The sequence below is a fragment of the Hippocampus bargibanti genome, linkage group LG14 (genome assembly GCF_051943395.1).
Source record: "Hippocampus bargibanti isolate YZ-2025 linkage group LG14, ASM5194339v1, whole genome shotgun sequence".
NCBI lineage: Eukaryota > Metazoa > Chordata > Actinopteri > Syngnathiformes > Syngnathidae > Hippocampus > Hippocampus bargibanti.
Window position 1 is genome coordinate 7089587 of NC_142747.1, and position 127500 is coordinate 7217086.

Consider the following 127500-nt stretch of genomic DNA (forward strand, 5'->3'; position numbering starts at 1 on the left):
GGACCTAAAAAGACCCCACCACAGGCTAGGGTTAAGCCGAAGAGGACACAAAAGAAAATTACGGTAGAGCAGAAGAAGATCATTGAAAACACGAAACCTGAACGAGGTGTGCATGTGTGTGATTTAAGAGCCCCATTACCATACCATTGCTCCCATCCATTGACAACTACCATCACAAAGGTAAATAAAACGTATTTATTCTACAGTACAGTTCATTTCTTTAATAACAATACAATAGCATATTCATTATACATAAAATAAGATATATTTTGTGTAGTTTTAAGGCTTATTTAGTAGAAAATTATGTGTTATGGGGATCTGGGAACAGATTATTCTCATTTTAATGGTTTCTTATGGGAAATACATGTTTGGAAGACGAACCTTTCGCCTCGCACACACTTTCTGGGAACCAATTAAGTTCGTAAACTGAGGTATCACTGTATAAATAAATTGTGTGCATCCTGACCCAAGAGGAGTTATCACAAAGATGTCACCAGTTTTTTAAAATCTTGGCCAGATCATGTTTGCGTTCCCAAAAATGTCAACCAGGGAAAAAGAGGAGTCCTGGTCATCATCTTGCAGAGTCCCATTGGAAAAATCCATGTCGGCTAGCCTGATAATTTTTGTATGCCTAAAAACGTTTTTAAAAATGAGCGCAAGTCAAATTGGAGTGCAAAGAATAGATGTCAGGAAATATAAAAAATATTGGCTTCTAAGTAGACATTTATTTAAGAAAAGAAAAAAAATAGGCCTTAAAAAACAGTCTGTTTTTCATGGAAATGGCGCAAATTTGGCAGACCAGTGCCCTCAGTGAAGAACGCAAAAATTAAACAAGTCACAGCGGAATGTAGAGTCATGTCATGTTTTTTTTTTCTTCAATCTTGGATGCTTGCTTCTTTTGGACTCAAAAAGTACACATGTCCGAAGAAAAGAGGGTACCTTTTTTTAACGCAGAGATCAGGCATAATTATCACATCTTAATCACAGCGGTGTGAAAGAAGGACTGTCGACAAAAATAAGAATGTTGGTTTTCAAAGCTTGGCCTGATGCTTTCCGCCAGCCTCTAAAAGTGTAAAAAAAAGTGGAAATGAATGAACTGCGAGTCACAGTTTTGTAAATGAATACATACAGTGAATCGAAAACTCTCGACATGCAGTTGTTGTTTGTTTGGACCAGCCACCACATAAAAAAAATCAATTGTGCTCATCAAGTGGAAAAATACATGCTAACTTTGAGTATCACCTGTTTTTTTCTGGAAAGTTGGATGATGACAGTCAACTACCGATCCTACTCTTGATCTTCAGTCTTCCAATTGGGCCTTGATACACGTTAAATTTGGGAAAATGTTTTTCTTAAATCCAAGTAACTAAAGATATCCTCAAGGACAGTGATACTGCACCTCACGAACTTAATTGGTTCCCAGAGAGTGTGTGTAAGGCGAAAAGTTTGTCTGATTAATAATAAATGTCTGATCGGCTTATTTCCCATAAGAAACCATAAAACATTTGAATAACCGTTCCCAGGTCCCGATAAAACATAATTTTATACTAAATAACCCTTAAAGGACAACCAACACCATTTTTTTGTTTCCGAACTGACATCAGAAAAACGTTTTATAGCATCTAAAATAGCCAAAACACGCAGAGTGATATTTAGTCAAATGAAAAACAGCAATAAAAATGACTTGTCCAAAAACGACTTTAAAATGAAACCGGAAATGACCAGTTTCAGAAGGTCCTGCCCCCTTGTTCGTGACGTCACGCCAAGACGTCTTGCCTTGCTCGAGAATAGAAACAAAGGCTTCAGATTCAGAGAAGATGCTTTCTTGTTACTCATCCAGTTATGAATATTATTCAAATAGCTCTGAAGAGGAAAGCATACATGTTTGCAATCGATTAAAGGAGTCCTCCCAAATCAATTCGAGCCGTCAATGATAGCAATGTAGCACCCAGAAAATGCAGAAGAGGGCGCCCAAGCTCCGTTGGAAATGGGCTGATTTGTCTGCTGGGAATTTGTGTCAGCAAATATCAAATAGTTGTCTTGGTGCAACACACAATGATTCACCATCGCGTTATTTATGTGTTTTCATTCTAATTTCGCCATCAACACGGATCAACACGAAGTTTTCAGACCAAACAAAGTACAGCAAAATGTATTGTATGTCGCATTCTCGGTCAGCGGCGTTCCAAACGTGACGTCACGTCAGGCATCGTCATCAACTCGAAAACAAGACTTCCTGAATATTCAGCGCGTGTCTTAAAACGCAAAATACAGCTATATGCAGTGGAATCTTTGTAAAATACGCTCAGTAGAAGTCATTTGAAGTGATTTTACAAATTATGGACACAACTTGTCCGGAGGCGTCGGTTGTCCTTTAAAACTACACAAAATATACTTATGTGTGGAAATAAACTGTGCTGTATAATAAAGTCGTTTTATTTACTTTTGTGATGGTCGTTGATGTATTTGCCTCTCGATGATATCCGAGTGAAGTTGCCGAGCTTTCTCTGTAATAATACCCTCACTCACACCGTAACCTGCTTGCTGCTTTTCATTAATCTAAATCAACAACAAGTTTTTCAACATCTTCTATTGCGTGAGACCGTTAGTTGGACAACACAGAAACACCCTTAGCCACATGTAGCAATGGTCAAGTCACACAAACGCACACCTTGTTCAGGTTTTGTGTTTTTCAATGATCTTCTTCTGCTCGACCGTAATTTTCTTTTGTGTCCTCTTCAGTTTAACACTAGCCTGCGGTGGGGGGGTTTTCAGTCCCATAATAGCAAAAGTACTCCACTCGATAACAAACCACGTCTGCACTCAAAAAAGGGGGTGACAAAATCGAGTCCGTCAGCTGTTCGACCGTGTGGTTTGTTGTTCATCCGCCGAAAACTAGTCCGGCATTCACCATGGCGCTGTGTGGTTTGGTTCGTCCGCCGAAAACGAGTTTAGCAGCCAAGACTATATGCTTGCGAATTTAATGTTCGTGAGCTAAAGAGTTTGTAAGCTGAGGTATCACTGTATTCACATTTTAGACACTTGTCAACAAAAATGTTCTGTTTTTTTTTTGTTTTCTTACTTAATAGTTAAAAACCCCTTCACATCCATTCCATTTTAAAAGCTTTTTGGCAAGGTCTTTGCTCTGGTGAATTTTTGAACGCAGCGTCACATAAATGTCATCGTGTTTACTCACAGTCATAGTTTGACACTTTTTGTATTTTGTTTTTTTGGCGACTGCGTAGAGCATTACAAAATGATTATTTGCTCATACAAATTGGCTTTTGCACAAATTGTCGCCAACCCCCTCCCGCACACCCACATCTGAAATAATTACTGCAGCCCTGGTGACACTTTTGGATGAGTCACAATTTGAAAAATATTTTGTGTCAACGCTTATATATAATGTCAGTGAAATAAGTTTTGCTCTGACCTGACCTGGTGTAACCTTTAGCTGACCATGGCTGATGGCTTGTATCCAGTTGGCCACATCAGCACTTTGAAGCATTTCTTATCTTCGTTTTTTTTTTCCGTCAGATCTTTTTTTTTTTTTTTTTTTTGCATTGTCAGATGTCAGGAAGAGGCCTGTGGTCCAAATGGCTCGTTCCTTTGCTGGACGAGCCAAACAGAGGCGGGCCGGAGTGGGAAATGCTGTTCCCCAGATTCCTCTAGATAACATATCTGTTCCTCTGACTGGTCGACCAGGAAGGCGTTTTTTTAGAGCGTCTGGTGAGACAAAGTGAGGCAATTACACTTACTTAGCCGACTGTGTAAACGCTAGCGTCTTCTTATCTGGAAACGGGGATAGGAAACAGAATCAGCAGACATGGAATCCCATCTGTAATTACGTGTCAAGCTTTCACTGTATCTTGTTCTCGGTTGCTTGTAAAAATAACGGCAACATAAAGACGATCCAACGGGGGAGGAGGTCAGGACTCGAAGGCGGGATTTGGATGATGGCGTTTAAGTGACAGAAACTGATCCCTTTGTAGAACTTTTGCATTCGCGCTGTTTGACATTACTTATGGAATTTGGCCTGTTTGACTGCTGGTTCTCTTGTTTTTGTAGGTGTGACGTGATATTTTTTTTAATCCATATAAAAATATATGGGTCTTGGCTTAATAAGGGTAAACATGTATCTCGCTCCCCAGCAACTCAAGTGAGGATATGCAGTACAGAAAATGGATGGGTAGATGGTTCACTATGTCTCCAGATGTTATCCTTAATGCACCTCCCAAACTAATGTTCAGCTTTTGGAGAATGACTTCAACGTGCGCTGTACCGAGTTTGCGACAAGCTACAAGCAACCTAGACCCCCTGCTGGAGATCCAACATCTGCTGGTCCGCCGTGTCCAACCAGAGGAAAAGGGGAGGGTGAGAGGTGTCTCAGCCGTGACCAATCAGGCCCACTCGGTGATCTTTTCAGGGGATCTTGCCGGTGGAGTGGGAACAAAAGCTAATTCAGCCCCCCCAGAGAAGGATGGCTTCAAACACCACAACCCCCCACCCCCCTCCTCGCTGCATCCATGCACTTTGATATGTTAGACCCCTGCATGGAGGAGAACCCAACCCCCTCCTGAAAAACTTCCACCGCAGAGTATGGAACGTTTACATCAACATCTCCAAGAAAAGTGTCCATCCTTCACCGGGAATGCCGAAGCTCCCTCAGAGGAATTCTAAGGTCATCTCTTATCTTCTTGACCCTGGATGACATCAACTCCAGAGCCTCCTCAGAACGCGCATGTGCGGTGTAAGCCACTGATTCCGTAAAGTCGGTGAAAATCTGATTAATAGTGAACCGTTTCAAGTCTTTCTATTTAAGTTCCAAGCAACCTTCTGAAGTTACTGGGGCTAATACTTCACTGGATCACAACACGTTTTCCCCAAATTCACCAGGGAGACTTGAAGTGAGTTTTATTTTCAAATATTAAACCCTTCAACAAAAATGCAACCATTAAAAATGTATGTACACTCCACACGTGCTACAATACGGCCGTAGCTGTGAACGGGTGCGTGTGACTTTAAAAGGCAGGGCTTTGCTCCTGAGCGATGCCAGAGTTAGCGAATGAGATAAGAGTTAGCGGGTTGTTTGAAGGCTCAACCGTTAGCTGCCTAGTGTTGAGTGATCCAGCGCCACTTGTGGTTAATTTGTTCTCTTTTGTTCAATCAAGGACAACCAATCAACAAATACAATAAAAACGCACTGAAGCTGTAAAAGTAAACCGCAATATAGCAAAAGACGACTTTAACGTTGTACTCTGTCTGCATACTGTATATACTGTAGCTTCTCTACTAGCAAGGCTTATCATTAGCCTGTCATATCTCAAGTTAGAAACGGCGGTCAGAACTCTTAACTCATTCACTGCCATTCCCAAATTTATTTGGGAATTTAAAATGACGTGGAGCGCCATTCCCAAATGTCTTCAGGTCTTGGTTTTTCTTGCGGAGGTGGGGTGCCAATAAAGCTCTTGTCAGACCTCTGGCAATGTTTTTCCCTTCCATGGGGGCGCAGCATTTACCTTTTGCTCCTTATATTACTCCAGACCCATATAATTTAGGAATTAACTCTTTTTTCTGATGAAAGAAGATAATGTTTCTAATGTTGCGTTGATTGATTGATTGATTGTAGTCCTAAAACACAATATTCTGTGGGTCCTGCAATTTCAGTAAAAATGACAGAAACCCAGGCACTGGAGTGGACACATTATTGCACATGTCTGGCAGTGAATGAGTTAAAGGGTCCAGATTGAAACATTTTACAGACCAGCCATGTTATATTAGGAGGACATAGTTTGGCTGCTTTGTTCTGTGGAAGCAGATGCGCCACTAGACATCTCGGTAAGACCCGTCTCGACAGCGGATCAGCTCCTGACCGGCCCTCTTCTCAGAGGGCTGATGACAACATAGGAGGAGTTGGCAGACGGGCAAAGGATGGACAGGATTGTGTGCATGCACAGGGTAATTATGGGATGGAGTAATGGTGAGATGGACTTGGGGGAGGGGCGCGAAAGTATGTGGCAAATGCCCCATTGACATGAAGATGACACATGATGGACCATGACCGGCTAGAATTACACTGTGATGAAATATGTCAGTGCTGGCCCTGACAGCGTAACCCCCTCCCCACCATCCCCAATTCCGCCACAAACGACACCCCCACTTCTGCTGTTGTCTCTCTTCAAAAAGAAGCGCCAGTCGAGTCGTTATAGCACATGAAAACACCATGGGTAACACACACGTCTCTATTCTGGTACCTCTCAATCTGGGTTACTTAAAGATCTACATGAGGCCATAACTTTGTAGACCACCAATCAAAAGTTCTGAAAGAGATCTGCACGTTAATCTGCCATACCAGCAAGTTCCAGGAGTTAAAATACAAAGATCATACAGTCCCAGAAAATTGCATTGGCCGCGGTGATCTGGTTTGCCACCACAAGTTTCATTTGGTCATTGAGCTGAACCACATGGTGCTCACTGTCAACCAGGATGGAGTCCAGGTCACCCGTAATTACTCAGAAGAGGTCCTATGATAAATGAAGGAATGGTCAGAATGGCAGTTAATGTCTCATGCTGAAAAGAAGAAGGAAATCGGGACAGATGGCACCAAGCAGTATGATGCGCGTTATCCTGCAAGTCTCTGGTATGGCGCAGATGTAATTCCAGAATTTGGTGGGGACACCTGCGCGAGCCCCGACAGGTTCCTAATGGCTGTAAAATCAAGTTGGCTCGGTTTGACATTACCACTGGGATTGTTGCATTAGTCACTCCTCTCTCTTTCATCCTGTGGCCTGTCAGCTCATATTCTTCTAATTGGTGTTAGTGGTGAAGAAGCAGTGACCTCACACCTCCCTCCTGCACGAGGCCCGGCCCTACGCCTGAGCCCTTGCCCAGACCTCCAGTCTGCAGTGGTGCCATTCACGCAGCGCCTTTATGCACTTATGCGCATTGAACTCTGCTTGCCCCCCGACACTGATGAGACTCTGCTCATCACGAGTGACAGGCCCGACCAGGCAGACCGTCTCACTGCTGATGGGGGATGTGGGGGGCCCACATTCCTACAGGTGCTGTGAAGAGGATGAAATATGAAAGCTCCTATCAAGGGGCCAAATGTTGCCAGAAGATAATCATTGGAACATTTGCCTGACAGATAGGTGTGCGGCGACGAACTGATGTAACAGAACTGCCCAGTGGAAGTGTCTGGCAATTCATCTCTACCCTGCCACTGGCTGGCAACCAGTTCAGGATGCAGTCTTCAGCACCCCTCGGCGAGAACACAACACACTATGACACAATGTAACATAACAGGATCTAAAAAAGTGCATAAAGTAAGAATGGGTCACCTTACCCTAATGTCATTTTTAGGGACAATAGCGAACATAAAGTGTGCATACAAACTCCATTGATTGTCAAATCAATCACAAGGCCTAAAGAATGATTTCCTTCTTGGCTTTTCCTTCATATGCTGACACGTCAACGCCATTTCTCGTCTGCCTCTGATTAGGACTTTGTGCTGCATTCTATCAACGCCTTGTTTTATATTACCGACAAGTGAACTCTTGCAGTTCTTGTCTCGCATTTCGGTTTGAATGAGTGGCCTTCCTTGCCATCTTGCAAATCATGGCGGTTTGGCCAGATATGCACTGCCTCTCCATATTCATATATAATGTGGCGGAGACATTGGAATTTCATAAGATTTCCAAAGATTTCCCCAAAATCATGACGAACTTTCACACATCTAGACAATAAGCTGACAATGTATTAGAGTAGATCTATTCTGTCAATGGGGAATTGTACTATCTTGCTCAAGGGCACAAATTCCATAGTGTGGAGTTAAGAACCACCTTCCAGTCTGCTCGTCTTAAAAAAAAATAAGTCAACTCCTGCCAAAAGAGGAGATGGAAGGGTTTTGTGTTGGGGAAGGAATCTGGACCTGCTTTATGGTTTGTGGCTCCAAGAGGTTACTGATGGGACAAAACCGCCTTGATGAAATGTCATAAATCTCTTCGAGTTTCTGCACTTATCTCAGACTTATTCGAGAATCCACTGGCATACACTATGAGGCCGGATGGAAAGCAAAATTGTTTGGATCTATCTTATCTTGCCTTCTTACAGGAATGCCGAGTACCTCATGATGATGTCCATCGAGAAAACCTATCATCAAGACTTGTGCAGCCCCCCATTAGCTTTCTACTGCATTCATGTAGAATGAGTTGAGTGCAAAAATCTGTGGTCTGAGTTGTGAGCCTTTTCGAAGCGGTTTTCCACTGTACCGGCCAGTCGATGTGACATTTATAGAGCGCACCCTAAGAAATTGACAGATTTCATGATTAGAATTTGAACGCCAATATAAGGAAAATGTGGTGAAGTAGTCTGAAAAATTAAATAAATAAACACAGACCCCAAACAAAAATGGAATGGTATCTACATGTTCTCAGTCGAGATAAACCACTTTTAGTGAAGTATGTGATTTGAGTCAATAATTTTTTCAATTGTTACTTACTCAACTGCAGATGGTATCGTCCGATGCTTCTTATTTATACAATATTCCCGACTGTTTGTGTCACTGAAATTCAATGATACGATGTCCTTATTGGTGATGTTTTATTTTTTATTGTCATATAATTTGGTCACGACCCGTGTGAATGAAAAATGTTAGCCCAGAGGCATTTTGCAGCACATGTTAGCATCATTTTATTGCATTTCTCTCCTGTTCTAAATTGTATGTTTCCACTTTTAATGTGCTCATAGGAAATCTATAATAAAAATGTTGATATGATATTGATGATGATATTTTAAAGTTATACTTTAACTAAAAGTTTTGTTTAGCTATTTCTCACTTCAGACTAACTCGCTACAATGCAGTGTTAGCGAGGTGTGTTAGCTAAGGAACACTAATGTAAACATAACTTATAGGTGGTATGAATTTCATATATGTCTTTTGTTTTAGCGGACATACACCGAGTAGCCTAAAATTGTAATCTGAAGTTCAACAAACAGTACATCTGTGGCCAAGGTTTTGTTTCGTCATTGTTATGCATTATGCATATGGCAACAGAATAAATGGCAGGCAAACATGGGCGACAAACAACATCGTGGAGTGACCACAAGTCTCCTGTAATGCTAATCGTTGCTTCATAATTCATCTTCAATACCGAACAACAAACTTTTTAGATTCCTGCTTTTCGTGCGCTCTGCAGGTGCTGATGTTTGGTTTATCAACTGCATATAAATGAAGTTATTGATTGAGGAGAGCACATTTTCCCCGCACGTTGTCGTCTGTTTGTTGATGGATGACAGGAAGGAAGGGACATTTTACTGTGGGGAGAGGGAAAAGGAGGGGTTACCCAGGGGACGGGGATGGGGGGTAGTTGAGTTGTCTTCAACGGCAACACAAAGTGGCCCCCTCCAATGGCTTTCACTGAGTGGCTGCTGGGTAATTTATAGCCTAAAAAGTCTTTTCGGGTGAAAAACATTATTTTAGCGGCCTCCGCATCCCAATAGAAGCCAGATGTGGAGGGATTAGCAAAGACCCCCCCGAATCTCCACCCCTCAACACTTTACCCAGCTAACTGTCGTCTTTGCCCCACCCGCCAATACCGGGCTTTCCTTTTAAATGTGTCCTTAAGGGTGCGCTGCTGTGTGCCGGGAATACGAAAGACCAAAGCGGGATACGCGTGACACTCGATAAGTGTGTTTATGCCACGCTCATGTGCAAAACGGGAGCTCTGCAGTCGCTGATGTCGAGTGAGTGGCGAGGATGCCAGGCCACAAACTCGCTAAAATCTCAGTCCTTCCCGCCACGAGATGGAACGAGACAATATCCAAAATGAGATATATGTATTAAGATGACATCCTGATGGAGAATAAGAATCATATCTCTGACACATCCCCATCAATTTGTGGGACATTCAAGCACATTCCGACAACGATATATGCCACTGAACAGTAACGTATCATCAAACAATGCGACTTGGATGACACATATGTTCCAAAATGTTCCCTAAATCGGGGTCACGTAGCATAGTGGTTATTCTTCGAGTTATTCTTTCAGTGCCATGATAATGTAGCGTAATGTCACAATGCAACTCAACAAAGCGTCACATACAGAATACCATACCATAAATTGATTTAGCAATACATCAATTAAGGTAACACGAAAGTAACGGAATAGAATAAAATGTGAAGAATGCTATTTGGCATGATGTAGTAACATCACATAAGACAATGTAACAATGTAAAATGATACATTTGGAATCCAACACAACAAATCACAGCTGTCCCGAAAAGAAAAAAAAAACCTCATCCAACACTGACACCCCAGAAAACATTTAAAAAAATATATAAAATAAAAATGAATAAGCAAAATGGAGATTTGAGCTTTTCACAGGACAGTGATGATATGTAACATCACATACTGTCGGATAACGCAATGAACCATGAAACAATATACGGTTAAGTGATTTAACGGAATTTAATTTCACATATCTTTTTCCGATTATGTAATGTAAATTACCACCATCATGAAGTATAATTTAACATATTGTAACAATACAATGCATCATAACGCAATGAAATTGCTATTTCATTAAGTGTCTGAGTAATAAGTGTGTGTATGTTTGGACATGCATAGTGTGTGTGTGCTAGTCTACAAAGAGATGGTAGTGGTGGTTCAGCTCACACAATCATACTGTGTAAATTGGCGGTCAGGGCATAGAATTCTCTGATGTGATCTCAGAGTCTCCTGCCTCCCAGCTGTCACTGCGCCTCTGGCAAGCCACTCGGATGATACCATAACACACGCACACGCACAAGCACGCGCACGCACGCACACACACACACACACACGCACACACACACACACACACACACACACACACACACACACACACACACACACACACACACGCACACACACACACACACGCACACACACGCACACACGCACACACGCACACACACGCACACACACACACACACACACACACACACACACACACACACACACACACACACACACACACACACACACACACACATCTTCACCAATGATCCCCTTTGAAGATGCCTCCCCAGGAAATTGAAAGCTGTTTTCTAACAAAGCCAAGAGGAGAAAGGAGTACAGTCACAGTTGGAGATTGGGGGGTCTGGTGGAGGTCAGAGGGAGGCTTGATGGAGAAGGTGGAAAAGGGTCACTGGTGCCTCCTGTCTCTTCTCCACTTAAACCAGTTTAAAACGAGTTAAATACTTGAAATAATGAACTGAGCTGACGGCAACACACATGTGCATACACGCACACTCGTGCACACACACACACGTTTGTGGTTACCTCCCTTTTGTACATGACAATGAAGTGAAGAGTTTTTTGTAACTCATTCACTGCCAAACGTGCAAAAATGCATACACTCCAGTGCCAGGGTTTTTGTCATTGTCACTCGAATTCCAGGACCCACAGAATATTGAGTTTTACGACTACATGAACATTCAATGCAGCGTTACACTCTCTTCTTTCATCAGAAATAATTAATTCCCAAGTTATATGGGTGTGTAGTTATCTGAGCTTGAAATGAGGGTGGCTGTCCAAAATCCAATGCAATGCATACATATTGGTTACTATAGCGCTTCAACAACAGCTGAAGCTGGAACAAAGCACTAACATAGAAGAAATGGAAATGCTGGTGTTATGCGGCGAGATAGCAAGCAGGTGGAAAGAGGATAAAAGTTCACTCAGCCAGATCCAGGAAGGATATTTTGAGGTTTCTTTATTTGAAGTTGCAATGGATGTCGGTTTTCGGCAGACCCCAGGTAACACTGCTCTCCAGGCTGTCCATTCTCCCTCTTCTTCCTCCCCGAAGTGACTGGCTCAGTCTGGTTTTAAAGGTGCTTAACCTGAGCTTCTGGCCAATCAGGTCCCAGCAGCAATTGGCCATTCCAGGTGGTTGCAATCACCTTCTCAGAGTCAATTAGTGGTCGCCCAACTCTACTGTTTTGGATGGGGAGAAATGCGGACCTTTCTCCCATCCAAAATCCAGAAAATACAAAATGATTTAACATTTCTTTTGGCATCATGACAGCTGGTCACTTGTGGAAGGGAAAAAAACACTGCCAGAGGCCATGGCCAGCGCTTTATCATGACCCAAATGAGAAAAAACAAAAAACCAACATATTCAGGAATGTCGCTCTGTCATATTTTCAATTCCTGAATAAATTCGTGCATGGCAGTGAATAAGTTAAAAAGCCCAGAGTGCAGACATTAACTCTTTCTTGTTATATTTTTAACAAGTTTTGAACGGCTTCACGAGTGTTCCATTCATTTGCTTCCCAAACACGTCAAATGGCTCAAATTCAAGCGGCGAGCAAAAACAGATTTGTGTGTTTGCTGTGCGCTCAAAGCTGTCCCACCTGCAATGTGGAACGTAGACGTCGTTCATCATGACATGATGTCACATGCAATTAACATAATCGCACATAATCCGTCGTCTGGTGACCGCTAGCAATAATGTTTTATGTTTTCGTACGACAGTTTAACACGTTTGCAATGTGCTCATGGAAAATGAGCACTGGCACATCCTCATCGCCATGTATTCAGTACAAGTTGGTGGTGGTTTATTTACAAGGTTTTTTTTTTTTTAGTTAGACAATCCAGGCTAAACCCACTGTAACGATGTATCGTAACTTGATGCATTGTAACAAATTATCACCAAACAAGTTAAACAGGACAGTGTATCGCCATGTAATGTGACACAACACAACAATTGTAATACAGTGATGCCTCAGCATATGAACTTAATTGGTTCCCAGAAAGTGTGTGTAAGGCTAAAAGTTCATCTGCCAAACATTTTTCCCATAAGAAACCATTAAAAATGAGAATAATCCGTTCCCGGGTCCCCATAAAACAGAAAATTCTACTAAATTAGCCTTAAAACTACACAAAATATACCATATTTTGTGTATGATGAATGTGCTATTGGATTGTAATTAAAGAAATAAACTGTATTGTATAATAAAGTCGTTTAATTTACTTTTGTGATGGTCGTTGATGTAGTTGCCTCTTGATGATATCTGAGTGAAGTTGCGGTGCTTTCTCTGCGATAATGCCCTCACTCACAATGTCCCCTTCTAGCAGCTTTTCGTTAATCCAAATAAACAGATATTTTTCAACCTCTTCTATTGCCTGAGACCTTAGACAACGCAAAAACACGCAATACACTAAGCAATGGTCGACTTAGCATACTGGTACTGGGACGCTAAGTCACACAAACGCACACCTCGTTCATGTTTTTCGATTATCTCGTTCTTCTGCTTGACTGTAATTTTCTTTTGTGTCGTCTTTGGCTTAACACTAGCCTGTGGTGGGGTCTTTTTCAGTCCCCTCATAGCAAAAGTTCTCCACTCGATAGCAAACCACGTCTGCACTCAAAGGGGGTGTGGAAAACTAGTCCGCCAGCCACCGAGGCGCTGTTCGACCGTGTCGATTGGTGTTCATCCGCCGAAAAGTACTCCACCAGCCACCGTGGCGCTGTGTGGTTTGGTTCGTCCGCCAAAAACTAGTTTGTATGCCAAGATTATATTCTTGCGAATCGAAGGTTCTGAAGGCGAAACATTTGCTAAAGCGTTCGTAAACTGAAGTATCACTGTATACAGAACATAACAAAGCGAAACAAAACAAATACAGCACTACAAGTCGAGTAATTAATGTTGTGTAATGCCTCAAAATGTAACGTACGTATCTTTCGGTAATATTGATAAAAGACTGAAATATGGACAACATGCTATGCATAGCTTCACAAAATAATCTTCAATATAAAAGAAAAATTGATACTTTATGTTCCAATGCCATGATAATCACGTGAGGAACAGGGCAGACTAATGAGACACACACAAGAAAGCAATGATCAATAGGGAACCAATCAATGACTTCACCCTTTTATCGAGAGCAGATTGTTTAGATGAGTCTTCTTCAGCACTCCCAATGAGGGAAACTATCTTCCCCTTAACTACCCCCCCCCTTACCGCCCTCTGTTGTCGTGGAGACAGTCCCATCGTGCGTCAAACTCCTGGGCTCCACTCGTTTTGAGCTTTACTCTGGAATAACATTTATGTCTGTGGGGGCAGGTGGGTTGTGTGGTTTGGCCCGAGGGCGAGCTGGAGGGTGGACGGCGTTCCCGAGGGAAGACAAACAAGCGATGATAGGCAGGTGGAGCGTCCAGACGCAGGCCGGCACGTCCAGAGTGACATCTTGGCACGTGGCCCCAATGCAACGCGCCAACACAAACGTCTGCCTCATTGGAATCGAACCAAGCCAGACTGAAGCAGCAAAGCCAAATGGCCTATGGACTGCTACCAGGACGCAGAGCGGTGGTCGAAGACCACTGTGTTGGAGAATTAAAGCCTTACCATAAATACACTCAGATTTGGACACTTCTCAATACGAGTACTGTAATTTCTGGACTAAAGAGCGCACCTGATTATAAGCCTCACCCAGTACATTTTTAAAGGAAAAACTATTTTGTACATACATAAACCGCACCTGTCTCGAAGCTGCATGTTTATAAAGAAGGACAGTATACAGAAAAAGTTTCCAAAGTTTTAATAATAGATATACCTTACCTTTTGTTTAAAAACAGCGCCTGTAACGTGGTGGTAACACAGCAAGCACGACGGTAGTAACACAGCCCTCACAGAGCTGGTTAAAAAACATGCCGGTAAAAGTTACTGAGACACAGCAATAATACAGCAGCAACACATTAGCACTTGCTAACAGGTCTGGGTACAAAAACATACCAAGTCACTGAGACACGGACGAAACACGTTAGCACTCACGAACAGGGCTGGTTACAAAAACATAGCAAGTCGCTGAGAGCTGTCCTCATCTTCCTCCTGTGCACTGAAAGCATGAAAGTCTTCCTCCTGCATGTCAGTTTGGAATAGCGACCGATATTCCTCGTCACACACGCTCTCATTCTCTCTTTCATTGTTGCTCTAGGTGTCACTTTCATCCTGAGGTAAAGTCACTCCCCAGCTTGTGCTATCCTCTCCATTATGCATCAGTCTGGTTTTTCGAAACCCCTTGGTAATTGTTGATTTTTTCCCATTGCTCCATGCTGTCAGGATCCACTGGCAGACGTGTGCAAAAGTTGCCCTTCAGATACGGCTAGTTTTGGTAAACAGCTGGTCATCCAATCGTCCCATTCAATTCAGACGGCCACTTTAAATTCACGATTCACGCTCGAAGTTACGTTAGACTTGCGTCTTGCTCTGCACATATATTCGCCCTGTCTAACTCTTACCTTTAGTGCTCGAGCTCCCCTGGCGGCCGTTACGAAAAAATGCACAAGTTAGCTGCATCGTTGCATAAGCCTCAGAGTTGAAAGCTTGTGACACAAGTTGGGGCTTATGTCCGGAAATTACGGTACACTGATCTTTTTCGAAACTTTTGGTGATTGTTGAAATGTATGTCTGAGGGGAAAAAAGCTGAAAGGAAAAGAAGAAGAGGGTATGACACAGAAATGAATGTTAACATGTAAAAAAAGATATAAATAAAAATAAAAACCTTCAAGGTTTGACAAATGGATATAGTCAGACAAGTTTGTTTTTTTTCGCTGTACTGGCACATGTAGCGTAAACAAATACATTCTAAAAGGTAGTTTACATATTTGCGTAGAAAAGGCACTTCTAATTGATTACATGGTTTTCACTCCAAGCATCCCCTAACAACCGGCCCTGAATAAAAGCAGTCCAAAGATTGACTCCTGTGGAACTCTGTATGGGATTTGCTCAGAACCATTTGAGGCAAATAGATCATCTATTGTAAGATTTTAACCAATTTAAACTACTTGAATGGTTGTGTGGCTTATAAATGGTTGACTAAATTATCCCAAGGTGAGATTGGATTTTTTTTCCTGTGGCTCTCTGAGAGGGAGTGACGGTTTGTGTGTTGTGATGTAAAAGGGAGTGCTTGGAAAAGCAAAAACCTGCCACAAGGGGACCTTGAGCCTATAAACATTTTTGGGGAGGGTTGAAGTTCTGTATGTGCGCTATCTCCTACACATTCTAATGGACCGTTTCGACCTATGTCCACAGGTGTTGGGGTCAGGGGTCGTCGCTTTATTGCAAAGCGGGAGGTGGTGGGACTGGGGGGTCGGGACCTGTGCTCCGTGGAATTTGGGAGTCGCCATGGCAATGGCAACGGAGCAGCCAGGATGACAGGTAACCCCCAGGGGCCGTAAATAACAGCTACGTTCTCGTACTTTTATGTGCGGTGGGCTGAGATGAGGACTCACAAAAGGAAATGAACGCTAGAGCCACAGACGGTGATAACAACGATGAATGTTTTGGAACACTGAGCCATCCAAAATGCAATGTTGAATGCATATGTGCATCTTAAAAACAGTATTTATTTACATTTCTAAACCAGCTTCTCAACCTCCAGACAGTGCAAAGAAATGTGACGTCTCTGTGAATGACCCTTGAAAGAACCCACTATTCCACTGAACATATTTTCAAAAGGTCAGCTTGGTTCATGTTAAGTCCTCTTCACTTGACTTGTAAGGTAAATAAAAATGTTGTTGATGCTTTCCTTTTGTACCCCTTAAATATAACAAATAAGGGACTTTGGGTGTTCAGAGGTGCGCACAACTTATCGACACTACTTACCATCTCCAAAAAACATAACGGACACTTTTATTGATGCTCATGGTAAGGTTATAGCAGTTTTTGTATGGAACTTTTTGGAAAAGTGCCTGGAAAGGTGCCCATTTTTTTTCTCGTGTCAGCGGGGTAATGGGGTGCGCCAAGTACAAGGTGTAATTTAGAGCAGATCCACAACATGGCACAACAAAGCTATACAATCACAAAGGGTGCATAGAAAGAGTGGATGGATGACATATCGAAAAAAAGAGAACCGTTTGTGTGTGTGTGTGTGTGTGTGTGTGTGTGTGTGTGTGTGTGTGTGTGTGTGTGTGTGTGTGTGTGTGTGCGTGCGTGTGTGTGTGTGTGTGTGTGTGTGTGTGTGTGTGTGTGTGTGTGTGTGTGTGTGTGTGTGTGTGCGTGTGTGTGTTCTCGTTTGTGCGGGGACATCGACCTGACTGCACGCAGCCCGGTCGGGACTCGTGTACCCGTGGGGACCTAACATGAGGTCCCCATGGGCAAATTGCTCTGAGAGACTGCAAAATGTGGTCCCCACGGGCAAATTGCTCTGAGAGACTTCAAACCATGTTTTAAAGACGTTTCATGACATTTCCTAAAGTGCCCCACGGGGGCATTCCAGCCCAAAAAACTGTGTGAGTGTATGCAACCCTAATGTGGCAGTCTGGTGTACGCCAGGGATGTGTCCTCGCACCAGTCCTATTCAACATCTTCCTCCTGTGTGTGACACTGTTGCTCCATGAGAAGATCGAGAACAGCAGTGGGGTTACCATAAATTTCCGGCTTGATGGAAATCGATTCAACATCAGGAGGCTCCAGGCAGTCACGAAAGTAAGATCAGAGCAAGTCATCGAACTCCAATATGCAGATGACTGTGCAGTTGTGGCCCACACACCGGAAGCACTACAAGCTAGTCTCTCAGCTGCTGCAGATGCCTATGGTAGACTGGGCCTCTCTGTCAATGTGGAAAAGACTGAGGTCATCTGTCAGTGGGCATCCATTCCTCCAGTTCATCCACCAACATTCACCATCTCCAATAAGCCACTAGCAATAGTGGACTCTTTCAAATACCTGGGCAGCTTTCTCTCTGACGACTGCAGCATCAACAGAGAGATACAAAACTGGATCAAACAGGCATCAGCATCTTTTGGCAGACTTAGGAGGAGAGTCTTTCAAAGCAAAGATCTCAAACACCACACCAAGACTGCAGTTTATCGGGCTGTTGTTGTGTCAACCCTCCTCTACAGCTGCAAAGCATGGACCCTGTACAGTCGCCACCTCAGGATGCTTGATGCATTCCACATCTAGTGCCTACAATGCATCCTTGGGCTATCCTGGAGAGACAGAGTCCCCCACACTCAAAACCAACTGCACCAGTGTGGAAGCTACAGTCACCCAGCACCAACTTCGCTGGCTAGGCGCATGTGATCAGGATGCCAGAAGAGCGCCTGCCACGGAAGGCGGTTAATGGCCAGTTCCATCTCGGCCGTCGCCTGGCAGGAGTCCCCAAAAACCGCTATAAAGACCAGGTGAAGACTGCCATGAAAAAAATGCGGCCTGAACCCGACCGACCCAGCTGGAGGACATTGCAGTTCAACGCTCCATCTGGCGGCAGCTCCTCCAACAAGGCATACAGAAACTTGAGGAAGACCGAGGTGACCGACGGACCAGGAAACGTCAAAGGAGACATCATGCCAGTGCCATACCCACAACCCAAGTCAATGCCTTCACCTGCTCTGCCTGTGACAAGCAGTGTGGATCACGGATTGGGCTATACAGTCACATGAAATGGTCCCACAAGAAGAAGTACAGCTGGACTGTCATCATTAGACACGATGGACAACCTTAAGCAAGTAAGACATTGTAGCAGTAGAGGAATGAGCATGCCCGCCACAACATATTGATATGTGAAAATACGTATAAGTAACACAAGGCCTACAATTGGTGCGTTGCATGTAGCATTCGATGTCACAGCCTTATGCCAACAACGTGGCACACTAGCAACGAGAGCAACCAGCATATTTCGTTCAGATAATGATGAAACTACGGTGACGTAGATTGGTCTCATAAATCGTATTTTCGAGACTGTTGTCACCACCTTCACCATGGTTCATGGGCCAGTGCAGCCAGCATTACTCTATGATTTTTATAAAATCGAATTAAATTGATACATACAGCTAAGACTGCAGGCCCGATTCTATTGTAAACGCAAAAACACATGTGCAGCGATGCAACTGGGCCGCCCCATTTACGCATTTTGACAGCCGCTGGAGCAGCTTTGTAACTCCACTGCACCAGCACCGGCGTGCGTCTATTACGATTGGCCCATATTGCTAAGTGATCTGCGCCTCATATGACATACTTCTTTTAAAATAGCTAAAGGAACAAATTTAGTTAAATAGCAATTGAAAACTGTTCGTTTTGCTTGAGAGGTTTTAACTCGTCGTGATTCGCTGGAAACTGCTGTGATAATATAATCGAATAATCATTTACCCATGATCTTCTTCTTTTCCTTTCGGCTTTTCCCTTCAGGGGTCGCCACAGCGAATCAATGTCCTCCATCTAACCCGGTTTTGTGCCATAAACCTCCTCTTCGGTCTTCCTCTCGGTCTCCTGCCTGGCAGTTCAAGTTTCAAAATCCTGCTCCCGATATAGTCACTCTCTCTCCTCTGGACATGTCCAAACCATCTCAGTCTGGCCTCTCTGACTTTCTCTCCAAAGCCTCTAATATGAGTTGTCCCTCTAATGTACTCATTCCTGATCCTATCCAATCTGGTCACTCCCAAAGAAGCCCTCAACATCTTCAGCTCTGCTACCTCCAGCTCTGCTTCCTGTCTTTTCTTCAGTGGCACTGTCTCCAGTCCAAACATCATGGCTGGTCTCACCACCATTTTATACACTTTTCCTTTCATTCTAGCTAAAACCCTTCTATCACACATCACACCTGACATTTTTCTCCAGGCGCTCCAGCCTGCATGGACACGCTTCTTCACCTCTTTTCCACACTCTCCATTGCTCTGGACAGTTGACCCCAAGTACATAAAATCCTCCACCTTCTTTATGTCTTCTCTCTGTAGCATCACTCTTGCACTTGGATCCATCTCTGCGACTGATCTTCATTCCTCTCCTTTTGTGGGCATATCTCCACCTCTCTAGTTTCTCCGCCACCTGTTGCCCGTTCTCGCTACAGATCACAATGTCATCTGCAAACATCATGGTCCAAGGAGATTCTTGTGTAACATCGTCTGTCAGCCTGTCCATCACCATAGCAAATAAGAAGGGGCTCAGAGCTGACCCCTGGTGGAGTCCCACCTTCACCTTAAATTCCTCCATCACACCGACAGCATACCTCACAACTGTCTTACAGTCATGATACATGTCTTGCACCGCTCTGACATATGTTTCGGTCACTCCAGACTTCCTCATGCAATACCGCAGCTCTTCTCTCAGCACTCTGTCATGCTTTCTCCAGACCTACAAAGACGCAATGCCATTCCTTCTGACGTTCTCTGTACTTCTCTATCAGCATTCTTGAAGCAAACACTGCATCTGTCGTACTCTTTTTTGGCATGAAACCATACTGCTGCTCATAAATGTTCACTTCTGCTCTTAGTCTAGCTTCAACTACTCTTTCCCAGAGTTTCATTGTATGGCTCATCAACTTTATTCCTCGGTAGTTACTACAACTCTGGACATCTGCCTTGTTCTTAAAAATGGGCGTCTCGCGAGCCATATATGGCTCTTTTGATGATTGCATATGGCTCGCCGATAAAATTAAATACATATTCTCGCTTTTTTGCCGTTCATTTCCTGTTGGGGCAGCAGTTGGCGGAAAGCGCAATTTTGATTGGATGACACTGACCTAGGTTGGCGGAAAGGGCAGGTTTGATTGGATGATACTGGCCATCAGTTGAAACAGGTAAACGCCTCTTTAAATCAGCCCGACAGTAAACAAAAAAAAAAGACGAGTACGCTCCAGCTTGAATGCATCGGAGGATTTGCGATTCTAATTTGCAATGAAACAATACCATCGATGAAACAGTCGAATGTCAGTGATATTTTAACAAGCCCCATGTTAACGTTTAGCATCAATATACTTCTGAGAGAAGTATATTGCATATAGCAAGTGTGGAAGCTAATGAGCCATGTGCAGGCGAGCTTGCAGTAACTTTGCCTATTGACTTTCATTCTGATCGTTTGCCTAGATTTTTACCAATCACGAGGAACGGAAAACCATCCATGTTAACGGTGAGTACTATCACAAAGTTATTTTAAATAATACATTCTGACATTTTGTTGAAAAGTGGCCGCGCGTGCGTGCGTGCGTGCGTGTGTGCGCGCGTGCGTGCGCGCGTGCGCGCGTGCGTGCGTGTGTGCGCGCGCGCGTGCTCGCGTGTGTGTGTGGCTCTCACTGAAAAACATTTCTATATATTTTACTTTTATGGCTCTCTTAGTCAAAAAGGTTCCCGACCCCTCATTTCAGTAAACTGCTGTTAACGATTCGAATTTAGCGGGTAAGGGACATTATTTCAGAGCTGTTGCAGCACATTGGAAATCTTCCAAGCAAATAAATTGAAGTAGACACTAATGAGAAATATTGTGCTAAGTCTGTTCTCTTTGTCATCTCTGTCCCGTAGCATATCAAAATAGCATGGCATTTATTGTGTAGTAACTTAAGAAAATAGAAATAGTTTGTTTATTTTATGTATGAATAAATTATTTGACTTGAATTAAAATTGTTTGTATATTAGAAATATAGATTTTGTCATGATCTGGTTGTAGACCAACGGGGGGCGCTGTCGGCCCCGCCTGTACCTGCACAGGTGCTGGTCGTCCCGATCAGATTGGCGAGCAACGGGTAGCGACGTCAGCCCTGCCTGCAGCCTCGCAGGTGCTGGTCGTTTAATCACTGACACTTCAAAGGACACCCGGCACGACCATCCGGTGTCGGTTCATTGTTTGCTGCATGCATTGTGTATGTGTTTGTTTAACCTTGGCGGACTTTTACTTTTGGTTTTCTTTTGACTTTGTATTTTTTCCATTCAGATGATTTTGATGTTTTACATTTTGTTCCTGCTGACCTTTATTTTAATACAATTTGTCAAACAACCTCCTACTCACTCCTGCCTGCTTTTTGGGATCCGCACCCGCCATCACCACCTTGCAAAACCGTGACATTTAGGTCCGATCTGCACAGGTTGTTAGTCAATATGTAATTAAACGACAATAGATTTTTTCCATAGATTAAACATACAAATCTAAAAACTACACAAAGAGCACAGCAAGTGTTGGAACTCAGCACATTTATGAAACAAAAATTTGCTGGCAGCACCAATGGGATGTAATTCACAGATAAATAATGAATAGCACATTGAAAAGTCCAATACTTGATGCAGTCAAATTTTTGGTTGTGACAGAACCTAGCAGACCTACATCTGGTGCTTGATTATTCTGTCGGATATCGTGTCAGAAAATGGGAGGGGGCTTGGACCCAGTTGTGCATGTGAACAAAATATTTCACAATTTATGTGTTCAAAATTTATAATTGTCAAAAAATATACGATCATGGCTCCTGCATAACACAATTGCTGACCTTACAGGCTCTAAATATTGTCTCTTGAAAAAAAATAAGCGCCACCTGCTGGTAGTTTTGGTTTGACATGATTCGTTAAGTCCCTAAGGAGTTGCGAAAAACCTGGAAAAATTAAATCAAGAATTATGCCATTTTAAAGTGATTTCTGAGTGAGCACAGGCTAAAAAATTTGGGTCCTAAAATCAAATTTTTATGAGTTTCATAAATATGTTTTTATCATGTTTGAAATTGGGTTCCCACGGGTCAAAACTTTTGCACACCCTGTGCGTGTGCGTGTGTGTGTGTGTGTGTGTGTGTGTGTGTGTGTGTGTGTGTGTGTGTGTGTGTGTGTGTGTGTGTGTGTGTGTGCGTGCGTGTGTGTATGGATTGAGCGTAACCAGATACCCATCTTTCTTTCTGCACGTTGTCACCAGATCTGCAGCCCCAAGAAGAAGGGACTCAGGTGTGTACAAAATAAAGGGACGGCAAAGGCGAAGCGGGCCTTCTTTCATAGGCAAGGGGAAGGGGAAGGGGCTACTTCACCCTGGCTCCAGGGTGGGTCACGGTCCCTGACCTGTGACCTCGCTCTGAAAGAAGGGAATGCCAGGGAGGGAGCCAGTGACATGTCTGAGCAGAGCCAGGAGCACAGAAGACAAGGCAGTCCAAAAGTCGGAACGCATTTCAAATGCAAGGTAAGATGATAGAGGGACACGACTCACATGACTTGACGCCAGTCAGAATTAAGTTGCCAATTTTAGGATTCCACACAAAAATCATCAATTATCATAAAATCCATTAACTCATTCACTGCCATCCCCGAATTTATTCGGCAATTGAAAAGCATGACGTGGTGCGTCTTTCTCGAAATTGTTCGGTTTTTGTTTTTTTGTTTTTTTTGCAGGGGGTGCTGATAAAGCGCTGGTCAGACCTCTGGCAGTGTTTTTCCATCCCACGAGGGGGAAGCATTTGCCTTTTGTCCAGGTTACCACTTTGTTCCAGCTTCAGCTGTTAAAGCTGTATATAAAGCTGTTAAAGCGGTATATAAATCAATGTGTATGTATTGCATTGTATTTTGGACAACCGTCCTCATTTCAAGCTCAGATAACTCCAGACCGATATAATTTAGGAATTAACTTAATTTTTCTGATAAAAGAAAAGAGTCTAATTTTTCTTACGCTACATTGAATGTTTATGTAGTCCTAAAACTCCGTATTCTGTGGGTCCTAAAATTCAAATGACAATGACAATAACCCTGGCACTGGAGTGGACACATTTTTGCACATCGACTGGCAGTGAATGAGTTACACTAACGACTATTGTACAGCCGTAGTATCTGCAGTTGCTACATGATTGTTTTAAAAGGAGAAATGTGAAGACCTTTTTTTGTTTTGTTTTATGTTTACTATGACAGTACACTATGTGTTTTTGAAAATGTGTATACAAATTGCTGGTTATTGAGAAGTGTGGTTCAATTGAATTCAGGGGTGGCATGGCTTAGCGGTAGAGTGGTCATTTCCCAATTCAGACATTGTTGACATGTCCTTGATAGCAAGATATTGAACCCAGAGTTGCTCTTAATGCAGTGTCATCGGTCGGTGATTAAAGTAAGAATGTAAAGCATTTTGAATACCTGAGGTAGAAAAGCGTTACGTAAGTGACAGACCATTTACCATTTCAGTGACATCAGACTGCATTCATGAAATGTATCAGAGGTTTTTAAAAAATGGCTTATAGGAATGTAGCAGCTCATAAAAATGGATTAGGGCTTTAAACTATTAGGACATGGTCCTGAATCCCCCTTGAAAAGTAAGTTTAACATTTATCTATCATTTTTAACAGTCACAATCTGCCACCGAGTCTCTGTTGTGATGACATTCATGTTCACTTGAAAGACGTTTGTTCATCTCTGTTGTTTTTCACTCTTGTCCTTTAATCTTCAAAAAGGGCCCCCCTTCTAACCTTTGACTCCCGGTCGCATCTGTCGGTGAAGCCATGTGCCTGCCAGATGTCCATTTTGCAACTGAGGCTTCAGTAGAGGGCAGCACGCAAACATCCCAGACAGGAAATCAAGTGATAACTCTCCATCTATTTGGTTGCCCATCGTGTGTGATTCCTCAAATACTGAACCAAATTCAGCTCCAGCTTGCAAATAGGAATATCACAACAATCATCTGAAGGTGCCCACTTCCAATATCCTCAAGATCCTATCCAACCACTTGATTGAGATCAATATCAGCAAAGACTTCCTCATAGGATGTCAACTAGATCCTTATCAAACTATTCCCGCGATATCATCTTTCTTGACGTCTTTCTAACCTAGAGTTTGCTTGACTTTTTCCCCCCTGCTGTGATTTTATCCCATCCACATTCCCTCATTATGCTTGACACACTCTTCATCTGTCTGATTAACGAGCTTAGCTATGCGGTGAAAGGCGGATTTAGCACGGGTGCCGCTCATGTTGTAATGATTCTGCTTATTTAAAAAAATAATAAAACTAATAAAAACAAAAACACCGACTGACGACTCAGTCACGCTCCACCCTCACCCCCCAACTTCACTCAAAATCCTGCTTGGTGGCTTCCAATTTACTCACATAGAGAGAGAAAGAGACAGAGAGAGGGAGAAAGAGACAGTCTTGTCCTGATGGAGGAGGCGAATGCTGAGAACACGTCGCAGTGAGAAAGGAGGCCATTGTAAGGGGCTGGCCTGGGTACAAGTTGCCCATTCAGATCCGGCCAGCCGTGTACAATGGCTAAACTAACATCATTGACATTTGGAGTCGGCGGAGCTTCGCTGACGAGAAGGGAAGAATAAGGAGGAGGAGACGGCAGGGTGGGAAAGGGGAGAACGGACGGGCGACGGTTGTCAAGGGGCACTAATCATCGATCAAAAATTTCATGTCAGCTTTAAGGATCAAACCCGAGCTTTAAAGAAATTGCTACTTCCCCTCTAAAGAGCGGGCCCCGTGGGGCCACCCGGGTGGGGGGGGGGGGGGGCACATAGGCCAGTGGGGCCACGGAAAAAACAGGCCTGGATCAAAGAGCCGCTCGCTTCCCTCTACTGGCTGCCATTAAAAGGCACTTTGATAAAGCATCAAGTGAGATAATGAGTCAGTCAGTCCGCTGCTTTTTGTCGGATGGGCACATTATTTCGGAGTCAGACAATCCTTGCACAAGCCTCTCCAGTCGGTCCAAAATGCTGCTGCCCACCTCTGCTCCTTACTTAAGGGGGGGGGGGGTGGTATTTCAACCCTGGACCCTGGCATCCTTTCACTGTATACAGTATTTAGTTTCGTTTTGAAAGGTTTTTAGGGGGTGCGAGGTGTGCATCACTGACCCCCCTATGACATTAATCATAGTCTGGGTGGGAGGAGAAAAAGTCGCTCGCTTCACTCTACTGGCTGCCAAAAAGTCGGTATATTCGCTCCTCATGTGTAATATGAATATATTACACACACACACACACACACACACACACACACACACACACACACACACACACACACACACACACACACACACACACACACATATATATATATATATATATGGACCATTACTGAGTCGTAAGCGTTTTTTTTTTTTTATTATTATTTTTATTATTTTTTTAAATAAGCAGAATCATTGCAACATGAGCGGCACCCGTGCTAAATCTGCCTTTCACCGCAAAGCTAATCAGACAGATGAAGAATATATATATATATATATATATATATATATATATATATATATATATATATATATATATATATATATATATATATATATATATATATATATATATATATATATCTCATCTCATCTCATTTTCCGTACCGCTTATTCCTCATTAGGGTCGCGGGGGTTGCTGGAGCCTATCTTAGCTGTCTTCGGGCACGAGGCGGGGGACACCCTGAATTGATTGCCAGCCAATCGCAGGGCACACAAAGACATACAACAGTCACTCTCACACTCACACCTAGGGACAATTTGGAGTGGTCAATCTGCCTGCCATGCATGTTTTTGGAGTGTGGGAGGAAACCGGAGGACCAGGAGTAAACCCACGCGGGTCCGGGGAGAACATGCAAACTCCACACAGGGAGGCCGTGTGGAGTTATATATAGGCGGCCCTGTAGTCGAGTGGTTAGCACACTGGCTTCACAGTGCAGAGGTTGCCGGTTCGCGTCCTGGTCCCGGACCCTGGCATCCTTTCACTGTATACAGTATTTAGTTTCGTTTTGAAAGGTTTTTAGGGGGTGCGAGGTGTGCATCACTGCCCCCCCTATGACATTAATCATAGTCTGGGTGGGAGGAGAAATAGATGCTCGCTTCACTCTACTGGCTGGCTGGCAACCAATTCAGGGTGTCCCCCGCCTCGTGCCCGAAGACAGCTGAGATAGGCTCCAGCGACCCTAATGAGGTATAAGCGGTATGGAAAATTATATATCTATATCTATGTATTGTATTATTATTATTATTACTATTATTACTATTACTATTATTATTATTATTATTATTATTATTATTATTATTATTATTATTATTATTACAGCGAGACGTGGGCTTACGAACTTAATTGGTTCCCAGACAGAGTGTGTAAGGCGAAAAGTCTGTATCCCAAAAAAAAAACTCCCATCAGAAACCATTAAAATGAGAATAATCCGTTCCCAGGTCTCCATAAAATATAATTTTCAACTAAATAAGCCTTAAAACTACACACAAGATACCTTATTCGATGTATAATAAATGTGCTATTGTATTGTAATGAAAGAAATACCCTGCACTATATAATAAAGTCACTTTATTTACATTTGTGATGGTCGTTGATGGCTCTTAATTGACACCTGTTGCTTTCTGACTTGTAAGATCTTACGAAACTGAGGCATCACATTATCATTCATCATGTTGATGATTTTCATAGCCTTTTCTGGATGGAACTGTTCAATAAAAGCCTGCACATCAACTCCTGAATGGCCTGCTTCTGTATGTCCTCTTGAAGGCAAATCAAATCCTCTGTGTTGAGGACCTCATTATGGTCAGCAACAAGCTCCTCGATGTCATCTGCATCCACTTCGAGTCCCGTAGGTGCTGGCAGAGATTTTATTACAACAAGCCTGTCAAGCTAGGCAAAATAAAATGGCACACTCGCGATCCCGGAAAGCAACACACTTACGCGATCGTGGCTAACAATCACCTCGGGCAAAGCTAACTCTTCGAATTGCCAACACAAGACACAGCGAGGCGTGAGGCGTCGTAATCAGGTCACTGGTGAGGTGACAGCGACTCATTGAAATGTCCCAGTATCAGTGATTAGGGGATCAACACGCACACCTTGTTCGTGTTTTTCAATGATGTCCTTCTTCTCCTCGATTGTAATTTTGTTATGTGTCTTCTTCAGCTAGCGGCGGTCGGGAGCGGCGGCCCCGCCCCAGCTGTCAACTCGCACGTGACAATTTCGGTGTCATTTGTCATGTGAAAGCATTGACTAAATTACACCTTTGTGTCAAGCTTTTTGCGAAGGATGGTGGCAATGGTGGACGGTACCGGGCTCGTTATTTGTAGAAGGGTCGGAGAAAGTTACTCTCAGGGAAGTGACACACAGCATGAGAGATGTGTCAGGCTGAGATTCACATGACAGCCACGGTGTGCACATGTGACGCCACGAACGCACTGCACACCTCGTTCATGTTTCTCAATGATCTCCTTCTTCTCCTCAACTGTTATTTTGTTTTATGTCTTCTTCGGCTGAACATGAGCCTGTGGTGGCATCTTTTTCGGTCCCATAACGGCAAAAGTATCGTTGAAGACGATCAACGTGTGGACTCATAGAAAGGGGGTGTGGAAAGGTAGGCCGGCTGGGACGCTGTTCGTTCGTGTGCGTTTGTGTTCTTCTGCCGAAGATTACTCCGTCAGCCGTGGTGGGGGTTGTGAATCACGAAAATAGGGCGTATGCCAAGGTTTAATTTTCATAAATGTAACGTTCGTAAACCAAAAAGTTCGTAAGGCAAGGTGTTCGTAAACCGAGGCCCCACTGTATTATTATTATTATTATATAAAAGCTAAGAATGTATATGGTAGAAAAAAATAACAAATAAAACAATCCAAATATTCAGAATCAGAATCAGAAAGCCTTTAATATTCCCACTGGGGACATTTGCAAATTCCAAACGTTCTATAACAAGGGTCACCACTGCCCTCCTTTCCGAGATGTTTCGCTACATCAACCACTGAAATCAAATGATTAGCTCATCAATAAAATCTGCAGAAGCATGTCAACAATCCTGCTCACTTGAATCAGCTGCTTTGGAGAAAGGTAGCATCAAAAACTCAAGGACCATATGATGGTGAATATTTAATAACAATATAAATCATAACAATTCATTTTAAATGTGTTTTGGTTTAAAAACTTCTCATGCAGAGCATTTTTTCCCTGAGCTGAGCATGTCTCAAAGCGCAACTACTCAGATTCAGCTGCACATGGTGACGTCTATACATTGAATGAGGGCAGGTCATGAAGGCATCCCTGTGTATACATACAACCCCATGCCGGACCACCGAGCCCGGTCGAGCCTGCCAGCCTGGAGGCAGCTCGGATCCACATCGACGCGCCACGGAGCCATCTTGCAACCTACTCACCCCCTCATCAAGTTGGAAACTAGAGGGGGGGCAGCTGAAACTGTTAAATGTAATAACAGCTGCTCGAAGCAACAAACTGTGAACCTGATATACACTTGAAAGGCTTGACCCCTGCCCGTGAATCAGCCCTGGACGGCCACTCCTTGAATGCACCTCATAAACAGAATTTCTCGCACTGCTTTGGTTAGGGTCTTTGAGAAAGCTACTGGCCTATTTGTGGGTCGCTTCCTGAATGCAAGCCGGACATCTCTTGGGTGTGGAGAGAATGTTTCTGTGTATATTTAAAGCAGATGATTTGTTTGGTGGGTTGCAATGAAGTGATGATGCTGGACAGAGGTGATGACAGTTGATGGTTGTATTAATGCCACTGTTTAAGAATAGAAGTGCAGCGATTGTGATGGGCAGCCTTTTCACAGCCTTGCTTTGTTCAGCGGAAAGGTCGGTGCTGTTGGACAGTCTGCGGCTGGTTGGATGCACAGCTTGAGGAGCCCCTGATGACAAGAAAGGAGCGTCAGGGCAAAGCGCCGATGCGTATGTGGAACTGTCGCGACTTGGAGTTGAAGCGGATTTAGGTGGCACAGGCAATGTGGGACAATTTGTTTCCATCAATGGATGCTACAGCTTCGTTTTTGCTTTCGACAGTTAGCTTGTAGCAGATGTGCACATTCCACCATGACTCCCTGATCCACTGGTGAAAATGAGGCTTTGATCCTCTCCTCTTTCATCTAGAACTGCTTCATACAACAAAGAGGGTGCAGAAAAGTGTTTAAGATTGAATGACTTGTCTTTTGTGTTGTGTTACATTATTTGTTATTTGATTTTTTGTTGTTTGACTTCAAGATGGCGCCACGACAGTGGCTGCGTTTACAGCGCTTGGACGTATTTTGTTTTTCTACTTCTTCCTTTCTTTTCCTCTTCCTTTCGTCACTTTGCTGATGGGAAATGTGAATTTCTCCATTGCGAGACCAATAAAGGCTAATCCAATCCAATCCTAATCCAAATCTGGAGATGACATTGGGGTTGTAAATTTTAACACTTAATTTTACATTCATGCTTTCTTTGGGCAACTTGGGTCCTTTTGCAATTAAATCTTCCTTTTTGAGACACTTTAATGAACAATATCGTTGAAAAGCTCTAACACACAATTTTTTTTGAGTTGAGCAAAAACATTTTTTCTTCTTTCTGGTAACAAGTAAAAGTCCATTAATTTGAAAAGATTGCTATGACGTAAGCAGGTATAGATTTTCCATCGGCTCCGATGCTGCATAACTGTGATAGCCAACAATGGGGTTCTAAATAATTTGACCCAAGCATAACTGGAGTCAACAGAAGGGGTCGAGCGACTGACCCTTGGGGGAACCCGCGATTTGGCCAGTCAATGGGATTCAAAACTTTCAATGGTCACAAAGTTGTTTTTCTACTTTCATTCCTTTCATCACTTTGCTGCTGTGAAATGTAAATTTCTCCACGGTGAGACGAATAAAGGCAAATCCAATCCAATCCAAAGTCTCTCCGCTCCTTCAAGTAAATCGGAACAAATTTCGGACCCTTTTTTCGGTGAACCATTATATTACGCTGTCCCGGAAAGGGTTGAAGAAGGGCAGAAGTACGAAAACATTTCCTCGATGTGCATTTTGAAGTTAAAAAAGATCTGAACACTTCGGCTGATTCTGAAATTTTAAATCAATGATTCATTTATTTCTTCGCAGCACGCAAAGTTTTAGAACAGCTGTTAATTCAACAACCACGGGCCTGTCCGCACTGCTCATCTGGGAGATCCCAACTGTAGCCCAGCTGGAGTTTACCTGGGCCAGTGTCCAGCTCACCTTGTGTGTCCTGGGGCTGGGATCACCGGACTTTGGGAGGGTATGGGGGGCGGCATTTACAATTGGTCCTCACAGTGTACGCCAAACTGGGGGCTCACAAGGCTAGGCCACCTCCTGAGTTGCAGGGGCCACCCAACAGTCCTGACTGATGCTCTGACGCTGTGAAATGTTTTTCCACTTGTTGGTCTTTACGTTTCGGGATTATGTGTGTGTGTGTGTGTGTGTGTGTGTGTGTGTGTGTGTGTGTGTGTGTGTGTGTGTGTGTGTGTGTGTGCGCAAGTGTACTTTCAATTTAATATGACGGGAAATGGCTTAAACATCCGAACGAACACCTGCTGTGGACATTTCTGCTGCATATATCAGGACAACGGGAATGATCCCAAATTGTATTCCACCTGGTAAAGTCCACTTTTTGGAAAAATTCAGCCAAAGAAAAAAAAAATCAACCGATCTGTCATATAGGTTGGTGTTGTTTAGTTGAGTCTGTCTGGTGGGGTGTACTGTCTATTTTCGATCGATCAAGTCTCAAGAAGCCACGCTAAAGTATTCAAACTTCAAAAGCCAGTTTCACATAGACATACAAAATTCATAGACATACAAAATTCATGTGGCTTTCATAAGTAGACCCAATAAAAATCTCAAGAAATTATAGTTGGATAAAAAAGGAAGTCATTGTTTGATTTATCGGCTAGAACAAAATATTCAGTGGAAAGTAGGTTCATCATTTGTTTTGCGGTCTGCTTCAAAGCCCTCCCCGTGTGACAATTATTTTGATGACAGGAAGTCAAAAATTGATGCAGAAATTGAATGTCAATACAGATCCAAGCTCTCACGAATGCTCAAATGCTTTCAAGAACATATATCACCCCAAAATAAAAAGCAATATAAAATGAAGGGCAGGCGATTACCTCAGCATTTGGCCGGCTCTCTAATTAAAAGCAAACATGTTTCCTTCAGTGAGCAAACATGACGGGCTCTTTTTTTTTCTTTCTCCCAGCTAAATATTAAGTGGGTGCAGGTGCTGTAGGAATGCCTACAAATGTGTGTGTGTGTGTGTGTGTGTGTGTGTGTGTGTGTGTGTGTGTGTGTGTGTGTGTGTGTGTGTGTGTGTGTGTGTGTGTGTGTGTGTGTGCGTGTGTGTGTGTGTGTGTGTGTGTGTGTGTGTGTGTGTGTGTGTGTGTGTGTGTGTGTGTGTGTGTGTGCTTCCCTTTAGCGCACAAACACTGTACAGCAAGAGTTACCATTTGACATCGCATAGCTTCATGAAAAAAAACTGAGCGAGTGATTTTTGCACTTTGACGAATATGTCGATGTCGGGGTAGGGGTGGTGGTGGGGTTGCTGGAGTGGAGCTTTATAAACAGCACCAGATGCAAAATGGGTCTCTCTCAACAGCTCCTGGTGGGGGAGTCGGTAGCCCTGGTTATATCCAAGCAGATTTGGGAACGGGGGAAAAAAAATCCTCCTTCAATAGACACCTCCCATTTTCCCACAGAGATCAACTGTAAAAAAAATTACATTATGCCGTTCATGCACAAAAAGAAGAGTCCACCTCAGAGCCCAATTGAATTTTGTTGCTAACCAAAACCTAAGCACCAACCTAAGCAAGCAAACTGTATATAATTTGTTTACATGTGAAATAATTCTCGCTACATGATATCATTGTATACAATACGATAAGGTCCAGAGAAGATGCCAATGAGACACACTACGATAGGAAATGCTACAATATGATATGATGACACTGTACAGCACGATTTGATACAAGATAATTAAATAGGTTATCGCAGGATGGATCCCTTTTCAATTGCTGCTGTGGACTGCAAATTTCCCCATTGTGGGACGAATAAAGGTTTTCTGATTCTGATTCTGATGGTGTCATACAATATGATTAAATACCATACGATGCTACCTATTCAAACACATGCATTTACATTACCAAACAACACCACACAAAATGATACAAGACAGCATACTTCATGTTTCTACTACTTTCCTGTTAGAAATTCTCTGCGGAAGAGAACAGAAATATTCAGCTCAAGTCTGACCACGCAGCCATCAAAGCGTCAAGCTGGGCGTAAAATGGCAACTGCCCGAAGACGTTTTCACATGTGAACGAGCGTGTTTAATGAAGCCTAATCACTAAACGCCACTCTTCCACTAATACAAGTTGATGATTCAGAAAAGAATGGGAATTATTAGTCTTCCTTGGACTTCCTGGAAGTCCTGCAGTGCTAAGAGGGAATGCAGGTGGGGGAAAGGTCACGTATGCATCAGCACACAAAGATGCACGCATGTACGCACGCAATATGAGGCCAGGCAAGCAGGTGATCAGCCTGAGGACAGCATCAGGCCCAATGAGGCAGCTTGGACGGATGCTAGAAAGATTTTCGGGAGGTTAACATGCTCCAAATAGCAGTGATTGCTCCAGCATAAATCGGTTGAAAACAATTGGCAGTAAAACGGAACCTTGAGGAATATATATATATATATATATATATATATATATATATATATATATATATATATATATATATATATATAAACTGTAGAAATACTGTATATATACTGTATACATACTGTATGTAACTGACGGGTATATTGTCATTGGTTGCCATGACAACAAAAACACATATATAGGTATAAAGGTTTACATAGAAACGTTAAACACTTACGAAACATTAATTATATTTTTGTTGTCAAGGCTACCAATGACAATATACCCGGCAGTTACACTGTATATATACTGTCGACACACGGTATATGTACTGTGTATATATATACTGTATATGGAATGGCATTAAACAGCCTGCTTTATTGTGAATTACCCTGAATAGAATAGAGCTAAATAAATAAATAAATAAAATACATTAAATACATTAAATAAATAAATACAAAGTCACATTTGTCTGTACATTTCTGACTTGTGCATTATACTGCTCTGCATCATCTCACATTCCTCGCGGATCCCGCCTCACAAGTACAACACCTCTTGGCACAGCACCGACCGGGAATTTTCCACAGGTTGTCACACTCACAGGCTCACCTTTGTGGGTACCCATGCACTCCCTGGACCCAACTCAGTCAGGCGCCCGCACAATGTGCCAACATACACTGACTCACAAACAGCGTCATGAAGCCGAGTCCAGATGTTGAAAACTGGCACGCGCTGTCTCATTGGCCTCGGGCGGCGTTTAATATCGTGGCTGAGCATGTGGATCGTAAGCGCGAAGCACTTAGTGAGATATTGTGGCACAAGGTGCCGCATAAATGGGAGTGGACGTGTCAAGCTGGGCTTCAGCGTCGCTGACGTCATTGCTGGCTGTCAAGATGGGAATATTTGCCCTGTTCTCTTTCAAACACTGGGCAGGTGCAGCACTAAAAGACAAACACAAATGTGCTCGCTGTTGTTCAACATGTGAAAGTACTAAAGAGGTGTTTCCCAACATTTATAGAGCCAAGGCACACATTTCGCATTAAAAATGGCACAGTATGAAACGAGAAAGCCCCCAAAAAAGTACATGAAGTGGACAGAATACTCTCAGTTTGGGACCCACTAACATACAATGGAAAACACCACAGGCACACAAGCTAACAATTAGCATCGGCATGTCTGCTTTGTATCGTTTAACTCATTTACCGCCATTCACAAATGTATTTGGGAATTGAAAATATGTCGTAGAGCGCCGTTCTCGAATTTGTTCTGGTTTTGTCTCTTCTTGTTTGGGTGCCGATAAACCATGGCCTCTGGCAATGTTTTCCCATCCATAAGGGAGAAGCATTTCCCTTTTTTCCATGTTAGTGCTCTGTTCCATCTTTAGCTGTTGTTAAAGCGCTATATAAAATAATATGTATGTATTGCATTGTATTTTGGAGAGTCACCCTCATTTCTAGCTCATATAACTCCAGATCCATATAATTTGGGAATTAACTCGTTTTTTTTCTGATGAAAGAAGAGAGTCTCAGATTTCTTACTACATTGAATGTTTATGTAGTCCTAAAACTCAATATTCTGTGGATCCTGCAAGTCGAGTGACAATACAAACTGGATATGGAGTGGACACATTTTTGCACTGCATCTGGCAGTGAATGAGTAAACCATACCTTAAAAAACATGTTTTACCCAATTATTAACCAACTATTGTTTATTAATTATTGTTTAGTGATTTAAAAAAAACTATCAATATCGCATGAGACGGACTTGCCCTTGAAAATATCAGTTAACTCGACTCACCTTAATTCCTAGCGCGCTTTAAATATTAGCCGGCTAATAAAATAGCAGCAGGGTCAAAAATTTGTCAGTGTTTAGTATAGTCCCGGAGAATTTTAGGATTATTCCCATGCCGAGGGACAAGATTTTCCCCACTCTGAGCTTGTTACCCGTAGGGCCGTCGCGAGGCCCCCTGGTGGCAAGGTAATTAAAGCACGAGGGTCCATTCGGGCAGCGGTAAAACCAGCAAATCCACGGAGAATGATCGGGGGGGACTAATCTTGTTTGGGGCCATGGGGGAGACCTCTTGCCTCAGCCGGAAAAGACTTGGAGGTCATGACCAATATTCACAATAGCCCAGCAGAGGTACCGGGAACGAAGGAGGGGTTGTGGGGGAGCCCGGGCGAGGGTGCTGCCGTCCCGCAATCAGCCCCGTTCCCTTCTATGTCATGGCTTTTGTCGGCGGGACCAAGAGAAGCTTGAGAGGCCTCGTCTTGGTCTTGTCACCACTGCGGTGACGTGCGAGGCTCAGTCAGCACTGGCATTGAGTTGGTTCATTCAGCAGGAAAAAGAACATGGTGGTGGTCAATGGACACAACAAGCAGCTTGGATTGGCAGCGCTAGATCCATTGCAGGTCTAACAATGTTCTTTCTTATTATAATTGGGGATTTTAAACAGGCAATTTTTCTGCCTGCAACTCATATCTTCATTGTTGGAACAAGAAAATTAATAGAAATCAGATTATTAGTCACTTAAAACACGCCATGATGCTGCCAAATATTGGCTTTCTTGGTCAGGTTGAATTTCTAACACAATAAAATGTAGGGCACTGGTGTCAAAGTCAAGGCCCAGGGGCCAAATCTGGCCCGCCACATCATTTTTTAAGACCACGAAATCAAATCAAGTCTGAACCAAAATTTCAAATTGTCCCATGTAAACCTCAAGCACAGTCATTATTTTTTACTTGAACTCATTCACTGTCATGTCAGAATGTATTTGGGAATTGAAAATATGACGTGGAGCACCATTCCCAAATTTGTTCAGGTTTTGGTTTATCTTGCAGGGGTGCCAATAAAGCTCTGGTAGGACCTCTGGCAATGTGTTTTCTCTTCCACAAGGGTGCAGCATTTCCCTTTTTTCCATGTTAGCGCTATTATACAGCTTTAGCTCTTGTTAAAGTGCCATATAAACCAATATTTAAGTATTGCATTGAATTTTGTACAGCTGCCCTCATTTCAATCTCATATAACTCCAGATCAATATCGTTTAGGAATTAACTCTTTTTTTCTGATGAAAGAGGAGAGTCTATGGTTTCTTACGCTTTATTGAATGTTTATGTAGTCCTAAAAGTCAATATTATGTGTCTCCTGCAATTTCAGTTAAAATGACAAAAACCCTGGTACTGGAGTGGACATATTTTTGCACATCGTCTGGCAGTGAATGAGTTTGATTTAAAGACTAGTTATTCATTAAACTGTTTTGTGTTCTATATGTAATATGTGGAGGGGATTAAACGTTCTAATGACTTTTCCAAATTCACAACGGCCCCCAAGAGGAAACTGGAACTACAATGTGGCCCGCGGCAAAAAATTGATTTTTAAACCTTTGATCGAAGGAGTTATCTAAAATGACCATGAGCCCTAGGGGGCACTATGCAAAAAGTATTCATCAACTAAATAGAAAAATTCCACACGCCCTTGTGAAAATGTTTGTGCTGGGGTAATTCGCTATATGAACATCTTTAAACATCTTTTTGCATCGTTGTTTTTGTTTTGGAAACAACATATATCGGGAGAAGGATGCTGAGCCTTGAACTGCCAGGCAGGAGACCGAGAGGAAGACCGAAGAGGAGGTTTATGGATGTGGTCAAAGAGGATATAAAGGTAGCTGGTGTGAGAGAAGAGGATGCACAAAACCGGGATAGATGGAGGACATTGATTCGCTGTGGCGACCCCTGGGGGGAAAAGCCGAAAGGAAAAGAAGAAGAGGAGTTTTTGTTTTCGACTTCCTGATACGTCATCTTGCCTGCCTTTACATGATGTCACATCCCATTACGTCACATCCTATTGCGTCGCACCCTGTCCGTCTTATAAATGCTCTCCCAGTTTCGTCCCTCGTGCTCTCTTTCCTTTCTGCCCCTCCTCGGCCGATCTCCCACGATGTCTCTGCTGTCTACAAGATTAAACTAATTTATTCTGTTTATTCTGTACCTGGCTTCCTGCTGATTTAACCATCCTCTGCTATCAACACCCTGAGAAGCCATGAACCAGGAACGAACGATCACGTTTAACCCATTAGTTTGCCTTGCGGAAAAATTGCACCAAAGTAAATAATGTCAAACCTTTGTCACCCTGTAGAGCGCAATTAAGATTTATTTTTGAATGTTTTCAAGGAGGATCGATAAATAATAAAACAACAGAAGTGTTACTACTACTTTTTATAACTGTGGCACGGATGTGTTCAGAATTGTCTCATCACATTCCAACTTGTGTGAAATATAAGCCAGCACACACTTGCTACTTTTCAAACCCCAAATAAAGTTGTCCTGATATTTTGGGCCTTGATATTTTATGGAGGTTTCTATCTATCTTATCTTAGGTGCCATTTTCAAGACGGGCTTTTCAAGAAACGTTGGACATCATTAAGAAAGGTCAGATGAGCAAAAATAGCGAATAATATTGCAATTTTATGCGGTTATTATTGATACTTCGCCATCCTTCGCCAATTATATTCTCTGCGGTGTGAAAAAGTTGATGGTAAAGACTTGAACAGTTTAATGACAGTATTCCTTTCTTCACAAGTTTTTTCCTGGCAAACACGTCGGTTGGCATACAGGAGACGAGGGTTCGAATCCCGCTTGGGGCAGAGAAAATGAGCACAAAACATCATCCAGTGTGGGTCCTTGGGCAAGACCCTTCACGCTAATGCCTACCTCATACAATGATGAGAGACGATAAATCGAATGACATGCCGGCTCAGACGTCGCCCGGCCAAACAAGGTCTGCGTCAGGTGCTGGGGAACCAGAGCACCTTGATGAAAAATGGGCTACTGGAACAAAGCGGAGATGGACGACATGCGACAACATGGCTCTGCTGGAATGCTACTACTCAAGCAACCCTAGTCAGAGGGGTTACATGCGTAGAATGGGGGATGAATGGTTACTTCAAAACCCACAGTCACGGTTGACTATGAAACAACTAGTAGCTCAGTGGACGGCACCAGGCCCGGATATGGTCCACACCTACTGGCTAGCAGCACAAATGAACCAGTTGCTGATCAATGGGACTTACCCAGGATGACTAACCGAAGGGCGAACAATCCTGATCATGAAGGATTCCTCAAAGGGTGCAGTTCCTTCCAACTATCGGCCAATAACCTGTCTCTCCACAACATGGAAGCTCATGTCAGGCATCACTGCGGCTAAGATAAGTGGACACATGGATCAATACATGAGCAAAGCACAGAAAGGCATTGGTAGAGATACTAGAGGTGCCAAACATCAGCTGCTGGTTGACAGAACAGTCGCTCAAGACTGCAGGTCCCGACATACCAACCTGTGCACAGCCTGGATTGATTACAAGAAAGCATATGACTCGATGCCACACACATGGATCAATGAATGCTTGGAGTTGTATAAGGTCAACAGGACCCTGAGAGCCTTCGTTGCAAACTCGATGAGGATGTGGAAAACCACACTTGAAGTCAATGGCAAGCCACTAACGCAAGTGTCCAGCAAATGTGGCATATACCAAGGTGATGCACTCTCCCCACTGTAAATGTAGTCGGATGGTGACTAAGAGGGCAAGGTATTCCACACTGAAGGAACAATAGCAGACATTTTAAACAGCTACAAGTACCTCGGTATACCATGGGCCAATGGCAACCTCGAACTAGCAACAAGAAAAGCGGCTTCCACCAAATATCTCCAGCGGGTGAGGCAAGTCCTAAGAAGCCACCTCAATGGCAAGAACAAGACCCAGGCAATAAACAGCTATGCCCTGCCAGTGATCCAATACCCTGCAGGAATAATAAGGTGGCCAAAGGAAGAGATTCAGACCACGGATGTTAAGACCTGAAAACTCCTCACCATGCATGGAGGGTTCCATCCCAAGTCCAGCACCCTGAGACTGTACACAAGCCGTAATGAAGGAGGCCGGGGACTAGTGAGTGTGAGAGCCACTGTCCAGGATGAAACATCCAAGCTCCTTGAATACATCAAAGAGAAGGCTCCAACGGATGATGTACTCAGAGAATGTCTCAGACAATGGGGAACAGAGGATGAGGTGCTGGAAGAGGGACAATCATGGGAGGAAAAGCCCCTACACGGGATGTACCACCGAACCATAACTGAAGTGGCTGATCTCAAGAAATCCTATCAGTGGCTAGAGAGGGCTGGCCCTGAACACCAGAGTCATAGAGGCACGGATATACCACACCAGGCAAGACCCAAGGTGTAGGTTCTGCAAAGAGGCACCTGAGACAATTCAACACATAACTGCAGGGTGTAAGATGCTAGCAGGGAAAGCCTACATGGAGCGCCATAACCAGGTGGCTGGCATAGTCTACCGAAACATCTGTGCGTATGGACTGGAAACCCCAAGGTCAAAATGGGAAACACTTCCCAAGGTAGTAGAGAATGACCGAGCAAAGATCCTGTGGGACTTCCAGATACAGACTGACAAGATGGTAATGGCCAACCAACCAGATATCGTGCTCATAGATAAAGGGCAAAGGAAAGCCGTTGTCGGGGATGTAGCGGTCCCGAGTGATGGAAACATCAGAAAGAAGGAACATGAGAAAATCGAGAAATACCAAGGGCTCAGAGAGGAGCTAGAGAGAGCCTGGACACAGGTAAACGTGACAGTCGTGCCTGTGGTGGTCGGAGCACTCGGGGCAGTGAGCCCCCAAACTCGACGCGTGGTTGCAACAAATCCCGGGAACAACACGCGTGCGTGCGTGCCTTTGTGTGTGCGTGTGGTGTGTGTGTGTGTGTGTGTGTGTGTGTGTGTGTGTGTGTGTGTGTGTGTGTGTGTGTGTGTGTGTGTGTGTGTGTGTGTGTGTGTGTGTGTACTGTACACTCCAGCCAGGCCCCCCTATACTGCCTCACTGGATTAATGTCGATTGTTTTGGAAATACTGCGTGTTTGGCCACACAAGGAGAGCGGCGATGGGAGAAAAAGAGGACGAAGATGGGAAGTCGAGGGGCATGATGGCGGCTACTTCTCAATTACCTCAGATCACTGGATGGACATGAATGTTATATTTCACCACCCTATCTTCCAATAGTATTGATCCTAATGATAAAATATGTCATTATAAATTCAATAGGCGCTGGCAGATGAATTTTTATCTGCACAGAACCGTTCCAATAAAACAGCAAAAGTCTACTGTATTTAAGTCAATTCCAGTAAATGTCCACATTTGAAATGTGAAATATTAGATCGGCACAATGATGGGTTTCATATTGGCCTTTCTACTTCTTATGATTTGATTTCAGAGACAGCAGTTAACTTGGATTTGTGTACACGAGTTGTGTTTTTTTTTTCTTTTGGGTTGCGTGGGAGGTCTCACGACAGCAACACGGTCCTTCTGGGAGGGACACCATGAGGGCAAGGATCCACCCAACACACATCACTGGCTTCAATTAATAGCATGCGTGAGTCGCTAACAGACTGCACGCCTCTGCTCAGTCAGCAGCTCGCTGCGTCTCACTCGCAGTTGTTTCTAATATTCCACATATCATTTTAATTGCGCATTGAAAAGTCGTAAACAATAAATGGCTGCCTTCGCATAAATCAGGGTGACATACGCCTCCCTGATATAAAGGCATGCTTTTTTTCATCTGGAAATATAATGGGCAGGAAGCCCAATGGTGTCTCAATTTTTTTTTCTCTTAGAAATAAACTGGGCAGGATAAGCATATATCTTTTACGAATGAAGTGATGCACAAACCAGACAAGAGAGCTCAACGGCATGAAACATGCATCGGCCTTCTTTGAGCCTCAACTCCACCTTCCACGCTGACGCTGTAAATAAACACACTCCACCCAGCAGCAGTCAACTGCTAACCTGTGCCAAGAATAAGACAGGCTGATTGGGGAAGAGGGAAAGTGGCAGTGGGGGGAGACCTCATGGCCTAACTGTGTTTGTTTAATACTAAGTCAGCGCGTTTAGCCACAATTTAGAAAAGTCACTTTGCATGACCAACATGTAGCCACATGAATGCACAAGCAGTTGTGCACTCACACACACACACACACACACACACACACACACACACACACACACACACACACACACACACACACACACACGCACACGCACGCACACGTACACACACACACACACACACACACACACCGAGCAACATCATCATGCCAAAAAGGAAGTAGGATGACGCAAGTTTTGGTATGTCACTTGGATTTGCCCCACGTTGTCACAACCATACAAGGCCATTTGCGGGGTGTTGGGGCCATTTTTGGTGACTTTACAAAATACTCCTTGTGTGATTTAGTGTGTAATGCAGCCATCTTTTGAGTGTCGCTAACATTGTCTGAATAAGAATGACAATTTTCTCCCCCTTCGAGACCCCTCACCCCCACAACACTTGGATTTGGATCAAGTGGCTTCCACCGCCACATGTCGGCAGCTTTTGTGCAGAAGGCAGGCCATGTTTGTTTAGCCCTACACACCGCCGCCACATGCTAAAGATGTGGGCGGAGCTAAGTGGGTTGTTCTTCACTTGAGTCTGGATACAAATGCAGTTTTATGAAAACACGGGAGCCTTCATTTAAAAGTGCCCCTATTGTGTTCTTTTTACACATGACGGTACAAGTAGTTGTTATTTGGCAAATAGTGAACAATTCTTCAAAATAAAAAAGATACTCAGTGTGCTCGCTTCAGGTCAATTATTTCCACACCAAGTTGGCGTTTACTGTAATATGTTGAGAATTTTAGTTCAGTCAGCCAAACAGAAAACTAACGAACAAATGGATGGATGGATGGATGGATGGATGGATGGATGGATGGATGGATGGATGGATGGATGGATGGATGGATGGATGGATGGATGGAGGGAGGGATGGATGAATGGGTATTTCAATTATTTGCTTTGTTGTTGTTTTGAATAGTACACAAATTGTAATCCTCTTTGTGTTCGCGTTCTTTGCCATATACCATGAAGGGCTACATTACCTTTCTGTTCATCCATATAAGGTACTTTTTTTCCGAAGGCGACATCTTTCCAGCAGCTGCATCTGCACATTTGAAGAAGAAAAAAATGATTACTGCGAAGGGATTTGGAGATATTAAGAGGTCCACATGTTTGGCAGGGCACAAAGAGCATGACTGAAAGATAAAAGACAGGTGCTGCCATGTATGAAAGGAGCTCTTAAAAAACATTCAGCTTCAAAAAGAGATTAGAAGCATGCTTGGCCAAAGCCTTTATCATGCCATATTTTACATAACTGCAAACATGTGTACGAAAAAAAATACCAGTTCGCCTATTAAATTTAAAGAGATACACATTGCGCATTTAAACATCCGACTTATGGCACATCTGTTGTCATGTGTTTCAATAGAAGTTTGGAGAAAAAAAACACTTTTTGGCATAAAATATCTTCTTCCATTTCATCTCTGAAGAGCTTGCAAAAATATTAAATAAGGTCTCACATATTTAAAATGTGCCTGAAGAAAATAGTACTTTGAAAACTACTCTTTTTTTCTTGAAACTATTCTTTTCTTCAATCTTTTCATTCATGCTCTCAAATGTGAATTTATGCCATGACATTTTATTTTTATACTTCCACTTTTGATTAAAAAACACCACTTTTCAGATTATTCTCATAAGATTATGACTAAAAAATAAATAAATAAAATACAAATGCTATTTTCAGTACAACCTTCTTTGAAAAAAAACTAACATTTTCTTCATTTTTTTCCTTATAATATTCTGGCAAATATATGACAGGTCTTGTGAGATCACAAAAAAACCTTCACCAACAGAATTCTCTCTACTGCTAACTATCTCATGCGAACGCCGAAGGGTGGGGGCGCGGTGAGTAAAGATTTAGCGCGGACTTCAAGGAACACTCCCCATTAATGTCGCGCGGCCCCTCCAGTCACGTTAGATGAAGCATAATAATCTGCCACTTTATGGACCTTTGCTCCCCTAAAATGTCTGCCATGTTGCTAATTGCGTACATCTGTGCGTGGCCTTTTTGATGTCACGCACGTGTCAGCTGGCAGAGGTGGAAAAAGTGGCAAGAGCACATCTTTAATGAACAAACATGCAATATCAGAATATAAATAAAGCCTGTTGGGTGATTTTATGATGTTTCCAAACAGCGTTTTCACATTAAATGGAGAGCAGGTGCGGTGAGAGACAAAATGGCAAATGGATGACGCCAATAAGTGAGGGTTAGCGTCTAACAGACTCTTTTCTAATTTCTTGTCACATTTTTATACATCTTGCACGGATGTGAAAAGAACTGTTATTTAATTTGAAGGCTATCTGACTCACAGCCGAGTTAAGAAGTACCGACAGTACATATGCTAACACTAATTAATCAGTGATGCATTGCTAATCAGCAAATTACATTTACTTTGAAAATTAAAATAAAGTTAAGGTAGATGGCTAAATGATAATAATAATACTAATACAATTAATTTCTAAGCACCTTTCAAAACTCTCAAGGACACTTTAGTCACTGTATTATTATTAGTTTTTTTTTTTTTAGTGCGGGTGAGCAGCGGCAGCCATTCGCGCAAGCGTCCACTCTACCCGAAAGTAACACAGCAGCAAGGATATGAAAGGGAGAGGAAAGAAAGGGAAAAAAATTATAACAAATAATATGACAACACCCAACAGCAGTTGTGAACTTTCCTTAACTGGTCTAATTTAGCTGGTGGTGTCAAGTTTCTCTTACATGGATGCCTGTCATGATGCCAAAAGAAATGTAAAATAATTTTGTGTTTTCTGGATTTTGGATGGGAGAAAGCTCCGCATTTCTCCCCATCCAAAACAGTAGAGTTGGGCGACCACTAATTAACTCTGAGAAGGTGATTGCAACCACCTGGGAATGGCCAATTGCCGCTGGGACCCGATTGGCCAGAAGCTCAGGTGAAGCACCTTTAAAGCCAGACTGAGCGAGTCACTTCGAGGAGGAAGAAGAGGGACAAAGGACAACCTGGAGAGCAGTGTTACCTGTGGTCAGCCGAAAACCGACATCCATTGTGACTTCAAATAAAGAAAACTCACAATACCCTTCCTGCATTTAGCTGAGTGAACTTTTATCAACTTTCCACCTGCTTGCTGTCTCGCCGCATAACAATGCCATAACAAGAACATTCGCAACTTTGAAGGCTCTCGTCCACAATATGGCCGAGTTCGGGTTGCTAAAGCTAACTGTAGTCACATTTACTTCAAAGGCATTAATATACTGACATAAATAAAATAATAAAAATATCAGAATATTCATGACTCAACAAGAGATATTTTTAACATTCAAACTGTGTCATTTTCCAAATAAAAAAATGGCCACTACCTGATAAGTAGCCGAGCTTAGCTTAGCATTGATTCATTTTCCGAATTGCCTCATCCTTACAATGGTGTGTGTGTGTGTGTGTGTGTGAGTGTGTGTGTGTGTGTGTGTGTGTGTGTGTGTGTGTGTGTGTGTGTGTGTGTGTGTGTGTGTGTGTGTGTGTGTGTGTGTGTGTGCGTGTGTGTGTGTGTGTGTGTATAAGTGTATGTGTGTGGGAGGAGGGTTTTTTGCAGAAATAATGTTCTGTGCTGTTTCTCCCAAAATATACACGGCTTTCTGTAACCAGCAACAAAACCATCCCTTTCCTCTCCAATACGCTGCTGTCTACCAACACTTCCAATCCGCGCTACAACATCCCTTTCATCCCAAATCCCCTGAAGCCCAAACACAACCCAATAACACTGACACCACCACCACCACCACCACCAAACATGTTGGACATGGATGTAGTCAAATGGCATCTGTGTTTACTTACAAGCGACTTTTCTTCAAACTTGACGAGGAGTCCGGCGAACCTTCAACAACATCACTGAATTCAAAGGATCAAAGGCGTTCGGGTCAAGAGGGCTGCAGCATTTATAATAATAAAAACACTTCCTGCGTTGACACGTAATTGGATGGACACGTCTATCATAACCGGACGCGCAAACATGTCTCAAGGAGTCGTGCCTGAAATTGAACAGGAAGTCAGTCATTTTGGTTTGAAGCATAACCCAACATTTTAGGCCAATTCCAGGCCTCATGTTTCTAATAACGTTAGAAAGAAAATCAACCTTTGACAACAGTTTCACTGATCATCATAAAATTGGGTACACACATGTAACATTATAGAAAAAAAAAACCTTCAGAAATCATGTCTGAAACTGTAAAGTCAGCAATTTTAGTTTAAAGCAACCGTTTTGGGGGAAAATTCCAGGCTCTTTAAAGGTTTGGGGGGAAAAAATAATATAGCCCCTACCGCCTGTTTTACCATTTTTCATAAAATTGGATGGACACAATTTTATAATAATACATTATATTTATAAGTGCCATTCAAAACTGTCAAGGACATCATAATTCACCAAAATGCAGCACAAATCCGAAACAGATGTGACGCCAAATGTTTATCTGACGTTGAGTAAAAGTTTAATGCACAAATAATTTATCGAATTTGCTGTGAAAAATAAATGCATCACTGCTTGTAACTCTTCTAACAATATATTTTTTTAAGCATCGCTCACTTCTGCTACCGTTAGCATGACTCGATTTATAGAATTAGAGTATCCTGAGTAACAAATTGAAAATCAGAGTTTATATAGTAATAATACTGTGACGCACAGCTGCATTATGATAACTGGCAATGAGGCCAATGTGCCTTTTTGTTGCTTTGTTTTTTTTTCTTCACATATTTGACACCCTCCTTTCTAACGTCCAATTGCTTCTTTCTTCTTCCTTCCAGATTTACGCAAGCGTCCAAAAGTGGATGACAACTGCTGCGCCGACCTCTCGCACAAGGAGAGGCGTCCGTCCGACTCGCCGTCAGACTCGTGACGCTCCCAGGAAACGTCGCTGGAGAGTGCGCCGTTGAGGTCCGGCGAGGAGGATCCGCTGGCGTGTTCTGCTTCCTTATCGCTGACTAGTCCCTCCAGGTGGGCCTGGAAGGTGGCGGTCTGCTGTTCCAGGGACAGAAAACTCTCCTGGACCTTATCAAACTGTAATACAAGAAGATTCCTTTTTCAAAAAAGAATGAAGGAATCTAGATAGATGAACATGTTTTTGCTCCATTTTTCTACCTGCTCCATGTTGGATTGAAGCAGCATTTCTGGCCACACTGACTCACTATTGCAGCTTCTCAGTGTGGCGCCTGCATGGCTGTGACTCCATATCAAGTCCTAGAAGACAAGCCGGGACTGAGCTGGAAAAAGTGAGGAGAGACACAGTTCCTCAGGGCTGAGGAGATGATGTTTACCTGAAGGAGCTGTGTGTTGTCTTTCAGGAGTGTTTGGCAGTCATTGAGTTGCTTCCCGTGGTGGCTCAAGACTGCAAATAAGGTCTTTGCGGATACATGAAATGTCAATGTTAGGCTTCATAAAGTGGACATCACCCTATTCCAATCATAATAGGACACACGGAAGAGTCTCGCAAACTCATCCAGATGACATCCTCAACTGGTTTCCTGTCAGTCACGAGGTACATACAAATACATTACCTCAGCGTTCTGGTGAGTCAATCCCAAGTCTTCACGGTCTTGCTCGCCCTCTTTCGTGAGCGTTACTCCGGTGTGGAGCTCCTCCAGTTTGCTCCAGTGGAGCTCCACGCCCTCCTGCAACACTTTTACACAGGTCTCAAACTCAGCCTGGACCTGGAGCAACCTCTTCAGCGAGCTGCTCCTACAAACGGAGAGAAGCTTCTTGACTGAGAAGAAGAAGTCCAAGATGGCACCTGAGGAGGCAGCCGTCAGCAAGTGCTTCGATGAGCCTTGCCCTGTTTGTTTGTTGTTGTGTGTTTGTTGTTGTTGTTGTTTTGTTTTTGTTGTTTTTGTGTTTTCTTTTGTCATGAGTTGTTGTGCAGCATCAAAGTCAAAGTCAGCTTTATTATATTATTTATTATTATAGCATGTGGAACAGGTACTGATTGTTTTTCAGCAATTTTGGCCACAACATTGATCAAGGAAGAGACTCTGCTGAGCGGTTACGCCTTTACGGCAGCACGAATATGCCAGCATTGTTTTTGATTTGGAAGGGATGTCAGTGCCATTTGGCTGTCGTGGCTGGATAGCTCGAGGGTGAATGTGCTTTTTTCGTGCCTGTAATGGGCGGCATTTCACAGCGCTGCTTTGTACAGCGGAAAGGCCGATACTGTTGGACAGTCTGCAGCTGGATAGATGCATAGCTTGAGAAGCCCGTGGATGAGAAGAAAGGAGCGTCAGCGCACAGCGCCGATGCGTACGTGGAACTGTCACGGCTTGGAATTTAAGCGAATTTCCGTGGGACACCAGGTGTGAGACAATCTCTTTTCGTCAATGGATGCTACAGCTCCATGTTTGCTTTCAACATTTAGCTCGTAGCAGACGTGGACATTCCACCATGACGTCTCTGATCCACTGGTTAAAAGGACACCTCTCCTCTTTCATCTAGAACTGCTTCATACAACAAAGATGTTGCACAAAGTGCTTAAGATTGAATGAATGTTTGTGTCTTTTGTGTTGTGTCACATTATTTGTTATTTAGTTTTTTTTTTTTTTTTTTTTACTTCAAGATGGCGCCGCGAGAGTGGCTGCCTTTACAGCAGCTCCTGTATTTTGTTTTTCTACTTTTTCCTTTCGTCTTACTTTCATCACTTTGCTGCAGTGAAATGTAAATGTCTCCACTGTGACACTAATAAAGGCTCATCCAATCCCAGCACGCATGGCATTTTCTGACATCTAATTCCATATACTGTACTAATACTAATACTTTCCATACCCGTGAAGGAATCCTGCACTTACCTTTTCCGCAGGTAGCTTTGAATGAACGTCACTTTTTCAGTCAGTAAGCACTCCTGCTCCATGGACTGCAACCCAGGGTGAACACTACCAAGTATGTTCGACAGCAACTGCAACGAGGAGATTGAATGAGGCCCTGACATGTCATCTGAGAAACTAAAGACTCGCCTCCAGCGTGGAAAGGAGATCCTGCACATGAAGGGCACTCGGGTCTGACAGGGGCTCCTGGAGGATGCTCACTAGCAGGCTGTCGGCCAAGGCAAGACCCAGAGAACTCGGGACAGTTGAACTCGATGACCTGAAGACATCAGGTCACAGACAACATTTGGCGTTGGGAATCCTGGCATTTTCGATTCAATAAAATACAACAAAAAAGTAAAGTACAGTCATCACTTCTTTGTAGTAACATAAGAGTAGCAGTAATCCTCTGTTTATCGGAGTCAATAGAGACCAGACACACACACACACACACACACACACACACACACACACACACACACACACACTAAATGGAAATCAAGGATCAAGGCAACCATTTCAATCGACTGGTCCAACAGTAACACTCGTGATTAGACAGAGGGGACGCTGGGAGGGGCTGAGAAGATGCACAGCCAATCCACATGGCTGTAAATTATGGGATATTGTGCTGTCATTTGTCGATGTCAGCGCTGGGAATCAATCAAGCTATTGCCATGTACAAAACCTCTGAGTCATTTGGCATTTTTTTTCTGAACGTTTTTTTTAACTGAAATTAAAATCCGCGATAAGTGAATCGCAAAGTAGCGGGGGATCACTATACAGTAAAGTCTCGTTATATCGATATTCAAGGGAGTCCGAAAAAATATCGATATAACCGGGACTATCGATATATCCGACCCTGTTTGCATGTAATTTTCTCCGTGCGTGCATAGAAATAGTATCGATATAACCGGGACTATCGATATATCCGATATCGATATAACGAGACTTTACTGTATTTCTTTGCTGGGTTATTCGCTTCTTAGCAGTAACATAAGAGCAAAAGAAACAGTAATGCATCCCTTGATCAACAGAGGGCGGTAGATAACAGTCAATCACACGGGAAACCAAGAAGAGTGAGAATTTAGTGACGCAGTGAGTTCCAACATTGAGGAGTAAGCGATTTAAGAGTTTCATTTAGGGCAGTGGTCACAAAACTACGGCCCGCGGGCTGTATCCGGCCCATCAGCACATTTGGCCCAGTCCCCTGAACAATACCAGAGATGATATCAGATTTTTTTCCCATTTGGCCTCCAGAAAAATAAAAAATCCCTTTACAAGTCAAAGGTCGGTTTTCGATCATTATCTGAAAGATGCATATAATGCCGTAAGTCTGTCGGCGAGTACAATCACCAGACGCGGTGAAGAAATCGGGATTAATCACATCACAGAAGGGAAAAGTTATGTGGCCCTCACAGGAAAAAGTTTGGGGACCCCTGATTTCGAGCCTTTCCACCATTTTGTGGCATCGATGCAATTATTTAAGGGATGTCATCCGATTTTACAGGACTGCATCTGGAAAAGTGTGCTGAGTATACTGTATATAAACAATTATTTAAAAATACTTCCTCACCGCTCACTAGCCGTCAGTTTGCTTTGAATGACAACTTCCTCTCGTAACACTGGAGCAGGTTCGTGTGTCGAGGTCGACCTCAAGTAGCACAGAAGCGCATAGACGCAGCCCCCCAGAGACACCCACAATAGGCACAGCAGTCCCACTTGCGAAAACGCCTCTACTAACGACAGTGGCGTCCCCATGTGGCAAAAAGACCACAATGCAGCTGCTGGTAGGAACACGCAGCATCCTCTGCCGGATGAGATCTTCCACCTTGTCTTCGTCCACATCTGTGTGTTTGATGTGGTCTGCGGTGTCTGAAGATCAGGTGATGAATTCTTTGAGCTGCACACAGGTAAATGTTGACATTAAACATGGGATGAAATGTAAGGTACATGGTTGGATAGTAGCTCTTGTAAAAATGGCAATAATCGGCAGCTAGTATGCACCCCCCTTGTTGTAAAGTGAAATAATACTGGACAAAGTGCTGTAAAATATTACAAATGTTCAACCTGTAATTCTTTCGTTGTTGATAAAATAGAAGCCAAACGAAGTTCATTATTCTGCAATTCTTAGCCACCTCTTTCCATTCACACTGAGAAAATGTAGAGATAGACGGGGACTCACTATTTGGCAAGCGATAACGGCTGCATTCCATTTATAACTCGTGGCAAAACAAATAAGGGCACCACTGTTTGTCAAGCAAAACGAAACATACTTATTACAAACCATTAATTTGTTGATAGAGCGAGCATTGGCAATATAAAACGAAACACTGTAGTACTCCAACCAAGTGGTTCATTGATAGGTGCAAATAATCAAATCGCGATTCATAATTCTTGTCCTTCAAGTGGAATGTTTTTCTCATCAGAGATGTTTTATGACATCCGAAGTTGAGTGACATGAGCTCACCTGTGCGTCTTTTTCTCACACTTTTGGACAGGTTCTCCTCCTTCGCACCCCCCGCGAATGGCCCGGTCCAGGGCCCCTTCCGGCGAAGTTCTCGGACCAGGCCCCGACCCCCCATGACCTCCGACACCGCCGAACGTCAACTGAGGCATGTGCTGCGAGTTGACATGCTCCATGAAAATGAGGTGAAGAATTGGAGCCGCATGCCAATGCAGAGAGTCTTTCGATTTACCGGCCAAGCTGGTCGAACAGGTACTAACTGTGAGATTGATGGACATGCCCCACTTTTCAAAGTGATATCGCCACTCTCGGTTCTCTCTTAGCTACCTTCAATTAAAACAAAGTAGTCTGAGCTAAGATTTTTGAAACAATATTTTCATATGGTTTAACCGTGGACGCACTTTTAATTGGAAACATATTTTGAACAACTCCGAAAACTAATGCAAGTTAACAATTATTATTGATTACTGCGGGTATTGCGATTCAGTCGTGCCTTCCTTTTAAATGTAAACGTCTTTTGCAATCAGATTCATTTAACTCATTCACTGCCATTCCCGAATATATTTGGGAACTGAAAATATGACGTGGAACGCCATTCCTAAATTTGTTCGGGTTTTGTTTTTTCATGCTTGGGTGCTGATAAAGCGCTGGCCATGGCCTCTGGCAATGTTTTTTTTCTTTTCCACAAGGGGGCAGCTTTACGCATTTTTGCATGTTAGCACTTTGTTATAATGGAATTTGAGTGAAAATGAAATCAAACACTGGAACTGGAGTGGACACATTTTTGCACATCGCCTGGCAGTGAATGGGTTAATCATGAGAACCAAAATCAAGATGATTAAAATGTGAGTGATTGTCGTTTTACAAAAAAACTGTGTTTTGGCACTTTCTTGCGGAATCTCTAAGAATAGGAATCGTTATATTTAAAGGGTCATATATATATATATATATATATATATATATATATATATATATATATATATATATATATATATATATATATATATATATATATATCAATTTCCGTACCGCTTATTCCTCATTAGGGTCGCGGGGGTTGCTGGAGCCTATCTCAGCTGTCTTCGGGCAGTCAATCGCAGGGCACACAAAGACATACAACAGTCACTCTCACACTCACACCTAGGGACAATTTTGGAGTGGTCAATCTGCCTGCCATGCATGTTTTTGGAGTGTGGGAGGAAACCGGAGGACCCGGAGAAAACCCACGCAGGTCCGGGGAGAACATGCAAACTCCACACAGGGAGGACGGACCGGGACGCGAACCGGCGACCTCTGCACTGTGAAGCCAGTGTGCTAACCACTCGGCTACCGGGCCGCCCTATATATATATATATATATATATATATATATATATATATATATATATATATATATATATATATATATATATATATATATATATATTACCTTTTTGTTGGTCGTTGATGGCTTATGGAAGGAGAGTCACCTTCCATAAGGACTGTTGGTAACTTAACCTCTGGTGCAGTTCGGTCATCTGCTTCCGCCGAAGATCACTCCGCCAGCCGTAGTGGGTGTGTATTATGAAAATAGTGCTTATTATAAGGTTTAATTTTCAGAAATTTGACGTTTGTAAGACGAAAAGTTTGTAAGATAAGGTGTTTGTAAGTTGAGGTCTCACTGTATAGTAAAGTCTCGTTATATCGATATCGGTTATATCGATAGTACCGCTTATTACGATACTATTTTCATTTCCCTTGCACATTTCTAGTCTTTTTATGTATAATTAGTACCGTTTAGTACGATACCCGGTTATTACGATGATCCGGTTATTACGGTGCTTCTTTTCATCCCCCGCCGGCCATTTTGCTGTTTATATCGATACATCGGTCGCGCCATTGGTCGACTTGGTCACGTGAGTTTGTTACGTGACCAGCTCCCGTGTAGCAGAGCCATTTTCATTTTCAGACGCTAGCTCGTGTGTAGCAGACGAGATTGAAGTGTTTGTGTTAAAAGCAGAAGAAGATTGATGACTTTTTTAAATTGTATACATAATACAGTAAGATGTAAGCGTTGCAGTTTCCCTGTTGTGTTATGTACATGCCCACTGTACTGTATATGAATGCAATCGTTTTTTGCAACAATGATTCTTGTTTTGTCTGCTGAAGCGTGATGATTTTTAAAATTATTAACATTCCATACTGTGTATTAAAGGACAACCGATGTCACTTTTTATTCAAATGCAAAACACCAATAAAAATGACTTCACGCCAAGACGTCTTGCATTGCAGGTGAATCCAAACAATGGCTTCAGATTCGGATAATATGCTTTCTTATTACACATCCAGTTATGAATATGATTCAAAGACACTGTAGTTCTGAAGATGAAAGCATACATGTTTGCAATCATTAAAGAATTATATGTGCCATTTTGAGGCAATGTTGGGGGAACATCTCTCACCAAAAAAAAAGGCACATAATGGGAGCTCATGGCCAGCTCCGTTTCTTATATGGCGCTTGGCTTCCCTCTTTTGGCGGGTTTTGTTAATGCAGTTCGGCGCAGGATCGGATATGAATGCTGAGCGAAGCAGCAACTGACCTGAGAGATAACATCATGGTAAGAATGAATACTGGGCAACCAAGAAACCGATTACAACGGCTATGTGAAGTACCACCTGATAGTCTCATGGAAACTGTGAATGCAGCACTGAAAGCGATCCCGACCGGAACGATCACGGAAACCAATGAGCTGATATACACCTCAGCATCAGTGATCCTAGACATGCTTGGCTACAAGAGCAACCATGAGAGCCACGAGATTCATTACCCACCATGGAAAATATGGTTGGAGGCTAAGATTAAGACGGCTGAGAAAGATGTGAGTCAATTGACGGACACCCAGAGAGGTGTGAATAAAAGGCCAATACCCGAGAGGTACATGCAGATAACCATACCTGAAGCACTCGAAACTGCCAAAAAAAGGCTCCAGGCCGCGCCTAAAGAGGTACACGATAGAGAATGAGGCCAGAAGAATAAACAGGCTGTTCGCAACACAACCTGCGAAAGTGTATGCTCAGTGGCAGGGTTCTAACAGCAGAGCAGACCCTCCAAGGCTGGAAACTGAAAGATACTTGAAAGGCATATGGGCGAAGGAGGTCGCACATAACAGCAGTGCACAATGGCTGGTGACTCTGAAACAACAACCTCCCTGAACAGAATCCAGTTACCATCACAGCGGCAGACATACAAGAAAGAGTCTAAGGTATGAAAAACTGGACGGCACCAGGCTATGGTCCACACCGACTGGCTAAAGAAACTCACAGCACTCCACGAGCGCCAAGCAGCACAAATGAACCAGTTGCTGATGGATGGGACTCACCCAGGGTGGCTAACCGAAGGGCGAACAATCCTGATAATGAAGGATTCCTCAAAGGGTGCAGTTCCTTCCAACTATCGGCCAATAACCTGTCTCTCCACAACATGGAAGCTAATGTCAGGCATCATTGCGGCTAAGATAAGTGGACACATGGATCAATACATGAGCAAAGCACAGAAAGGCATTAGTAGAGATACTAGAGGTGCCAAACATCAGCTGCTGGTTGACAGAACCGTCGCACAAGACTGCAGGTCCCGACATACCAACCTGTGCACAGCCTAGATTCATTACAAGAAAGCATATGACTCGATGCCACACACATGAATCACTGAATGCTTGGAGTTGTATAAGGTCAACAGGACCGAGAGCCTTCGTTGCAAACTCGATGAGGATGTGGAAAACCACACTTGAAGTCAATGGCAAGCCACTAACGCAAGTGTCCATCAAATGTGGCATATACCACGGTGAGGCACTCTCCTCACTGTTGTTCTGCATGGGACTGTACCCCCTCAGCCAAATAATCGCCAAGACAGGCTCTGAATACCGCCTCAGAAATGTCTACATGGATGACATAAAGCTGTATGCTAAGAGCGAAAGGGACATAGACTCCCTGATCCACACAACCAGGACCCGGGCAATAAACAGCTATGCGCTGCCAGTGATCCAATACCCTGCAGGAATAATAAGGTGGCCAAAGGAAGAGATTCAGACCACGGATGTTAAGGCCTGAAAAACTCCACACCATGCATGGAGGGTCCCATCCCAAGTCAAGCACCCTGAGACTGTACACAAGCCGTAAGGAAGGAGACCGGGGACTAGTGAGTGTGAAAGCCAGCCACTGTCCAGGATGATACATCAAAGCTCAATGAATACATCAAAGAGAAGGCTCCAACGGATGATGCAAAGAGGCACCTGAGACAATCCAACACATAACTGCAGGGTGTAAGATGCTGGCAGGGAAAGCCTACATGGAGAGCCATAACCAGGTGGCTGGCAGTCTACCAAAACATCTGTGCGGAGTATGGACTGGAAACCCCAAGGTCAAAATGGGAAACACCTCCCAAGGTAGAGAATGACTGAGCAAGATGGTAATGGCCAACCAACCAAATATCGTGGTCATAGATAAGGGGAAAAGAAAGCTGTTGTCGTGGATGTAGCGGTCCCAAGTGATGGAAACATCAGAAAGAAGGAACATGAGAAACAGTAGCCAAAATGGAACTGTATAGTGCCACTTAGCAGTTTTTTTGACAACGATACTAGTGCAGCGTGTTCTACCGGAAACAAATTCCTTGTGTGTCCTACATACTTGGCAATAAAGATGATTCTGATTCTGATTCTGAGAAAATTGAGAAATAGCAAGGGCTCAGAGAGGAGCTGGAGAGAGCCTGGAAGGTAAAGGTAACAGTCGTGCCTGTGGTGGTCGGGGCACTCGGGGCAGTGACCCCCAAACTAGACGAGTGGTTGCAACAGATCCCGGGAACAACATCGGATATCTCAGTCCAGAAAAGTCCAGTGCTGGGAACAGCACGGATACTGCACAGAACCCTCAAGCTTCCTGGACCTAAGCTAAACTGGGGGACAGACACCACCCATGGTGGGTGAGACGAGGATTTTATATATATATATCAGTGGCTCTGCTTCCTCTACTACATTGCTCCGCTCATCTTTCGTGTATGATATTCATTGACAACAAGAATTGTTTTTTTTGTTTTATTTTGTTTCACATTTTTTTTTTAATTTTGTAGATTATTAAGTTTTTTGCTGTACACTGTGGAAACAATTTCTATAAAGCTCAGACTTGTGCACTATGGCTTGTAAATACTTTTAACCTAACAATGTGGATGAAAACCATCAATCACAACTGCGCCATTAAAGTGGAAGATTTTCATTTTCTGTCACAATGTCATTCACAAATAAATTAAATTCCGGGTTTCTTCAAACACAAAAAGGTTTTCTTTGCACTTGAGTGGGCCGTGATGAAAAAAATCATTTTGAGATTTTGTCGTTTGTTGACATCTAGCAGCATGTGGCACATGATGAACAAGAATATAACACTTGACAAACACATAAAACTGTGCTGGTCTTTATTTTGTCCTCTATTGTAAATTCAGCACTTCTTCATCTGTAATTAGTGTTCTTGCTTCAAAGCTCCCAATGGGCAGAATTTGTAGTGGAAGTAGATGAGAAACGAAGGGGGGGGGGGGCAAAGTTCAGAAGGTTTTAGGGTTTGGTGATGTGGACCTCGCTGCTGCCATTCCCATTGGTTGTGGTGGTGATGATGTACTGTGTGGTGGCTTGCTCCGAGTGTTCGCCAGGGTTTGGACTCGAGCTCATGGGACCTGAAGGTTTGGCTTCCAGCTCCGTTTGACCTTCAGAGATAACGTAGTGCGTCTGCGGTGACCAAGAAGAGAATCACATCCACTCGTGTGCACGTGCTTATTGTTCATCCGCAGTTATGACACCCTCTTTCAAGCTAAAAGATTTTGGGGCCGGGTTTGACCTGGACTCACCGTTTTCACCTGGTTGCTGTTGGCTCCAGTCACCGGCGTGGCAGCCTCAGCGATGACGTATTGAGCATGGGGCAGCGTCATCATTTGGATCTCGGAGGCTGCTTAAGTAGAAGTACATACACTTGTGTAAAATAAAACACTAACTAAAAAAGGGGGATCAGAGTAAAAGTACCGATCCCATTCCAGTACCAAAGTAAACAAAAAACTAGCAAAAAATACTCAAATGTACTTGAGTTGAAACATTTTTAAAGTATGAATTCTTCTAAACAAGGTGCAACATCTTACTTCTCTTAACCCGCTACTGCAGTAATTTAATAGTGCTGCCGTAGCAGAAGCGGGTCAGTGCTGAGATCCAATAGATCTCAATGATCATGCGTGCTGCAAGGTGGACTCACGGTAGCCTCTGTAGTTCCAGTTCCCTGGTATGTAAGCATGCTGAACTGCTCCCTGCTGCTGCTGTTGCTGATCCTGCTGCTGTTGTTGTTGTTGTTGTTGCTGTGGAGTTCCACTGCCCTCAAGTCCTTGGTTTTGAGCCAGCGTCACAGGGGTCAGCTGGGAAGGACTCTGCTCCTGATTGGTCTGTTGGGCATTGGGGCTGAGTGGCTGACCCGTTTCCACCTGGGGAGAGACGTGAGGGATGCTTACTCGAAAACAAGAAAGCTGTTGTTTCCCAACTTTTATCGAGCAAATGGACAAAAATTTCACGGGGAAATGTGCTGAAGTCCATTTAACATGGCTTTCACAAGTTTATCGTAAACGTAGACCCACTGATTTATTTCACACAGTGGTGGGTTGTCATGACCTTCTTCTCTGCTGGCCTAAAAATATTAGAATCACAGATGAATGTGAATTATATTTTGTCAATAAATTCTTATTAAATACATTGTACATTGTATTTCAGCTTCCTTTCATTGCTTTTCCCTTTTTCTGCTGCTTCCAGATGTGTGTTTTCATATTTAAGCATTTAACCAATCACATTTCAGCCATCATTTGTGACCAGGGTCAGAAATCTATTTGTCTGCTTTCACAATGAGGTCTGCAGGCCATGGAGCATAAAAATCAATGTCGATGAAACTGTTGCTCTAACCAATTAGATTTCGAGTTTGCAATCCAAGGCCTGCTGGAAGGTGCTGGAAAAGTCAGAGTTTTCTCAAACTATAATTGGCTAGTCACATGATTGGCAAGTCACTAGCCAATCATAGTATCACTAGTCGCTCAATGACAAGAGCATAATGGCCAAAGCTAGCACACTGTATCTGTAGCGAGATGCATAAGCAAATATATTGTTGTGTTGATTTAGTAGATGTATTGTCAACCCAATGTCTGAAGGAGGAGAAGAAATGGATTTGGTTGCAGATATACTGTTAAAGCCATTTTCAAGACGGATTTTTCAAGAATAGATGGACATTATTATGGTTGGATAGCTAGCAAAAATAGCAAATAATATTGCAATTTTAAGTGGTTATCATGAATCCACCCGTTCATAATAAAAATTCTAACAGTTTAATAACTGTATTTCTTAAAGGACAACTGACGTCACTTTTTTGTTTTTTAACTGACACCAGAAAAACGTTTTATAGCATCTAAAATACCCAAAACACACAGTATGATATTTTTAGTCAAATGCAAAACACCAATAAAAATGACTTAAGGTGTCCAAAATTTGCAAAAAATTGAGCTGCCAGTTGGGCATTTTCGGAAAGTCCCGCCCCCAGTTCGTGACGTCACGGCAAGACGTCTTGCATTGCTGGAAAATCAAAACAATGGCTTCAGATTCGGAGAATATGCTTTCTTGTTCCACATCCAGTGATGAATATGATTCAAATAGTTCTGAAGAGGAAAGCATACATGTTTGCAATCGATAAGAATTTATTTGTGCCATTTTGGCAACATTGGGGGACAATCTCTCACCCAAAAAAAGAGGCACAAAATGGCGACCTCCTGTGGCCACCTCCGTTTCCACAGGCTGATAAATTCCTTGTATGGCGCTTGGACGCCCTCTTCTGTCCTTCTGGCGGCTTTTGGGTGCAACACGAGGTCCCCAGACCAAACAGGTACAGCAAAATACATTGACGTGAAGGAAGGACCGCTACAATGCGTCATTTCTACGGTAAAGGGCGGTACTTTAGTGATGTCACGTACGGACTCGTCACCAACTCAAAAACAAGACTTCCTGAATATTCAGCACGAGTCTTAAAACGTAATATATAGCTATATGCGGTGGAATCTTTGTAAAATACGCTCAGTAGAAGTCGTTTGAAGCCATTTTACAAATTATGGACACAACTTGTCCAGAGACGTCGGTTGTCCTTTAAGTTTCTTCAAGTTATTTCCAGGTCAACGTCACCCTCTAGTGGACGTGGAGTAATATCACACCACACTCCCAGCTGATTGATTCACACGTAGCACAATTGAAGGCCTGGGAGTGACATGCACGGCCCGTGAATGATTTCACAAATTGCGATGCACAGAAGTGAGGGCTAATACTGTACCTGACTGACAACTTGCCCGGAGGCCGTGGGCTCGGCGACCTGGATGTGCTGCACCTGGATGGACTGCTGGCTGTAGCCATGCGGGTCGTGCAGTTGGCCCACGTCCACCGTCTGCTGCTGCGAGTGCGTGGAAGAAGCCTGGGGAAAACATAAATATGAGGAACATGAGGAACATGAGGTCCTCACTCGCTGCTGAGTGATTTAAAGCGGTGAGTGATTTAACATGTGAAGCGAATGCAAAATTGCAGCCTCTGTGCTTTTCTCTGAACAACAAAAAAATAATGTCAAATTCATTTCCAACCTTATACACCTCCCACGAGGTTAAATTTAGCTCCTCCACGACATTTCAAATTTCAAAAATGATCGTTCTTACCGGCGCCACCTGGACCACCTGCAGCTGAATGTGCTGCGGCTGGGACAGGGTGCTTCCAGCCTGGGACACGGGGATGTACTGGATCCTCTGGTAGTCTCCCTGTGGTGTCCTGTAGTCGGTCGTTAGCGTTTGGGAGAGCTCCGTCATGGCCTGCGTTAATAGGTCAGTGGTCTGCGGACAAAAAAATGTCGCCGGGTTGTCAATGTTTCAAGTGCTTTTTCACATTTTCTGACAGCGAGGGGGATAGCTTACCACAACAGCCTCGGCGGTGGCACCGTCGGCACTGATGACGGCGGGTGTGCTGCTGATGACGGCGGTCGCCAGGGGAGCTTGAATGGTGTTGACGAGCTGAGCAAACTCTGGATGCTTCTTCCGGATGTGCTGCACCATTTTAGTCTGAGAGTGCAAGAGAGAGAAAGACGCACAAAATAGAGTCCTACCTTGAGATACAAGCGACAAGACTTGGATGTTATTTTTCGAAACTTCTGCATGAACTCATGAGCGCTGCACGGCGGCACTAAAACCCATTTTCAATAAAAAAAAGCAGCAGTTATAGACAGCAACTATTTTTTTCCAACGGTCTTCAAACTGTTTGATGCCGCATTTAATTTTGAAAAATACAACAAACATAAGAAGGGGAAATCTGTGTGGGGCTGATAGGCTTAAAATGGGAAATGCTAATAAGATGCTACTAGTTAGCATCAACATTTTGATTCATCAACAAACGTAGACAGACAATATAAACACATTGACGGTGATGTATTCTTAATCCTCTGTAGAAAGAAATGTTGATTACAAAAACATACTGTGGAGTCAGAGAAAAGGAATTCTTCTTCCTTTGTGTCTGTGGTAAACAATACTGCCCCCGATGGGCAAAACAGGCACACAAGAAGCATCTCCACACTGAATTGGATTATAACTCAAGTTGCATTGTCGTAATTTGCAGATCTATGAATCAAAATGGGATTGATTCCGAAATGACACATTTATGACACGGCTCCTTCCCTCACCGGCTCACCTTGCTGCTGTATTGCTTGGCGCAGTGCGGGCAACAGACGGGCGCGAAGGCGATGGTGCCGGCTAGCTGCGTGTGCGTTGTCAGCATGGGGTCGGGCTCGCCGGGAGCGGCCGGTCGCAGCTTGCGGATGCTGGGCGGCAGCTCCGCTCCTGGGTGGTTCTTCAGGATATGCGACTTCCTCTTGCTGGCGCTCTTATATACCTAACGGACAAGAGGATTGTGATCATGATTGCTTTGTTTAGATCGTAGCTTGAAAAGCTCACGGAAAGAGTCCTTTGGGGACGTTCCACCGAATTATAGCAAGACAACATTGGCTCAAGCTAACCGGAAGCTTTATGAGGACTAGCGCAATCAAAAAGAGATGCACGAAGCGTGCTTGTCAGGCCACCTTGTCGCAATACTGGCAGAAGTAGTCCCTGTTGGGCTTGATGATGGGCAGCGTCAACTCGGGAACGTCGTTAACGCGCATCTCGGGGTGCCGTTTGGATAAATGATTGACCTGCGAGGACAAATCATCAACATATTTTTCGACTCTCATCTGATTGACAGGTGACGTCGGGCTTCCTGGGCTCACCAGCATTCCTCTGCGTCTGAATCCCATCATGCACAGTCTGCATTTGAACATGAAGCTCTCAAAGTCATTGGTGGGCGTCTTCATTTTGTGGCTTTTGGAGCGCTGGATGCGTTCGGCTTTTTTGGCCTCACGTTCAGGATTGTGCATTCGTTGCATGTGCTCACGCAGCTTATCTTTCCTCTGGACAAAAACACATCGTTTTCGAATCATACAGGGTCCATCAAACCTTTTCTTTTAATTTAATTTCGCTATCATATTCTTGCTCTAGTAGGCATCCCACATTCCTTTTATGGGTAATTATTATTATTTTCAATGATACAACCATAGTTCCTGTGCAAATGATGTTACGGACAACCAACCTACTGCAGGCGTATTGATGCAGATGATGTTTTTATCATTATTATCAGAATCAGAATCATCTTTATTGCCATGTATGTAGAACACACAAGGAATTTGTTTCCGGTAGAACACGCTGCACTAGTATCGTTGTCAAAAAAACTGCTAAGTGGCACTATACAGTTCCATTTTGGCTACTGTTGTTGGTAGTTCATTTGTTGCTCTACACAGAGTAAATAAATACAGTGAAACCTCAGCTTACGAACACCTTACCTTACGAACTTTTCGGTTTACGAACGTCAAATTAATGAAAATTAAACCTTTAAATACGCACTACTTTTCGCGATAACACACCCACCACGGCTGGCGGAGTGATCTTCGGATCTGGTGGAGTGATCTTCGGATCTTTGGCGGAAGCACACGACCGAACAGCGCTCCAGCCGGCGCACCTTTCCACACCCCCTCTCTCTGAATTCACACGTCGATCGCCTCCGAGAAGCTTTTTGTAGATAATTTTACTATTAGGAAATGACTGCAAGATGATCCTCGAATAATCACCGTCGAGGAGAAGAAGGAGATCATTAAGAAACACGAAGGAGGTGTGCGTCAAATGTGCACACCGCGGCTGTCATGTGAATCTCAGCCTGACACATCTCTCACGCTGTGTGTCACTTCCCTGAGAGTAACTTTCTACGACCATTCTACAAATAAAGACCCCGGTACCGTTCACTATTGCTACCATCGTTCGTCTGAAAGCTTTACACAAAGGCGTTATTTCGTCGATGCTTTCACGTGACTAATGACACCGAAATTGTCACGTGCGAGTTGACAGCTGAGGCGGGGCCATCGCTCGCGACCTCTGCCAGCCGAAGAAGACACTTCAATTTCATTTCATTTCAACGAGTCGCTGTCACCTCACCAGTGACATAATTACGACACTTGTGCTGGCAAATCCAACAGTTTGCTTTGCCGGAGGTGATTGTTAGCCGCGATTGCTTTGAAGTTTGGTGCTTTCCGGGATCACGAATGTGCGTAGTGTGCCTGTTGATCCCCTCATCACCGATACTGGGACATTTCAACAAGTCGCTATCACCTCACTAGTAAAATGATTACGACGCCTTGCTGTGTCTTGTGCTGGCAAGTTCAAGAGTTTGCTTTGCCGGTGGTGATTGTTAGCAACGATGGCGCAAGTCTGTTGCTTTCCGGGATCGCGAATGTGCTGGACGGATCGCCCCGCCCGCCTTCTTTTGTCGCGTTTTATTCCGCGTCCGTGGAATCATCGGACTCGCGCCTTTTGTTGTAATAAAATCTCTGCCAGCACCTACGGGACTTGAAGTCGATGCAGATGACATCGAGGAGCTTGTTGCTGACCATAATGAGGTCCTCAACAGAGGATTTGATTTGCCTTCAAGAGGACAAGCAGAAGCAGGCCATTCAGGAGTTGATGTGCTGGCTTTTATTGAACAGTTCCATCCAGAAAAGGCTATGAGAATCATCAACATGATGAATGATAATGTGATGCCTCAGTTTCGTAAGATCTTACAAGTCAGAAAGCAACAGGTGTCAATTAAGAGCCATCAACGACCATCACAAATGTAAATAAAGTGACTTTATTATACAGTGCAGTGTATTTCTTTCATTACAATACAATAGCACATTTATTATACATAGAATAACGTATGTTGTGTGTAGTTTTAAGGCTTATTTATTTGAAAATTATATTTTATGGAGACCTGGGAACGGATTATTCTCATTTTAATGGTTTCCTATAGGAAATTAATTTTTGGTATACACACTTTTCGCCTTACACATGTAAGCCAAGGTCTCACTGTCTAGTGATCCCTCACTACTTCACGGTTCACCTATGGCAGGATTTTTTAAGGGAAAAAAATTGTTCAGGAAAAAAAATGCAGAATGACTCAGAGGTTGTATACAAAGTTGTAGCTTGATTGGTTCCCAGCACTGACGTCACCCAATGACAGCACGATATCTCATGGTTTACGGTCATGTGGATTGGCTGTGCATCTTCTTAGCCCCGCCCAGCACCCACTATCTATGTTATTATTATGTAACTCTACGTCGCGGATTTTCGTCTCTGGTCCCCATTAACCGCGAAAAACAAGGGATTACTGTAAATGAATATTAAAAAAATACCATTTAACATATCTTACACAACACCTGACAATTTTAAAATCCATTTAGCTTGCTTCTAGCCCCCCTCAAAAAAGGTTGATTGTGAAGCACAATAAGAATCTAACTAAAATGTGTCCATTCTGTATCTCAGCAAAAAAGTATTGTTCAGTATTGTACTTTTACTGTCCCGTTTTTTTATTGTTTAACAAAACCATTGATACTGTTCCCTGGGTTTAACATTAAACAATTATCTGCAAATATATACATTTTTCAGAGCCTGGATTATGTAAACTGGATCAAAGGATTCAATCTTCCTGCACGGCGGCCTCACCTTGAACTGCTTGCCGCACGTGGAGCACAGGAAGTCCCTGCGGTCGGAGTGCCGTAGCATGTGCAAGCGTAGTTTGTCGGGGCGGCAGAAAGCCTTGTCACAGTTGGGGCACTGGAAGATTTTCTCTGAATGGAAGCAGCGGATGTGCTTCTTCACCTAGTAGGGGGGAAAAAGTGGGAAAAGTCCATAATTTGTAAAATCGCTTCAAATGACTTCTACTGAGCGTATTTTAATAAGATTCCACCGCATATAGCTATATTTTACGTTTTAAGACTCGCACGGAATATTTCGGAAGTCTTGTTTTTGAGTTGGTGACGAGTCCTCACCCTATGTCACTGAAGGAACGCCCCTGACTGAAAAAAGGACACATTGTAGCAGTCCTTCCATCACGTCAATGCATTTTGCTGTACTTTGGTCTGAAAACATCATGTAGGACCAAAAAGAGGCAGAAGAGGGCGACAAAGCTCCATGTAAGGAATCCTTACACGGCTTTGTCGCCATGTTCTGCCTTTTTTGGGTGCGACATTTCCCACTCCCGATGCCTCAAAATGACACGGAATAAATTCTTTAATCGATTGCAAACATGTATGCTTTCTTCTTCAGAACTATTTGAATCATATTCATAACTGGATGAGTAACAAGAAAGCATATTCTCTAAATCTGAAGCCATTGTTTTGATTCACTAGCAAGGCAAGACGTCTTGCTGTGACACCACGAACATGGGGGCGGGACCTCTCAAACTGGCCACTTCCGGTTTCAAATTGAAGTACTTTTTAGACACTTTAAGTCATTTTTATTGCTGTTTTGCATTTGACTAAAAATATCATACTGCGTGTTTTGGGTATTTCAAATGCTATAAAACGTTTTTCTGATGTCAGTTGGGAAACAAAAAAGTGACGTTGGTTGTCCTTTAATTGAATAAACAGAAAAAAATAATAGTAATAATAATAGTAATAATAACAACAATATACTACTAATAATAATAATCATCATCATCATTATCGTAATAATAATAATACAAAATAATTTAAAAAGTAGCAGTAAGTTTCTATACGTTTGCATTTGGTTAAATCACATAATAATAATAATCATAGTTTGTTGTTTTATGTAGTTTTTTTTTTTTTACTTCAAGATGGTGTCGCAAGACAGCAGCTCCTGTATTTTGTTTTTCTACTTCTTCATTTCCTTCCCTCTTCCGTTCATCACTTTGCTGCTGTGAAATGTGAATCCCTCCGGTGTGAAACAAATAAAGGCTAATCTAATCGAATAATAAATAAGTATCAGTAAATTTCTCCAGTTTTGCATTTGTTTAAACCACATGAAGCCTGGAACTTCTCTTGCATCTGGCAAAATGCTCACTGAACCGAAGTTGCCACGAGATACATCGAGTTGTTGCACGCCGGAATTTGCCAACCTGGAGGAAGTCGGGAAAAGTCTTCTTGCAGGACGGGCAGGTGAAGGTGCCGTCAACGGCGTGCATCTCGATGTGGTCCCTGAGCGCGTCAAGCCTTTCAAAGGTCTCAGTGCAGAGCAGACATGAGTACGAGCGGTTCTCGGTGTGCACCAGCAGGTGGTCATCAAGTGCTGTGTCCGTTGCAAAGGTTTTGCTGCACAGGTGGCACGGGAAGACAAAGGTGTCGCGGCCGTGCACGCGCAGGTGCTGCTCCAGCTTGTCTTTGTCACGGAAGGCCTTGTCGCAGTGTTTGCACTTGAAGGGACGTAAGCTCTTGCGGATGAAGTGATGCTGCAGTGCTGTGTTCTTAAAATACACACAGGGTGAGGCTGGTGATTTTGTTGGAAAATGAATTAAAATGCAAAATGCGGGAAAATTTGGTTTTTAAAATGTTTTGAATTTGTTTTATTCATTTATTTTTTTAATACAAAAATGCAAAAAACATAATTTAAAGTTAGCATCAATCAAGAAAACATGGCTCGGCCGCATTTTTTGAACAGTAAAAAATGGAAATTGGGAATTCAATTTTAAATACATGATGACATGTTTGTATATAATGTAACATCAAATATAGGAAAAGTGTCAAAATGTTGTAATTGAAGCCTTATTTTCAAGATATTTCAAATTTAAATATACAGCATATAATATTTGATTTTCCTATGGATACTTCTCCAATTTAAGGTGATGCAAACGTAATGACGTGAACCACACAAGTCAGCCTCCTTTTCTGCCTTCGAATTGGCTAAAACGCATATGTGAGAGAAGTCATGGAGGGCCGCGCCTACCTGTACATCCGTCTTTGAATGTGGCCAGCATTAAGAAGAGAAAACAGTGTTAAAAAGCAAACGCACTCTGTCACAAACTAAAGTCTTTGCGTCTCACCCGCATCTTTTTCAGGCGTCGCACATCTGGAGAGGAGAGCTGAGCGTCTGTCTGATCGTTCTGTGCGGGCTCCCCCAAAGTTGCGGGCGGCGCGTCCATGGAGGAAGGCTGGGGGGCCGAGGGTTCCACCACCGAGGAAACAGTTTGACTATCTGTCTCGGTGTCCGGCTCAGACACGGTCATCTCCACACCGTTGTGAGGCGCCACCGTCGGCTCGTCCAGTGGTTGCGCTTCGGCCAGTTCCAGCATCTCCTGAGAAATTGGAAAAGTCAAACGGAAGTGGAACCTTCAAAAAATAATGTTCGTTATAAACAAGCTACTTACCGTCATCTTTTCCGTTTCGTCTTCAACCGGCATGTCCAAGCGGATGAATTTGGGCGGCCGCCTCGGCCTCCTTCCTGTCCCAAATCGCTTCCTGCCCCTGGCTCGGCCACGCCCCCTTGACCTGGAAGTGGATGACGACAAGAAAGAACGACGAGGAAAAAAACATGACATTTGGAATCAAAAAAGGCCATGCGAAATGAAAGCAAACGGTACCTGGTAACAGAGTAGATCATGTTGTCGTGCAGATTGAGATGCTGCTGAAGTTGTTCCGAGCTCACGAAACGCCGGCTGCACTCGAAACACGGCCAGTTCTTCTCTTGCTCCCGCAGAACTGTAGGATGGACACATCAAAAAAAAAAGCTCCTCGCGACATATGAGTGTTGATTCGACACGACAGCTCACCTTTTCTCTCTTCTTCTGTCACACTGTGAAGCTTCTGATTGACAAACTCTGCGTACGAGGCCGCATACCACACCTGCAAAAGCATCACAAACACAAAAATAAAGTTCAGACTACCTGCCATGAAGTTTGAAGTTGACCTCATCCAGGGTATAGCGCAGCGTGCACCTTGAGCTCCTGTTTGGGCTCGATGTTCTTGATAGTGGTGTAAAAGATCTCGGCGCCATATTGGTACGCCACCAGGTTCTGCTCCAGGTGGCTCTGGGCGGGCCGCACAAACATCATCCAGTTGCAGCTGTCCTCGTCAGACAGGTCCAGCCACGTGTCCTCGGATTTCTCGCTGTCTTTTTGGGTGTCCAGCATGCAAAGCTGTGACCGCCACGGTAAGACATAATGACTATGAATGTATCAACTGAAGAAGCACAGTAACTGTTTGTAGTACAGTACAAAACTCCAATGCAATAAAGCAAACAACAATTTGTTTTTGTTACGATATAGTAAATAAAATTGTTCTGTGATTGGCTGGCAAAAGACAGCTCACTTTCAGGTGAATGTAGTTGTCTTGCAGCTCGCTTTGGGGTACCAGAGGGCCTTCCACCGGGCCGAACTGTGTGCGCTTGGGGATGCGCCTCTTGGAGAAGACCCCGCTCACGAAGCGGTCGATGTAGAGGATCAGAGGGAGGCTGGCGCGGGCCCGGGACATCACTGGGCGGTTGGGGATAGGATGAAGGGGCCCATGATTCAGACACTCTGAGGTGTTGGTGTTGTTGCACTCCTCACACCCTGCGGGGGAGGGAGGTCATCAATGACATTTTTTTGTTACAATCCACTTCCTTTCACTTTTTAGTGGTCACGTTGAGAAATATAGAATCCAGGACGCACAGAGGTGGTGAGGGTTGAAGCGCTGACGAGGTTCCCAGTCATCGATATCTGAATCTTCGTCATCGTTGTCTTCATCAGACTCGTCCGTGGTGTCCATGGCGCCGAGTGGGCTGGATGGGGGGTCCGCCATGTCGGCAAGAGAGGCTAGAGAGTTGGATACTGACAGTTGCTCCTGTGTGAATCCAAAATAAAGTTGTTGTCAAGACTGCGGTCTCAAATTTATGTCTTCTCAATGTCAGTCACTCTTTGGCCTGTATATGGAAAAAACCTATACTTTATACCTAATTTAGAATGGCATTATTTTTGTAAATTGTATCTCAGTAATTTAAAATAAATAAACAAACAAATAAATAAAGTAATCCCTAGTTTATCGTGGTTAATGCGGACCGGCCACGATGCCGCCCTACATGTATTGATAAATTTACATGTGTATGAGTACAAAAAAGATTTATAAGTCAAAATTTAGTGGAACACAATACAGGGATAAAGAAGCACAGTAACTGTTTGTAGTACAGTACAAAACTCCAATGCAATAAAGCAAACAGTCAACTATCAACATACAGTATAATATTTACAGATACAACTCTGTGTCTTTGTATGGATGGATGGATGGATGGATTTTTATTAGTCTCGCAGTGGAGAAATTTTCTTTTCACAGCAGCAAAGTGTGAAAAGAATGAAAGTAGAAAAACTAAATACATGGGCTGCTGGAAAGGCAGCCACTCGCGCGGCGCCGTCATGAAGTCAAAAGAACAAAAAAAAAACTAAATAAATAATATGACAACACAAAGACACAGAGAGTCATTCATTCTTAAGCACTTTCTGTATTGTCATATTATTTGTTATTTAGGTTTTTTTTTTAACTTTGTCGTACTTCAGGTTGAGTGAACACTAGCGCGTGTGGCTGCCGCTGCTCACCTGCAGAAAAAATATCCTGTGACTGTAAAGTGTCCTTGAGAGTTTTAAAAGGCGCTTCTAAATTAAATGTATTATTATTATTATTATACACGAGTCGTCTTTCTTGATGTAATGCACCATAGATTCATTGATGTTGTAATGGCGTGCTACAGTGGCCGAACTTTTGCCTTCCCTCAGTTTGTCAAGTAATTTTACTTTTTCACTCACTGTGATCATTTTCTCTTCTTTTGCGGTTTGCTGGATAATTTTGAAGGAGCCATTGTAGGGGGGGCGTATTAAGTGGGAATGAAAATATGAGAATATGTACAGTACGTAACCTGAACTAATGCGATGTGAGAACAGGAGCAGGGATAAGCATTCATGTAGGTTGAATGCTGACCAGTATTTTCGTCTCTCGGCTAATCAGCTTCGACCTGAGTCAGCACGAAAATAAATGAAAAAAGAAAAACCAGAGTTGACAGTGCAACATCACATGAATGTCAACAAAGTCTTCTTCTTTTCCTTTCGGCTTTTCCCTTCAAGGGGTCACCACAGCAAATCAGTGTCCTCAATCTTTAGTGGTTTGATCCGCAGCTTTGTTTTGGCCAAGCTTTTACGTCGGATGCCCTTCCTGACACAACCCTCTGTATTTATCCGGACCTGGGACCGGCTCAAGAAGACTTATGTCGCTTTGTGGCTACAGAACAAGCAACTCACTCAGTAAAAGGCACCCAAACACAAAATGGTAATCGGCACAGCAACATTCAAGAATGTCAACAAAGTCAAGACGATTAATGTACAGTGAACAAAGTGATGAAAATTTTGTTTACATTAATCGTCGACTCATTGTCAGGTGTGGCCAAATGAATGTCGATGTTTTTGATTACTGAACTAATGTTCGGTTTTGTGCATTTACAGCTCAGTAATGCCTCAAAATGGATGAATATATTAAAAAATAACAATAGTAAATCTAATGAATGCTGTATGCTGCTCTCTTTAACCCACTGTTGTTTTAGAGTACTGTACTACAGTGACTTTCGCTGTCATTTGCGGCCATTTTTTTAGGTTGGAATAAAATCCGTGATGCATCAAGAGCCGCGATAATAGAAACCGCAAAGTAGCAAGGGATTACAGTACATTAAATAAATACATACATTAAATAAACACACATACAATAAAAAAATAAATAAGTTATGAGATAAAAAGTGATCCTTCACCTGAGAGGCCGGTTCTAATGTGGCCTGCGGTGCATCGGCCACATTGCTGAGGACGTGAAGACTGGCAGCGTTCATGTTTTGGCTACTTGGCAGCAACACCGCCACCTTCGGAAGGACAGAGGTTTACTTGAAGATTGCACTAAAACCAGGGTAAAATAAATAACTGAGTGACCATCCATGGGCACCTGCTGAGTCGTGCCGTCTTGCTGGATGTACGCAACTTGAGGTTGATCTGCAAACACGGCCTATGAGGAAAATCAACATTCGCATAGTTTGTTGCATTTTTTCTTTTACAACAAGAATCATTGACAGAAAATTAGTTTGCGGTTCGAGAAACCCACTTTGACAACTTCTTCTCTCGATAAAATGGCACAAGACCCTCCCAAGCCCCCCCAAAAAATAGGAGTGATTTTAAAAACAAGCCGCTCTTTACTTGGGTTCCATCGGCAGGGTGAATGTAGACCAGCGTGTGCTCGGCCGACTCCACCGAGGTGTACGAGCTGCCGTCGGCTGTGTAGACCACCTGCTGCTGCTGTGCGTGCTCTGCCTGATCGCCACCGTCTCCGCTGTACACTATCTGGGCCACTGCGCCACCTTCAAAATGAACCTGCAACATCAATCAAAACAAGACAACCACCAGCATATCTCATTACCCAAATTCAAACGTGACTGCGGAATCTGACTACATGTTGGAGTGAAATTATGTTTCAATATTTAAAATAGTTATTATGAGTGAGAACAAGCCATAAAGGCAAATTATTTGGATTGGATTAGCCTTTATTAGTCTCGCAATGGAGAAATTTACATTACACAGCAGCAAAGTTATGAAAGGAAGAGAAAAGTAAAGCAGGAAAGAAGGAAAGTAACTGTGCGTGTCAAATTCAACCAATGACTGATTCAACAGTTTTATGTGATTCTTTCTACCTGTGTGGCTTCAGTTGAATCTGTGTTGGTGGACTGAGTCCACGCTGTGGGAGGCTCTGGCTTTGTTTCCATGGCAACACAGCTATCCGGCCTCTTGGTGGTCGCTGTCAACACAGTATGCTTGAAATGACCATGGGCACTTTTATTGTCAATGAATGGCCCACATACAACAAAACTGTCATGCAACAAGTTTTTTGTTTTCAAAACTAAACAAGACTAAACTGTGTAGTGGCTTCATGTTCAACTGAAGAGCCCCAAAGTTTATACTTAGTGGATTTGTGATTATGACACAAGATAATTTCCTTTTGAATAGAACAACGCTACAAATAGTTAAAATCTATAAAAAGATTGTACGGGTACTCTCCAGTAATTGACTTTGCTGAATAAACATCCCATCAGACTGTCGAAGTGTACCCAAAAAAGTGTCAAACTGCATGTGTGCATAAGCGTAAAATATAGAAACCCTAAATCGATGCTGGACAATGAAAACGGTTATGATTTTTGATAGAAATAAATAGATTTCATTTTAAAAACAATGATTTGGCGAATTTACACTAGTTTAACAAACCAAAAACAAGCGGCAACGTGCTCCATCTCGCACACACACACGCGCGCGCAGAGCGTTGACCCTGCACACTTGAAGCGGGGGTAAAGCACATTCATGTCGGCTAAGGTTTGCCGGCAAGGCCGTCGTAGGAGCCGCTGCCCCAATTCAAATACGTGTGGAAACACAAGCAGCTCCGCGTGAGGATAAAAATACGAAGTCGTTGGCAGATGTATCAATTAAACTAATCTAATCGATGAACGATGTTTACCCCCCGCTTTAACCCGACAAGTTGTCGGTCCCAACCGGACCATACCACAAATTTGAACTTAGTACAATCGCAAGCGTGCGGTGTTAGCATTTCAGCTTTATAGTGTTACTAGGAGGCCGACATGTGGGGAACGAATAACATGTCCTTCCCCGCGTCGTCGACTAACTGTGGTATTGTTAACCAGACGTGACATAAAGTTGTAAATAAATGCCTTCTTTCATTCGACCCACCCGTCCCCCATGCTCGTTTGTCGAGCCCAGCCCTTGAAGGCGAGTGGGGAACAAGGAAGACGGGCTCCATTTTGGGTGGGACTACCACCGTCGGGGGATATGGACGAAGAGCCTACTAGCGACAAAAATCATCTTTCACAACGCTTTCGCTCCTAAAAACAAACGAACGTTTACTGGTTGTAACATGAATTATACTTTCGATTCGACCACGCTTCTCGGTGTTGGAAATCTCTCTTTCAAGACGTTTTGTGGGAAAAAGACAGGCTGTTCTTACCTCAGAATGGTAGCTGCAGCGATGGTCGTATTGCATATATTAACATAATCTGCCCGGCAACAGGCGACTCCTCCGTTTTTGATAGGTGGACATTTTCCCATCAGCTACTGTGACCTGATACAATTTTGAAACTCATCACATAAACTGCAGAAATATTTAAAATGTGCATATGTATTTTTAAAATAACACGTTGAGCAGTGTCAAAATGTATAATCTATGTGCTTTAATCGCAGCCTCAACAGTTTGTGTATTTGGTTTTGTAAAATGAAAAGTTGTGTGACTTCTCTTACTCGTTAACCAATATAAAAAATATATTTGATTCTTCAAAATAATTTCAGAGAAAAAAAAACTGAATTAACAGTCAATTACCGATAGCTTGCAATTCCATGTTCCGCCACTACATAATAGCACTGATTCATATACAGTACAGTACTGTATGTCCATCAAATTTCCCAAACTGGTTTGAGGGGTCGGTGGTGGTGCTGGAACATTAAAATTCCATTTTTGTAGTACTTGATTTGTTGTGTGAGTTGATCACCTTTTTTCCCATGAATTTGAACCAGTCAGTCTTCCCATAACCAGCACAGACCCGTTGAGGACACAGTTTGACTTCTTCGTGTTGCATCGTGACTGGCGCCTCCGCTGCATCTTTTGGTGCTTGCATATTTGTTTTTCAATTAAGGTTTTCGATTGTGCACAAGCCGTGTTATCGTATCTGTCCTCACCTAGTTTGGAAAAACATTTCCAACCTTAAACAGGACCACAATTCGGATTTTTCCCATTTGAATTCCACTTCGATAAGAAGACACGTCCATGCACCTGTCCATCCATCCCTGGTGACTCATCTTAATGATTTGTTTACCCGTCTCTGTCCAGTGTTGATATTGTCCTATGTCCTTGACTTGATGGGTAATGAGCCCCACAGGGGGAGGAGCTTAATCCAATTGGACGCCAGGGAAGATCAAATCAACAAGAGTCCAACAGTGCCTTATAGTTGCCATCGTTACGTCACCAACACATGCTGTACATGGACTTGTTTATTGACAACATTAGACTATCGGTCCTTGCGTGCTTCTCGGCTTCAGTTAGGACATATACCCTAAAGGGCATCCTTGAGCTATCTTCTCCCATCCTTGTGTGTATATTAATGTCCAGCAAAACATTTGTCCTTATGCCCGAAATAACACCGGTCAGAAAGTGGGCCCAAAATGTGTCTGTGCCACAAATGGAATCAATGGTTAGTCACAAATGATGGCAGTCATGTCTAGTGGTCCCACGAGCATGTCATTTGGGCTTTGGTGGCTAATTGCTAATTAGCTACTGGGGGATCCAAAATGTTGTGTTCACGCTGAACGTCCGTCAACATGTTTAGAGACGTCGGGATAAACATGTTGATGCATTTCTGTCCCAGCTGTGTAACGCTGCCTCTCAACATTTTTGTCATCTGGGGATAAAAAGCAAAATTGATCTGAATATGTAACAAAGCACCAACTATAGCTACAGTATTTTCCAATACCTACAAATTTAACACTACTACTACTTAATACTGATACTTAACTATTATTTTCAACTATTACTGTCAGTACTTTAAAATTCAACTTCTTATTTAAACTACAACTGGAATTGATACTGCAAAAAGTATGGAGATCAGGCAAGCAATAATGGTGGAGTCAATGAAAAGAGCAAAGCATCAACACACAAAACCAATGACATGATGCTGCCTGTCAAGGCACTGGGATTAAAGATGGCTGTCGTTATTTCTTGAAACAATCGATGGTGAGCTGTGGATTTCATCGCTAGGCCTTCAGTAGTGCTATGTCTAAATCAATCCATAGCTGCGACTGAAAAAAAGTGTAGTGTGATTTTCTACAAGTCAACTAGAGGGTATCATTATCCAGGAAATGACTGTCTGACCTTTCGTCATGGTGTCCATTTTTTTCTTGAAAAGTCCGTCTTGAATATGGCTTTAACAGTAAAACCTCAACCAAATTGTGGGTTGACAATAAACACAACACATTTGTTTATGCAGCTCGCTACCAATACAGTGGGCGAGCTCTGTCCAGTATGCTCTTGCCACTAGCGGCTAGTGATGAGATCAGTTTTCGCAAACTATGATTGGTTAGTAACTAGCCAATCATAGTTTTCAAAAACTCTGACATTTATGAGCGCCTGCAAGAAGGCGTTTGGTACCTCTTTTTGGTTGCCAACTCGAAACAGGGCCCGCAGAACTGATCGTCAAGGCGTGCTGGTAGATTTCTGACCCTGGTAACAAATGATGGCTGAAATGTGATTGGTTAAATGCTGAAATACAAAAACACACATCTGGAAGCAGAAAGACAATTTGGAATTATTTAATAAAAACTCATGGACAAATTATAATTAACATCAGTCTGTTTTTCAGATATTTTTAGGGCAGCAAAGATGGCCTTTTGGGGCCCTGACGGTCCACCACTGGAAACAATGTACAGGTTTAAGTTTTGGACACTTTTCTTCTCGTGTCAATTACAAAAGACGTTTGGGTATGATGACATTATTGTCAAGATGAGAACATATCTCGCCATAGCGCAAAACCTGTGAAAACATTCCTCACAGAAAGACACACTAAGTCCATGTTGATGCCTGCTAGTAATGCGGATCCAATTCAATAGACAATATTCAGCGGAAATTGAAGAAAATTGTCCATGACAAGCCCACCCAACCCCCCCGGCTGGCAAAGTTGATCTGTCAAAAGCATTCAGGGAAAGTTGGAGCCAAATGTCTGAAGAGCATCGGGGATTTTCATTATACAGTGAGACCTTGGCTTACGAACTTAATTGGTTCCCAGACATAGTATGTAAGGCGAAAAGTGTGTATCCCCCAAAAAAATTCCCATAGGAAACCATTAAAATGAGAATAATCCGTTCCCAGGTCTCCATAAAATATAATTTTCAAATAAATAAGCCTTAAAACTACACACAACATACGTTATTCTATGTATAATAAATTTGCTATTGTATTGTAATGAAAAAAATACACTGCACTGTATAATAAAGTCACTTTATTTACATTTGTGATGGTCGTTGATGGCTCTTAATTGACACCTGTTGCTTTCTGACTTATAAGATCTGAAGAAACTGAGGCATCACATTATCATTCATCATGTTGATGATTCTCATAGCATTTTCTGGATGAAACTGTTCAATAAAAGCCAGCACATCAACTCCTGAATGGCCTGCTTCTGCTTGTCCTCTTGAAGGCAAATCAAATCCTCTGTGTTGAGGACCTCATTATGGTCAGCAACAAGCTCCTCGATGTTATCTGCATCCACTTCGAGTCCCGTAGGTGCTAGCAGAGATTTTATTACAACAAAAGGCGCGAGTCCGATGATTCCACGGACGCAGAATAAAACGCGACAAAAGAAGGCGGGCGGGGCGATCTGTCCAGCACATTCGCGATCCCGGAAAGCACCAAACTTACGCGATCGCGGCTAACAATCACCTCCGCAAAGCAAACTGTTGGACTTGCCAGCACAAGTGTCGTAATCATGTCACTGGTGAGGTGACAGCGACTCGTTGAAATGAAATGAAATTGAAGTGTCTTCTTCGGCTGGCGGAGGTCGCGAGCGGCGGCCCCGCCCCAGCTGTCAACTAGCACGTGACAATTTCGGTGTCATTAGTCACGTGAAAGCATCGACGAAATAACGCCTTTGTGTAAAGCTTTTAGGCGAACGATGGTAGCAATACTGAACGGTACCGGGCTCTTTATTTGTGGAATGGTCGTAGAAAGTTACTCTCAGGGAAGTGACACACAGCGTGAGAGATGTGTCAGGATGAGATTCACATGACAGCCGCGGTGTGCACATGTGACGCACAAACGCACACCTCCTTCGTGTTTCTTAATGATCTTCTCCTCGTCGGTGATTATTAGGGGATCATCTTGCATTCATTTACTAATAGTAAAATTATCTACAAAAAGCTTCTCGAAGGCGATCAACGTGTGAATTCAGAGAGAGGGAGTGTGGAAAGGTGAGCCGGCTGGAGCGCTGTTCGGTCGTGTGCTTCCGCCGAAGATCCGAAGATCACTCCACCAGCCATGGTGGGTGTATCGTGAAAAGTAGTGCGTATTCTAAGGTTTAATTTTAATCAATTTGACGTTCGTAAACCGAAAAGTTCGTAAGGTAAGGTGTTCGTAAGACGAGGTCTCACTGTACCATACTTTTTACCTCAAAATCGAGATCATCCATATTTTCTTTACTCTGCTTCATATAAACAAGTGACGCTGGTTGTTCTTTTTTATTTATGGTTTCTTCAAGACAGAAAGTTGTCATTACACTTGACTTTTTTCACCGCGCTATAAGCGACGTGAACGTAGACGAGGTCAAAGAGGTCACACAGTCAAATTGGTTAAGTCAATCAAGTTGGTCAAGATGTTCAGGAAAGGTAAAGAACAAAAACAAAGTAAGGATGTGAATGAAGCTAAAGAGAGTAAGCAATGTGCAGAAAATCACAAACGTTAATATATTCAGACGCTGAAAGACGAAAGCCGTCAAGAAAGGGGGACGATTGAGACAGGAGGAGAGGTGGCTGCTGAGGGGAGTGGCTTGTCATTTTGGTCAATAAGAGCTCAGGCGGCCTCATCGACTTTCCTCGTCATCACGTTTTTTTGTGTTGTCGATGCGTCTTTTTGAGGCGAATGAGTTTCAACGTCTTTCACCTCGCATGTGTTTTTCTCCTGCCTTCACTGTCAACTCAAATCTTTTCTTCGGGTTTACTCTTTTTGGTGTCAACGAAACGATGACTCAACACAACACTGCCGCCGTGAACAAGCCGTTTCCGTCGGCGCCACTTTGGGAAACGCAATTGTGTTGAAAGCATTTTTGCTTGACTTTGAACTTGTCGTTTTTGTTGTCCTGATCCTCATCTGGTATGTCTTTGTTGATCTTGTTGAGCGTGTGTCTGCAATTTTGACAATACTGAAATGCAAACTCATTTCATTCCCTATGCATGTTTTGTACATGTTTTGAACATCATGTGCATTTTGACCAGCAAGGAAAGTATTTTTGACTCATCTTGATCAAACGCAATGCAAAAAAAAAATAATTGTCAAAATGTAAAGTAATTTTGATTGTTTTTTTTTTAATGTGTTGACTGAAAAAAAATTTGGTTCTGGATGTCATTTGTTTTGAGGCCGTTTTAAGAATGTTATAAACTCGCAACCATTTTTTTTTTTTGCCTGAAAGCAAATGACACCCTCAGCTGTGAGTTTTGAGACTGTTTTAAGCGACCGGATTTGTACATTATTTTTAGTGTTTTTTTTCATCTCAACACAAATAAGCTTTGACCACAAATCTTCAGTTTTCGGTGTTTCTTGGAACAAGTTTTGACCAGGCCATGTCTTTTATGGCCAAACAAATATTTATTTTCAATGTTTTAATGCTGTTTTTGCCATTATTTTGAGTGTTTTATTCTGCTTTGATTTCATGTATTTTGGATATGCAAATAAGCTTTTAATATTTTTACATTAATGTTTTTAAATGCAAAAAAAATGTTTTTGTCCTCTTTGACCAATATTTGAGGGGGCATGTTGACATTAGCTCATTGCTCGTCATCCATCTTTTGCAGTGTGACACGCAATTTGGAACACCCTCAGTTGATTTTTTTAAGGATTTTTAGTCTCACTGCAACTTTTGAACATTTTTAATGCATTTTAGACTTTTTTGGAGTACGTTGTCATGTCCTGTGAAGTTTGCGTGTGTATTATCACCATTCAGACTCCTGCTTTCCCATCACATTTGAGTTTTTTTGCTAAAGACACATTTTATGCAACTTTTGCTTATTTGGGCCTCCTCATGCTCCTATTAGACCTTTTCGGGGTCAGCCAATGAGCCGTTTCTAGCTGTGTGTAATACTGCAGTTGCTGCTATTCAGCGATGGAGAACGCGTCGTGGACGTCGCCGGCGGTGATGGAACTGGACGGCTTGAGTGGCTTGAGTTCCCATCAGCGGCAAATTTACTTTGCACTGGCGTTGGCGTCCTTTACGCTGACGCTTCTGGTGAACGTGACGCTGATGGTGACGGTAGCGACAGAGAAGACGCTGCACCAGCCCCTCTATGTGCTGGTGTGCAACCTGTGCGCCAACGGCGTGCTGGGGGCGTTGTGCTTCTACCCAAAACTGCTTCACGACTTGTTGGCCGAGGAGCACGTGGTGTCGTACGTCGGCTGCCTAATCCAGATCCTGGTGCTCTACTGGTACGTCTTCTGCGAGTTCGCCAGCCTGACCGTGATGGCCTACGACCGCTACGTGGCTATCTGTCGCCCGCTGGCCTACGGTGCCATTATGACTACGCAAAAGGTTTGTGCGCAAGGACAGGTTTCATTCGTTACAGTGACATCAATGTCCAAGTTACTAGCATGCTATAGCAACAACATTTTATCTTGTTTTTTTTTCAGAACAAAATTGTAAATTGAAATTGAACAAAAGAAATGTACAATTAACTCACTCACTGCCATTCCCAAATTTATTCGGGAATTGAACAGTGTGACGTTGAGCGCCATTCCCAAATTTGTCAGAATTTTTTTTTTCTTGTTTGAGTACCGATAAAGTCCTGGCCACGGCCTCTGGCAATATTTTTCTTTTCACAAGGGGCAGCATTTCTCTTGATTCCATGTTAGCGCTTTGTTCCAGCTTCACCTTATTGTTAAAGCCTTATATAAAACAATATGTATGTATTGTATTTTGGACAGATGCCCTCATTTCAAGCTCATATAACTCCAGACCCATATAATTTAGGAATTAACTCATTTTTTTCTGATTAAATGTGGTGCTGGAATTTGAGTGAGAACGACAAATACCTTGGCATTGGAGCAGACATATTTTTGCACATCGTCTGGCAGTGAAGGAGTTAAACTCGCCTCTCGGACCATTTGGTTTGGTCCATTCCTGGAGCCAATTGGCTGTTAGTTTCGGTAGAAGGTACATACCAAAAATTCGCTACCGGGGGTTCTGTGTCGCCTGTTGTAAGTGTAAAAAGCAGGATTCAAAAGGATTTCACATGCAATAATCTTACGCAAAAAAATAAGGTGATCTCGAACTGAGCGAGCCGACCATTTCGAGGGCGGCGGTAGTATTACGGTGCATACAAATCGCGTTTTGGGATCGAGTTGCACAAATGTAACGACCACTCGTTGCTTTGATTTTTGCATCCCCGAAGGTTTGGCGTCTGTTGCTGGTGGCGTGGGTGTTGCCCCTGCTGGAGACGACGGCGGGCGCGGCTCTGACAGCGCGGCTGCCGGTGTGCGGTCGGCGCATCCGGCGTCTCTTCTGCACCAACTGGGCTCTGGTCAAGCTGTCGTGCTCCAACACCATCGTCAACAATGTTTACGGCTTTGCGTTGATGTTCCTGCACGTGGCGCAGGCCGTCCTCATCGGAGTCTCGTACGGCCACCTGGTGCGGGCGTCGTTGCATTCCCGACGTAACCGTCGGCGTTTTGTGCAGACGTGCCTACCGCACGTGCTGACGTTAAGCTTCTTCACTGGCTCGCTGGTTTTTGACATCCTGTTTGAGCGGTATGGCGGGGGACGGTTGGAGGCCGTGCGCCACGCGCTGGCCGTGCTGTTCATGGTCGCACCGCCCCTCCTCAATCCGCTCATTTACGGCTTTAACTTGCAACACCTCCGGCATCACGTGCTAGCAAATTTGACGCCACGGGTTCCCGCTCACTAGGGTGCTCATCCACTGGTGTTGTCGGTAGGCGGCAAAGCACTTTTTTGCCTGAATGAAACTTCTCTCTCTGCGCTCGCCAATTCTGGCATACAATCCTTTTGCTTGCTCACCTTTTTAGCTTTTTCGTCTTGATATAATTTTGTTTTAAAAATGGGATGAAATCATGAAATCTGAACCAAAATTAACTATTCAGCACCAGATGTGCGAAAATGCATCCACTCCCGTCCCTGGCGGCTCACGCGCGAAGCTCTTCTCACGCCGTCTCGCCCGCCAGGTGCTTCTTGCAGATCTTTGCCATGTACTTGTACGCCCGTGTAGAATTTTGCACCCTTGCCGTCATGTCATACGGCCGCGACCTGGCCATCTGTCGGCCGTTGCAATACGGCACTCTGGTGGCCCCAGGCCGGGCCTTGCTGGCCGTGTTGCTTCTGTGGGTGTACTCGACGGTGTGGGTCGCCTCCGCGGTGGTGGCCGTTGTGCGGGAACCTCATACCTTCCATGTACTGCCACAATTACCTGGTGTCTCAGCTGTTGTGCGGCGGCTCGCTCGCGCGCGCCCTCCCTTAACGTTTACGGCCTGGTGGCCACGGCGGCGTCGGTGGTTGCGCCGCTGGTGCCGGTGCTCCACTCGTCCGCCAGCATTCTGCGTGTGGTGTTGAATGAAAATGATTTCCAACATGAAACAATAAAAATGATGTTTATTGCGATTCCATGAACACCTTTCATTTTATTAATCTTCCTTCGACGTCAATGACCACCCGGAAATAAATCACAACGGGTGAAAACAAAACTGTCGGACTGTCCCAAAAAAATATTTAACCACACATTTAAAGGACAACCGACGTCACTTTTTTGTTTTTTAACTGACATCAGAAAAACGTTTTATAGCCTCTAAAATACCCAAAACACGCAGTATGATATTTTTAGTCAAATACAAAACACCAATAAAATGACTTAGTGTCCAAAATCTGCAAAAAAAATTGAGCTGTGAATTGGGCATTTTCAGAAAGTCCCGCCCCCAGTTCGTGACGTCACGCCAAGACGTCTAGCATTGCTAGTGAATCAAAACAATTGCTTCAGATTCTGAGAATATGCTTTCTTGTGACACATCGAGTTATGAATATGATTCAAATAGTTCTGAAGAGGAAAGCATACATGTTTGCAATCGATTAAAGAATTTATTTGTGCCATTTTGAGGCAACATTGGGGGTAAATCTCTCAATCAAAAAAAGAGACACAAAATGGCAACCTCCTATGGCCACCTCCGTTTCCACAGGCTGATAAATTCCTTATATGGCGCTTGGACGCCCTCTTCTGGCCTTCTGGCGGCTTTTAGGTGCAACACGAGGTCCCCAGACCAAACAAGTACAGCAAAATACATTGACGTGATGGAAGGACCGCAAGAATGCGTCTTTTTTACGGTCCTTTAGTGACGTCACGTACGGACTCGTCACCAACTCAAAAACAAGACTTCCGGGGTATTCAGCGCGAGTCTTAAAACGTAAAATATAGCTATATGCGGTGGAATCTTTGTAAAATACACTCAGTAGAAGTCATTTAAAGCCATTTTACAAATTATGGACTTTTCCCACGTCGGTTGTCCTTTAATTCATTATCCTCGAATAAAAAACCACACAACATATTGTAACGTTCAGTGCTTGTGTTGTGCATGTTTGGGGGCTGGGCTTGTTGGGGTCGCGTGACGACACACACGGAGAGAAGGGAGGACCCGACAACGGGGGTTGGGCAGAGTGCCTGAGGGAATGTCTGCGCGTGAGTTGTGGAGTAACAACAGCTCCTGTTTGTTTGTTAAAATTGCTAAGTTTTGTTATTAAAAGATTGACTCGCTATACCAGCGACTCTGCGCATCATTTGTCATGCTGAGCACTTCAAGATAGAACAACTTTATTGATGAATACAATATCGTAAGAACGTAAAAACATCAAAACAAGCAAGTCGCTCACAAACTATTTGCTGAGTTGTTTTTCCTGATATCATTGGGGGGTTACATTCCAAGGATTGCCCATTTCGTGTGTGTGTGTGTGTGTGTGTGTATTTAAGGGGTCAGTCATTTCTACAATCTGTCTACATGAGAGCCACAACATTCACCATAGCTTCACAATTGTTTATGAAATGTTAGCCACAATCTTATCTATATTTACACAACGTAGCAGTGCTAGAATGGGGGGGATGGGTCAGTGTTCTGTGTGGGACATCATCACGGGACTACCACAAGGTGCTGCTGGATCCATTTGACGTATTTGTTGACACGCGTGTAGACACCGTATACCCGGCGACTCCCGCATTCCTCGGGCCCCGCCCACGACACCAAGCCGAACACCACCCACTGTTGTGTGACCGGGTCTTGGGCCACAAAGGCACCCCCACTGTCGCCCAGGCAGGTGTCACGCCCGCCCTCGTAAAAGCCGGCACAGAACATGTTGCCACTGACGTTGTAGCCGCCCACACGGGCCGCGTAGCTGGCGCGACACTCGTCCTGCGGGACGACTGGCAGCCGGACGAACTGCAGTAGGTCGGAGGTCGTGTCGGGGTGAGACACGCCCCACCCGGCGACCACCCCCAGAGAGTGGGGTGGGGGGGCAATGGTGTCACTCTGCCGGATGAAGGGGGGAAAAAAACTGGATGTCAGAGATGTGTTTCTGGCAGTGGTGGGCCGCCAGGGCCTGCAAGGCGTTCTCTGGTGGCCTAAAAATACCTAAATGACCAGTGACGTGCAGTCAGGGGAGGCAGGTGAGACTGTGCCTCACCTGTCATCATGGAAATATCAAAATAAATTAAAGTTATATTTATTGAGTGATTTGTACTTTAATGTTCTTTTCCATTTAACTTCACCATGTTTGGATTTTTTTTCAAAATCGCTGAATTTTCACATTTACCGTTCAAATACTAAGTGGAGACGAGTGGTGAGGCAGAAGCCGGCTGAGCCTCACCATGGATTGCGCAATGACTATGCTAACTGTGCTGGCTTGCTCTGCAGTGAGACCGCATTGTTGTCCCTCTGCATATCGCTGTTAAAGTGTTCAAAAGCTTTTAATATCCGAACTAAATTTCTACAGTTTAGCTGGTGTATATAATGTACAGCCACTGTACTGTACTACAGTGAGGCACACAGTTCTCCTGCCTCATGACGGGGGGCGCTGGTGATTATAGATTCTTCTTGCGACTCCTTGGCTGCAGAATACGTAATAGAATTAGTGACAGCAAGCTACAGTAAACAGTTAGCAGTTAAGTGCATTTAGTAATTTTTTTCATGTTGCTTGGCCTTATTTTCAGAATAGTGGATTACATATCTAAATTGAAAGCATTTTCTAAACTGGACTTTCAATGAAAGCAGGAGATACTAATTAAAGGCAGACCAACACCGGACTGTATAGCTCACAAACGGTGAGGGATGACTGTAAATCTCCTGGACAGCTTCTCAGCTTTTTGGCCAAGAAGGATCTTATTGAAACTATTCCTGAAGCGACCAAGTTGCTCCAGCTCATGCTCACTGTTCCAGCTACTACAGCATCAGTGGCTCATTCTCAGCGGTCATTCTCATCACAAAAGACTGAAAACATACAGTCGGAACAGGACTGATCAATGACGACTTTCTTCACTGGCAGTGATCTCCATTGAGACAGAGAGACTTGGACTTTATTTATAAGTAAAGGTAACACGATAATAATGTTTTTTTTTATTCTTATTTTTTCTATACTACAGTTTGTATACAGTATATAAAGAATGCTGACATGACATTTTAAACAAAACACGTTAACTGTTGCCAATCAAATGGTGAATAAGCTACTCTGTGGAGTTCATATGTTTGTAAATGTGACTGTGATGACATCAGTCCCTCACCTGCCATGAACCTCACTGCACGTCACTGTAAATGACTAATGTGAATTATATTTTTTCCATTAATTTCTATTAAATAATTCAAAATTGTCTTTCAGCTTCATTGCATTGCTTTCCCCTTTTTGCAATGCTTCCAGATGTGTTTCGTATATTTAGCATTAACCAATCACATTTAGCCATCATTTGTTACCAGGGTCAGAAATCTACCTGCACGTCTTCAAGATCAGTTCTGCGGGCCCTGTCGCATAAAAATCAATGTCGTTGAAACTGTTGCTTTAACATATCAGAGTTCAAGCTGGCAACCCAAGGCCAGCTGGAAGGTCCTGGAAACGCAATAGTTCTTGCAAACTATAATTGGCTAGTCACGTGATTGGCTCGTCACTAGCCAATTATTGGACGCTAGTAATAAGAGCATACTGGCCAGCGCTAGCACACTATCTGTACAATACAGTACAATAATATTGATTTATATAGCACTTTGACAACAGCTGAAGCTGTAACAAAGCACTTAACATGGACAACTATCATATAAAGGTAGCAGGCTGCATAAGCAAATATAATTCGATTTAAAGGACAACAACACCATTTTTTTTGTTTCCTAACTGACATAAAAACGTTTTATAGCATCTAAAATACCCAAAACGCGCAGGCTGATATTTTTAGTCAAATGCAAAACACCAATAAAAATGACTTAAAGTGTCCAAAAACTGCCACAAATCAGCTCGAAACTGGGGATTTTCAGAAAGTCCCGCCCCCAGTTCGTGACGTCACGCCAAGTCGTCTTGCATTGCTCAAGAAACAAAAGAATGGGCTGACTGAGTTTAGATTTGGAGAAGATGCTTTCTTGTTACTCATCCAGTTATGAATATAATTCAAATAGTTCTGAAGAGGAAAGCATAAATGTATGCAATCGATTAAATGAATATCAATTCGAGCCGTCAATGACAGCAATGTAGCACCCAGAAAATGCAGAAGAGGGCGCCCAAGCTCCGTTGGAAATGGGCTGATTTGTCTGCTGGGAATTTGTGTCAGTGAATATCAAATAGTAGTCTTGGTGCAACACACAACGATTCACCATCGCGTTATTTATGAGTTTTCCTTCTAATTTCGCCATCAACACGGATCAACACGAAGTTTTCAGACCAAACAAAGTACCCAAAAATCATTGTGTGTCACTTTCTCGGTCAGTGACGATACCTACCGTGACGTCACAGTAGGTACTCGTCACCAACTCGAAAACAAGAATTCCTGAATATTCAGTGCGAGTCTTAAAATATAGCTATATGCGGTGGAATCTTTGTAAAATACGCTCAGTAGAAGTAATTTGAAGTGATTGTACAAATTATGGACACAACTTGTCGTCGGGCGTCGGTTGTCCTTTAATAGTGGTTTTGTCAATCCACAATGGCTGACGGAGGAGAAGAAATGGATTTGGTTGGATATTTACTGTTACTGCATCACTTTGCTGCTGTGAAATGTAAATTTCTCCACTGTGAGACTAATAAAGGCAAATCCAATCCAATCCAATCCAATCCAAAGCCATTTTCAAGACGGTCTTTTCAAGAATAGACGGACATTATTAAGAAAGGTTGGAAAGCTCCCAAGCAGGCAAAAATAGCAAATAATATTTCAATTTTATGAGATTATCACGAATCCATACATTTATAATAAAAATTGGAAAAAGTTTAATGACAGTATTTCTTAGGTTTCTTCAAGTCACAAGTTATTATCTGGCCAACGGCGTCCTCTAGCGGACATGTAGTAAATCACACCACACTTGCAGCTGTGGAGTGATTTAGACGTAGCACTACTGAAGACGTGCACAGCCCGCCACTGGTTTCTTGAATATGTTTGACATGTTTGAAGATAAGCGCAGGGAACGTGCAATGCCATTTTCTTTGTTTGTGTTATATGCAGATGACCTTTGGGTTTTAGATCAAAATATGTTTTTATTTCATTATTTTTAAATGTATTTCATGGTACTTACTTGACGATGTGTCATCATCATCACATTTGGTGGCATAATTTAGTCCTATTCCTAATATGCATACCTGCAGTGGCGGCGGCAGGCAGACGGGATGGACAAGATGGCTCAGCTCCACCCCGATGTTCAGCTTCAGTAGGGCGATGTCATTGTCAAAGTCACTGGGGGAGAAGTCAGGATGGACCAGCACATGGGAAACGGCCAAGACCGCCGACGCCCGCTGGTCCCGCACGTCCACCGCGCCCACCAACACCTGGCAGACAACGCTATGAGGAAGCGGCCCTCCTCAAAGTTGACCGAATGCCGGGTGTTGCCATCACCTTGATGTTTTCGGGGGCAACGGAGACCACGTGGGGGTCGCGGCGACGGGAGCGCACAACGTGGGCGGCGGTGAGGATCCACCTGTCCGACAATAGTGCTCCTGAGCCAAACCAGCGTTCCGATGGGGCGCGGCTGGTGTCCTCCACACTCAGAAGAACTTGCCAGGGGAAGTTCCCCGGCTCGGCCACGCGACCGCCCACGATGCGCTTCACCTGGACGGCCAGTGGACGCGACGGGCGGCCACACGCTACCGAGTGACCATAATGTAACATAACATGACACCATCAAAACGATATGACGACATCTCCAAACAACAACTTGATGGCTTGTCAGCACTTACCAGGCACGCAGGAGGGAAGCTCCGCCACCGTCTGAACATCTGGACTGCAGCCATACTCACCTGTAACACACGTCGGACAAACCACAAAAAAACACAACGCTAAAGTCACATCGCAAATGATTTCAAACAACACAAAACTGAAGGAATTTGTTTTCGGTAGAACACGCTGCACTAGTATCGTTGTCAAAAAAACTGCTAAGTGGCACTATACAGTTCCATTTTGGCTACTGTTGAATCCAATAAGGCCAATCCATGAATCATGAATCCATACATTTATAATAAAAATTGGAAAAAGTTTAATTACAGTATTCCTTAGGTTTCTTCAAGTCACAAGTTATTATCTGGCCAACGGCGTCCTCTAGCGGACGTGTAGTAAATCACACCACACTTGCAGCTGTGGAGTGATTTAGACGTAGCACTACTGAAGACGTGCACAGCCCGCCACTGGTTTCTTGAATATGTTTGACATGTTTGAAGATAAGCGCAGGGAACGTGCAATGCCATTTTCTTTGTTTGTGTTATATGCAGATGACCTTTGGGTTTTAGATCAAAATATGTTTTTATTTCATTATTTTTAAATGTATTTCACGGTACTTACTTGACGATGTGTCATCATCATCATATTTGGTGGCATAATTTAGTCCTATTCCTAATATGCATACCTGCAGTGGCGGCGGCAGGCAGACGGGATGGACAAGATGGCTCAGCTCCACCCCGATGTTCAGCGTCAGTAGGGCGATGTCATTGTCAAAGTCACTGGGGGAGAAGTCAGGATGGACCAGCACATGGGACACGGCCAAGACCGCCGACGCCCGCTGGTCCCGCACGTCCACCGCGCCCACCAACACCTGGCAGACAACGCTATGAGGAAGCGGCCCTCCTCAAAGTTGACCGAATGCCGGGTGTTGCCATCACCTTGATGTTTTCGGGGGCGACGGAGACCACGTGGGGGTCGCGGCGACGGGAGCGCACAACGTGGGCGGCGGTGAGGATCCACCTGTCCGACAATAGTGCTCCTGACCCAAACCAGCGTTCCGATGGGGCGCGGCTGGTGTCCTCCACACTCAGAAGAACTTGCCAGGGGAAGTTCCCCGGCTCGGCCACGCGACCGCCCACGATGCGCTTCACCTGGACGGCCAGTGGACGCGACGGGCGGCCACACGCTACCGAGTGACCATAATGTAACATGACATGACACCATCAAAACGATATGACGACATCTCCAAACAACAACTTGATGGCTCGTCAGCACTTACCAGGCACGCAGGAGGGAAGCTCCGCCACCGTCTGAACATCTGGACTGCAGCCATACTCACCTGTAACACGCGTCGGACAAACCACAAAAGAACACAACGCTAAAGTCACATCGCAAATGATTTCAAACAACACAAAACTGATTTTGTATTAAAAAAAAGAAATGACATCACACTCAGTCAACAGCAGTCGTCACAACACAAGTGCCATAAAAAGTGTGATAAATAAATAAATAAATAAATAAACAAATAAATAAATACAGAAATACACCAAATAAGTAACTAATTAGTGAATTAATTAATAAAGTAATTGACCAACAAATTAATTCAGTAATTAATTACTTTGTTAGTTCATAAAGTAAATAAATAACTGATAAATCAAATACAATAATAAATAAAAAAAATCCATAAATAAGTACAGTAAAGTCTCGTTATATCGATATGCAAGGGAGTCCGAAAAAATATCGATATATCCGACCCTGTTTGCATGTAATTTTCTCCGCGCGTGCATAGAAATAGTATCGACATTAATTAATTAACTAATACTTGAATAAATAAATACATGAACAAATGAATACATACACAAAGAAAGAAAGAAAGAAAGAAAGAAAGAAAGAAAGAAAGAAAGAAAGAAAGAAAGAAAGAAAGAAAGAAAGAAAGAAAGAAAGAAAGAAAGAAAGAAAGAAAGAAGTAAATACATTGATATATGAATAAATAAAGAAGAAATGAATCGAAAATAATGAATAAATAGATACATGAACAAATAAACAGGAGAAATAAATAAATAAAGGCAACATCCGACTTACGACCAGCTCGACTTAGGACCACCCGTACTTCCGACCACGACCTCCAGACCATATTTTTTAAAATTTTAATTCTACAGCTGGCCGGCAACATGTACAATTTTTGCTAGCCAGCCAGCATCTCACTCTTTCACAGCAATTGACCATGAGATGGCACCAGAGAGGGGATTTTGCGAGTCATTTAGCCTCCGAGTCTCTATTCAATATTTTGAATGGATTTCGACTTACGACCATTTTGACTTACGACCATTTGGTCGGAACGGAACTTTGTCCTAAGTCGGATGTTACCTGTACATACATACATACATACACAAATAAATAAGTATATTGATACACGAATGAATAAAAACATGAGCAAATAAATAAATAAATAAATAAATAAATATAGAATTAAATATAGAAATAAATAAATGAGAAAAATGCCATCAAACCACTTTGGCAGACGGGAAGGAGATTGGTGCTAACTTTGAGAGAATGAAGTGAGGAAGCTCAATTCTTACTTTGAAGTTGACAGACAGGAAGTGCGGTATCCCAGGTGCCGTCTTCTCGACACTTCATCTCAAAGTCGGCATCCGTGCGCTCACCATTCTGCTGCGGAGCAAAACAAACACTTCCTACATCCTCTTTAGAGCGTGTGCTACTTCTAGCGTTGACAAAAAAAAATCACAGGAAAATGGCCTCTAACGGCGATTGCATTGTCTTTTATTTCCAAGACATAAGAGGAAGTGACATCACCTTGACGAGCACGAAGCCCGGCAAACAAGAGACCCGGACGCGGTCTCCGGCTGAGTACTCAGGCTGGAGTGGGCTCGCCGTGGCATTGGTCCCATGCACTGGAGAGGCACACTGATTTCCTGTCTCGAGAAAATAAACGGAAGGCAGAAATCGGCAAAAAGAGGAGTTTGTTTGTTTGAGAAAGAGAGAGGAAGAGAGAGAGAGAGAGAGAGAGAGAGAGACTTTGAAAAGCAAGACGTCAGGTGGGGTGTTTCCTACTGGGCCGAGTCTCCAACAACAACAAAAGTCAACTTGACAAAATTCCATCACCTGGATGACTCATACACACATTAGCTAGCTTGATTAGCACATTCGCTCTACGTGCATGTGTGCGACCCACCCTCAGAGGTATACGTCATTCGCCATCCTACGTTCTCTCCTGACTGGTCGCTGTGAAACAAGATGGCCACGATATTGGCATCTGTTTGGATCACGCCTGGCGACTTCCCGCCGCAAAATGGCCCGAATTCTTTAGACGCAGCTCGGATCTGAAATGCGCAGGTGCACACTCACTCACACACTTTGGGCATGTGTGTGCGTGTGTGTGCGTGCGTGTGTGTGTGTGTGTGTGTGTGTGTGCGCGTGTGCGTGTGTGCTTGAGTGGGACAATTCTAGATAAATGCACCTTGATGTAGTCATAGGGACAGAGGGCCTGGGGGTGGTCCTCCACATCAAAAACATCATCAAAATGAAGACGCAACTTGAGTCCCGGCGACACCTGGATGATGTAGGAGCATTCGGTTCTCTTGGGGTACAGCGACGGGAAGTTGGGGCTGCTCAGGGAGCCCGCGGCCTCGGAAAACACCAGGCCACTGCACTCCACTGTTTACGCACACGCACACAGTACTTCATCAATCAAACTGTATGTGCGTGTGAGTAGAAAAACGCAGTTCCCTGTAAATATTTACAAAAAATATGGCAGCACTATCAGTCACACCAGAGCCTCACACACCCCCACACACAGTTGTCATATCTGTTGTGTAGCTTATAGGTTGAAAAGGTCGGTGGTGTGCTTGAACTTTTTGGCGCTGATCCAAATTAGACATGCTCCATTTGGGCCAACAATTCGGCCTTTCACACTCATTCAGTGACTTGTGTGCATGTGTGTGCGTGTGTGTTCTGTAACCTGTGCACGTGTGATTATCGGGGTGCAACAGGTAACCAAGGTGACAGGAGCAGTAGAATCCCCCCACGTAGTTGTGACATAGGTGGTCGCAGGCGGGGTTCTCGTCCACACCCTCCACGCACTCGTCCACGTCTGAGTTTGGTAAAGGAACACAAATAAAGAAACGGTCAAAAATAGTGAATGTGAACGACCATCAGCCAATCCCTGTTTTGTATGAAACTTGAAAAAACTACAATTAATACTCAAAGAAGTCCAAGATGGCGCCCGAGTAGCCAGCAAGTGTTCTCACGAGCCTTTCTTTTTGTTGTTGTTTTTTGTTTTCTTTTGTCACTTTGAATTGTTGTGCGTCATATGGAACAGATGCGGATTGTTTTTCCAGCATTCTTGGCCACGACATTCATCAAGGAGGCCATTTCGACTTTTCCGCAGCAAAAATATACCAGCACTGTTTTTGATTTGAGGAATGTCAGTGCCATTTCACTGTCATTGCTGGACAGCTCTGTGGCGATTTTGCTTTTTTTGCGCCTGTAATGGGCATCATTTTCACAGCCCCGCTTTGTTCAGCGGAAATGTCGGTGCAGTTGGACAGTCTGCGGCTGGATAAATGCATGGCTTAAGGAGCCCGCGATGAGAAGAATAGAGCATCAGCGCAGCAGAGCATATGTGGAATTGTCACGGCTTGGAATTGAAGCGGATTTACGTGGGACAGGAGACGTCAGACAATTGCTTTTCGCCAATGGATGCTACAGTCTTGTGTTTGCTTTGAAGACTTAGCTTGTAGCAGACGAACATTTCACCATGACGTCCCTGATCCACTGGTGAAAAGAAGCTTTGATCGTCTCCTCTTTTGTCTAGAACTGCTTCATACAACAAAGAGGGTGCAGAAAAGTGTTAAGATTGAATGACTGGCTGTTTCTTTTGTGTTGTGTCACATTATTTGTTATTTAGTTTTTTTGTTGTTGTTTTGACTTGAAGATGGCGCTCCGAGAGTGACTGACTCTACAGCTGGTCCTGTATTTTGTTTTTCGACCACTTCCTTTCCTTTCCTATTACTTTTGTCACTAAATTTCTCCAGTGCGAGGCCAATAAAGGCAAATCCAACCCAAAATTAATCCAAACGAATTGAATTTGGAAAACAAAAGCCAACCTAAAATCTGAAAGCACTCTAATGATGAATCACAAAACAATCCCAATCACAAAACAATCCCAATCCTTGTTTAAGATGAGCCTTGAACCCTGAACCAAACGTATTACAAAGACACGGCCGGACCCACCAAACACGCTGTAGTGGGCCTGGAAGCCAGAAAAGTTTTTCTGGTTGGAGAAGTCCGACGAGAAGATGACACCGATGATGTTTCCGGATGAGTCAAGTGGCTCGGTACCCGGAGCGCTCTCCGGATCCTGAGACTTGCCGCCGCAGAACAGGCCCATGACATAAGCCCCGCCCACATCTGAGACCCTGCTCGCATCCTCCACCTGCACACACGTACGTAATTTCTCACTTCACTGTTTGACCTGCAAATTTCTGTACAGTAATCTCTTGCTACTTTGCACGGCTGTAGCTTGATTGGTTCCCAACGCGGATGTCGCCCAATGACAGCACGATATCTCTTGGTTTACAGTCATGTAGATTGGCTGTGCATCATCTCAGCTCCACCCTCTGTCTCATAACTTTACTTCACAGATTTTCACCTATCGTGAGTGGTCCTGAAAAACGAGGGATGACTGTACCTCCATGTTGGTGCATTTGTGTCTGCGTGGCCCCGTCTCACCCTAATGTAGTCGCATTGGCACATGTCGGAAGGTTCCAGGTCAAAATAGCTGAAATCTAGTCGGACACGGAAGCCATCTGGAACACGGATGTCCCAGCGATGATGTACGTTGTCAGGGTAGGTCTCTGGGAAGTTTGGCGAGTGGAAGCTTCCGAAGGGTTCAGTCAACAACACCACATGCTCACCTTCCGCCAGGCCCAGTAGCAGGCACGCGAACAAACACACTAACCTACATGCGCACAGAAAGACACAAAAAAACTGTGGATGCGATAACATGAATAAATACACAATCACATTTAAATACAGAAATATATGCATACACACGCAAATGCCCACACAAATTCAGACGATGATGCATTTGCACACAATCATACACTTACACAAGCGGATCTATTCTGCGTACAAACAACAAAGGTGAACACACGCACACGCGCACACAAACACACACACACACACACATAATCAATGAATGGATCAGAAAATATCACCTTGGTTGATTAGCAAAAACAAAACAATAGATGTAAATTTCAATAATTAATCAATCAATGTGAAAAAAAATCAACTCACACAGGAAGTTTAGGTTCATCAATCAATGAACCAAGACAGCCATGAATGACTACCAAATCAACACTGACCTAAGTCAAAGTCACCTTACACTCCAAGTTGGATGATCAGTAGGCAGAATCAATCAATGGCGGAATAATAATCATCAATGCAATAGGTAAAGGTCAGCCCGTGGTGGATTGCATCCAAGAATCAATCAATCAATCGCTGACTCTTCAGTCAAGCAAAAAGTAATACGGCGACTCTCATCAATGAAATCCAGTTGTACTAAAGACCCAAAATCATTAAGCCAATCAATAAATCAAACTGACCTCATGCTGAGTGTGTCTCGCATTCCAGTCTGGCCTGCGTGTGACGAGCAACCAAGCTCACACTGGGACGTTTACCACTTGGTGACGTCACTGGCCGGAAAGGAATTGGCGGGGTGGGGAAACTCGATGGTCTTCGCCGGCCTTGTTTATGAAGCAGCACGTTATACACCAAGGAAGTGCTCACTTGATTCCCAGTTCTTTATTTTGCATATACCATACATTTAATTCCACAAAAAGCCAATATATGGCAACAATTATTGAAATTGTCTTGAGCCATTTAATAATAATAATAATAATACGTCTGTGTAAGCTCTCAGTCGTACAGGAGTGGTCCATCGATGACAAGGTTTCTTCAGCCGTCATCTGTACTTTTTTGAAGGTGTCGGACGTTTCGCCTCCTATCCAAGAGGCTTTGTCAGCGAACTAAAGTCTTACTGGTCGTATCGGCCCTATTTATATATCCCTAATATCCAGACATGGCGGCGCCGGAAACAGCTATGATAGGTCCCTACTCTCAGGTTGGGGGGAGCAGAGGACCATTCCCTGCGGCCCCACTTATTGTTCCTACATTCCTGACTAACGACTGGCCTGATTATCCCTGCGATGTTGATAAAGTCTTTTTTTTTAGAATTTGTTGAGTCTCCCCAATGTACTGCTCTTTACAAATTTCATTCTTACAATGTATTGAATAAACTACATTACTTTGTTTTTCATTTGGCAGCCTATCTTTTGGATGCACTAATTTTTGCCTTAATGTGTTTTTCGGTTTGAAATAAGTAGGAATTTTGTGTTGCCAAAGGACTCTTTAGTTTTTCAGAAACTCCTGCAATGTAAGGTACTGCTACTCCTCTCCTTTTTGTATCTTGAGAATTTGTATCCTATTCTTTCTTTCTGACATTTGTTGAATGACCACTGAGGGTACCCACAGTTAGTGAGTGCTCTCCTGATATGTTTTGACTCCTTTTCTCTACCTTCAATGCTATCACAAAGTTATTTTAAATAATACATTCTGATATTTTGTTGAAAAGTGGCCGCGCGCGCGCGTGCGTGTGGCTCTCGCTTAAAAACATTTCTAAATATTTTACTTTTATTTGGATAGGAGGCAAACCGTCCGACACCTTCAAAAAAGTACAGATGACGACTGAAGAAACATCAATAGATCTGTCCTACTTTTCTGAAATGAAACAAATTCAGGGTGTTCCATGTTCCCGAAGAAAGATTATCAAAGTTTGGTCAATTCGAGCCCCATGGCATCCATGTCTAAGCCTTGATAAAGAACTTACGCAGGTGCACCTTATATGTGACATAATATTGAGCCACACAAGTCTCACTACTACTGTCAGCAGCCCCCGACTCCCCCTGTAGAAGAAATCGTGCATAACCCCAGCAACTACTGTAGCGCCTTATAATGTGGTGTGATTTCAATTTGGAAAACTCTTATATATTTATATATGATAATTGGAAAACTTTTTTACATTCATTGAGGGTGTGCCTTATACTGTGGTGTGCTTTATACACTGGAAAATACGGTAGTCAGAAAATGGTAATTTATACATCCAGTTACTGTCCAAGAGTGTTTAGATACAGGTGTCGACCATTACCAGTTACAAAACTTTATTTTAATGTTACTAGAGCAATATGAAACAACGGTTCTTTATTTATGTCACGCTTTCATGACAGGGGCACTGTACAGATCATTTAAATTCCCCCAAAATACAACTGAACATCAACTTTTTCTTGGTCTAACAAAGGCGGATGCGAGTTGCTTTCCACTACACGCACACACACACACACACACACACACACACACACACACACACACACACACACACACACACACACACACACACACACACACACACACACACACACACGCACACACACAGGCACACACACACACACGCACGAACGCGCGTACACACATTTTTTTTTACTGCAATTTTGATGACTTTGTCTAATGTGCTGCCCTCTGCTTTGATATAACCAGAAAGCAGCTTTTGATTTGTCACGTACAGATTTGCTCCAAAGTGCCGTTCTCTCTCCCTTAAGGCATGGCAAATCGCACTAACCAGTGGAACTATCAGGAGGAACAAAGGTGACCTTTTCAGGGTAAGTCTCACGTGACGAGAATGCTCGGCCCGGTTCTACACGCGCGCAGTTTTGTCTTTGTGTTTCTGATGGGTCCCGGCTCCGCAAGGCCGCATTTGCAGGACTCTCCAAACGGCTAGCTGATTCTCTGTGAGCCGGCAATTGCAAATACTGCAGATCTGCATAGCACTTGGAATCGACCATGGTTCTGTGTACCCTCTGCCAGGTTGAGGTACCATTTGAGCAACTGCAGGCGGCCTGACAGAGCAGCTCGGTATGCCAGCGCAGCTCGGCTATCTCCCGTTCAGTGGTGTTGCTCTGGCGCAGAAGCTCTTTGGTGCGCAGAGTGATGTCCAGCAGGCCAGACTGCCGCAGGATGTTGAAAAAATGGCGGTGGCGGATGCTTCTGCTTTTCTGAGGGCCCCCGTTCGCGAGCGCAGAGGTGGACGGACTACGAGGTGCTGAATTCGAAGATTCCTGAGGATGATGAGAGGATGACGAAGAGGGTTGAGTTAAAGTGGAGTTTGCCGTCCTGTCGCTAGACGCTGATTTATCCGGTGGCTTTTTGCTGGGGTGCGGAGCAATGCATGAGTAGCAGTTGAGAATGGGTAGGTAGGTGGTAACTTTCTTCTCCAAAGGGCAGTTCTTTTCGGAGAAAGGCTTTTGGATTTGGAGGGCGTCGGGAATCAAGCTGGGCTGCTGGAAAAAGATCCTGCGGGCAGCATTGGAATCAGTGGAGACACGGCTACTCTTTGTCCAAAACCGCCGCTTACTTTTTGGGATCTAGAGGGATTGAGAAGACAAGAATAAGAATGTTGAAAACTTGTGATTTACAGGCCCAAATACAACTTTCACAACTAAAAACAAAAAAAAATATTTTGTAAGACCCAGAAGATTCTGGGATTCCGAGTTCCGCTAATTCTTGTTTTTGTCTAATCAATTTCCCCATTAAAGTCCAAGATGGCGTCCGAGTACGCAGCCGTCAGCAAGTGCTCTCATGAGCCTGGCTTTTTTGTTGTTGTTGTTTTTTTTACTCACTTAGTGTTGTTATGCATCGTATGAAACAGATACGGAGTGTTTTTTAGCATTTTTGACCACGACAGACATTCATCAAGGAGGAGACTGTGCTGAGCGGTTGCATCTTTTCGGCAGCATGATTATGCCAGCACCGGTTTTGATTGGAAGGAATGTCGGTGTCATTTGATTGACAGCGTTGGACAGCTCTGGGGCGATTGTGCTTTTTTGCACCTGAAATGGGCAGCATTTTCACAGCCCTGATTTGTTCAGCCAAAATATCGGTGTTGTTGGACAGTCTGCGACTTGAGGAGCCCGTGATAAGAAAGAGCGTCAGCGCAGGGCGCTGATATGTATGTGAAACTGTCGTGCCTTGGAATTGAAGCAGATTTACTGTGAGACAATTTCTCTTCATCAATGGATGCTACAGCTTCATGTTTGCTTTCAACATTTAACTTGTAACAGACGTGCACATTTCACCATGACGTCCCTGATCCACTGGTGAAAAGGACGCTGTTGTGTCTAAGATTGAATGACTGTCTGTGTCTTTTGTGTTGTCACATTATTTGTTGTTTAGATTTTTTATTGTTTTGACTTCAAGATGGCGTCGCGAGAGTGGCTGCCTTTACAGCTGCTCCTGTATTTTGTTTTTCTACTTCTTTGTTTCCTTTTTTTCCTCTTCCTTTCATAACTTTGATGCTGTGAAATGTAAATGTCTCCATTGTGATACTAATAAAAGCTAATCCAATCCAATATAATCCAAATGTGTTTATACTCTGGAACAACATAATGTTTTTTTGATTTGTGTGTTTTATGCTCTGGATTGATTTATCGTGCAGAAAAATTATACAAAAAATAAGAAATACAGTAGTTTTCCATTTAAGATCATAACAGTCTTTACCTGCTCAAGTGCTCTGTGGTTGAGGATGTAGATAGGCTGGATTGTTTGGCTTCTTGGCATCCATTTAGGATTGCCAGGTTGGCTGTGATCAAACCCCGGCGCACCTCCAACCTCTCTTGCCTGATATTTATTACTCTGCAAGTCTGCATCAGTCCGCCGCCAATGAGCGCCGTTGTCTGGAAATATAATCATTGGTTTGTGAGACGTTTCGATTCCCAACCTCAAAAAGTTTGGGGAACGGTACTTTAGCTGATAAACTACTGAATATGTTAGTGAAAATCAGTCCACGGCAATTGAAAAAAGACAATGTTGTTATTATACAGGTATTTTATTTCAACTCACCGGAGTAGCCAGAGTCTTTTCCGGAGCTGCAGCGGGAGGCACGCTCGGTGAAGTCGTCAGCAACTTTGGTCTCTCTCATCGCCCTCAGAGTCAAACTGTTGCTCTTTTCCAGCCATGTTATCATCATGCCAGCCGCCAACAGTGGTTGTTCATACTGTGCATTACTCTATTCTACCGCCAGGGAGCGGCATTGGCAACCTTCAAAATAATAGCTATCCAACTACTGTACTGTAATACATGTACGTCAATGGTTTGAATTTAAAATGTTATAAAATAATTTCTTGGCGGTCAAGCAACGACGAGTTAGCTAAGGAGAGTGAAAACTTTCTCAGAATATCATCAAGAGAAGTTGAAATAGAAAACAAACATTATTTCTTCAATGGAAACCAGTAATATTTCACCTGATTTAAAAAAGTAAATACCGTATTTTCTGGTGTATAAGGCACACCCAAAAGCCTTGCTTTTCTTTAAAAGATGACCCTGTGCTTTATACGCAGGTGCACCTTATATGTGACGTAATATTGAGCCACACAAGTCTCACTACTACTGTCAGCAGCCCCCGACTCCATTTCCCCCTGTAGAAGAAATCGTGCATAACCCCAGCAACTACTGTAGCGCCTTATAATGTGGTGTGATTTCAATTTGGAAAACTCTTATATATTTATATATGATAATTGGAAAACTTTTTTACATTCATTGAGGGTGTGCCTTAACTGTGGTGTGCTTTATACACTGGAAAATACGGTAGTCAGAAAATGGTAATTTATACATCCAGTTACTGTCCAAGAGTGTTTAGATACAGGTGTCGACCATTACCAGTTACAAAACTTTATTTTAATGTTACTAGAGCAATATGAAACAACGGTTCTTTATTTATGTCACGCTTTCATGACAGGGGCACTGTACAGATCATTTAAATTCCCACAAAATACAACTGAACATCAACTTTTTCTTGGTCTAACAAAGGCGGATGCGAGTTGCTTTCCACTACACACACACACACACACACACACACACACACACACACACACACACACACACACACACACACACACACACACACACACACACACACACACACACACACACACACGAATGCGCGTACACACACACTTTTTTTACTGCAATTTTGATGACTTTGTCTAATGTGCTGCCCTCTGCTTTGATATAACCAGAAAGCAGCTTTATATTTGTCAGGTACAAATTTGCTCCAAAGTGCCGTTCTCTCTCCCTTAAGGCATGGCAAATCGCACTAACCAGTGGAACTATCAGGAGGAACAAAGGTGACCTTTTCAGGGTCCGGTTCTACACGCGTGCAGTTTTGTCTTTGTGTTTCTGATGGGTCCCGGCTCCGCAAGGCCGCATTTGCAGGACTCTCCAAACGGCTAGCTGATTCTCTGTGAGCCGGCAATTGCAAATACTGCAGATCTGCATCGCACTTGGAATCGACCATGGTTCTGTGTACCCTCTGCCAGGTTGAGGTACCATTTGAGCAACTGCAGGCGGCCTGGCAGAGCAGCTCGGTATGCCAGCGCAGCTTGGCTATCTCCCGTTCAGTGGTGTTGCTCTGGCGCAGAAGCTCTTTGGTGCGCAGAGTGATGTCCAGCAGGCCAGACTGCCGCAGGATGTTGAAAAAATGGCGGTGGCGGATGCTTCTGCTTTTCTGAGGGCCCCCGTTCGCGAGCGCAGAGGTGGACGGACTACGAGGTGCTGAATTCGAAGACTCCTGAGCATGATGAGAGGATGACGAAGAGGGCTGAGTTAAAGTGCTGGACGCTGATTTATCGGGTGGCTTTTTGCTGGGGTGCGGAGCAATGCATGGGTAGGAGTTGAGAATGGGTAGGTAGGTGGTAACTTTCTTCTCCAAAGGGCAGTTCTTTTCGGAGAAAGGCTTTTGGATTTGGAGGGCGTCGGGAATCAAGCTGGGCTGCTGGAAAAAGATCCTGCGGGCAGCATTGGAATCAGTGGAGACACGGCTACTCTTTGTCCAAAACCGCCGCTTACTTTTTGGGATCTAGAGGGATTGAGAAGACAAGAATAAGAATGTTGAAAACTTGTGATTTCCAGGCCCAAATACAACGTTCACAACTAAAAACAAAAAAAAATCTTTTGTAAGACCCAGAAGATTCTGGGATTCCGAGTTCCGCTAATTCTTGTTTTTGTCTAATCAATTTCCCCATTAAAGTCCAAGATGGCGTCCGAGTATGCAGCCGTCAGCAAGTGCTCTCATGAGCCTGGCTTTTTTGTTGTTGTTTTTGTGTTTTTTTTTTACTCACTTAGTGTTGTTATGCATCGTATGAAACAGATACGGAGTGTTTTTTAGCATTTTTGACCACGACAGACATTCATCAAGGAGGAGACTGTGCTGAGCGGTTGCACCTTTTCGGCAGCATGATTATGCCAGCACCGTTTTTGATTGGAAGGAATGTCGGTGTCATTTGATTGACAGCGTTGGACAGCTCTGGGGCGATTGTGCTTTTTTTGCACCTGAAATGGGCAGCATTTTCACAGCCCTGCTTTGTTCAGCCAAAATATCGGTGTTGTTGGACAGTCTGCGACTTGAGGAGCCCGTGATAAGAAAGAGCATCAGCGCAGGGCGCCGATGTGTATGTGAAACTGTCGCGCCTTGGAATTGAAGCAGATTTACTGTGAGACTATTTCTCTTCATCAATGGATGCTACAGCTTCATGTTTGCTTTCAACATTTAACTTGTAACAGACGTGCACATTTCACCATGACGTCCCTGATCCACTGGTGAAAAGGACGCTGTTGTGTCTAAGATTGAATGACTGTCTGTGTCTTTTGTGTTGTCACATTATTTGTTGTTTAGATTTTTTATTGTTTTGACTTCAAGATGGCGTCGCGAGAGTGGCTGCCTTTACAGCTACTCCTGTATTTTGTTTTTCTACTTCTTTGTTTCCTTTTTTCCTCTTCCTTTCATAACTTTGATGCTGTGAAATGTAAATGTCTCCATTGTGATACTAATAAAAGCTAATCCAATCCAATATAATCCAAATGTGTTTATCCTCTGGAACAACATAATGTTTTTTTTATTTGTGTAGAAAAATGATACAAAAAAATAAGAAATACAGTAGTTTTCCATTTAAGATCATAACAGTCTTTACCTGCTCAAGTGCTCTGTGGTTGAGGATGTAGATGGGCTGGATTGTTTGGCTTCTTGGCATCCATTTAGGATTGCCAGGTTGGCTGTGATCAAACCCCGGCGCACCTCCAACCTCTCTTGCCTGATATTTATTACTCTGCAGGTCTGCATCAGTCCGCCGCCAATAAGCGCCGTTGTCTGGAAATATAATCATTGGTTTGTGAGACGTTTCGATTCCCAACCTCAAAAAGGTCTGGGAACGGTACTTTAGCTGATAAACTACTGAATATGTTAGTGAAAATCAGTCCACGGCAATTGAAAAAAGACAATGTTGTTATTATACAGGTATTTTATTTCAACTCACCGGAGTAGCCAGAGTCTTTTCCGGAGCTGCAGCGGGAGGCACGCTCGGTGAAGTCGTCAGCAACTTTGGTCTCTCTCATCGCCCTCAGAGTCAAACTGTTGCTCTTTTCCTTGGCATTCTTGCTGCTCGCAAGATGAGAACTGGACGCCCCAATGCCATGCTTTTCTTTGACCATACTGGCTTCGGAAGACAAATCAAAGAGCTATTCATCATCCACCCACCTGTCCTTTTTTTAACAGAATATTTCCTCATTGGGATCCCATTTGCTGCTGTGAAATGTAAATTTCTCCACTGTGAGACTAATAAAGGCATATCCAATCCAATCCATATTCCGGCTATCTGTGGGTCACTGGTACACACAGTGGACTGGTCACCGGTCAAAGGAAGATGCACGCCAGTTTGTCTTCATCAGGTCTGTTCAAAGTGTTCCCGATTTTAAACTCATGCCGAAACAGTTCTTTGTTCCACACGATGGTTAGCCTGGTGAGCACCTGCCATGTTATCTTCAACATGGGACGAAGACAATTTTGGTCAAAATCGACTACTTTAAATCAACAACTTTGGGCAGGGATAGTGATGAGCCCGATTTATGAGAACACATTACAGTTGCCCTAAAGAGTATGTGGACATTTTGGAACTGTTTGGAATCAGGAGTAACACTCAAGTTGATTTAAAAAAGGCAACACGTGTTTTGTACAATACGACTTGCAAGGACTTTTATTTCAACTACTAAGGGAGTCAGAAATCGGTTTAAGGTAACATACACTGGCAATTTTATTTCAGGGGCAAATTGCCCAGACTGAAAGATTGCATTTCCGTTGTGATCTCATGCCCTCCGCTGATATATGAATTACAGGAAGTACTTGAAGTTAACCCCCCCCCCCGCCCCCCGCCCAACCCGCCTCCTCCTCCTCCTCCTCCTATTACGGAACACCCAACTTCACAGCCGCCACACTTTCTTCTGTTTGGCACACAAACACAACCACACTCATCTAAAAACAATGATCGTAATAGTCGACAAGCACATCTGTGTGTTACTGACAGGCGTCGTGAGTGTAAAATATGAAATAAATGTAGGCTCGAGCTCATAACTTACCTTCAGGTGTCAATCAGTTATTTCCAACAGTCACAGCAGATTCTCCCTACTGGCTGGATTATACGACGCCGAATAACGCCGTGTTTCACTCTCAGAGCCATGTGGAAAGTATCTGTCAGTGTTCGGGCATAGAAAATCTTCATTTTGTATCGTCGCTTTAAGGACAGTTTGATATGGACGAGTGAATCAAATTATGATTTCTCCGGCAGATAAAATTCCCTGAACGCACCTCACTCGTTCCATTTCAAAATAAAATCGATTAAACATACCAAAAAAAAGCCACACGCATTACGATTACAAATTTTTACAAATTAAATCATGTTGTCATTGTACTCTTAACGGTACACTTACCAGAACTTTGATCCGTCACTGGCACCTCGGAAAGCCTTTGTTTTGAAATATCAATTAGTACATGGTCGAACATATGTGGCCAGTCAACCCGACTCGACCAGTGTTCAGAGAAACAGAATACAATTTTTATTCGCTGGGTCTGCGCATGTCACACAAGGTCAGACGCTGGCCATCCTGCCACTGGAACAAATGTAAGGTGTTTTTCTCGTGTCGGGTGCCTAACCCGAATTGAACCCACATCCACCCGCCTCAAGGAGCTAAACGCTCATTGGTCTTCTCGACAACTACAAGAACCAACCATAGCTTGGCCCACGGAACAAAGACGGAAGTAAAAAAATATTTCAAAAACAACCCAAAAGTGATGGACATGGTGTAAAGGTACATTCTGTTACGGTGTCAACGTTTTCCAAATGCACTGTATTTAAAACCTGACTATCGAGTTAGCGTAGGTTGGGATGAAAGTCGTCAGTATATAACGTGATCCGTCAAAAGCGCAGACGTAAACAAACCCACTAACGTAGCACGCATACTGCGGCTCAGGTCATTTTAGGACAGTTGCTTCCCCTACGCGACATGGAATTAAACGTTGCACAATTGCTCTTGAACATGCTGAGGCGGTATTTGTAAATTCGATTGCGGTACACTGCGTTTGAGAACACAAAAGTAGTTTGCAGCAAACACTTTATTTTTTACATTAAAATTTGAACCATTTCAAACAGCCTACATTCTCTCTACAAAAACAACGGGGAAAGACAGGAATACAAAAAAAATCAATATTTTCTAAACGAGCTGCAATATTAGATCATAAAATGGGTGCAAACATTGGACTAGTAGCAGTGTTAGTTATCATACGAGTCACCCATGTTCCTCCCCAGGTTAGGAGGAGTCAAGATGAACTTGAGTATCATCACTATCTTGCCTTAAGACACAAGTGTAAGTAAACATGCTCAGCAGCACTGATGCGTTGTTAAGACCAGGGTGTCTGCTAACATGCATGGTTTCTGGGGAGGAGAACTTTATAAAAGTCGCGCAGGTCTCTTGCGTGAGCGCTCTGGCTGCAGCGGCGGCCAGAATTTGCATTATTCTCAGTAGAACGGTCTCACTGCAACCAAAGCAGACGCTGATTCAAACGATAACCATGAACAATATGAACACAAATAGCCGCATACCTGCCGGCGTGGATGCTGGAGGCCAGACACCAGGCGGCCTCGCCCCCTGGGGTCAGAGGTTCCTGCAGGACTTGTCGGGCCAGGCAAAGGGCCGCCCCCGCCAACTGCATGGGCAGGAACCCCACACACTGACCCTCCAGGAGAGACAACTCCAGCAGGTAGCGAGCCATCCACAGCGTCTGGTGACACAGATCACAGGTGATGACATTTTTTAATATGCAGTCTGAGATACAATACTGTAGAACAGGGGTGTCAAAATAGTCACTAAGGATGGATAAATATAGGATAAACTAATCAATAAAGATAGGATAAACTAATCAATTTTGCTGCTTCAGAATCAGAATCCTCTCTATTGGCCAAGTGTGTAGAACACACAAGGATTTTTTCTCTGATAGAACAGGCTGCACTAGTATAATCATAAAAAGACATTGCAAATAAGTATGGAGGACACTAATAAAGGCTAATCTAATCTATTTCCTGAATGTAAATTGTACCTCTCTGGAACAACTGAAACAATGTGCAAGGTATCAGGCTAAAGTGATCAGTGGTAGAATAAAATCAGATAACAGTTGTACAGTTGTTATAGAAAATCAGTGAACCATTATAAAGTGATCAGTCGCCATATTTGTAGAAAAAACAAGTGTGCAGTTATGCAGATGTCCTTGAAAGTGTCTGGTGCTGGAGATTATATAGGTCAGTAACAGTGGTTCAGAGTGAGTACAGAGCTGGCGCTACAATGATTATAACAGGATACTGTTCCACAGGGTTGTACAAAATTGCAAAGAGGCACTGTGCTATTATATTTGGGTTACTGTTTAGAGCGTTAATGGCTAGGGCAGGGGTGGGCAAACTTTTTGACTCGCGGGCCGCATTGGGTTCTAAAATTTGACAGAGGGGCCGGGCCAGGAGCATTTGGAGGGAGTGTTTGGGCCGGAAATACTCCGAACAAGTTATGTCCATAATTTATAAAAGCACTTCAAATGACTTCGACTGAGCGTATTTTACAAAGATTCCACAGCATATAGCTATAGTTTACGTTTTAAGACTTGCGCTGAATATATGAAGTCTTGTTTTCGAGTTGATGACGATCCCCATGTGACGTCACGTTTGGACCGCCCTGACCGAGAAAGCGACATACAATGCATTTTGGGTACTTTGTTTAGTCTGAAAACTTCGTGTTAATCCGTGTTGATGGCGAAGAAGGAAAACACATAAATAACGCCATGGTGAATCGTTGTGTGTTGCACCAAGACAACTATTTGATATTCGCTGACACAAATTCCCAGCTGACAAATCAGCCCATTTCCAACGGAGCTTGGGCGCAATCTTCTGCTTTTTCTGGGTGCTACATTGCTGTCATTGACGGCTCGAATTGATATGGGAGGACTCCTAGAATCAATTGCAAACATTTATGCTTTCCTCTTCAGAAGAACAAGAACAAGAAAACATCTTCTCCGAATCTGAAGCCATTGTTTTGATTCTCGAGCAACCTTCTGAAACTGGCCATTTCCGGATTCATTTTGAAGTCATTTTTATTGGTGTTTTTCATTTAACTAAAAATATCAGCCTGCCTGATTTGGGTATTTTAGATGCTATAAAACGTTTTTCTGATGTCAGTGGGAAACAAAAACAAAAAATGGTGCCGGTTGTCCTTTAAATGTAGTATGTACAAACCTCATAGCACAGTAAAAACACTACAACCCAATTTATTAACTGTCTTTCAAATGTGAAAAATATCCCTGATCAGTTAATAAATTTGTCTCAAGGAATATGCAAGATATGGCATTTACAAACTATTTCGCAGATACTTGGAGGAGGAAATGGAAATAGATTAAAATAACATATGCACTGTGATTTATCAAGATTGCGTCTGTTTTTAAGTTTCCATCGAAGGGCAAAGAAATCAACATTTATTGAAAAATGGAATCACTTTCAACATTCAAAACATATTATTACACAACGAAATATTCAAGCTCAATAATACCTACTTGTGTTAAATTCCGCCAAATCATAGATGGTTTGTCCTGACCGCGCGCTCAACAAACTCCTCACTGACGCTCTCGCCTTCACGCGCTAACAAAACACGTGTACCGTCGCCGAGCACACAAACATAGACTACCTGCAGTTGAAATTTGCATACTCGGCTCGGCAGCCAATCAGAAGCCTGCTTCTTTCTTCCGGACTTTCGCAAGCGTTACAAAGTCGTGCAATTGCATGTCATTTTCCAAAATAGATGCACAGAACCTCAAACTAGAAGAAAGATTCAAAAGAAGCTAACAACATATGTGACGCTACAAAACGTAAATTTACATTAAACCGTGACTGTAAAGTGTACGTGAGACTTATGAAAGGGGCTTAGTGGCTCGTAGGAATCAATGCAAACGTTGCATTGTGCACCACAATGACAATCGACTACTGTAGCAAAATTTACAGCCATGCGCATTTGCCGTAAATTAAGCAAGGTAGCATTTGTAGTTGGTGCATTCTTGATTTAAAAAAAAACTTTATACTTTGTGACAATGTTTCTTAATGGGATTGGTCTCATTTTCCTTCAAGTTGGGAAAAATGGGGCAGGCAACTTTTCAGTTATCTGCCCTGTTGTTCGCTAGCTTTTTGTCATGAGTTTTAGACACTGTTTGTACTATAATTTGGGCAAGTTCGGCGGGCCGGATTGAAAAGCCTAACGGGCCGTATGTGGCCCGCGGGCCGTAGTTTGCCCATGGCTGGGCTAGGGGGAAGAAGCTGTTTAAATGCATGTTGGATTTGGTGCGCATCGATCGGTAGCACCTGACCGAGGGAGGTAACTGGAAAAGGTGGCGGGCAGGGTGCGAATGGTTTGATTCATATTCCAACAAGTGCAATATTAATCAAAATTAAAATAAAACATGAGCAGTCACCTGAGCACTGCAACGGGAAATGGAGGCGAGCAGCAAAAGGAAATGCAATGGGGGACAGTATGACAAGTTAAACCTCAGTCCACTGAGGACTTTTCGCTCCATGCGCAGCAGCTGATGCTTGGTGTAGGCATGGTCCATTAGGTGGCACAGTCCAGACACCTGAGGAAAGTAGGGTGGGGGTCGGGGGACACGGTCAAATAAAGTGACCATCAGCTGAGGAGGCTCCAGTTCATATACCTCAGGGAGGAGGCACTCCTCTTTCTTAGCAGCCAGAAAAAGGCAAACGATGGCGAGCAGCTGCAGGTTGGCAGTGGTCACTTTGAGCTGACGAAGGGAGCGGTTGAGGAGGTGGATGGCCAAATAGAGCGTCTCCTCTTGGAAATGCATCAACTCCTGATAGGAAATGTGCACACGCAGCTGACATCTACAGTATGAGCAAAACCTTTGCACAGCTCGATGGAAACACAGGAAATGACAATGACAAGCAATTTTCATGGCGAAAAAATTAATTTGAATAATGGGGAGATTCCGATTAGCTCAATACCCTGTTTCAAAAAGTGACACATTCCAACCTTTTATGTGTCTCAATTTTGACGGTTATCAGACTGCCGACTTGACCTTTGTACAAAAAAACTTCATAGATACTCTCCGTTTCAGGAAGGCTAGTGGATAAACGTACAGAAAACGGGTGCATGATTCATACTCAACTCAATCGCTGCCATTTCCGAATTTATTCGGGAATTGAAAATTGTGACGTCGCGCGCCATTCCCGAATTTGTTCGGGTTTTGGTTTTTCTTGTGGGGGGTGCCAATAAAGCGCTGGTCAGACCTCTGGAAATGTTTTTCCCTTCCAGGGGGGGGCAGCATTTGCATTTTTGTTATGGATGCTTTGTTACAACTTTAGCTGTTGTTAAAACGCTATATAAATCAAGATGTATGTATTGCATTTTGTACAGCCACCCTCATTTCAAGGTCAGCCAAACCCATATAACTTAGGAATTAACTTTTTCCTGATGAAAGAAGAGAGTCTAAGGTTTCTAACACTGTATTGAATGTTTATCCAATCCTAAAACTCAATATTCTCCGATTTCTGCAATTTGATTGAAAATGACAAAAACCCTGGCACTGGAGTGGACACATTTTTGCACATCAGCTGGCAGTGAATGAGTTAATAGTTGAAGTTATAATTCCATTTTTGCGGGGTTTCAAGTGGCATTATGGACATACTTGGCTGTGTGTGTATATAAATAAATATATAAATAAGTGAAACAATAAATACAATTGGTCACTTACATGGACCTGAACGAGCCAGTCAACCAGGATCGCTCGAGTGGCATCGGTAAAGTGTCGCGGCAGCTCAGCGTTGGGCAAAGAGTGGCAAGTTTGACTTCTCTGCGCGCACACAAGAAAGAAACTTTCATTGAAATACGCTTACGGTTAAAAGAGGTCTGGAAATGTTAATATATTTGGCAAGTTATTAGGGATCTGTTTTTGAAATGCTGAACAAAAATGCATAGTGTGTCTTTCAGCTCAGCCTCACCATCATGTCTAAGAACATTTCCCACGCAAACGTGCGGTCCCATGTGAGGTCCAGCTTCTCGAGGGCAATCTCCACTTCATGGCGCAGCAGGTTGGGCACAAGGGCCTGGAGGCTGGGGAGGCACTGCAGTCTTTGAGGGCAATGACGCAAAAGCTCCTCCAAAAATCCATTAGCTGCATGTGGATCGATAGGTGGATACGCAGCGGAAAGTACATGTGAATGAGTGCTGCGTTCAACAACAGATGATCTCTATTTTGTTTTAACACCTTTGGCAGGACCGATGCTGGAAGAGGAGAAGGCCCACACCTCATCACTGAACCCTACGCAGATGCCATTCATTTTGGCTAATAATATCCTGTCCTGCAAAGAGGAAAAAGTAGTCTTCTATAAAGAGATGGTTATTGGTTACCAGCGGAAGCACACAATTCATACACCACCCAAAAAATAAATCAATCCGAGTCACAACAAATTGCTGGGTGAAAATATTAAGACTTGAGTCTGCCTTCCGCCAGAGAACTCAGTTCAAACTGCACCAGCTAACTTTTTAAAAATAAAAAAGGCCAACAGAAAAGGAAGTGACAAACCTAAACAGTAACTGGCTGGCTGAAAGAGATGTTTGGCATGAATATAAAAAAATAAGTTCTGTGTACTCTAAAGTGCAGTACATGGATGTATATTTTAAAAATAACACCAGATTTGTCAAACATTAACATTAATGTATTTATTTATGTAATAATAATTATATGGGGACTTGTATGGAACCTGAAAGGCAACAGTTTGACCCGGAAGGTGGTTATTTCAAAACCCATTTTTTGGAGGGAATTGAATAGTTTGGAATTTAGACAAATCATTGATCACATTTAAGACATTTTATTATAAGATGGATTTAAGTTCTGTACAGTATAGAGTGAAGGAAGAACAGACACCCATCTGGGTTCTGGCTCCCTCTTTGCAGCCACCAAATTTGAATCTGACATTTCCGTTGTCTGCCAGCAATCTGTGGGCCCAAAGACAGTCGGCAAAATTCTAACAAGGCCTCGCCTCTCGTCCACCTGAAACAGATAAGAGACAAGAGGATTGTTTCATTTTTTACAAATTAAATTCATGAATGCAAGTTGCACTACTGGCTCTCTTATGTGTACCAATCCAGATAATATTGTCTTGCCTTGAGAAAGCCAATTTCGCATCATAGTTTTAAATTGTTTTCAGATACCCTCCATTGTCGAGTCAGTAATATGGAGGAAAACACAACTCATGCAATAATAGGGATACGGACAACGATATCACTTGATTAAGTGCAGTTTAGGATTTAACTTAAATACGTAATCACACAAGTGACAAGGAACATAAAAATTCTGTGATTTTCAGTGGAGGTTGTGGGGGGGGGGACGAAACTAATTTATTCCTAACGTGTATTTTCGAGTCCAAGCTAACCTTGTGTAAGTCCAGCAGAGGTTTGGAGTCGCAGAAACTGGTCCTGGCCATGTTCACAGCCGGAAACGAAGTTCCTTGCCGGTCCACTGCAGCTACTTACGCACAGGGGTTGAAGGAGGCCTGTAACACGAAGAGACGCCATCGGTCGCTTTCACCGACTCCAATTATAAAGGTTCTCAGGTGGCCTCGACGGGAATGATTGGCTTGGTGACGCCACTGGCCCGGAGCATGATGACGACATCCGCTCTCACCTATCGTTAGATTTGAAAAATAATTGCGACAATAATAACTAATCAAGTGGCCATATAACATAATGTATATTTTGTATATATCTTCTTTGGTCAAGGGTGGACAACACACTAGTTATTTGAAGTGAACGACTGGAGCCGGCTCTTAAGAGGGAGCCGACAACTCCCTCGTTTCCCTTCGGTTGAAGTCAAAATCACGTGATTAGTCAAAATCGACATCACACACACACACACACACACACACACACACACACACACACAGACACACACACACATACACATACACTCAAGTAAGGATGAAGTGGAATACTTACGGGGCATCGTGATAATATGAATCGTAGCTGTTCCAACGTTGGACAAACAGTGTAGACTCTACACTGTTTGTCCAACGTTGGAACAGTTTAGAGATTAGATACTCTACGGTGTAGAGTCTACATTGTCGAGCAGGGGGTCACCAAACTATGGCCCGCGGGCCGTATTCGGCCCATCAGCACATTTGGCCCAGCCCCCTGAACAATACCAGAGATGCTATCAGATTTTTTTCCCATTTGGCCTCCAGAAAAATAAAAAATCATTTTACAAGTCAAAGGTCGGTTTTCGATAATTATCGGTTCCTATTTTAATCAATGTATGTTGTTTATAATTGTGATTGAACAATACAAGCACGCCTGCTCACAATAGAACGCTAAAGGAGTCAGTCACAATGCGACGCGACACAAGAAAGTGATGTATGAGGAAGTGGAGGGGAGTCCGGTGGTACATTCAGGTGCGCTCAGTTTGGCGCTCTATTTGGTCCCAGATCCGTTTTCTCTTGTAAACCTTCCTGTCAAAGAGAGAACGGAATAATGGTGAAAAGGTTAGGTAAGAGAAAAATTGATTCAAAATGCAGGCTATTTAACCTGTAGAGGCCTGATGATTATTTTTATGTATAATAAAGGCTGTTTGTCTCATCTGTCAAGAGGTGTGGAGGTATTCAAAGAATACAATCTACGCCGACACTATGAATCCCGCCACAAAGACAAGTACGATAGCTTGCAAGGCCAAATACGAGCAGACAAACTCTCAAAGCGAAAAGTGGACTACTATCTCAGCAGAATACATGTGTACGCCAAGCTCAGCTGAAGAAGGCATCCGTTCAGGCCAGCTTTTGGGTTGCTAAGCTGATAGCAAGCAGCGGGAAGCCTTTCACGGACGAAGAGTTTGGGAAGAAATGTATGGATGCTGTTGCGGAGGAGTTGTGCCCCGAGAAGAAAGATGCATATAATGCCGTAAGTCTGTCGGCAAGTACAATCACCAGACGCGGTGAAGAAATCGGGATTAATGTATATGCCCAGCTGCAGCAGAAGACGAAACAATTTGACTTTTTTTATTAGCACTGGATGAGAGCACGGACGTGCAAGACAGCGCAACTGCTCATTTTTATTCGTGGAGTTAGCGCAAACTTTGAGATATGCGAGGAGCTGCCAGCCCTCCAAAGTCTCAAAGGGACTACAACAGGAGAGGATATTTTTGACCAAGTGTACCAAACCATGAAGAAGTTGGACCTGAGTTACAGAACTGTGATGGTCTGACAGACGCATTCAAGCCCAACAGTCTCATTGACTTCTATGCCGCCCTCCCAAACGTCACATGTCCAAACATCAAAAAACACGCAATGAAAATGTCCACAGTTTTTGGCAGCACATATGTCTGCGAGAAAAGCTTTTCTCACATGAAACTGCTGAAATCTCCGATGACATCAAGATTGACAGATGAACATTTGCATCAGTGCTTGAGACATGCTGTAACTCGAAAGGAACCTGATATTCAACTTCTCACCAGCCAGATGCAGACCCACAGTTCACACTGATGAACATACATAGGTAAGCTCACTTTTCTGACTTGAATGAGTCATTCTGAGCATAAACAAATATAATCATAATAAAGTCTACTAGGATAAAATCCATCTTTACAGCCATACTGGTAGTGAAATGTAATGTGCTGTATAGGTGCTGTATCACTTCGTTCACTTTCTCAACCTGCTTGCTTTATGGTTTTCACAGGGAAGTTGATGAGAGAGAGCTGCAAACAGCGGCGTCTACAAGCCTACTGGAACCTACAAAAGGATTATAACGAAGGAACACAACAACAAAAGAGACTGCTCATACGTGTCAGAGAGATTCTGCTCTGACAACTGAGCTGAACTTTTATCTGTTAAGATTGTGCATGGCACAACAGAAAGTTACTGTTCCATGGCTTTTTTTCCATGAAGAACACAGAGAGAGTTATTTAGTTATTATTTTTTTCATAAATAGTGTTATTTATTTCCTGATTTTTTCGTGAAGAACTCAGAGAGGGTTATTTAGTTATTATTTACTTCATTAATAGTGTTATTATTTTTTTCCTGACTTTTTTCTGTAAAGAACCTGGAAAGGGTTATTTGGTTATGTGTGGCTTTCTGGTAAACAATTTTTAAGCTACCCTACGATCGTCACACTTTTTCTGTTACAAACTGAAACCGGCCCCCCATCACAGAAGGGAAAAGTTATGTGGCCCTCACAGGAAAAGGTTTGGGGACCCCTGCTGTAGAGTACAGTGAGACCTCAGCTTACGAACATCTTATTTTACGAACTTTCCGTCTTACGAACGTCAAATTTACGAACATTAAACCTTGAAATACGCACTACTTTTCACGATACACACCCACCACGGCTGGCGTAGTAATCTTCGGCGGAAGAACACCAAAGCACCCGACCTTCGGATCTGGCGGAGTGATCTTCGGATCTTTGGCGGAAGCACACGTCCGAACAGCGCTCCAGCCGGGCCACCTTTCCACAACCCCTCTCATTGAATGCACATGTTGATCGCCTCCTTGGAGCTTTTTGCTGATAATTTTACTATTATGGGACCGAAAAAAAAAAACCCACCACAGGCTCGTGTTCAGCCAAAGAAGAAACAAAATAAAATCACCGTCACTGAGAAGAAGGAGATAATTGAAAAACACAAACGAGGTGTGCGTTTGTGTGATTTAGTGGCCGAGCACGGCTATGCTAAGTCAACCATTGCTACCATTCTCCGGAACAGAGAAGCCATCAAAGGTGCGACTGTTACAAAAGGTGTTTCCGTGCTCTCAAAGCGACGGTCTCGGGCAATCGAAGAAGTTGAAAAACTTCTGTTAATTTGGATTAACGAAAAGCAGCTATTTTATGCGAGAAAGCACGGCTAATTCACGCCGATAGCGCCACGCGGCAACCTGGAAGTTCGGCGCTTATTGAGGATTTTAAAGCCAGCAACGGATGGTTCGAGAACATCGCAGGGTGAGGAGGAGGAGATGGCTGCAGCATCAAGTGAGCTTATCAAGGCAATGTTGGCAAAGTGGAATGATGGGCAGGCTTTTATCAAACAGTTCCATCCAGAAAAGACTGTGGCTATGAGAATCATCAACATGATGAACGATACTGTGATGCCTCAGTTTCATAAGACCTTACAAGTCAGAAAGCAACAGGTGTCAATTAAGAGGTTTTTAATAAGCAAAAATAGTGAGGAGTGTCCAAAGAAGCAAAGAGAAGCCACACCAGAGGTTAAGTTACCAACAGTCCTTATGGAAGGTGACTCTCCTTCCATAAGCCATCAATCACCATCAAAAAGGTGAATAAAACTTTATTTTACAGCACAGTTTATTTCTTTAATTACAGTCCTCATGTAATGTGCCTCTCTTTCCAAACAGAAATTCCCTCTGACCTTCGACCTCCAACACCATTCCATCAAGCCATCAATGACCATCATAAAGGTAAATAAAATGACTTTATTTTATAGCACAGTTTATTTCTTTAATTACAGTCCTTCTGGAATGTGACTCTCTTTCCAAACAGCAATTCCCTTTGACCTCGGACCTCCAACGCCATTCCATCAAGCCATCAATGACCATCACAAATGTAAATAAAGTGACTTTATTATACAGTGCAGTGTATTTCTTTCATTACAATACAATAGCACATTTATTATACATGGAATAAGGTATGTTGTGTGTGTGTTTTAAGTCTTATTTAGTTGAAAAGTATATTTTATGGAAACCTGGGAACGGATTATTCCCATTTTAATGGTTTCCAATGTGATTTTTATGTGATACACACTTTTTGGCTTACACACTCTGTCTGGGAACCAATTAAGTTCGGAAACTGAGGTCTCACTGTATCTAATCACCGATCGAGAAGAAAAAAAATCCACCATACAATATTGTCCAGTGTCTTGTTGAAAAATTGAAAGACGGAGTATGCTGCTCACCGCTAGATGGCACCAGCTCCACGTTGTGTGAACACCACGCGGAGAAAAGGGAAGTGAGTGCTGAGGAGGGGCCATGGGCCAATCTCGCTTCGAATTCTCAGCAATAGACATGCAATGCATTGTGGGAATATTTCAAGGGTTATTTTAACCTCTATGCCGTTGTGATTTTACAGTTCAAGTTAGTCGGTGTTGCAGATTGTGTGACCCTCACTGAAAACCGTGTGCGCGCTCAAGTGATGGGCCTTGGCGACAACATCAAACTCATATTTACCTGGCAGAGAAGATATCATGATCAAGAATGTAGTTCACCCGCGTCAACGCTCAGCCGTTGCATTTCGGCTGTGCTGACCCTTACGGAGCCGAACCGTTGAAGGTTTCCATTTTCATGGCCTCAGTTAGCATCTCTGCTTTTTGCACATGATGTGGTACTGTTGGGGCCTTCAATCTGAATCAGAACACCTTCATTCGTCCCACAATGGGGAAATCTGCAGTCCACAGCAGCAATTTGAAAGGGGATGGGGTGGGGGGTGAAAGGATAGAAAACAAGATATTCTAAGCATTGGAAAGGAGTCCAAGATGGCGCCCGAGTAGGCAGCCGTCAGCAAGTGCTCTGATGAGCCTTGCTTATTTTTGTTGTTTTTGTCTTGTTATTGTGTTTTCTTTTATCACTTTGTGTTGTTGTGCGTCATGTGGAACGGATACGGGTTGTTTTTCAGCATTTTTGACCACGACATTCATCAAGGAGGAGACTGTGCTGAGCGGTTGCGCCTTTTCGGCAGCATGAATATGCCAGTACTGTTTTTGAAAGGGAGGAATGTCGGTGCCATTCGACTGTCATCGCTGGACAGCTCTGGGGCCATTGTGTTTTTTCGCGCCTGTAATGGGCAGCATCTTCACAGCCCCGCTTTGTTCAATGGAAAGGTCGGTGCTGTTGGACAGTCTGCGGCTGGATGGATGCATGGCTTGAGGAGCCCGCGATAAGAAGAAAGGAGCGTCAGCGCAGAGCGCCGATGCGGATGTGGAACTGTCGCGGCTTGGAGTTGCAGCAGATTTATGTGGGACAGGAAATGTGAGACAATCTCTTTTCGTCAATGGATGCGTGTTTGCTTTCAACATTTAGCTTGTAGTCGACGTGCACATTCCACCATGATGTCCCTGATCCACTGGTGAAGAGACGCTTTGATCCTCTCCTCTTTCATCTGGAACTGCTTTATGTAACAAAGAGGGTATAGAAAGTGCTTAAGAATGAATGTGTCTCTGTGTCATTTGTGTTGTCATCTCATCTCATCTCATTTTCCGTACCGCTTATTCCTCATTAGGGTCGCGGGGGCTGCTGGAGCCTATCTCAGCTGTCTTCGGGCACGAGGCGGGGGACACCCTGAATTGGTTGCCAGCCAATCGCAGGGCACACAAAGACATACAACAGTCACTCTCACACTCACACCTAGGGACAATTTGGAGTGGTCAATCTGCCTGCCATGCATGTTTTTGGAGTGTGGGAGGAAACCGGAGGACCCGGAGAAAACCCATGCGGGTCCGGGGAGAACATGCAAACTCCACATGTTATTTGTTATTTAGTTTTTTTTTTGTTCTTTTGACTTCAAGACGGCACCGCGAGAGTGGCTGCCTTTCCAGCAGCTCCCGTGTTTTGCTTTTCTACTTTCATTTCTTTCATAACTTTGCTGCTGTGAAATGTAAATTTCTCCACTGCAAGACTAATAAAGGCAAATCCAATCCAATCCAATAACAAAATAAAAATGTCAACTGTATACTGTGCAGATGTAAATGTGCAAAACCGTTTCATAAAAAAAACTGCACATTGTGCAAGTATCAAGAAAGGCATATTGATATATTGCATCAACCCATATTAACAAGTGTCCAGTTTTTTTTTCACATGTGATCATTGAGAATTGCAAAGCCTGACAGCAGTCGATATGAACGAGCGGCGGTACCTCTCCTTCTTGCAGCGCGGGTGTAATAGTCTCTGGCTGAAGGAGCTTCCCAGTGCTGTCAGGGTGGGCAGGAGGGGGTGGGAGGGGCTGTCCATCATAGCTTTTAGTTTAGCTAGCGTCCGTCTGTTGCCCACCTCCTCCAGAGAGTCCAGCGAGCAGCCCAGGACAGAACTGGCCCTCTCGTGGAGCTCTCCAACTCTCTCTCGGCGTTTCGCAGCCGAATGTGAAGCGGCTGGGATGAGAATCAGCACCTCCAAATCTGAGACAATGGTTCTCAGTCGGAAAAGGGTGGAGTGCCCCCTCCGGGTCGGGGAGGAGATTTTGCCTCAAGTGGAGGAGTTTAAGTATCTGGGAGTCTTGTTCACGATTGAGGGTGTGAGGGAGCGAGAGGTCAACAGGCGGATCGGTGTGGCGACTGCTGTGATGCGGACTTTGTACCGATCTTTCGTGGTGAAGAAGGAGCTGAGCCAAAAAGCAAAGCTCTCAATTTACCGGTTGATCTACATCCCAACCCTCATCTATGGTCACGAGCTATGGGTTGTGTCCGAAAGAACGAGATCGCGGATGAGAAGCCCGGTCATCCGGGAGGAGCTCCAAGTCGAGCCGCTTCTCCTCCACATAGAGAGGAGCCAGATGAGGTGGCTCGGCCATCTAATTAGGATGCCCCCAGAACGCCTCCCTGGTGAGGTGTTCCGAGCATGCCCCACTGGCAGGAGACCCCGGGGACGACCCAGGACACGCTGGAGAGACTATGTCTCCCAGCTGGCCTGGGAACGCCTCGGGATCCGCCAGGACGAGCTAGAAGAAGTGGCTGGGGAGAGGGAAGTCTGGGCTTCCTTACTGAATTTGCTGCCCCCGCGACCCGACCCCGGATAAGCGGCAGAAGATGGATGGATGGATGGCCCTTCCTGACACAACCCTCTGTATTTATCCGGGCTTGGGGCGGGCACAAGAAGACACTGGCTTATTTCCCGTTGTGGCTACAGAACAAGCAACTCTATGAACTTAATAAAGATGAAGATGCTCAGGAAAAGGCTCCATCGGCACAGCAGCATTCAAGCAAAGCAAAACTACACAATAATATACCGTTAACATATAAAAAAAACATGTTCACTTTTGCCGAATTTCCCTCACTGGTTACTGTTGGGGAAAATGCTTCAATAAAAAAAAATCCTAAAATCAAACAGAAGAGCGTCCAGGAGGCACCTGAATCAGATGCCTGAGCCACCTCATCTTCGGTGTTGAGGAGAAGCGGCCCAACTCTGAGCCCCTCCTGGATAACCGAGCTTCTCACCATATCTCTAACGGAGAGCCCGGACATCTCACGGAGAAAACTCATTTAATCCGCTTGTATCCGGGATCTTTCTTTCATAGCTCGTGACCATAGATGAGGTTTGGGACGTAGATAGTCCGAGACATTGAGAGCTTCGCCCGATGGCTCAGTTCCTTGCTGAATGCTCTGAACAGAATCGGCGACAAATAGCTCGTTGTCCTGCTGAAAGATGAAACATCGTCCCAATCTGATGTCAGCGGCGCTCTGGAACAGGTTTTCGTCCAGGATGTCTCTGTATATTGCTGCATTATTCTTTCCCTCAATCCTGACTCGTCTCCCATTTCCTACTGCTGAAAAACAAACCCACAGCATGATGCTGCCACCACCATGCTTCACTGTACTGCTGTCTATCCCTTTTAATATTTGGACAAGGTACATTTGTAACAGAGTTGTGCACTAAGATTATTAAATTATGACGGAAGTAACACAACGGAGCGCAGTATGGCACGAAGTCCCGCCTCTAGTTCTCAGAACTACTTGGACAAGTCTATGGTGAGTCGCATTTCTCACATGGTCTGGATTAACTCTCATTTTCATGACAAAATCTTATTTTGTTTCCCCTTTTGTACTGTGTATCTAATTAGTTCCCTTATTCCTTTCGAGTCCAGATTACTTTTTGTGTCATTATTTAATTCAAGTTTTGTCGATTGCAACTTTGAAGCACATGTGCTTCATAGTGCTTTTCTGTTGCGCAGTTAATCACAAGACGAAACCCATGTGACTTCACCCATCCCTTCTGCCATACTGTGTTGCAGGTAATAATTGTTTCATTTCGTTTTTATTGTATAGTATTTAGTTTCTTGTGTCGTGTTTCATTTGGCCGTGAGTGTTAGTGGCGGGTCAAACTGTGTCGCCATTATCCAGCGCACCCCGTGTTTGCACCGACAGTCTCTCGCATGTGATACATTCAGGGACATCACGTAAATAACAGTGAACTTGTGTTTTCTCTTTTTCTGTAAATAAACACGATACGATCACACGTTGTTCATTCTGTTTTGTTATTTACAATGTTTTGCATATTGAGAACTGCTTGGACGAGACTTATGCTAATCACAAGATGAAACCCCTGCGACTTCACCCATCCCTCCTGCCATACTATGTTGCAGTTATTCACAAGACGAAACCCATGCAACTTCACCCATCCCTTCTGCCATACTGTGGTGCAGCAATAAAAGAAATAAAAAGACACATCCACGCGTCTGGTATTATTAAGACGGCAGTAACATGGAGCTCAAGACAGTCACTGTTGTGACACCCGTCACACATGCTTTCTTGAGTTGTGGTCTCCAGTGCCATATACTCAGCTTCACAGGTTGATAACGCCACAGTTGGCTGTTTTCTACTTTTCCATGATATAGCTGGACCTTCCTTAGTTAGGCTAAAACAATATCCGGTTGTGCTCCTCCTGTCATTTATAAGGGCAGACCAATCAGCGTCACTATATCCTTCTAGTCTTAACTTCCCTTCAAATTTTCGGAAATTAAGCTCTTGATCTGTAGTTGCATATGGACGAGGCATATTGACTTTTGTTCCGATCGTGTGGCTGGATTTTTACCAGTCATGAGGAACGGAAAACCATTACCGGAGGGAGTGGGGCAAACAGGCCAGTCGTTAGTCAGCAATGTAGGAACAATCAGTGGGGCCACATGGAGTGGTCCTCTGCTCCCCCCAACCTGAGAGTAGGGACCTATCATAGCTGTGTCCGGCGCCGCCATGTCTGGACATTAGGGAAATATAAATAGGGCCGATACGACCAGTCAGACTTAAGTTCGCTGACGAAGCCTCTTGGATAGGAGGCGAAACGTCCAAAACCTTCAAATTTGTACATATGACGACTGAAGAAACCTTTTCATCGTTCAACCGAAGAGGGCGAGAAGTCGGCTCCTCAGGCGGCTCCCTCCTAAGAGCCGGCTCCAGTCGTTTACTTCAAAGAGCCTGCTGCACAGCCGATTATTTCGAGAACGTCACATCGCTCGTCCCCCTCGCTGCTCCCGAGTAGGAGGGGACAGAGTCACGGAGTGTAGGAGGAGTGAGCAGCAGCCACGCTCACCCCACTAAGCCAACAGAAAAGCGGTTTAATATGTCCACGAGTTGAACATTATTTACGACAGTCTTTCGGCGCTCTCGAGTCCACCGAGTCGCGCCCCCTCCTTCTGTTTCTCTCTCTGTCTGACTCACACATAGTGTAGTCAATTCCACCCCCATTCTCCCACTGGCTGGCTTCGGTGATAAACCGAGCACGCCGCCGCCGCTGTCGCTATTGTGAGAAGAAAAACATGCTAGTCGGCTAAGCTTGTGTGATCATTGACAGAGTTCAATACACACAAGCCAAGAGCGATAACCGGCAGAAGGAGCCTTGTGAGGTCATACTTGTGGGAATCTTCGACAAGTGGGAATATTTCACAGCGGAGGTATGTAATAAAGTAGGGGGAGAGAAAGAAGAAAAACGGCATGCTTGGTAGTAGTAATAATAGAAACCTGGACGAGTGAAGTGACTAGCTCGCTTGCTAACTAGCCGCTTGCTCGGTGGTTAGCGGCTTTATTTTGGAAATAAATGTCACGCTTGCCGTCCCCGAAAATGTGTGGTGAACGACCGGGCTCGGTATGGTGTGGATATTGCTATCGGTATAGGGGGTAATTATCTGCTTTCTGGACGCCGAGCAACACTGTTCGCTGACCCCTGCTAGCTTAGCTCGTAGCATCCACGCTAAACGGATGAGGACGTGTTATGGGACTGTTATCGTGCGGCATGCTTTTTCCACAAGTACATTACAGCACCACTTATTTGCGTAGTCGGACAACTACACAGCACATCGTTCGGACGTTTTTCCGAAAGGACCGATAACTATTTCAACCGCTTTTCGTCAAGTATTGTTTTGTCACGAAGACAGCAAAAGTTGGACGTGCTCCATATGTTTAATTACGTAAAACCGGGTAGTGTTTGGACTCATTAGAGCTGAATAAAATTGCTTCAATACAAAATCTCCCATTTTAACTTTGAGCAACCTTCAGATAAACATGAGAAAACAAAATATTTTTTTCTTAATTTGTCTTTTCCATCCACATCGCTCATTTTATAAAAAATCTAAACCTAGCTGCAACAATCAATCAAATGCCTGCGATAATTTATTGCAAAAAAGTACAAACTAAATATTTCCCTCGAATTTTTGTCAAGATCGTATTTCCACGTGCACTAATGTCACCGCCATTTCATGCACCTTTATGTGTAGAAATAAGATCACGCAATGGCAGTGAATTTGGGGAGAAAAGTTCCTAAATATAGATAATGTCCTAAGGTTGGGGTATTTTATACTTAACAGAGAAGACCATTTAGTGCCATACAACACGTGATCGCCACACACAAGATACCCTATCAATATTAACTTACTTAATATGTCTTAAACAAAAATAAGTCTTTCATGCGCCGTCTGTAAATTCAAAATAGCGAGAGACTTGTATGTTTTGTGCCGCTGTGAAAAAAACATCCATCCATTTTCCGTACTGCTTTATCCTCATTTGATTTGTGGGGGGTGCTGGAGCCTACCAGTTTAAAAAAAATGTCAAACTCAAATTCATCAATGACATTGACTAAACATCCCACCTAGCCCTTACCTACATTTTACATTTTACATTTGACCCAATTGACTTGGAAATACACTACCATCATTGTGGGAGACACAAATCGGACGCCAGTGACATTACATTTGATCTCTTCCTGGCACTGCTTTAAATGATATTATCAACTATTTATAACTTGACACGAAGAGAAAAAAATGTGGATGAGGTGTTGCTGGTGATCACTTTCCCATCGTGTTGTCATAAATGTCAGATGGTCAGATAGGACGGAGTTGACGCGCACACTTCAGCACTTTTCTCTGTTGTGGGCTTGCGGTGGAACAAGCCAAGGTAAGGACATGATCGCGGGAAAGCACTTGTGGAGAGCCTCCCCATGCGATTCACAGAAAGTGTCCTTTGTGTCGGCAATTGCATTTGCTTTATGTGTTCGCACAATATTTCCCCTGGGCCAACGTTAACTCGTTTTACTGCCGCCCGACCCATAGAATTAGCCGCAAGCATTTAGTGTTTACCTCTTACTGTTTCGTGTTGATCGCTGGTACCTGATGTTATCGCTTCGTGGCACAATATCTGTCATAAATGTTGCTGTTGATTTGTACTTTTTGTCTTGGCTCAGAAACATCCTTGAGCTGGAATTTTAGCTGATTTCAGACAGACGCTTAAAGGACAACCGACGTCTCCGGACAAGTTGTGTCCATAATTTGCAAAATGGCTTCAAATGACCTCTACTGAGTGTATTTTACAATGATTCCACTGCATATACAGTAAAGTCTCGTTATATCGATATTCTCGGGAGTTGGAAAAAATATCGATATAACCGGACTATTGATATATCCGATCCTGCACGCATGTAATTTTCTCCTTGCGTTCATAGAAATAGTATCATAATAAGCGGTACTATCGATATAACGAGACTTTACTGTAGCTATATTTTACGTTTTAAGACTCGTGCTGAATATTCCGGAAGTCTTGTTTTTGAGTTGGTGACGAGTCCTCACCTTACGTCACTGAAGAAACACCCCTGACCGAAAAAAAGGACACATTGTAGCAGTCCTTCCATCACGTCAATGCATTTTGCTGTACTTTGGTCTGATAACGTCGTGTAGGACGAAAAAGAGGCGGAAGAGGGAGACAAAGCTCCATGTAAGGAATTAATCAGCCTGTGGAAACGGGCTGATTACATTTTTATTGGCGTTTTGCATTTGACTAAAAATATCATACTGCGTTTTGGGTATTTTAGATGCTATAAAACGTTTTTCTGATGTCAGTTAGGAAACAAAAAGTGACGTCGGTTGTCCTTTAACGGTTGACAAGATGAGAAATTTAAGACATCACAATCGTATTTTCTGTTATTATATCTTGGATTTGCAAGAAAACTATGTATGATTTCTGAGTCACTATGATGGAAAGTACAGTGAGAGCTTGGTTAACAAACACCTTGGCTTACGAACTTTTTGGTTTCCGAACGTTAAATTTATGAACATTTTACCTTGGCATACGAACTATTTTTCGGGATACACATGGAGCTGCCACAATGAGAAATGTGTCGTTCGCGAACGAGCCCGTTCTTCTAACAACAAAATGGCAGCCGACTGCATTTATTTCTCTATTCTCCGCCCCCAGTCTTCGGTTAAAGACACGTGATTGGTCAAGAATGCAGCAGTGGGGGGCATTAAAGAGCCAGGCAGACAGAGAGAGAGTGAGAGAAAACACATACACGAAAGGAAGATGACAGTTTTAAACCAAAAAACAAAAGTGAAAAATAAAAGAAAAAACATAAAGGTGAGAAAATGGATAGAAAACAGTGAAATTTAGACTCTTTTCGACTTTGAAAATTCAAAAGCAGAGTGTAGACTGGAAGGTTAAAATATCCCATCAATCGGGCTCCACAAATAACCCGCACAAGTCATGTGTATACTTGATGCAAAACAGCTAAACAGATCACAATTGATGAAGAACTAGATAAAATTATCACAGAAAAAGCACCTACAAGGGATCATTCCTCAAGACGGTGAAAGAAGAAGGTTACGTTCCTCATCAAGTGTTTAATGCTGAGGAAACCGGACACTCCATTCCATCAAGCCATTAACGACCATCACAAAGGTAAATAAAATGACTTTATTGTACAGTACAGTCTATTTCTTTAATTATAATACTATAGCACTTTTATTATACATAAAATCAGGTATATTTTGTGTAGTTTTAAGGCTTAGAAAATTAGAAAATAGAAAATTATGTTTTATGTGGACCTGGGAATGCATTATTCTCGTTTTAATGGTTTCCTATGGGAAATTAATTTTTGGGGTACACACTTTTTGCCTTACACACTCTGTCTGGGAACCAATTAAGTTCGTAAGCCAAGGTCCCACTGTAGTGATTTTTGAGAAACAATGTTTGTAAATTCGCCAAATAATATCCGTGTTTGCTTCATGTTTGAACTTTGCAATCCGCAATGATGACACAGTGAGTTATTGTATTCCTGACTTGTATTTTTCCTCTCTTCTTTTCCGATTTCAGCCTTTTTAAACAAGTGTCGCCTGAGTTGTTGGCGCCGTCTTGAGCAGTTTGAACAGTTTGCACCAGCTGTCCGCCACCCCCTCCCAACCCGGACAGTCTTCTGCCCCAGCATGAATGAAGTCGGCGTTGTGAGAGAGGGATGGCTTCACAAGAGAGGTACTCTATCCTTAATGCGACTGTGTATTTTATGTGAATTTCTGCCCAGAAACGTTAATTTGAGTGGACATTTGTTCCAACACCGAATCCAGAAATATTTTGAGTCAGACAAACATAAATCTGGGCGTTCCTACTGTGTCACTAGGTGAGTACATTAAAACCTGGAGACCTCGTTATTTTATCCTCAAAAGTGACGGCTCCTTCAACGGCTACAAAGAGAAGCCCGAAGTCTCCAGTGATCACCGCTTGCCACCTCTCAACAACTTTTCTGTCGCAGGTCAGTTGGGATGATGCCGTGTTGAGCTTTGAATGCGTGTCTTTCCGTTCTTTGTTGATACCCCCACTCCCAACACCCTTTCACCTTTTTATGCGCTGGTTTGGTAGAATGTCAGCTGATGAAGACAGAGCGGCCCAGGCCCAACACGTTTGTTATCCGCTGCCTCCAGTGGACGTCAGTTATTGAGCGCACCTTCCACGTAGACAGCAACGAGGAGAGGTTTGTTTTCATTTATGTCTCCCTTCACCCTCCAAAGATTTATTCATTTGATTGATGAATAGTCGACCCCTAAGTGTCATGAAAAACAACACACACACACACCTGTATGTTTGGTCATTTGAGACAAACATGGCATCCAATAGTCTGCGGTGCAAGAAGTTACCATGATAACGTAGGAGTCTATAACGCGATGAAATGCTCCTTCCTCCTTGTCACAAAGGAAAAGTCCCATCACGGCAATTGGGTCAAAAGTAGGAAATAGAAAGCTGCATAAAATAAGAATGTTAAGAATCCCCTAACAATACAATACGTACATATCAATCCATTTTCCAGACCACTTTGTCCTCATTAGGATCGCGGGGAGTGCTGGACTCCAGCCCAGCCGTCTTCGAGCCCACCTGAATTGGTTGCCAGCCAAGCACAGAACGCACAAAGACAAACAACCAGTCACTCTCACACTCACACCTCGGGACAATTTAGAGTGTTTAATCAGCCTGCCATGCATGTTTTCGGATTGTGGAAGGAAACCGGAGGACCCGGAGAAAACCCACATGGGCCCAGGGAGAACATGCAAACTCCACACAGGGAGGCTCAAATGTCTCTTGAACTCACGACCCCTGCACTGTGAAGCCAGTGTGCTAACCACTCGACTACCGGGCCGCTGCAATACGTACATATTGATTTAAGTAATTAATTAAATAACAATCCAAATGCACCAGAAATTGGTTAGGATTGGATTGAATTGGATTAGCCTTTATTAGTCTCACATTGGAGACATTTACATTTAACAGCATCAAAGTTATGGAAGGAAGAGGAAAGGAAAAGAAGAAGTCGAAAATGGAAAGGCAGCCACTCTCGCGGCGCCATACAAAAAGTATAATATTCAAACACAAAGACACAGTCATTCAATCGTTAGAACTTTCTGCACCCTTTGTTGCATTAAGCAGTTCTAGATGAAAGAGGAGAGGATCAAAACGTCCTTTTCACCAGTGGACCGGGGACGTTATCGTGAAATGTGCGTGTCTGTTACAAGCTAAATGTTGAAAGCAAACACAGAGCCGTAGCATCACATCTCCGGTCCCACGTAAATCCGCTTCAATTCCAAGCTGCAACAATTCCGCATACGCATCCACGCTCTGCGCCAACGCTCTTTCTAATGAAATAAAATGGTTGTGAGAATTCACATTGTGGTAATTTTGAGACATTTGCTTCACCGTTCCAAGTTCTGAGGTAATTGAATGTAGACGTTTGTGTTTAAATCCTACTTTGATTTGACTTTTGACAATGTTATCTTGAGCGAGTCTCAAGTTGCAACGGTGAAGTAACGTGTGCTCTTGTATGTAACACATCATTTTATAAAATCATTTATACTTTAGTTCGCTGACGAAGCCTCTTGGATAGGAGGCGAAACGTCCGACACCTTCAAAAAAGTACAGATGACGGCTGAAGAAACCTTCTCATCGATGGACCACTCCTGTACGACTCAGAGCTTACACAGACGTATCATTTTATAAAGACAGAGGAAAACATACTGATTCTATTACTTATGTTTGAGCTCCAAACAGATTTGGCGGCTAAATTACGGCCAACTACAACCAAGTGGGCACTTTTTGCTCGAATAACAAATGTGTCTTAATGAGCTGTTTCGACCGTTTGGTTTTTGGCAGTGTTTTGTTTTTACCAACCTGTTTTCACTTAGGATTAATTGTTACTTTAACATTCAAAGGTGTTTATGGTCCCTGTTGTTTCAGGGAAGAATGGATGCGATCGATCCAGGCAGTGGCAAACAGTTTGAAAAGCCAGCAGCAGGACGAGGAACCCATGGAGATCAAATTTGGCTCAGCAAGCGACGGAAGTGGCTTAATGGAAATGGAGATCGCCGTGTCCAAATCTCGCTCAAAAGTGGTCAGCTCGTGTCCTATTCATCTCGTCGTTTCAAACTTCTTGATTCACACAGAGGGCTTTTTTTATTTTATTTTTTGTCGTTGGAGAACTGGGTTTTGATATGTTTTGTCATTGTGGCTTCCTTTGTCGGTGCCTCAGCAGACCATGAGCGATTTTGACTACCTGAAGCTTCTGGGCAAGGGGACGTTTGGCAAAGTGATCCTGGTGAAGGAGAAAGCTACGGGGATGTACTACGCCATGAAAATCCTCCGTAAAGAAGTCATAATTGCAAAAGTTGGTATTTTGTTCAAATATCTTGTAAAGAGTCATCGCACAAATTCATCAAAGTTCTAATCTTCTGTATCCGAAACGAACAGCTGGGAAAGTTTGCAATCGGACACGCCGGGGTTCCCTCACGTCAATGTCACTTTGTCTCGTTGCCGTGCGGCTACTCATAATTGACGCAAATTTTTGTAAAAGCTCGAACAACACCGCAACTGTTTTGGCTTCTGCTCCCGCACTGCTCGCAATTTCACTTTTTGCCGTTTGTGCCCATTACTCTCGTTACATGTCCAAAACGTATCTTTGCTTCAGGATGAGGTAGCGCACACAGTAACAGAGAGCAGAGTCCTACAAAATACGCGGCATCCTTTCCTCACGGTAAGTCACCAAACCTTCCCAAGATTTGATCTCCAAACTCCAACTGTCGTTTGTTTTCTCAATGACTGCATAATACCGTTTTTTTCCCCTCCTTTTCATACAGACGCTAAAATATGCTTTTCAAACAAATGACCGCCTATGCTTTGTGATGGAGTATGCAAACGGGGGAGAAGTAAGTTTATGCTATTTTCCTCACTTGAAATCATGTTTACGAAAGATGACTCGTCAAGGGTACCGAAAGAATCCTAACGCCTTAATTTGGAGCAGTCTATAAATCCGCCGCCATGCGTTTTGATTCATTTGCAGCTCTTCTTTCACCTATCCCGGGACAGAGTCTTCACGGAAGACAGGGCCCGATTCTACGGTGCGGAAATAGTATCGGCACTGGAGTATCTCCACTCGTGCAATGTTGTTTACAGGGATTTAAAGGTAAGGTGTCGCGTTACCGTGTATTTAATACGGACATCGACAAGGAAATGTTTGTGTTTTTGATTTAGCTATAGAGTAACTCGACGCCTTTCTTTGCTCAGTTGGAAAATCTCATGTTGGATAAGGACGGCCATATAAAGATAACAGATTTCGGCCTGTGCAAAGAAGGCATCACGGACGGCGCCACCATGAAAACCTTCTGTGGGACTCCCGAGTACCTGGCACCCGAAGTACCCCCCCCCCCCCCCCCCCCCCCCCCCCCCCCCCCCCCCCCCCCCCCCCCCCCCCGACGTTCGTCTCGATGAACGATTTTTTTTTTTTTTTGCAGTGAAGCGCATGCCTGCCAACTACTCCGGTTTTGCCATAATGAGTGCGGTTTTCATTATCCCATTCCGGGCTACGGTATATGAATGAAAATTACGTTTTTTCAATTTAGAACAGGCGATCGGCACAGTTCCACCTGTCAGCTTCCTATATAGCATGCGCGTGCTACCGGAAAGACTGCAACAAAAAGTGTGAAATCTAAAAGAAAACTACAGTCATTTTGTGAGGAATACTCCCAAGCATTTCCAGGAGTTATACTTGGGTCAAGAAAAGGTGAAAATGACACCAACTGCAGTATGTGTCCTCAAGAGGTTTTTTTTATCGGACATGGAGGAATCAGCGACAGACTCTATTTTATACACAGTGAGGTATCTTATTGAATGAGCACATGCGGTTTAGTAAGGACTCAGGTTCAGTACATACTACATAAAATATGATCAAAAATTCATTCAACAGTCAAAGATGTGATTAATATCAATTGTGAGTCATTTATTTTAACAATCCTTGGTACCGCCTGTGTAAATTATGACAGTTTGCTTTCAGAGGTGGGAGACAAGTCACAATATTTTCCTGATTGTCAAGTTTAAATATGGGTATTTTTTTCAATAGCATATCTATGGCATGCGATATAAAAGCTTGGCCAAAACAAACATGCGAATCAAACCTCTGAAGATGGAGGACACTGATTCGCTGTGGCGACCCATGAAGGGAAAAGCCAAAAGGAAAAGATGATATCTTTGACATTGATCAACATTTGTATGGCGTATTTATCCTTATTTTAA

The 127500-nt window shown here is 43.4% G+C and overlaps 8 protein-coding genes across 22 annotated transcripts in view; 2 read left to right on the forward strand and 6 right to left on the reverse strand.

Moving 5' to 3' along the window:
• Positions 1–44945: 44945 nt before the first annotated feature.
• On the reverse strand, positions 44946–50543 carry LOC148888120 (uncharacterized). Its single transcript, XM_089014501.1, has 8 exons — positions 50357–50543; positions 49463–49789; positions 48040–48169; positions 47875–47981; positions 46597–46777; positions 46357–46440; positions 46181–46279; positions 44946–46099 (listed from the first exon to the last, which is right to left on the reverse strand). The coding sequence occupies exons 1-8, from the start codon at positions 50527–50529 to the stop codon at positions 45812–45814; spliced, it is 1389 nt and encodes a 462-aa protein (XP_088870627.1). The 5' UTR covers positions 50530–50543; the 3' UTR covers positions 44946–45811.
• Positions 50544–55404: 4861 nt separating this feature from the next.
• On the reverse strand, positions 55405–72088 carry prdm10 (PR domain containing 10). Of its 6 annotated transcripts, none has more exons than XM_089014171.1 (23): positions 71773–72088; positions 70454–70557; positions 69963–70136; positions 69715–69774; positions 69530–69634; positions 67416–67587; positions 67075–67316; positions 66702–66902; positions 66537–66609; positions 66348–66465; positions 66135–66255; positions 65811–66062; positions 64890–65234; positions 63476–63631; positions 60676–60855; positions 60490–60600; positions 60102–60302; positions 59336–59479; positions 59084–59254; positions 58711–58848; positions 56614–56836; positions 56219–56319; positions 55405–56099 (listed from the first exon to the last, which is right to left on the reverse strand). In XM_089014171.1, exons 2-23 carry the CDS (start codon positions 70523–70525, stop codon positions 55929–55931), a joined length of 3531 nt encoding a protein of 1176 aa, XP_088870297.1. In that variant the 5' UTR covers positions 70526–70557; positions 71773–72088; the 3' UTR covers positions 55405–55928. The 6 variants fall into 6 exon arrangements, with proteins under 6 accessions (XP_088870297.1, XP_088870301.1, XP_088870300.1 ...); XM_089014175.1 differs by lacking the exon at positions 71773–72088 and adding an exon at positions 71022–71762 and having other exon boundaries at positions 55405–56077; positions 56219–56316; XM_089014174.1 differs by lacking the exon at positions 71773–72088 and adding an exon at positions 71022–71762 and having other exon boundaries at positions 55405–56077.
• Positions 72089–77410: 5322 nt separating this feature from the next.
• Positions 77411–80037, forward strand: LOC148888122 (olfactory receptor 2C3-like). 2 transcript variants are annotated; one of them, XM_089014120.1, is made up of 2 exons: positions 77411–78103; positions 78963–80037. In XM_089014120.1, the coding sequence occupies exons 1-2, from the start codon at positions 77681–77683 to the stop codon at positions 79473–79475; spliced, it is 936 nt and encodes a 311-aa protein (XP_088870246.1). In that variant the 5' UTR covers positions 77411–77680; the 3' UTR covers positions 79476–80037. The 2 variants fall into 2 exon arrangements, 1 of the variants encoding a protein (XP_088870246.1); XR_016117194.1 differs by lacking the exon at positions 77411–78103 and adding an exon at positions 78240–78883 and having other exon boundaries at positions 78963–79095.
• A 163-nt stretch (positions 80038–80200) lies between these two features.
• Positions 80201–92708, reverse strand: masp1 (MBL associated serine protease 1). Of its 3 annotated transcripts, none has more exons than XM_089014119.1 (12): positions 92582–92708; positions 91707–91935; positions 91209–91410; positions 89935–90066; positions 89434–89630; positions 89149–89296; positions 88770–88888; positions 88535–88622; positions 87235–87294; positions 86894–87141; positions 85385–85570; positions 80201–82089 (listed from the first exon to the last, which is right to left on the reverse strand). In XM_089014119.1, exons 1-12 carry the CDS (start codon positions 92602–92604, stop codon positions 81694–81696), a joined length of 2028 nt encoding a protein of 675 aa, XP_088870245.1. In that variant the 5' UTR covers positions 92605–92708; the 3' UTR covers positions 80201–81693. The 3 variants fall into 3 exon arrangements, with proteins under 3 accessions (XP_088870245.1, XP_088870244.1, XP_088870243.1); XM_089014118.1 differs by lacking the exon at positions 85385–85570 and adding an exon at positions 86641–86826; XM_089014117.1 differs by lacking the exon at positions 85385–85570 and adding an exon at positions 86641–86826 and having other exon boundaries at positions 88535–88625.
• A 1190-nt stretch (positions 92709–93898) lies between these two features.
• On the reverse strand, positions 93899–97030 carry LOC148888124 (uncharacterized). The gene is made up of 3 exons (XM_089014386.1): positions 96927–97030; positions 96585–96760; positions 93899–95452 (listed from the first exon to the last, which is right to left on the reverse strand). Exons 1-3 carry the CDS (start codon positions 97003–97005, stop codon positions 94646–94648), a joined length of 1062 nt encoding a protein of 353 aa, XP_088870512.1. The 5' UTR covers positions 97006–97030; the 3' UTR covers positions 93899–94645.
• A 919-nt stretch (positions 97031–97949) lies between these two features.
• Positions 97950–102077, reverse strand: LOC148888125 (uncharacterized). 4 transcript variants are annotated; one of them, XM_089014384.1, is made up of 6 exons: positions 101841–102053; positions 101490–101601; positions 100754–100807; positions 100394–100569; positions 100052–100227; positions 97950–98940 (listed from the first exon to the last, which is right to left on the reverse strand). In XM_089014384.1, exons 4-6 carry the CDS (start codon positions 100566–100568, stop codon positions 98179–98181), a joined length of 1113 nt encoding a protein of 370 aa, XP_088870510.1. In that variant the 5' UTR covers position 100569; positions 100754–100807; positions 101490–101601; positions 101841–102053; the 3' UTR covers positions 97950–98178. The 4 variants fall into 4 exon arrangements, with proteins under 4 accessions (XP_088870510.1, XP_088870511.1, XP_088870509.1 ...); XM_089014385.1 differs by lacking the exon at positions 100754–100807 and having other exon boundaries at positions 101841–102051; XM_089014383.1 differs by lacking the exon at positions 100754–100807 and having other exon boundaries at positions 100394–100573; positions 101841–102047.
• Positions 102078–102210: 133 nt separating this feature from the next.
• Positions 102211–109533, reverse strand: ccnp (cyclin P). 3 transcript variants are annotated; one of them, XM_089013853.1, is made up of 10 exons: positions 109443–109533; positions 108881–109131; positions 108346–108498; positions 107713–107806; positions 107447–107619; positions 107200–107298; positions 106144–106299; positions 105907–106065; positions 103010–103188; positions 102211–102942 (listed from the first exon to the last, which is right to left on the reverse strand). In XM_089013853.1, the coding sequence occupies exons 2-10, from the start codon at positions 108929–108931 to the stop codon at positions 102717–102719; spliced, it is 1290 nt and encodes a 429-aa protein (XP_088869979.1). In that variant the 5' UTR covers positions 108932–109131; positions 109443–109533; the 3' UTR covers positions 102211–102716. The 3 variants fall into 3 exon arrangements, with proteins under 3 accessions (XP_088869979.1, XP_088869981.1, XP_088869980.1); XM_089013855.1 differs by lacking the exon at positions 108346–108498; XM_089013854.1 differs by lacking the exon at positions 109443–109533 and having other exon boundaries at positions 108881–109226.
• A 9173-nt stretch (positions 109534–118706) lies between these two features.
• akt2 (AKT serine/threonine kinase 2) overlaps positions 118707–127500 on the forward strand; it is a 14919-nt gene continuing 6125 nt past the window's right edge. Inside the window, exons 1-10 of one of the 2 annotated variants that reach the window (XM_089013341.1) lie at positions 118707–119087; positions 122770–122925; positions 123071–123202; positions 123310–123421; positions 125173–125326; positions 125465–125599; positions 125900–125965; positions 126069–126137; positions 126272–126394; positions 126496–126624. In XM_089013341.1, the coding sequence (XP_088869467.1) occupies positions 122880–122925; positions 123071–123202; positions 123310–123421; positions 125173–125326; positions 125465–125599; positions 125900–125965; positions 126069–126137; positions 126272–126394; positions 126496–126624 (966 nt within the window). In that variant the 5' untranslated portion in view covers positions 118707–119087; positions 122770–122879. The remainder of the gene's footprint in view (positions 119088–122769; positions 122926–123070; positions 123203–123309; positions 123422–125172; positions 125327–125464; positions 125600–125899; positions 125966–126068; positions 126138–126271; positions 126395–126495; positions 126625–127500) is intronic. The other variant, XM_089013342.1, reaches the window with a different exon arrangement.

Coding starts and splice junctions, on each gene's coding strand:
- LOC148888120 (XM_089014501.1), bottom strand. CDS start 50,529: ATGGAGCATGTCAACTCGCAGCACATGCCTCAGTTGACGTTCGGCGGT. Junction 49,790..50,356: donor TGTGAGAAAAAGACGCACAG/GTGAGCTCATGT, acceptor ACCTGTGTGCAG/CTCAAAGAATTCATCACCTG. Junction 46,100..46,180: donor TTCAATCCAACATGGAGCAG/GTAGAAAAATGG, acceptor CTTGTATTACAG/TTTGATAAGGTCCAGGAGAG.
- prdm10 (XM_089014169.1), bottom strand. CDS start 71,112: ATGTGCTTTACCCCCGCTTCAAGTGTGCAGGGTCAACGCTCTGCGCGC. Junction 67,317..67,415: donor CTTCAACCCTCACCACCTCT/GTGCGTCCTGGA, acceptor CCTCCCCCGCAG/GGTGTGAGGAGTGCAACAAC. Junction 66,610..66,701: donor AGCCCAAACAGGAGCTCAAG/GTGCACGCTGCG, acceptor ATGCTTTTGCAG/GTGTGGTATGCGGCCTCGTA.
- LOC148888122 (XM_089014120.1), top strand. CDS start 77,681: ATGGAGAACGCGTCGTGGACGTCGCCGGCGGTGATGGAACTGGACGGC. Junction 78,104..78,962: donor CCATTATGACTACGCAAAAG/GTTTGTGCGCAA, acceptor GCATCCCCGAAG/GTTTGGCGTCTGTTGCTGGT.
- masp1 (XM_089014117.1), bottom strand. CDS start 92,604: ATGCGAGACACACTCAGCATGAG. Junction 89,297..89,433: donor GTCCCTATGACTACATCAAG/GTGCATTTATCT, acceptor TGCGCATTTCAG/ATCCGAGCTGCGTCTAAAGA. Junction 87,295..88,534: donor TCCTGTCTGTCAACTTCAAA/GTAAGAATTGAG, acceptor CGCGTGTTACAG/GTGAGTATGGCTGCAGTCCA.
- LOC148888124 (XM_089014386.1), bottom strand. CDS start 97,005: ATGAGAGAGACCAAAGTTGCTGACGACTTCACCGAGCGTGCCTCCCGC. Junction 96,761..96,926: donor AAAAGACTCTGGCTACTCCG/GTGAGTTGAAAT, acceptor TTATATTTCCAG/ACAACGGCGCTCATTGGCGG. Junction 95,453..96,584: donor ACCACAGAGCACTTGAGCAG/GTAAAGACTGTT, acceptor CAATCCCTCTAG/ATCCCAAAAAGTAAGCGGCG.
- LOC148888125 (XM_089014382.1), bottom strand. CDS start 101,913: ATGTTCGACCATGTACTAATTGATATTTCAAAACAAAGGCTTTCCGAG. Junction 100,574..101,840: donor AGTGACGGATCAAAGTTCTG/GTAAGTGTACCG, acceptor TGTCTTCCGAAG/CCAGTATGGTCAAAGAAAAG. Junction 100,228..100,393: donor AAAAGACTCTGGCTACTCCG/GTGAGTTGAAAT, acceptor TTATATTTCCAG/ACAACGGCGCTTATTGGCGG.
- ccnp (XM_089013853.1), bottom strand. CDS start 108,931: ATGGCCAGGACCAGTTTCTGCGACTCCAAACCTCTGCTGGACTTACAC. Junction 108,499..108,880: donor CTCTGCTGGACTTACACAAG/GTTAGCTTGGAC, acceptor TATCTGTTTCAG/GTGGACGAGAGGCGAGGCCT. Junction 106,066..106,143: donor AGGAGTGCCTCCTCCCTGAG/GTATATGAACTG, acceptor TACTTTCCTCAG/GTGTCTGGACTGTGCCACCT.